The 143,647-nt window shown below is 47.4% G+C and overlaps 1 protein-coding gene and 2 non-coding genes across 4 annotated transcripts; 1 reads left to right on the top strand and 2 right to left on the bottom strand.

Annotated features, from left to right (window-relative positions):
- Positions 1 to 34,157: 34,157 nt before the first annotated feature.
- Positions 34,158 to 34,230, bottom strand: TRNAG-GCC (transfer RNA glycine (anticodon GCC)). Its single transcript has one exon. It is a non-coding gene; the product is annotated as a tRNA-Gly (tRNA).
- Positions 34,231 to 53,492: 19,262 nt separating this feature from the next.
- Positions 53,493 to 54,860, bottom strand: LOC100297608 (uncharacterized). The gene is made up of 2 exons (XR_003030042.2): positions 54,089 to 54,860; positions 53,493 to 53,991 (listed from the first exon to the last, which is right to left on the bottom strand). It is a non-coding gene; the product is annotated as an uncharacterized protein (transcript).
- A 3,078-nt stretch (positions 54,861 to 57,938) lies between these two features.
- Positions 57,939 to 107,900, top strand: TBX5 (T-box transcription factor 5). 2 transcript variants are annotated; one of them, XM_059876071.1, is made up of 9 exons: positions 57,939 to 58,124; positions 59,807 to 59,991; positions 61,673 to 61,767; positions 63,889 to 64,008; positions 64,862 to 65,009; positions 68,977 to 69,129; positions 77,584 to 77,675; positions 95,970 to 96,196; positions 107,228 to 107,900. In XM_059876071.1, exons 2-9 carry the CDS (start codon positions 59,845 to 59,847, stop codon positions 107,803 to 107,805), a joined length of 1,560 nt encoding a protein of 519 aa, XP_059732054.1. In that variant the 5' UTR covers positions 57,939 to 58,124; positions 59,807 to 59,844; the 3' UTR covers positions 107,806 to 107,900. The 2 variants fall into 2 exon arrangements, with proteins under 2 accessions (XP_059732054.1, NP_001179678.1); NM_001192749.1 differs by lacking the exon at positions 57,939 to 58,124 and having other exon boundaries at positions 59,845 to 59,991; positions 107,228 to 107,805.
- Positions 107,901 to 143,647: the final 35,747 nt, after the last annotated feature.

The raw sequence follows: 143,647 nt of genomic DNA on the forward strand, positions 1-143,647 counted from the left end.
CTCCAGAGGATCTTCCTGACCCAGGGACTGAACTTGAGTCTCTTGCACTACAGGCAGATTCTTTACTGTCTGAGCCAGCAGGGAAGCCCAACAACCCTATTAGGCCCAAATAATTTTTATTCCTATTTGACTCAGACTCAGAGAGGTTAAGTCACTAGTCTAAAGACCCACAGCAACTGGAGCTGGAGTTTAACCCCAGATCCCCCTGAAGTTAGAGCTTTCATTGCGTACCTCATAAAAAGAGTTTAGAAGCCTGGGAGTCAGTTATTCTTTAGGGCTCTTCCAAGTGTGACATTTTATTCATTTCCAAGAGGGTCTGAGGAATGTGTGAAATAGAACTCTGTGCATTGAACAAGGATTCTTGCACCTAAGAGCTAGGGACTGTCGCGTGTGTGCACAGTCAGACAAAGACTCAAATCTTGTCCTTGTTTCCTGCTGGAACCGGACAGAGAAACAATCCCAGAAACTCCATAAGGTGTCCACCTAGGGATGGGGGGAGCGGTGGGAGACTGAGGCTTGCGTTAGGTTAGAAACGGGTGAAAGTAAGAAGGCAGTGTGAACAGGGTACAAGCACTTGGGTTTGTGCTTTTTTTAAAAGCTGCTTTAAAAACACTAATGAGACTCCAGGCAGCCTAAGAGTGTGGATCTGCCAATCAAGGCAGGGATTGTAAATAGGGTGTTCCCACTTGGCCAGGCTCCTAATTAACCACAAGCCACCGTGTCCTAAATTTGGACTCTGTCCCCCATTGTGGCTCCTTGAACATTGGAAGAGGGTGTAAAATATGTGGATGCGGTGAGAATGGAAGGTGGGAAAACCTTCCGTGGGTAATTACCTGGAAAACAGTGACCGGCTCTGGTTACCCTTAGGCAGGGCATCCCCTAGGCAAGGAATAGAGTGACTTGAATTACGTACAGTGACAGGACTGATGCTTCCCTCCCACAGAATTTAAGGGGCTGCCCCCCAAACTCGGTAATCAGGATAAATAGTATTTTAATGCAATATTTTCCAACTTCCACTTATTTCTGTGTATAGAATACAATTAAGTTTTTAAATTTTTTTAAAAAACTTTTTGTTGTGTGTTGGGGTATAGCTGATTAACAAACACTGTTGTAATAGTTTCAGCTGAACAGTGAATGGACTCAGCCAAATGTATACATGTATCCATTTAATGCAATATTTTAAAATATGAGAATTAGTGCCAAGTAATCTGTCATTTTAAATTTTATTTAAATGTTAAAGAGATGAAGGCTCTGACAGGTCCAGGATTAAGATAAGGAGAAGGAAGGGCAGGGTTAGACCTTGTTTTTATTTAAAATAGTCATGAGGAATTTTATTTTTTATAGATACTTATTTGTTTATCTGGCTGCACTGCGTCTTAGTTGTAGCCCATGGGATCTTCGTTGTAACATTCAGGATCTAGTTCCCTGACCAGGAATCGAACCTGGATCCCCTGTATTGGGAGCATGGAGTCTTAGCCATCTGGCCATTGGGCAAGTCCCAAGAATTTTAAAGAAATCCCAGCCATTGTGTTATTTCAGCCTTATTTCCACGGGCATTTCTTAATAACATGGGCATTTTTCTTACGTGACTTCAGTGCTATCATCACATTAACAAACTTGACAATAATTGTTTGCTATCATCTAAGACTCAGGTTAGGCTCAAATTTTCCCAATTGTCTTTGGAAAGTCTTTTATGGTTGTCTTGTTCTAATTAGGGTACAAACGAGCACATACATTACATTTGGTTGGTGCACCTTTAAGCTGTCTTTTCACGTAGGACAGTCGCCAGCATCTTTCTCATGCCACTGACTTGTTGCAGAAACAAGTCATAGATAATGTCCCACATTCTAGACTTGACTGTCTGCTTCCTGTGTGTCATTTAGGTTCATGTATTTTCTCTGTTGATTTTCTGTTTTTAATTTCATTGATTACTGCTTTAATTTTTAAAATTTTCTTCTGTCCACTTTAGATTTATTCTTCTCTTCTTTTTTCTAGTTTCCTAAGGTGGAACCTTAGATTATTTATATCAGAGCGTGCTTCTTTTCTAAAATATACACTCAATTCTATAAATTTTTTCTCTAAGCACTGCTTTCCCGGCATCCCACACATTTTGAAAAGTTGTATTTTCATTTTTGTTTAGTTGAAATCTTTTTGCATTTCTCTTAAGACTTCTTTGACTCATGTGTTGTCTAGAAGTGTTGTTTAATCTATTATTAGATTAATCTATTAGGCTATTAATGTGTTATTTAGAATATGCTGTTTAATCTCCAAGAATCTGGGGAGTTTCTAATTATCTTTCACTTACTGATTTCTAGTTTAATTCCATCATAGTCTAAGAGCATATACAGTGTGGCTTCTATTCTTTTATGTGTGTTAAGGTGTGTTTTATGACCCAGAACATGGTCTGTCTTGGTGAATGTTGCCAGTGAGCTTGAGAAGAGTATATTTTCTGCTGTTGTTGGATGAAGTAGTCTATAGATGTCAGTTATATCCAGTTGACTGATGGTGCTGTAATGATTTTCTGCCAGCTCAATCTGTCAGTTACTGATAGGGGGTGCTGAATTCTCCAACTGTAACATTGGATGTGTATTTTTGGATGTGTATTGGATATGTATTTTTTTCTCTCCTTGCAGGTTTATGGGTTTTGCCTTGTGTATTTTGAGTCTCTGTTGTTAGGTGCATACATGTTGAGGATTACTAGTCTTTTTGGAGAATTGACCCCTTTGTCATTATGTAATGTTCCCATGGTATCATTTAACTTGTTTCCCATCCCTTGTGTTTCTTGTAAATACCAGAGAGCTTTAAAGAGTCCTAGTAGACACTGGGCCCCCTGCCTGTCCTCTTGCCTGCATCACTTCAGGATGAACTGACAGTTTTGGCATTTCTGTACCTGGAGATTGTCTCAGCTACCAGGATCCACTGGTCAGAAGCGCTAGAGATTCAAATCTCCCCCCACCAGGAATATCCCTTAACCAGTGACTTATAAGAACTGCTATATAAATACTCCTGTATTTATATAGGATTCCCATCCCTTGGGTGGGATGATTCTGAAGGACTAGTTTACACACTGGCTTGCTGATTTCCTGGGTTGAGGGTTCCAGGGTTAAGCTCTAATCACCCACAGTGGTAACTTGTTAGATAACTCAGCTTTTACTGGCTGTCTTCCCTTCCCTGTCTCATATTCTCATTCCACTACCAGCATTTCCAGGGAATACTTCCAAAATTTATTATGTGTACTTGAATTTTCATCTTCGGGTTGCTTCAGGGGGAATCCAAACTAACACAAAGCTTAAGTAGATTCAGATTCGAGCTTTTCATAAGAATCCATCACAGAGGCTTCACAATGTCTGGTTGTCCCACTGTTAACTGAATGCTTCGATTGATCAGGGAATTCAGGTGATGACAGCCTGAACTCTTCATTGCAAATTTCCTCATCAGCCTTTCCTCTAATGATCTTATCCACTGATCATCACTGCCTGAATCCACATCTCTCACTTTTAATGTTTTATGAGACAGGGAGACAGAGAAAGCAAAAACACCTGACCATATAATTTGAGCCCCTGAGTCAAGCTGTGCCTGAAGCCATTACTATTCCTGGCCTTCTCACTATTTTTTTTTTTTTCTTTCCACCTCACTGTGTGGTTTGCGGGATCTTAGTTCCCCAACCAGAGAATGAACCCAGGCCCCAGCAGTGAAAGCACCGAGTCCTAACCACTGGACCACCAGGGAAATTTCCAGACGTTCCAATTTTCTAAGCCAATAAATTCCTTCTGGGCTAAGACAATTGGAGTTTAATTTCTGTCACTTGCAACCGTACAAGTTCTTGATGGATACCAAGTATTGCTGAGGGTACCAAAAAAGCAGATTGCTCACACACCAATTTATCTAATACAGACACCAAACTCTGCATGTCTTCCCTTGGTTGGGAAGAACACCTCTGTCCTGAGATGACTCCACCATTGCTCTGATGACAGGGGCTCCTGGGAAAGTGGTCAATACCAAGATAATCCTCTTTCCGCTTTCCCAAGGTCTCATGGTGTGTGAGCAGAGGTGGCTGGGGGGTGGGGGGCGGTCCTTGCCCCAATTCTATGCCATATTTGTTACCTGGGCCCACAGGCAATGCTGCTTGATCCCAGAGTAACCCACCTTCCTACCGTAGCACTTTTCATTGCTTTCTATCCATCCTCATCCTTTTCGGGCAACTCTCAAACATAGAATTTCCTCCTCAAAAACATCCCTCCCTACCGGACAATGCGACAGCTCAGTTACTTAGTAACATGAACACACCTCTATTAGCCCAGAGGTTAGTGACCTTAAAAGCACAGCTCCAAACTAATACAACATTGTAAGGCAATTATACTCCAATTAAAAAATTAATTTAAAAAACACAGCTCCAGCTTAATCACACCCATCAATATTTCTTTTCTCACCCATTTTGGTGATCTCTCTCTCCCAAAGCCCAGAGTCAAATCAAAGTTTCCATTTTTAAAGACAGAAGATTGCTGATGTCTTTGAAAAGACTTTTTCCCACGAACAGTTTTCAAAATATTTAACAACAGATACAGCAGAGATGTCAGTGAATCCAGATGCTGCTCATAAAAACAGATACCCTCGGATGAGCTCATGCCAAGTTTCATCATCAGCTCTGGCTTTTCCCTCTTCTACTCCTAACTTAAATCTTAGGATCCGGTTGCATCTGGGGTACCTGCTTTCAGACACAAAACACTTCTCAAATGATTGCTCATTTTCCCCTTCCCCCAATAAGGCCGCCAAACATTGCTGCTACCTCTGTATGAATGACACATCCATTTAATTGCAACAGCTTAGGGCAGTATGGCAAAGAAGGCAATGGCACCCCACTCCAGTACTCTTGCCTGGAAAATCCCATGGACGGAGGAGCCTGGAAGGCTGCAGTCCATGGGGTCACCGAGGGTCGGTCATGACTAAGCAACTTCACTTTCACTTTTCACTTTCATGCTTTGGAGAAGGAAATGACAACCCACTCCAGTGTTCTTGCCTGGAGAATCCCAGGGATGGGGGAGCCTGGTGGGCTACCGTCTATGGGGTCGAACAGAGTCAGACACGACTGAAGCGACTTAACAGCAGGGCAATATACTTGCAGGAAAGCCATCATTGGTTCTGATTAAATGAAGCCTGGTGAGCATCTCCAAGTCTCCCTTCTCGCCTGCCCCTCTGCCAGTGCAATGAATGTGAGCTCCTGTTTATCGAGGAACATTAAGGAGAAGGGGAGGAAACTTTGGGTTGGTTTTAAACTTCAGTCTCAAACCAGTTGGGAGCAGGTGGTGTGACAGGCCAACTTCAAAGCAAATTTTGCCCTGGAGCCAGTGAACAAGCAGGTTTGCTGAGGGCAAGCATCTGGGGTCCTGATGTGTCACGCTGGAACCTAGACTTCTGGAAGTCCAGGACAGTGATGGGAAAACATGGGGTTCTGGGGAGACCTTCCATCTAATGTTCTCTGGGGCAGGTGCCAAGCCATCCCCTTTTGGGGGGATGTCAGATGCTGACAGGTCCAGGACACTCAAGAACTGTTCAAAGCATGCCTTAGTGGTAGTCATGGCTTACAAATCCATGTCTTCTATGGGTCAGTCATCTGGCATAAGTCTTTTACGTACATTTGTTCATTGACTCTTTATCGCAGCTCCAAGAGGTGGGCAGAATTATTCCCCCCACCTTACAGATGAGGAAGATAAGGTTCAGAGGGAAGTTAAGAGGCTTGCCAAGGCCACGCAGCTAAGAAATAGCAGAAGTGAAGTGTTAGTCTCTTTGTCACGTCTGACTCTTTGCGATCCCATGCCAGGGATCCTCTGTAGCCCGCCAGGCTCCTCTGTCCATGGAATTCTCCAGGCAAGAGTATTGGAATGGGTTGCCATTCCCTTCTCCAGGGGGTCTTCCTAACTCAGGGATCGAATCCAGGTCTTCTGCATTGCAGGCAGATTCTTTATCATCTAAGCCACCAAGGAAGCCCAAGAAGTAGCAGGACCCGTATTGAAACACGTGTGGATTTTACTTAACCTCTCTCTTCTACGGCCTCCTAGCCCAGATCAGCTTCCCTGCTCTAGAGATGAATTAGGAAGCTTTTAATGCAAATAATATAAAGCCTAAACTGGTGCCAACCGTGAAGACATGATTTTGCTCAACAAGAAGTCCAAGGTAGAGTGGGCTTCAGGGCTGGGTTGATCCAGCAGTGCCACAGTGCCATCAGGGATTCAGATTCTTTCCTTCTCTTCACTCTGCCATCCTTTGTGTGTGGTCCTTGCCTTCAACAATGACATCTCTTGTGTCCTAGTTGGCTGCATCTAGACCTGGCATGTCCCAGGGAAAAGAAGGTGGGGACATCTTTCTATCTCTTCACAGCAAGACAGCTTTCCCCAGAAGTTCTTCTCTCTCACGGTTCTTTGAGTTGACTGGGTTCAGCAGGGCAGTTGTCATTTGTGGGTGGGGGGGCAGGTCTCTTGAGACATTGCAGTCAGATGACAGCTGGGGTTGTAGTCATTCGAATGACAGCTGAGCTCAGTGTCCAAGATAGCTTCTTGTCTAATGCTTCTGCTGGGAGGATTAAGCAGCTGGAAGATGGATGGCCAGGCATCTCTCTCATTACATGCATCCATCCCTTCCATGCAGTTTAATTGGGCTTCCTCACAGCATGGCAGTCTCAGGGTAATCAGACACCTTACAAGGCAGCTGGCTTCCTCCAGAACAGGAGATCTAGGTGGGAGCCGCAAGGCTTCTTATGACCAAGCCTCAGAAGTCACACAGCATCACTGTCACTGTATCTGTGAATCAAAATTCCATCTTAGGGCCAGCCCAAGTTCAAGGGGTGGGGGAGACAACACAAAGGCATCAATACTGGGAAGTCTGGTTTATTGGTGGTTGTGGGGGGGGGGTGGGGCAGTCTTTGGAAACTAGCCCCCTTCCTTCTAGCAAACTTCTTATATGTCATTGGCCAGAACTGTGTCACAGCTCCATTCCTCAACCAATCACTGCTTGGGAAAATGGGGTTAGTAAGAGGAGCCATCACACCACAGGATGGATCACGATAAGCGGTCAACATCATTGTATTATGCGGAGTCGCCAGGGCGGCCTGACCCTTGCTTTTCCCATACTATTATGAATTCACTGTGGTTGGTTCTTACAGTGATCCCCTCCCCCAAAACCCAAACACCTTCTTATCTCCTTTCAAGATGGACTAGAGAATCAACAGTTGAGGACTGAGCCCAGTTCTGAACTTTGGCCAGTCCTCTGCCGTAAAATATACTGCAGCTGGAGCAAGGTTCTCTTGAAATTTTTTTTCTTAGGTTCAAGTTGTCCTCTAAGTGAGATGGACCAGCTTACTGTTAAAGACTCTTCCAAAAACCGATTTAGCTGCTGGGCTCCTGTGATGCTCTCCTGTGTCCACAGTTGCCTCTGCCTGAACCATAAGGTAGACAACTGAGAGGAGCATGCAGGTAGCCTGGATGAGAACTTGAACCAGAAGTCCAAAGACCTCTCATTAGCCAGGTGATAGACAAATGGCCATTCTTAGATAAATGGCTTGACCTCTGCAAGTCTCAAATTCTTCATCCATAAATGATAATAATAAAATACAGAGCTGTCACGAAGTTTCAATCAGATATTATCCAGGGATTTCCCTGGTGGTCCAGTGGTTAGGAGTCTGCCTGCCAATGCATGAGACCCGGATTTGATCCCTGGTCTGGGAAGATTCCACATACCATGGGGCAACTAAGCCCGTGCCCACAACTTCTGTGCCTACGTGCTCTAGACCCCGTGCTCCCCAAGAGAAGCCACCTCGATGAGAAGCCCGCATATTGCAACTGGAAAGTAGCCCTTGCCCGCAATAACTAGAGACAGCCTGAGCAGCAACGAAGACCCAGTGCAGCCCAAAGTCATTCATTCATTCATTTAAAAAGCTATTATCCAGAAAAATGTATACGTTGATATATAAATACAAGATATTCTTATGATCTTATGGTCTGAAGGTGAGGGAGAGAATCAGAAGCCTGAGATTTGAGTTCCGCCCCTTCCCAGCTGTGTGTGTTCTCGAGGAAATGATGCCACATCTCCAATTCTCAATTTCCTTATTCATAAAAGGAGGGTCCGGTGAGAAGGCCTGCATATCTGTCTCAGGGGAAGTTCAATTGAGATAAGAGATGTGAATGAGGTTTGAAACCCATCCAAGGCTCTACTGATGGGAGAGGAAGCAGCAGAGAGTAGGTAGTTTTTGAAAGGGCACAGCATGGGCTTTCCTGGAGGCTCAGTCAGTAAAGAGTCCGCCTGCAATCAGGAGACCTGGGTTCGATCCCTGGGTCGGGAAGATCCCCTGGAGAAGGAAATGGCAACCAGCTCCAGCATTCTTGCCTGGAGAAGTCCATGGACAGAGGAGCTGGAGGGCTGCAGTCCTTGGATTTGCAAAGAGTCGGATGTGACTGAGCGGCTAAACCGCAGCGTGGGTTACAGTAGGTAGGGAGTATGTCTTAGGCAGAGTCCCCAGAAGCAGATCCTGAGACAAGGTTTCCAGTACAAGTAGTTACTTTGGGAGATGATCTTGGGAAAACCTGGAGGAGCATGGGAAAGCGAGGCAGGGAAGGGAGGTAGATGGCAGCACAGGGTACCTAGTCAAACAAGTTTCCTGGGTGGGCTTTGGGGCTTAATTCCACTGGGGAATTATGGGAATCAGTGTATACCACACACCCTAGAGTAACCCACCCAGGGGCAAGGAAGGCGGGGCATTAATTCTCTGACAATTTCAGTTTGCTTGTGAGCAAGCTGAACAGGCTCCAGTGGCTACAGACAGTTCCTGCCAAAGAATTTCAACTGCTGGCCTTTGCAAGTTCAACCAGCACGCTGAAAACGAAGATGTGACAGGGATAGTCACAAACATTGTCACTATACATAGACGACCAGGTACCTCTTAGATCCAGCCTACTGACCAGACAGGATAGAGTTTAACCACGGTCAGTTCCAAGGCTGTCCACAGCCCAGGAGGTGTTGCCTTGTTCAATCTTCCCCACAATCCATGAGGTTCAACAAGATAAAAACACCAGAGTGTTTTGCCCAGTGTCGGGCGTGGAGTGAGCCCTTGACTGCAATTAGACATTCTTCTTGTCATTTTTTAAAAAAAGATTATCTATTTATTTGGCTGTGTGGAGTCTTAGTTGCATCATGTGGGCTCTAGTTCCCTGACCAGGGATCGAGCCCCGGCCCCCTGCATTGGGAACTCAGAGGCTTAGCCGCTGGGCCCCCAGGGAAGTCCCGTCTTCTTGCCATCTTTATCATTGCAAAGGAAGGGGCTTAACTCAGAATCTGTTCTCTCTGGTCCTCAGTGGCCTTTGAGGAGCCCTATTCAACATTCAAATTTCTCCTTCGTTAAAAGGGGATCCTGACTTCCTCTCCCCTCTCTCCATTTTCCACGGGGTAATCATTATGAGTGCTGGGCATTTGGAGTCCCTTAGCACGAAGGTTCAGGGCAGCCATAAATTTCTGAAGTCCATCACACTCCATCCTGGTTTAGGGCCTCCTCACCCTCTTCTCAAATCTGGCTTCCATCCATCTGGAATTCCTTCTCATCCCACCCAAATGCCCATAAACCTCTTTTTATTACTCTTTTTCCATGTCCCCCACCACCCCCATTCATTTTACAATGATGACTTCAGAGATATTTAATATATATATAAAGGAATCCTTGCCATTGAGAGTAAAGACGGGAAATTCATTTTCTTCCTTCCTTCCTTCTTTTTTTTTTTTTTTAATGTACAGAAGAGCTCTTTTTAATGTGCATTTCAGAAATATCAGAAAATGTGGAAAGCAAAAGAGGAAATGTGTAAAAACATCCACAAACCAAGGAGGTGACCAACTCTAAAAGTTTAAATGTCATTTTAAGCATGTTACTCTGCGTAGAGATTCACAGGTATTCTTTGACAATTTATTGTTAATAATTTAATTATTTTCACTTATTTTTAAAAGGCAAATATTCACATGGTTCCCATATTCAAAGCTACAGAAGCATAAGGAGTGAAAAATTTGCCTCCTACTTTTGTCCCTACAACTCCATTCCCCACCCCAGAGCAACCAAAGTCATCACTTCCTTTGGTACCTTTCTCCTTTTCTACGCATATTCTAGACCCACTGCTATGAATCTTAGCTTTTTCTTTAGTAATGTATCTCAGAAATGGGGTTCCTTTTTCCTCCTTTTAATGGCCACATAGTATTCCACTCTTGGATTAAATCATGATTTATCTAACCACTTCCCTACAGCTGGGTATTTAAAATCCCTTGTATGGACTTCCCTGGGGGTCCAGCAGTTAAGACTCCAAGCTTCCAGTACAGGGCACAGGGGTTTGATCCCTGGTCAGGGAACTAAGATCCCACTTGCCATGCAGTGCAGCCAAAAAAAAAAAAACCAAAAATACCTTGTAGGTGCATGGCTGTGCAAATTCACAAATTCACAAACTATTTTGTAACCTTGTTTTAAACCTTTTGATGTGTGTGTGCCCACGTATAAGCGAGAGACAGAGACAGAGAGAAAATTAATGAATGAAGCTCTGCACCATCACGGATGTCAGGCATGTTTCATTTTGCAGACGTATCCTTGTTTTAACCCATCCTTAATTTGGGAATGATTGGTTGTTTTCGCCACTGTCTAATTAAATAATCGTTGCAGAATTACACCTACTTTGTGGCAAACAAGAAAGTCATTTTCAACCATGAGATTCCATGCAAAATAGAGCAATGAATCAAAACGTCACTCAATTAGGCATTAAGGAGACTAAAAAAATGAAAAGAACCCAGGTATCAAGAGCCCGGTTTTGTTTTTTTTGTTTTGTTTTTTAACTCAATAAAGTGTCAGAGATCCTTTTGAGTCATTTTTTTCCTCCAATAGACTCAATGTTTTAACTCAGACTGGGCAAATAAATTATTTATAAATGACATTCCTTTCTTTTAAAATAAACACCCTTCCTCCAGAAATTTAGATAAATAAAATGTCATCTATTTATCAAATGGACTCTTCATGCCTAATAACCCGCGGCTCAGCTAAAGGAATTGTTATCTACCAGCTAGGTCAAAAGTGCAAGAGTCCAGACTTATTAAATCTAAGTCGAGCCAGGCCATTGATTAGGCCTGTGGAAGGAAGAGTAGTGGGGAGGGGCCTTGGACACCTCAGTTCCCGGGGTCTTCTTCACTCCAAGATGATACCTTTTTCCCTGGCCTCGGCTTGTGTGTTTAACAATGTTTGTGTAGCACTCAGATAAAAGGAGCAGGGTGAGACTTAAGTGGTTGTTAAAATTGTCGGCCCCAAAGTCATCAGAATTCCGATTGATAACCCGCACTTACAGTGAGAGGAGACTTTGTTTTCTTAGGGAGGCTGATTTTCCCTTTTTAATGACTGGGAAAACTTCCACTTCCACTTCGGGGCATTTTTGGTCTTCAGACTCTTATATATATGTATGCTTTTTTCTTTCTGTAAGAGTTGAGCTTCTGAGCTAGCAGAAAGGGCTCATAGATATCCCAAACTGGAAGGTTAGGAAAGGTGGGGTTCAGGAACATAGGGTCTTAGAGTGATGGTACAGTCGTGGAAACTGAGGCCCAGGGACAGGGAGGGGTCATCCTGGACATGATGAATTGGGGTCAGCTCTGGAATCAGAACCCCAGTTCTTTTTACTTATTTTTTTTAAAGATATTTTTGATGTGGACCATTTTTAAAGTCTTAATTGAATTTGTTATAACATTGCTTCTGTTTTGTATGTTTGGTATTTTGGCCAGGAGGCACGTGGCATCTTAGCTCCCTGACCCAGCATAGAAGCCGGGATCCTTAAGCACTGGATCACCAGGGAAGTCCCGGGACCCCAGTTCTTCACTTAGTCCATTTCACTTTCCCGTAGTGGTTTCTTGACTCTCCTATTTAGCCCTTGCCAATCTCCCCATTTAACAGGTGGGTAAACTGAGTAAGAGACGTGCGTGCTTAGTTGCTCAATTGCGTCTGACTCTGTGGGACTCCATGGACTGTAGCCCACAGATTCCTCTGTCCGTGGGATTTTTCAGGCAAGAATGCCGGAGTGGGTTGCCATTACCTCCTCCAGAGGATCTTCTTAACCCAGGGACTGAACCCAAGTCACCTGTGTCTCCTGCATTGCAGGCAGATTCTTTATCTGCTGAGCCATCGGGGGAGCCAAGTAAGAGATGACTCCACCATAATTCAAGGCTAACATCCAGAATGCCTAACTTTTGTTCTACATCAGCTCTACTCTTCAGAAGCCTTGGAGCTTATTTCCACATTCTACTAGACTCAAAACCGGTATAAGGTTTAAAAATATCTAGCCATGTGGAGAGAATGGGTAGAGAGTTCTGGAATCAGTGGAAACAACTCATCCCCTCCTGGAGTTTTTAGGAGTCAGATCCCACCATCACGGCTTCTTTGCTCTGTGGCCGTGGGGAGTGGGTCTCTCTGGGCCTCAGTTTCCTCAGCTGTAAAACAGGGATTATAATGATCCATACCTTATAAAATTTTGAGAAGGAAATTGAATAATCCATGTAAAGTTACATGACACGGATTAAATGAAGAAAAACTAAGAATCAATTCTTGGGAAATTCTGTGGTGATCCAGGAGTTAGGGCTCTGAGTTCTCATTGCCAAGGGCCTGGTTTCGATCCCTGGTCGGGGAACTAAAATCCCATAAGCCACGCAGTGTAGCCAAAAAATAAATTGACACTTAGCATATTGCCTGCCTCCCAGGAAGCCCTCAATAACATTCTGGATATTAGCCTTGAATTATGGTGGGGTCATCTCTTAGCTGGCTTCCCTGATGGCTCAGCGGGTAAAGAATCCCATCAACACAGGAGACCCCAGTTCGATTCCTGGGTCAGGAAGACCTGCTGGAGAAGGGATTGGCTACCCACTCCAGTATTCTTGGGCTTCCCCTGTAGCTCAGTTGGTGAAGACTCTGCCTGCAGCGTGGGAGACCTGGGTTTGATCCCTGGGTTGGGAAGATCCCCTGGAGAAAGAAAAGGCTACCCTCTCCAATATTCTGGCCTGGAGAATCCCATGGGCTATATAGTCTGTGGGGTTGCAAACAGTCAGATATGACTGAACGACTTTCACTCACTCTTCTGATTCTTGGCTTCCCTGATGGCTCAGTGGGTAAAGAATCTGCCTGCAATGCAGGAGAACACAGGAGACTTGGGTTACGTTATTACTACTATTACTGTTGCCATCGATATTGTTGAAAGGTTTGTGGCTTCAGGCAAATCGTTTCACTTCCTAGGCAATGTGGTTCCTCTCCCACAAAACAAGTTTACTAACTACTTGAAGGGATTGTTTCAGGCGTAAATGAAATAATACATACACAGTTCTTCTTGACACAGTGTCTGACACATGATAAGCAGTCTCCATATTTTTTTTTTTTTGGCCAGGCAGCAGGCCATGTGGGATCTTAGTTCCCCAACCAGGGATCGAACAACTGGCCCTTGCAATGGAAGTGAGGAGTCTTAACCACTGGACCACCAGGGAAGTCCCTGACACATGATAAATGTGAAACAAATGGTAGGTATAATATCTACCTGTGCTATTTACCTGTAAGAAACACAAAAGGTCATAATAGTATTTATGATGACGTCACTTTGCAGGACTTGTGTGCCTTTAGGAGCTTCTTCTAGGAGTGAGTGGCAGGTATGCCTCCAGCAGCGCTGTCATTGTGAGTGACCATATGAATGATCCGGGTAAGTATTAAAATTGCCGATGCTACAGGTCAGAGGTTCTGATTCATATGGTTAGGCTGGAGCTTGGGATTCAGTGTTCGGGACCCATCCATTGGATGACAGGGTAGCAGATGACCCCAGACACCCACTTGGGGCAGTAATGTCATAAAAGTGGAGCTGTTTGGCATGAGGCCAAAGAAGTATTCATGAATTAATCGATTTGTTTGTTCATCCATCGAGGAGTTACTGGTGCCTGTGAGTTCTAGGCGCTGCAGAGGAGCTGGCCATGCAGAATCCACGCAAGACCCACCCCAGGGACTACAGGCTGCGGTTCTGAAGACTGAGCCAACAGGTTCTGTGTCCAGCTGTGACAAGTTTTGACTTCTCCCTTCTCTCCGAAGCCAGCCTGCAGGTTTTTTGCAGGCTAGTCGTGGATAAGAACACCTACTTCTGGTGGTTCCTGTAAGGATTTTGGCAAGGGAGGGCAATAATTAACCTTCTCTACAATGGCTCAGGGCCCGAACCTCAGCCCCTTTGTAATGGGACCTCTGGCTCCCCTTCCCCATGGCCCCCGGTCTCAGTGGCCCCACTGTCAGAAGGTTTCAAAGGCCATTTGGAATTACTTAGCCCCAGGGTCATTGGGCCTCTCTCAAACCCACTGAGATGCCCAGTTTCGCCATTTTCCTGTTTCAGCTTCGCTGGATTTGTTCATTCGTAATAGCAACCAAATGTCCCCCAGGCCTAAAAGGCCCTCTTTCTCGTTCCCCTTTTCGACGAGGCTGTCTACATTAGCTCCGGGCCCTTTGGAACAACCTCTCATTGCAAACCCACCTAATTGATGTCTCCAGACTCGCTGTTCTTGCTGACTCGTCCTAGGCAGCTCATTATCAGAACTGGAATTCTGAGAGGAGAACACACCCCGCTCACTCACTGCGGCCCCGCTCAGGGGGAACAGGGTGTCATCTGGGTTTATGAACCCCCGGAATCCAGAACCGTGGCTGCAAGGGCAAAGAAAGCTTCTGGGGAGCTCTAGAGCAAGAGCCTTGAAAGGGACGTGGACTTTAACTCTCTACATCTTTTTCTCTCGGCCAATGGAAGAGCCATGCATCACTGCAAACGTTGAAAGTATTAATATTTTGTTATGGAAGAGCTTCAAACATACACAGAAGGAGGAAGGAGGGTACAGTGAAACATGGCGATTTCATTACTCACCTTCATATCTATATATTTAATTTTATTGAAGTCGAGTTGATTTACAGTGCTGAGTTAATTTCTTCTGTACAGCAAAATGACTCAGTTATTCATATATATATATTCTTTTCATATTCTTTTCCATTATGGTTTATTAAAGGATGTTGAATTTAGTTCCCTGTGCTATACAGTAGGATCTTGTTGTCTATCCATCCTATTTATTACCCAGCTTCAAACATCGACCTTTGGAGGAGGAAGATAGAAAAGTACAAACCCTTCAAACTCTGTATTTCTGCCTCCCAGTATTAACTTCTTAACACAGCATTGTTTTAATGTGTACGTAACTCACACACACACAGACGCATACACATAAAGAAAATGGAATCCTTAAAATATATGCTACTTCAAATCTACTTTCCTCCTATAAAATTGGATTTTTAGTGACTGTGTAGTATTCCATCTATAGCTAAAACATCATTTTACCAGTCTCCCATTTTGGCACATCGAAATTCTCAATGTTTTTGGTGTTATTACATGTTTCATGGCTATGGACATTTTTATATAAAAATACTTATCCATATTTCTGGGGACTTCTTTTTTTAAAAATAATAATTTTGTTTATTTAATTATTTTATTTTTGACTGTGCTGGTCTCTGTTGCTATGCAGGCTTTTCTCCAGATGCGGTGTGTCGACTTCTCACTGTGGTGGCTTCTCTTGTGGGACACGGGCTCCAGGGCACGCAGGCTTCAGCAGTTGCAGCTCCCGGGCTCTAGAGCACAGGCTCAGTTGTTGTGGTGCATGGCCTTAGTTGACCCTCGGCATGTAGTTATCTTTCCGGACCGGAGATCTAACCCATGTCTCCTGCATTGGCAGGCGGATTCTTTACCACTGAGCCACCAGGGAAGCCCTTTTGGGGAGTTGTTTAGAAAACTTTTCTAGAAGTAGAACAGTCATTGTGTGCACTTTAAAAAATAAACTGCAAACTGCCAAAGCACCTCCAAGGGGGGTGTTTTCATTTACAGTCCCCCCCAATATTATCAAAGAAAGCTTGCTGTTTCAGTTAAAATCAGTTCCCTGAGGCCCCCGACTTTGAAGGGCCCAGAGACTTGGCCTATAGTTCTCACTGTAAATTTCCTTCCCTAAATAAGAGAGCTCTGAGGAGAGAGGAAAAGAGGGGATGAGAAACGGTGATGGGTGTAGTAGGAAGAGAGAATGACAGATAAGAAGAAAGGAAGGAGGGAGGAAAGGAAGGAGGGGGTTAAGGATGGATCATACAGGGACAGGGAAAGAGAAGATGGGATTGAAAGAAGGTGGGAAATGGAAGAGACCAAGAGAAAAGGGATGGGGGGTGATTAGTCTTTTTGCTAGAAGCTGCAGGGAAGGAGACAGTGAGAGGCAGCAGAAACCATTGGTCATTATTATTCTAAAAAAGAAGGAGATCCTGTGGGTCCAAGAACCCTTCACCGAGCTGCTCACCCTGCCTGGTGTTCTGGCCACCCCACTTGAACAGATTCCACAGGCCCTGCCCGCCTGTCCCTGGGGGAGACATCCTAGAAACCTTCACGTTGCAGTTTGTCAAGAGGATGCTCTGTGTTTATAAACACAAATACTGTTTTGGGAAAACAAATACAAGGGAAATTTATAAAAATTATGTGGTGACTCTTGGGGGGCGGGCTGGGGGTGAGGAATGGGATTGAGAGGATGATTCCTTACACTTGACTGCACCCTGGCAGGGAAGACCACACGGGGAGCCAGGACCAGAAATAGAAGAGCCTCATCTCATCCCCGGTTCCTGTTTGTCCGGCGGGTCCGATGTCGCCCAGCCCTCCATCCTGAAAGCCTGCCCCTCCACACAAAACGGAGAGTGACCATAGGGCTCTGGGAGACCATTTAAGGCTTTGAAAACCTCCAGCTCTGAAACGCCAGTCTGGTGACACCCCCGTGCCAAGGGCGGATGAGCGTGTTTTGTCCCTGGGACGTGTGCTATCTCTGATTGGAATGTAAGAGCTGTCTGAGCTTCCTTATCCTCTTTCTCTCTCTCCCTCCCTCCATTTCTGTCCTAAGCAGCTAAAATGACCCTGAGCAAAACTTGACCCTGCACCACCCCCAGGACAGCAACCCTGCCGAGGCCTTTTTTGTTGTTGTTATTATTGTTCAAGTGCCAAATCTCCTTTGGGGAGGGGGGGCGTCCTATGATTAGTGATGAAAAACCCATACCTTTCAAATGCTTCATCAAAATGCAAAGTTAAGAGCGGTTTCCATTGAGAGCTCCATTTGCGATTCAAAAGGTGGCAGAATATAAAAAGGTATGTAAAACACGAACCTGGACCCTGGCAGGGGTGGGGAGAGAAACCAGAGGAGGACTCGTGAGGGGTCATTCCATATCAGACTCTTCTCCTGTTAGATATTTTTTTATTGCATTTATGTGCATTCATTTAAAAAATATGTTATTATTGTGGTGGTGGTGGTTGTCATTATTATTATTTAAAGCCTCGTGGCCCTGGTTTGAATCCTGCTCTACTAGCTGTGAGGATGGGGTATGTGACTTCACTAGATGTCAGCTGTAAAACGGGGCAATGGGGCTGTTTGCCTTGCCCCGTTGTTATAAAGAACAGTTAAGAGCGTGCAAACCTCTTAGCATCAACTTGGCACGTGTGGTCAATAAATGGTCCCCATCACCATCATCACCCTCACCATCATCATCACTATCATCCTTAGTGTTCATGTCTGTGGCTGTTACTCTGCCCACAAAGACCCTGGTTGATTGTTTGTTTGTTTCCTGAAGGCCAGGAAACCCCTGTAATGGCACCCACTGGCTGTTCTTTGAAGTAGGGCTGCCTGCTCTACCGACTGGGGAGGGAGGGAGCCATGTGTTACGATCCTGAAGCATATAGATCTTCCCCCCAGATCATTAGGCTCACGTTTGTCACATTTATTTTAAAGCAACTGGTAGGGAGTGGGTGGGTGAGGTTAATTGCTCGATGGATGCTAGGCAGCCCTGTTCTCCAGATGAGAGGAGTTTGAACAGGGCCTGGAGTGACCCCAGAGGCACGGCTGAGGCCCCAGCCCGCAGGCCTGACCCAATAGACACAAGACTCTCAGCCTGGACTGGGGTGGCTGGGGACCACGTTTTCACCCTTGGGACACTGGGCTAAGCAGAGAAACCTGAGTAGTTTGCTTTTGATTCTTAATGGCGCTGGGGAAAGCACCAGCCTCCATTCTATATTCATAGCGAGTCAGGCTGGACTCCTCTGTATCCCACTCCCAGGGTGAGTCAAGGGCCATTCTGTTTGGAACTCTTCTCCGGGGCACGAATCATTTCATAGGGTGGGGAGGAAGTGACATGGTGCCTTTTGAGATCTGACTGCTTGCCCTTCAGGTGGCAAACTGGTCCCCAAGACAAGTTAGTGAAAGCAACCTCTCCCTCCATCAGGGGTCAGACTTCCCAACAGACTTTTATCGAGAGCATTCTGTGCGCCTGCATGAGCCACAGCAAGGGCCATGTGGGGCTGACCTTCCTACAGTTGAGTGACTCTAGGACGTCACTCATTGAAACCTCCAATGGTCCACCTGCAAAATGGGTAGATTAAGAGTTCACACCTCGTAGGCATTTTTTTTTTTTGAAGGGTTAAAACACAAAAGTGCTCAATAACTGTAGCTACTATAACACCACCATCGCCGCCCTCATCATTAAGACTACATAAGACCCAAGATTAGCTTCCTCCTTAGAGTCTTCTAGCACCCAAACTGCCCATTTTCCCCTAAAGAAAAGAAATCAGTCCACAACACAGTAAGACTCAGCCCTTGCAGAAAATCAGGAACACACAGCAGTCCTGGATAAATTGGTTGGAAATTAACTCCCGGTGGATAGAAGGAGGTGATATATCTATCCAATGCTGATTTTCTGACCACCAAAAATACTCCTTTTTACAGACCTGCTGGGGCTCTATAGATTAACAACCTTGGCCCAGTACTCAGACACTCATCGCCCCCACCCCGGCAAAGCTCCCCAGTCCCCAGGAGAAGGTGTGACTTCAGACATAATGGTAAGGATGAGGGGGGCGAGGGGGGGCGGGGGGCGGAATGCAGGCCTGTGTGTGAGGTGATTGTAACCAGAAACACCTCGGCAGGCATCTCGCTGCTGTCCGGAGCGGCAGCTGGCAGGCAGCCGGGCCGGGAGCCGGGAGCTGGCCTGAGGTGCCCGGGGCTCGCCGCTGAGCGCCCCTCCTGGGCCCGGCCCGCCGATAGCTTATCGGGCCCACTCCGGGGCGCCCTGTGCTGGAAACCGGAAACGCGGCTGGAGGCCAGGGGATGCTTCATGGAGCGATCTGTGGCGCGGTGCGCGGGCACCAGCTTTTAGACTCCGCGCGCAGGCCTTCGTCTATCCACCGGCAGCCAGGTAAGGACCAGGTGGGTGGGGAGGGACGGATGCGCCTCGGCTTCCGGGCAGTGTTCGCTATGGGCCAGTGAAATGCTGGCGCTTTATGGACACGGGAGAGCTGGGGAGGAGATGTGGAGGCTGAGAGCACAAGCGGGGATGCCAGGGGCCGGTGCAACCTCGGAGCACCTGGGCTTCAGTGTGGGGGTGTCATGAACGCAGGGAGAGGAGCGACAGTGCTGGGACGCACGCTGTGCACCCCAAGTTGTCAGTAAGAGGCCGCCTGCTTGGGGTACCCGACCTCCGATGTGCTTTCCCACAGCTGGTCAAAGACTCCTGGGTTCGGGCGCCGATGCCGTGTTCAGTTGTGCGCCAGCATGCATTTTGGGGTACCTGTGATTTTGGGGTGACAGGCCCTAAAGTAGAGGCTAATCATGGTGCATAAAAAATGACGGGGATTTGGGGTATGAAGCCCTGAGTTTCAATCCAGGTTCTCCACTTTTTACTGTGCGCTCTTGGGCTGACTGCTTAACCTCTCTGGGTTCGGCCCCTTCATCTTGAAAGGAGACATTCTAACCGCCACTAAGTGAGTTATTGGAGTTTATTAATAGTAAGATGATTTGTAAGATCCTTATAAAATAGAAAAGAAAAACATATTTGGGGGTTCAGTTATTATTCGGAAATTTGGGCATTGTGTTGGGAGTCAGTCGGCTCTGGGATGAATGCTCCCCCGGAAGGAACTTCCGGGCGGGAATAAACAGGTAGAACCCTGGCCTGCTTCTGCTCTGAGCAGGTGTCCCCAGACCCGGGGAAAGAAGTTTGGGAGGAATGGCGGCGGGAAGCACAGATCCGCCGCCAAGGGTGCCAGACTTCAACCAAATGCATCCCCAAGCCTCTAAATCCAGCATCGTAAACAAGTCGCTCGGGACTGGGTCCCTGGGAGATCGCGGGCAAAGCCTGGTTCCCAGCGCATGGTCTCCAAGGCTCGCCCTCGCATGGGGCCAGCCGCGCGCTCCCGGAGCGTGTCGAGTTCACTCGGGACAGCCGGAGACCCGCGGGCAGACGCGCAGACAGACAGACGCCGCGGTGCCGGGCGGTCTCCGGCTGCGCCCGGTCCGCGAATCAAAGGAGGGGCGGGCGAACTCCTCTCACCCTCTCACCCTGCTTTGCTGGCCCTCTCTGCTCTGAGGCTCCGGAGAGTCAGCTCACGTGGCCCCCAAGCCCCGTGGCGTCCTGGGGTCCCTCCCTAGGGCACTGGTCAGTGTTTACGCTCCGTCTCTTCGCTTTAAGCCAGGGACTTTCACCTGCCCAGGGACCCCGAAAAATTGTATGCAGAATCGCCTATTTGAATGCTTCCCCGCCCTCCTCTCTCTTTCCTGGTGCGGAGGAAGTCCATCCTTTTATCTGCTTCTCAGTGGGATTCACAGACCCCCAAAGGTTAAGAACCACCCTTGCCCATCAAGAGCTCCAAGTCTTATTCTGGATGCAAGGTGGAACATTATAGATTTTGTGTTCTGCTATATATACCTTCAAAATCAGTTTACTGTTAAAGAGAAGACACAGGTTAGCACGCGCCCGGGCGCACACGCACAATCTTAAAAAAAAAATATGTCTTTTCCAAAAGTTTAAAGGGAAACTGAGGCTCAGAGAAGCTTTGCTGGTGGCTCAGGGTCAGACAGCCAGTTAGATGCTGGAAGCAAAGCTCAGGCTCCTTGGATCTTAATCTAAAGCTTTAAGAATCCTGAGTGTCATGAGTACACTACATGGCCAAATCGCCTCCAACATGCGATTAAGGAGGTGGCTTCTGGTCATTGATACCCTTTAATGGGGCAAGCTAACCTGGTTTGAAGGAAAAAACTCGGGTGGAGTGAGCAGCTGCCATCAGAACAGGAAAGTGAAAGACCCAGCTTAGCTCTTTCCTTAATTAGAGGATTTTTTACCTTTTGGATCCACCAAGAAACTAATGGAAACTGAGTTTTCTCCAGAAAAAGACACCAATGTTTTTTATTGGCAAACACATAAGTTTGCCAATAGTATCCAGTGTTCCGCAGATCTCTGACCGTCACCCATGTAATGATGTTAAGAACCTTCATTTTAACTGATCACAGCCTTGGAGAAAGGCGGATTTGGGGGACCCCCTCGGAGCACGTTCTCTCTGAAGAGGCTTGTCCCGGGGAATGTATGGGATACTCATCCACACACGTGTAGACACAGACACAATCCATGGGCACACGGCGCAACTACTGGAGCGATTCCGCGCACTCCTGGCTCCGTACCCACATCCAAGTTGCAGGTCGCCAGGAAAAAAAAGTTCAAGTCGCCAGCCCACGGCCAGCTGAAGTGGTCTTTAACACCCAGGCCCCTTTAGCCTCATTGTTTATCCATCTGAACGACTCCCCTGCCCCGGGCCCACTCCCACCCCCCACCTTTCCGAGGTCGACTATAAAAATAAACTATTTTTCCTTGTTAATAAATCTCCGCCCGGCGCCCTCTTCTAAAGAACTCAAAAAAAAAAAAAAAAAATCACTGCGCCCAGCGCAAGCGAGCAGAGATTAATCTCGAAGCAGGATTTATGTGGCGCGGGCATCCTCAAACAATTGGAGTCATAAAGTGAAATGAGATTCGGAGGCGGGTGGGGGAGGGGGAGGGCCTCTGGAACCACAAACACGTTTGTGTAGCTAAACAATGTGGAAACTCTTAAAGACCCTTTTTCTGCAGACATCTTGCAGCCCCGGCGCTTCCCTGTCAGCCCGCGGGAAAGGGAGAGAGATATATTAACTGAAGACACAATCTAAAATTACTTATGGGTTTTAAACATGCGGGCAATGGGGGCGGGGGTGCTGATAAACTGTTGTCCATATTTCCTTCTCTCGGTGTATTATTTCCAAGATATTTCACCCCCTTCCCAATGTCCCCTCCCTCCCCGCCCCTTCTTTTCTCTCTCCATTCATTACGTTGACTAGTGTGCAGTGGCCGAAGTCTGGCGGGATTGGAGACCAGCCGGCAGGACCCTGGTTTGCGCATATGCTCGGGGCGCAATTGTGCCTGTGCGTAAAGACGCTGGTGGGGCGCACGGCGCAGAGGCACAGGAGCTCAGATCGGTCATATCCGTTCCTGGGGTGACCTTTCTCAGGACCCTTTCGGCCGTTACCTGCAGACATTCTAGATTCTTAGATGCGCTAGAAATTTTGAGGAGCATATTTAAGCGCGGCCTTGGTCAGAATCGCAAGCGAACCTTTCCCTTCTCGTAACGGAGAAGGAACACGAATGCCCAAGCAGTTATGGGTCCCAGGCCTGATCTGGACATTTAGAGCTAGTTACGGCTCCTTCAAGTTTCTAGGCATAGTCTGGCTGCACTAGTCAGCTTCAGACATTCAGCTAGGGGTGAAGTGGACCCTCCAAGTGGTTGGAAGGACTTGTGTAAAACTGTAGCAAGCTGAAGAAATGGGTGGCCCAGGACCCAAGCACGCGTCCTACCCTGGAGCGATGCCGACATCCAGAGTAAAAGACTCACACCGTCATCAAAGACCTGCAGGGACTAGGCAGCCCGAGTTAATCAGCCTGTGTGAGCTCCAGTTTGTTCGTCTGTAAAATGGGAACATAACCAGCACCTACCCCCAATAAATGAATATAAAGCTCGATGAAAAGCGTAGGTGATCAATGAGTGGCAGATGTTTTTGTGGTTTTCACTTGTTAGGACTGAGTTGTGAGAGCCTGGCAGGGGCCACAAGACTGCCCTGTTATTCTACGGAAGGGACGTAGTCTCCCGGAGGGAGGGAATTAGGATACACTAAAGATTAAAAGTCTGATTTCTGGATTCATTCATTGATTCAATAAATAGCCCATTAGTTTCGATCTCCGTTCTGAACCCCGGGGACCCAGCTGTGACCAGGAGAGCTATCCGTCCTATCCTCCAGCCCACTGATCACTAGTAGAGACCGTTGAGAGGAACAGTGTCTAATTTGGTGCCAAAGTCTAGCCCGCGCTTTCCTTAACGCCTTTCTGGCCACGGCTGGGGCGCTCTGCGGACAGAATCCCGCCCCCACGAGGCACGCAAACGTGGAAGTCGCCAAGAAAAAAAAAGATAAAAAGAAAACCCCGCAAAGGCTGGGGACATTCCCCTCCACGGAGGACGCCTCTGTGGCCGCCGCTGAGCGCCAGCCTGTGACCCGGAGCGCAGCTTCGCCCGGGCCGCCGGCTGCCGCTGTCGCCCTAGCAGGGCAGGCGTCCAGCAAAACAGTTCTAAACGTGTCTGGGCCCGATTCCGAAGTGTGAGGCAATCCCTCCGGCCCACGCTTCAGGAGGACCCTTTATTTAGGCCGGGCAGCTCTCGTCTCCGCCACTTATGTCATCTTTTCTTGGTGCGCGCGGGCAAATGTTCTCCGCTTGCGCCCAGCGACCTTCTTTTCGGAGTAACCTTCCCCCCTTCGGCCCCCGTGTAGACAGGGATTTACGCGCCCCCTCCCCAGGGATGGGGGGTGGGGTGCACCTTGGCCTCTGAGAAAAAGTGTTCGCTAGGACCATGTTCTCAGTGCCTCTCGAGTGTGGCCGAAGCAGACTTTCCAGAGGCAGACTTTCCAGCTCAAACCGCGCTCTTTGAATTAAAACAAAACGAAACACAACCAAAAAATTTTTTTCTTTCTTTTTTTTTTTTTTTACTGTGGCTAGAAATCTACAAATTCCCCTACCCTATGTCTCTTAAACTATCCCGGCGAAATTGCCAAGTATCCAGATGTTACCCTGAGTCTTCCAGAATTTACTGATTTTGCCAGGGGATCCAAAACTGTTCTTATGGGGACAACTGTCCAGACTGTATTAGCAAGAGTGAGCAGTCCCTTCCTCTGGCTATGACTCTGAAGATTACACAGTCTCCTGAATTTTCCAGATGCTTCGAGAATGTCTTCCTTTGCCAAATTTCCAGGGCTCCCCGAGGGTGGGATGGAGGGAGAGAAAAATGGATGCGATGTGGAGGCTGATGAGGAGGGTTCATCCTGACCTCTTCTCAGAGCTTGTGGGGTTTCAGGGTGCTCTCTCGACCTAGGAAAGGGCCTCAGAGCCAGGTTTTCGAAATGGATGTACCACCCCCTCCCCACACACCATACACAACCCCCCCACCCCTTGTACATACAGACATAGAAAATTAAAGTGCTCCTTCTGGCTGTCCAGAAATTAGTTCTCTAAAACTTCCCTAACAACTGAGATAATTAAGTGTATATGGGAGAGGGCAAACTAAGGCTAAAATCTCAAAATAATTTTCTGAGTTCTTTTCGCCCGTTCTTTCAAGGAAGATGTAGAGACACCTTTTATCTTGAAAGGCAAAAGACAAACAAACCCCTTCCCCCATAAGTGTGTGTTTGTTTTCAACAACTTTCTCCCTGCACTTAGCAGCCTAGAGCTCCTCAAACCCAGAGGAGGCGAGTGGGTAGTGGGAGTGCGGGCTCAGGGTATGGGACAATTTGGTCAGTTTTTCAGCTTCGGGAGAAAACGGTCAGATCTCACCCAGAGCGGATGTGGCTTTGCAGCAGCCCAGGCGCCAATTTCTGATTCTTCCGTTTCCTGGAGGGCCTCCCTTAGGCTAGAAGGGTTCTTTGGCAGCTCTGTACCCCTGACGGAGCCCAAGGATAGAGGCCGGGTCTACACTAGCAAAGCACAGGGGCTCCCCAACAATTTGGATAGTTGGAAAGGAAAACCCGCCATCACACTGGGGTGCAGGGGATGGAACAGTCTGGGGGCACTAGGTCTTCATTCATCTCAAAGCTGTAGATCTCTGCTTGGAAACAGGGAAGTCTGAAAGTCAAGACTTTTAGAAGTCCCCTCCTCTGGGGCTCCTTGAGGATCGGGGGTTGGTTACTGTCCTCCAGTTGTGGGGGGACATTTTTGAGGGCACAGTGGTCCTTTGACTTTTGCAGCTGGAAAGAGGGGATTAAACCATGTCTATGGTTGTCCCCCTTGCCCCAGCCAGCAGCACACAAAGAGGAGGGAAGGTTAGTATGTGGTAAGGGGTTATCCACTGCTTCACTGTCTGCAGGAAGCCTGTGAAGGTTAACCAAGTCACAGATGTGGCCCTGGATCATTACTGGGGTTCTAGAGACTTTATAGTCGGGGTTCATAGATCGCCGTCCCCTTAGAAGATGCTGAGATTTTATTGCATCCCAAGGATATTCCCAGCTCCCAAACCCTAAACTAGAATCTGTTTCCCACCAGTTGTTCCCCATCTACCTACAAACTCCAATTAAACTGAAATACCTCTGTGTGGGGTTGGGAATGCAGTTATCAAAATCCAGGCTTCTACAGTCTGAATACCTGAACTGTATCACTCTCCTTACTGGCTAAGTGACTGTGGGCAAGCTATTTAACCTCTCTGAACTCCTTCTCATCTGTGACCAGGATAACAACGATAACAACGCCTCCTTCATACGGCTGTTAGGAGGAACCAGCCAAGGAAGGGGGCAAGAGGAGGGAATAGCCAGACCACAATCAGGTCTGATGGCTGAGTTTCAGCTGGAGGTTTCAGAGGGTATGCTGGCAGTGCACATCCTGGCCAGATGGTGCCAACATACTAAAATAAATATATATTGATGGGCTATTCCAGAAACAACAGTGTGTGGTGGGGGATATCTTCCTACTTCAGCTGTATGGGTGGATGTCTGCTTCCCCCTGTCAAGTGCTAAGCGGTAGGTTCCAATCCAAGCCCTGCCCTTTTCTAGCTGGGTAACTCTGAGCAACTGCCTTATACTCTCTGTGCCTCGCCTGCGCAGTAGAAGTGAGTCCTGCCTGGGGGTGGTTGTGCAGATCAAACAAGTAGGTGCCTGGCACATGGCAGTGAGATTGAGAGATACAATATCACAGCACGTCGTAACAAACACATAAGCAAGCCTAACACAATATACACATCCTAATGGAAGGTAAACGCGGTATAATATGCGATATTACGATGTGTTATATTGTATTATAATCCTGGGCACACGTGTGCGCGCTGGGAGGGACGGACTGCCTTAGCCAGGACGTGCTTCGCCATTGCAGTGCCCGTAGGGGACACTTGGGCTTGCTCTCCCACCTTTTCTCCAGCGGTTGCCAGCTGGGGTTTCGCAGCGCGCGCTCACGAAGCTTGGCAAAACGCAGGAACTTTCGCTTTCACCGTGTGGCGCTGCTCTGAGCCGGCTGCATCCCGCCTGGGCAAGGTTTCAGGAGGCTCCCGGACGCCGGGAATCGTTGGCTGCGTCCGGTCGTTCTGGGTGGCACCCAGTAGCCCTCGGGCACCAAGGAGATCGTGCGTCGGAGGGAATCTGTGTCTGAGCGCGAGGCAGTGCTATGCAAACCCCCGCCGCTGCCGGGATCGCGCCGACCTCGGTGAAGCTTGGGGGCGGCCAAGAGAGGACCTGAAAATACACCAACCCGTTCTTTCCACTTTCTGCTTTCCCATCCGCGCCGGGAGCCGGCAGAGCCTGCTTGGAGATGACAAGGTTGGAAGCAAGGCTTTTTTTTTTTTTTTTTACGCGCGGCTTCTCCTGACGTGGCCAGTCCCGCGGATGTTCTCTCTGACCAACATCGAGAAATGATTTTGGGGAACCTTTTCTTTGGCCCTTTAAAGGCACCCACATGTTTGCGGCGGTAGAAGCATGGCGAGAACACCAAATCGCTGGCACACTGAACAATTTGCCCAAAGAATCATACCCCTATAGAGGTACTTATGCACCCCAGATCCGAGAGCGTCGGCGCGTGGGCATGGAATTATTGTCACATCCTTAATCATTCGCCTATGTTTTCTGCACTTCCTGGCACGGATATTTCTATTATCTCTGTGGACAGAATCGTCTTGGGGCACACACAATTATTTGCACGCGTGTTAGCACGTATACACTTCATTACACACACACAAACTAGGGCACACCCGCAGCCATCTCGCTTCTGCGCCGCCCTTGGCGCGCGCACACGCGCAGACCTCAAGCTGTTAAGAGGCGAGCGAGGTCCAGGTCTCTCATCTTCTCGAGGAAAAGCCCAAGGTTTAGAGGAAAAAACTCTCTGGGGTCTGCGTTGGTTCTTTGTTGTTGTGGTTCTTTTTTTTTTCCCCTCGGACAGAGGTCAGAAGTCAGACAGTTTCCTCGCTAGGAAAGACGGCGGCGACAAAGGCCAGGCAGCGGGTCACCAGTTTTGAACCGAGGTCCAGGAATGGTTCTAGGGTGACGGGTAGGGCTGAGCCCCGATCCCTCGGAACAGTCTCCCTGCCTCCCCCGGGTCCGAGAGCCAGGTGGGACGACGGGGAGGGACCTACTAAGGCCTGCTCTCAGAGGCTCGAGGAGCTGCGTTTATTTTCTAGTTATTCTTGGCCGCTTTCCACGCGATTATTTGTAGCAGCGAAGGGAACTTCTGGGAGAGCGGGTGCCTTGCGGGGGTTGGGGTGGGGGGTCCCTTTGCCTGGCCCCACGAGTTTTATGACATCGAAGCTCGGAGGGTGAAATTACAGGCGGCATCAAAATGTGTAAATTATAGGTTTGTGTTGTAAAGAGGCCTAAGCTCGGTCGCTGGAGAAAGGCGGGTTTGTGGGTTCCAAGCTGATTCCGAGCCCGGCGCGACGCGCGCCAATGCGCCCTGGGCGTTCGCGGACTCCATCCCCAGGCGCGGCAGCCCTGCCGCCAGGGCGCTGGAAAAGACGGTGTCCCAAACCGGGTGGCCTCACCAGCCGGAGAGGAAGAGACCAGGCGGATCTCCGGCGCCCGAGGCCGTCAGGCCTCGCAGCCAGAACCGCGGGAACTGGGGCCCTGCCTCCCTGACCCACCCGGGAACCCCACACTGGCAGGAGATACCTTTTAGCTTGGCTTGCTGAAATTAGGTTTAATCCAAGATACTTTTTTATGCCTAGCGATGGGCAAACTCTCCTTTAGATGTCTCTTCGACTACAAAAGTGGAGCGTGTTGGAGACAATTTCGGCAACATTTCAGTTACAGGGCTGTTTTGACTTCACTTCTCATCACTTAGCTTTTTCTGGATCTCTTCTTTCTTTTCTCCTCCAGGTCTTATCTCCCCCCCCTCCCCTTTCTTTCCCCTCTTTTCTCCTCCCAGTCCCTCCCTGTCTCCCTCCTGTCATCTTTCTTTTTTTCTTTCCCTTCTTTTAGTCCTCACCTTGGAGGTATTTTCACACTCCCCCTTCTTTGTAAAGTCTTTTTCATTATTTAAACTATTTTGCATTTCCTTTTGTTCCTCACCCTCTCCTCTTTTTAAAAAATTACTTTTCCCCCTTCCCTCCTTTTTCCTTTGTACTTAGGTTCTCCACTTCTTGGGGACTTTGGAATGTGCAGCAGTTGAACTTACACTTTCTTGATTACAAGAAATCCAACTAAAGCAGGTCCCATTGGCCTGGAGAAAAGCAGAAGCAGGGAAGCAGACACTTAAATAACAGCCCCCAGAAGCCCTGGCGTTTGGTTAGCACCAACCTTTCCAGGACCCAGTGTACTGTAGAGGAGAAGCGAGCTGGAGGATTAATAAGAACTCAGACGTTCCATAGGCAACGGGACTGTCCACTTGGACAGGGTAAAAAGAAATAAGTATATATCCAGCTATCAGCAGTCCACCCTGTGTGTTATCAGGCAAATGTACACACCAAGATCTGGGCTGCCCATTGGATTCCCATCTTTGTGTGATCTGAGAACCCAGGAGAAAACCTTGCCAAGAGTTAGCAAGAATTTCAAGAAGACAACAAACCACCCAATGTTAAAATCTTTCTGAGACCACCTAACTCCCTTCCTCGATGTGAGATTGTTTTTTTCTCCCCTCTGAGCCCAGGTCTCCCTCTTCTCAACAGCTGTTCATCCATTGTTATATTAGGTAAATATAAACCCCATAAATATGCCTGAATGAAAACCTTCATGTTCCCTAATATGCTGTTCAAAGTCACCAACATTCATCTTCCAACCGTTTGACTCCTTTGGTTTGACAAAGAGTGTAAGAATTCTACACTCTGGCCCCTTCCCCTAAGTGATGAGAATATTAACATCTGACCATTGTGCCCCCATAAGTAGCCTCCACCCCACCCACCTTTCCAAAGCTTCCTTATTAATAAGAGGTCATTTCCTCCCAGGCCTTAAACTCAACCTGCAATTCAGACCAGACAGGGAGAAAATGTTGACATCTCTGGGCCAGTGGCAATACCAGGGTAATCGCAGCCTCATGCAGGGAGAGGTTCCCCGGGAACTTGTGCTTCTAAGAATGGGGAAACATGGGTGCGCCTGCATGTCAATCAAGGAGGTTGGCTTCAAGGAAAGAAATGCTGGTAGCAGCATCCTTGTTCATTTTCCTGAGCACATGCTCTGCAAGTCTGACTTTCTGGAATGACCCGAGCAGCTAGCTAGCTGATGAGTTCTTTTTTTTTTTTAAGTCATCGATTGCCTAGTATTCATGAAGCTAGAAACCTATAAGAAGACTGGTAAAAATGAAACATGTAATTAACTTGCAGCGCTAATGAGGGTGTGGGAAACATTGGTGGGGAGTGGGTACATGGTTACAACCAATACAGGGGCAGTTTGGTAGACCCATTAAAAATAAGAGAGCACAACCCTTTAACCTAGCCATTTTCTTCCCCGAGGTCTTGATCTTACTGGCGTAATCACACACATGCAAAATGACGTACCTCTAGGGATAGTCAATACAGCGCTGCTGTAATAGCAGAAGTGGGTAAATGACTTGATAGATATCAATAGGGATCTGGTTAAACTAAGGGTGGTAAAAGGAATATTAAAATATTATGCTGTTAGAAAAAAAGATGGAGGGCTTTCTGTATGTACAGATAAGAAAAGATCTCTGAGAGGTAAGTAAAAAATGATTAAAACCAAAGGACAGAAGGGTTTGTAAAGGATGCTCCAATGTGCCAGAAAAATACAATTGCATGTGTGTAGTGTGTGCAGTTGTGTGTGTGTAGGCTCTACAGACCTGAAGGAGGGCATGGCAACCCACTCCAGTATTCTTGCCTGGAGAATCCCCTTGGACAGAGGAGCCTGGTGGGCTACAGTCCACGGGACTGCAAAGAGTTGGACAAGACTGAACCACTAAGTACAGCACAGCACAGGCTCTACAGAAGGGCATATAGAACCCTGTCACCACAGTTACTCCCAGAGGCTAGCTGGTATTAAGGGAGGAAAATTTACTTTCACTCTATACTATTTCCTATTCTTTCGATCATTTTGCCTTTTGCATGTTTGTGCCAAAATAATTGTTTATTTTATTGTTCTTCTTATTTATTTTTAGTTTTTGGCTGTGCCCCATGACCAGGGATTGTACCCCCACCCCCTGCATTGGATGGCGAAGTCTTAACCACTGGACTGCCAGGGAAGTCCCCCAAAATAATTTTTAAATGAATTGAAAAAATCAAAGAAAGTGGTTGTTGTCCATGTGGTCATTTTCCCAGCAGCCCCCGTATCACTCTCTTCTGTCCTCCTTTCTCTTCCAGAATCCTAGTCACCACCTGATGAGCACTCACCACGCGCAGAGGCTGGGCCAACCCACTTCCAAACATCTCATTTCATCCTCATATCAGTTTTCCCATAGAGGCACACTCAAACCCATTTTACAGGTGGGTAAACTGAGGCTCTTAGAGGCACATCTCCTGCTCAAGGCCATATACTTTGTAAGATGCTTTCTATCCCAGAGAGCCTGTTTCCTAAACCAAATAACTTTAATTTAACTGATCTCCACTTCAGCATCCTCCTCTTGGTCAACTTTTTTTTCTTTTTCTAACTCCTCTACTTCCTGTCCTGTCCCGGGATTCTTACCCCATGCTCTACCACTCAAAAGTGGATGAGTGCAAATAAAATACTTGAAAGAGAACAAATAGGTCCAGACCAAGGCAGGTCAACTAGGTTCCAGTGTAAATCCAAAGATCATTGGCCAGACCACATGGTAGCAGATGGCACTGAGAGGCGGACTTGAACGCGGGGACAGAAGTAGGTCAGGCACATCCCTCAGCCCTTCTTCACAGGAAACCTGTCCCTGGACTCGGGGCTTCAAAAGGATTTGGTCCCACCTCCTGTCTTGCTCCAACTCCTACAGCCATTCCCATACATCCTAGCTGGTCTTCACTCCTGGAGCCAGCTCTAAGCCCTGAAAGGTAATGGGGTGTGAGAATATGGTTTTGGAAAATTGCTCGGTTAAGATCCGGATGCAGAGCTAGGGTTCCTGTGGGGAGTCCTTTCACATAGGAGCTGGGGCAGTTACCAAACTTCCTCTTATCTGGGGACTGGGCTTCTGCCTGTGATGTCTTCCAACTTCAAATGCATTCCTCTGCTACCAGGGCAACGCCCCAGGAAGATACCAGGAATCCTATTTATTGGCCGCTGGGACTAACTCACGGCCAAATCAGCAAATAGCACTTGAGCACGGAGGATACCCAAGGTGCCCACTGCACATCCAAAATGCTAAGGTGTCAGTTCTGTATATGTGTGCGTATTATAAAAATTCAATTCAAAGCCTGTTTCAGAAGTGACATGGTGAAACTCTGTCTCCATCTCAGTTGCTTCTACAGATTTTCGATTTCCTTCTTCCCGGGCAATCCCAACTGTGGCTCCTTTCTTGTATATTTTCTGGACATAATCTATGCATAATTAATTTCTTCTTAATTAAAACTTTTGGACTCAATGTATAGCCATAGTCTACTGTGTGAGAGCCCAGGTGCCTGGATTCATATCCTGGGCCGAGACTCTTTTGTTTTGTGACTTTGGGCAAGTTCCTCAACTTCTCTGCCTTGGTTTTCTCATCTGTAAAATGGGGTGGTTACCTGCCTTAAAGGTTTCCTCTGAGAAGTAAATGTGACAAAACATACTAAGCATCTAGGATTTTGCCTGCTGTAAAGAAAACATGCAATGAATATTAGCTTTAAATATTAGAGTGAGTAATAAATTATTCACCCAGACCATTGCTGGAAAAATAAGTGAGGAATTAAGTTTCTACCATCAGAACAACTATCTTACAATTTGCAATGTTTGAAAAAGGGAATGATGCTAAAGATCTCTAATTCTGGCTTCTTACAAATAGAGAGATGAGGGTTGTGTTTACAAAATATAACCGATATTTCTGTTCCTCAGATGTGTGTGTGTGTGTTATCAAAAGTTGAAGGTAATGCCTGAACCCAGAATCTGGTTACTTTGAATGTGGGTTGGCCTCACTAAGCAGTGAAATTTGTATTAAACTTGATAATGTTTGTGGTCATATTAAAAAGTAGAGTGACATTTACGAATTTAACTTTAAATAAATTTAAGGCTGTAGCACACACTCTAATCCCATGGACCAATGAGTCTGAAGGGCTAAATGAGCCTGGGGTTGCAAAAAAGCCAGACTCGACTTAGTGACTAAGTAGCAACAACAATACTTATACAAGTCATATCAACGACTGACTTTGTAAATAAAATCTGGATAAAAATTCCTTCCCTTTCATAAGTGGGTTCTAACACTGTTTACTTAAGTTGACTGCTGCCTCTGCACCAGGGTTTTCTGTGTGGCCATAGGAAGATGGTATTTCCTCTGTATTCTTTCGGGAGAACTGGCAGGTTGGCAGCGGAGGGCTTTCTCAGGCCAGGGTCTGTGGTTTAGGATGTGGCTGGAAGTCTCTGTACCTTATGGAGATAAACAGTGAATGCTGGGTTCCTCCCTGGAGATGTGTTTTGTAAACAATTTCATAGTTCTTTGCAAAGGTCATCATACAGTTGGATGGTAAATGATGCTTTTTTCTTTCTTGGTTATTAGTAAGTCAAATCCATCCCTCCAGCCTTCCAGGAAAGAAGCCAAAAACATAGGAGGACAGCGAGATCACAGATACACTGAGTGCGAGCTTCTCATAGCAACATAAACAAAAACTCTGTGTGCTTTTTCTTTGCACTTGGAAAAAAGTCTTTAAATACGTAGTGCATAGATTAATAGATCTAATTCCTGTGTACTTAACGCCCAGAAAAAGAACTTCACATATTAACATGTGGTCATATCTGTTTCAAATCTTTTTTATTTTTACTAACAGAAGTAAAACATTATAAAGTTGAAGTGCTTTTTTTTCCCTTTTCTGATCTCATCTCCATATTTCTTCCTTTCCTTAGAGGTAACCACTATCGTAATTTTGGTGAAGCCTAGCAGTCCACATTTTTATATTTCTATAAAATATGCACTTCTTCAAAAGCAGTACAGAAATGTGGTTGGTACTTTTTGAATTTGCATGAGCCTCATATTCTGCATACAGTTCTCTGAGTTGCTTCTTTCACTCAATGTTAATTTCTGAGTTTAATTTATATTGCTAAATAGATATGTGACATAATTGAGAATATTATACAATTATATTTAATTCACTTTGGTTGCTACATAGCAATTCATTCTAGACTAATAAATTGAGGCTAACACATGCATACCACTCTCCACGTACCAAGCACTGTTCTAAGTGTTCTGTATAATGAATTCACTTTATCCTTATACCTATGAGATAGCTTCTATTGTCTGTTTGATTTTGGCCATGTCATTAAGCAAGTGGAATCTTAGTTCCCTGACCAGGGATCGAACCTGTGACCACTGAGTGCAAAGTCTTAACCATTGGACTGCCAAGATAGTTGCTACTGTTATTCTCATTATCCAGACAAGAAAACTAAGGCATACAGGGTTAAGTTACTAGCCCAGGGCACTTTCTCTGTTGATGGATATGTAGATTGTTTCCTTTTTTCACCACTATAAACAATGATACAGTGAACATCTTACCTGCTGCTTCTTATATACTAGTTATTATTCTGTGCACAAGAGTTTCTATCGATTAGATACCCAAAACAATTTGGGGGACTTAAAGTATGTACACTGCTGAGTTCAGTGTACATAAAAAACATTTCTTTTTGGCCACACCACATGGCATGTAGGATCTTAATTCCCTGACCAGGGATCGAACCTGAGCCCTCTGCATTGGCAGTGGAGAGTCTTGACCACTGGACCACCAGGAAATCCCACTAAATATTTTCAAGGTCATGTTTGTGTACGTGATCTCGGGCAGCCTTTGCTTTACCAAGCTTCACTTTCTTCCTTTGTATAATAAAACGGGGACATAAGAGCTAGCTTGTACAAGTTGAGGTGGGGATTAAAAGACCTATACGTGGTAAACACTCTATAACTAGTAGCCATGATAATAATAAGAAGTCTAATCAAGGATACACTTTCCAAAGTTAAATGACTTTTAGGCCCAAATCGGACAATTCTTAATCAGCAATAGGAACCTGTTAAATTTTTATATCAAACCACAGCAGACAACCCAGAGGGGGCAAAATGAAGCAGAACCTTGAAATATAGAATTGGGACACTCTGAGCCCCTTGGTGACTGCTGTGTGACCCTAGGCAGATTACTCGACCTTTCTGGGTGTCTAGTTCTCCAGATCTCAAGGAAAAAATAATTATAGTTTTTACCCTTGCCACATAAGGTTGCTATGAAGAAACAAAGGTGGGTGGGTGAAGGTGATTTCTTTATGAATTATTGAAAATAAAAGATTTTCAAGATATTGTTTTCTGTACCTTTAGATTTGGCTGGACATCTAGCAATGGTTTTTTTTTTTTTTCTGTTGCCTACCTATCCAAAGTATTTCAGGAAAAAGTATAACTTAACTTTTGAAATTGGTTTTCTGTAGGAGATAAGGGAACACATTCTAATGGTGTGCTAGGGAATTTTTCTAATTACTGTGCCAACTTCAAGTTCGTGAAAAATGCAAAGACTTTGTTTTTCTACATAAACTATTTTAGGTAGTAAAAAGATGAGAGGGAGAGGAAAATACAGAGATAGAACTCTATCCAACCATTGTTTTGCAAACAATTGGTTGCTTGATGGTATTTAATTAGTTGTTTGCAAAACATCTTGCCTGATCAAATTCATTGTCTTCCCTTTGTCTCTCTACCACCGCTGCCAAGATGTTATAACCCCCACCAGTTGTGCTTGAAATTTCTTCAATCAGTTATCGGCTAAATTCAGCTTCTTTTTATGTCAAAAATAGCTCACTGGTAGCCAACTGGCTTCTCTTCAAACTGGTTTGTCTGAGGCTGGAGCCTACCGGAAATGCTCCAGCCCCCACTCCTAGCCGAGCCCCACTGATGTCAGCTGGACTCGGGCCATTTTCATTTGCTAATAAAGCCCCAGAATCCATAGTGAAAGAACTGATGAAAGACGCTGATTGCTGCTGGTTGCCAGGAAACAATGCAACATCTCCTCTGGGGAAGGGAGAAAATCAGAAAGAAACTGAGCCAGGGTCCAAAAGTACTCTTTCAGCCAAGTCCTAATGGAACACTGGTCTTCGCTGATGGCTCAGGTGAAAGAATCTGCCTGCCATGCAGGAGACGCAGGTTTGATCCTTGGGTCGGGGAGGATCCCCTGGAGAAGGAGATGGCAACGCACTCCAATATTCTGGCCTGGGAAATCCCCTGGACGGAGGGACGCGGTGGGCTACAGTCCACGGGGTGTCAAGAGTTGGACACAACTTAGCAACTAAACCACCACCACCAAAGGGTATACTGGCTGGCTTGGTTTTCCAAAGATGGTATGGGAAGAACCAGGTTGGAGAGAGAAAGAGAGAGAGAGAGGAAGAAAGAAAGAGAGAGATTGGAAGCAAGTCAATGAAGAAACAGATGTTGTTTATTTGTGTAAATTAGCTAGGGGAAGAATGGAGACTGGGCATTCCTCAAAGAAAGAAAAAGGGGTTTGTATCCTCAAGTAGGATAAGGAAATGGCAATACACTCTGGTGTTCTTACCTGGAAAATGTCATGGACAGAGGAGCCTGGCGGGCTACGGTCCATCGGGTTGCGCAGAGTTGAACATGACCGAAGTGACATAGCACGCACGCACGCACGCATCCTCGGGTGGGATGAGAGGGAGCCTGCTACCTGCAGTGCGTAGGGTAGTTGTATCATGTCAGGCAGAAGTCCTGCTTTGTTGATGTCATTATTTGGAGATTAAGTGCGGTTTAAGGAGGTGTATATGGGTGTCAAGCTGACAAGGCATGGTGTGGGGACTTGGTCCTGAGTTTGTGTGCATTTATATGTTATGAAAATCATTGCTTCCTTAGATTTAGTGCTTATCAAACTCACTTCATGATTTTTGCTGTATCTAAGCTCCCTCAATTCTATTTTTTTAAAAATAGGTATTTCTTTGCTTATGTATTTGGCTGCCCTGGATCTTAGTTGTTGCATGCAAACTCTTAGTTACGGCATGGGGGATCTAATTCCCTAACTAGGGATTGAACCTGGGCCCCCTAACTGGGAGTTCAGAGTCTTAACCACTGGACCACCAGGGAAGTCCCTATTTTCTTTTTCATTCACTTTTCTAGACCTGAATATCCACTCTGGGCTCATTCTAAGCAACGTGAGTTTAGTGGGTTAGTCTTTCTAAAAAATAATGCCCATGAAAATGACTGTAGAAATATTAACCTGTTTTCCCAAAGTTTATCTGGTTACACTTAAAATCACCACAGGAATGGCCAGAGGGTGATGGTTGAAAACAAAGGATTTGGTGTCAGTCAGACCTAAATGAAATCCCGGCTTTAACATTTAGCAGCAGTGTGAGTTTGTCCAAGTTACATTTTGAGCCTCAGTTTTCCCCATCAGTAAAATGGGGATAATCATGTCATCTCTATGGGGTTATTGTGAGAGTTAAATAAGATGAGGCATGTTAAGTGTTTGCTGAACAAGTGCCTGGCACATCGAACTGTCCTCAACAGGTAAGTACAAGTATGTTATAGGCTGAATTGTGTCCTTTAAAAACGCGTATGTTGAATTTCTAACCTCTGGTCTCTCCGCATGTAACTGTATCTGGAGACAAGTCTTTTAAAGAGGTAATTAAGGCAAAATGAGGTCATAGAGGTGAGCCCTAGTCCATTCTGACTGGTGTCCCCATAACAGCAGAGATTAGGGCACACACAAAAACACAGACAGAGGAAAGACCATGAGAAGATCCAGGGAAAATGTGGCCATCTAAAAGCCAAAGAAAGGACTCAGAAGAAACCCAGATCTTGAACTTCCAGCCTCCAGAACTGTGATTTCCATTTCAGTTTCTGCTGTTTAAGCACCCCACACCCACGCCAGTCTGTGGTACTTTGCTATCGCAAGCTGAGCAGACTAATATAAAGGATATAGACTGTCTGGTCATGGCAGTCTCCATTTTACAGTCCTGGTGATTAGCCATGTACAGGCATGGATTTAGGCTTTATTTAGATCCAAGATGATGACACACAAACCACAAAAAATAGTAGTGGAAAGTGGGTTGAAGCACGGCCTTCTTGGCAAATTCACAGAAATGTTGTCATCTACAAATGTGGTTATCACACGAGAAGGGTGACTAATCCCCAGTGAGTGTAACTCATCATAATTTTTAGGTAAAGATTTTAGGATTTGGTGAAATGCAGTCATTTTTAATCAGGCTGAACTGTTCTAAATAGTTTCTGGCTCAGATTCATGGTTCAAGATGCCGTTAATGTTGTCAGATGTTTCTAATGGTTTCTCAGGCCTGAGAAATTCATGTTCATCTGAAAATCTTTTATCAGCTACTCTCTTTTGGCAAATGCCATTAACCCCCTTCCCTCATTACCACATGCCCTTCCAATCACCACCTAGACTACTTATATGATTTAGCGAATTCCAAAACACTTCTTAATTATGATTACCAGTCAGTGTCTATATTTTACCCACATGAGCTGTGAACGAAGTTGGCAGGATAGGGTATACAGTGTCAAATACCAGGGATGTTTGATGGTTTGATCCTTCTGGAATCAGTGGTCAATGAAGACTCATGAAGGAGTGTGAATTTGGGCTGGCCCCTCTAAGCCAGAATGAGATGAGAATTTGGATAGGTAGGTAGAAAAAAAGAGAGGCTATTTCAAGCAAGGAGAAGAGGTTGAGGAAAAATCAGAAGGCCTTGTATAGTAACTGTTTTATGTTCATCTTCTTATTAGACTGTGGGTGGGACCATTGAGAGTAGGAACCGGATTATATTTATTTTCATATACCTGTTGCCAAGCCAAGTGCCTGCAACCTAGTGGTCACAGAACATGGCAGTAATTGTCAGGACCCATGCAGTTCTCAACTGAGTCCACTCAGATGACTGAAGCATAACTCAAAGTGGCTTAAGTGAGAAAAAAAGTAGAAGGAGAGGATTTTATTGGCTCATTGCACTGGAAAGTCTAGGGGTGTGTCAGCTTCAGGCACATGTGTATCAAGGACCTCAACGATGTCTCTTCGTCTTTTGCCTCTGTTTCTCTCTGTTGGACTCATTACTAGATCAGGTATTCCAAGATAGTAGTTACTGGATGCTCTGGGTTTATAACTAACCAGTGCTCACCTTCTCCTTCTCTCTGTATACATATGTTCCATATATATGTTCTTATCCATAAACAGGAACCCATAACAGTATCCATTTCATAGGTGGTTGTGAAGATTAAGTTATAGTTAAAGTAAGTGGCACATTTAGGAAAATGCCTGCTACAATGGCCATACTCAAATCCTTTTCTGCATCTCGAGCTTTGTGTTTGTGTATCGGTATCTCTATTTACCTCTCCGTGTGGACAGATTCCATCCGGTGGCCCAGATGGTAAAGAATCTGCCTGAAATGCAGGAGACCTGAGTTCAACCCCTGGGTTGGGAAGATCCCCTAGAGAAGGGAAGGGCAACCCACTCCAGTATTCTTGCCTGGAGAATTCAATGGACAGAGGAGCCTGGTGGGTTACAGTCCCTAGGGTCGCAAAGAGTCGGACATGATTGAGTGACTAACATGGTCCTGATAATAATGGTTATTAATAGATTCCACCCTTTATTTGCAAGTAAAGACCCACATGATCCTTTGCAGATTAACACTGGAGAGAAAACCAGGGAGAATGCAATTGATACAGAGTTGTCCAAGCCCCCTTTTCATTTGCGGTTGAGCAGCGTAACATTAGAATTTGAGATTCTTGAGGGCAGAGATGTTTACTGATTTTGGTCACTGTTTCAACTTCAGCATGAAGAATAGTTCTGGGCACACAATAGACACTCTGCTAATGTCTTTTGAAATCACAAGCCCCTGCTTGATAGCCCTGGAGGTTGGAATAAGATGGGGTTAAAGTACTACATGAATTTCAGGTATAGCTCAAATCTCTTCCAGCTGGTCCAGAGAAATGGATGGAGAAGATGGTCTCAGCTTTAGCCCTCTGGGGCATTAACTAAGTGCCAACATTTGAGCTGAAGTGGGGTGTAAAGGGAACAGCAGTGACTAAAGCTTAGCAAATGTAGTCTCGTGGGTGCCTTGATCTGATTCACTACTTAGGCTTGAAATTACACTCAATTTCCTGCCTTTGTGCTATTCTCTATGTGGTGTGCCAGGCACTCCTCAAGCCTTACTTATAATCCTCGAAATCTCCCTACAAGGTGGGTGTTCACAGTCTCATCACTTGAGAAATAATCTACTGAGGACTGGCTTTTTTTTTTTTTTGCTTTCCATTAAAAGGCCTGAATGCTTTGTTGTGGGTTAAAGGAAACAAGCTTTCTCAGTTCTACACATGGACCACAGAGAGGAAGAGGGACGATTCTCCACACATCTGCTGGCCCTCTGTTGGTGGTGTGCTAAGTGATAAACATGAATATCTTACTTAATCCTCTCAGCAATCCTAGAAGGGAGCTATGAGTAGGTCCATTTCACAGAAGAGGAAAATGAGGCTTAGAGAAGTTTAGTAACTCACTCATGGTCACCCAAGTCCACTAACGCCTTTCACAGGGCATTCAGCTGTGTCACAGAATCCATGGTTGGCACGAGAATGAAAGCAAGTGCCCAGGGCTGCTGAGATATGAGAACTGGACTGCAGCTGGTATGAGCGACCACTTGCCCGACCTTCTGCTCACCCAGATCCAAACAGATGGTAATGACTTCCAGCCAGAATGTGGCCAGAGAGATGAAAGGGCTTAGTTCAGATTTCCCAACCCTTAAGTCAGCCACCTTGACTTTTCGACCATTTTTTAAAAATATAACTTTCTTTATTTATTTGGGTTGTGCTGGGTCTTCGTTGCTGTGCGGGCTTTTCTCTGGTTGTGGTGAGTGGGGGCGGGTTTCTTATCTCAGTGGCTTCCCTTGCTGCAGAGCACAGGCTCCAGGGCCCCCGTCTTCAGTAGTGTGGCACGTGGGCTCAGTTCTTGCGGCCCCCGGGCTCTAGAGCACAGGCTCAGTAGTTGTTGTGCACGGGCTTAGCTGCTCTGCTGCATGTGGGATCTTCCCGGACCAGGGACTTGAACCCGGGTCTCCTGTTTTGGCAGGTGGATTTTTTGCCACTGAGCCACCAGGAAAGCCCTGGACTATTTTTTTTTTAAAGCCTTTCTATTAAATTAATCTTTTTATTTGGCAGCATGGAAAATTTATTTCTTAGTTGCAGCATGGGGGAACTCTTAGTTGTGGCATGTGGAATCTAGTTTTCCAACCAGGGATCGAACCTGGGTCCCCTGTATTGAGAGTATGGAGTCTTAGCCACTGGACGACCAGGGAAGTTCCTGGACCATTCTTTGAGCCGTCTTCAAGATCCAGTGGGAGAGAACCTGTAAGTCAACTCTGAGCAAGATCATCCCCTAGCTTAAAAACTTCCTGGGGGTCTCTTGGTATATTACAGCCCCCAATGGTTTGCTTTTCCTTTTTAGGGGTGTGGAAGGGGAAATAAGGCTTTTGATATAAATAAATGGAGACTAACATTCTTGTGAAAAGAGGATGTTGTCCTCGTGATCCATATGGGCTGTGCAAACACCTTCCTTTATTGAAATGCAAGTTGCTCCAGGTCCATTACTGAGATCTGGCAGATGAGTCAACACATTCCCTCCAAGTCTCTTTATGTAAATCAAGGCATGGCTACTGGATGAGCTATGAGGGCGGGGGTGAGTGGGCAGTGGGAAGCCTGAACCGTGACAGCCTGCAGCTGCATTGTCCTAAAAATGATCCCCAGATCTCTCCAGGTGTTTGACCCAACACCACCGTTGCTTTTGGGTGTTGAGCTGCTGGAGACATTTTGCCATCTTAGCTTCATTCACTGCCACGGGGCAGACACTTCCTTGGGAACACAGCACGAGCTGATATCTCATCCAGAAGCTTCCTCTTTCCAAAGAGACATGCCCCTCCTTTCCCTCGAGACTTGAGTGATCCAAGGCAGAAATTTAGGGTGATGTTTCTTGCTTGACAAGTGTCATCTCCTAGACTGGCTGTAGGACTCTGACATAATACATTTCTGTTGTGTAAGCCACTCAGTCTAGGGTGCTTTGTTATAGCCGCCCTAGGAAATAAACACAGCCCTGGAGGAGAGGGAGACACTGAGGATGACCCTGTGAATAAACCTCACCCAAACTCAACTGACCCTCTGCAGACAGTCCTTTCTGCAGTGGCCACATCTGTGCCTCTGGTGACCAAGAAGAGTTCAGGGTGGCTCATTTCAAACCTCTCCTTCACTAGAGCAAGTCAAAGGACGTGCCTGATTAAAAGTTAGAATTCCCTCTGCTTGGAAAGACCAGCTTGGAATTGTACTAGCTCATCTGGAAGTAGATGCCATACAATATGTTTACCGGCATCCATGTACAGATGGAAAGCATATAGATCTGTTTATTTTTAGTTACAAGCTAAATATCAGATACAGATTTAGGCCAATGGTTACAGCAAATTCACCACAATAGCTAACATTTACAGATCACTCTACAGATCACTCACCTGGTAGCTTTTCATGTATTATCTCATTCAAACTCTTCTAATAATTCTAAGAGGGGACACGACTATTATCTCTTTTTACATGTGAGAACACTGAGTCTTAGCAATGTCAGGAGCTTGTCATTTTGGGCAGGTTTCCCCTGGGGAAGCAAGATGGTTATCAGCAGTGCTAGGCATTCCATCCTTAAAATTCTAAGTCCAGTAAACAGAGACTTTTTTTTTTTTTAATTGAAGTGTACTTGATTTGCAATGTTTCAGGTGTCCATAAAATTGTTTCAGTTATATATATACACACACACACACACACACATGGGCCCACTCTAATATTCTTGCCGGGAGAATCCCAGGGACAGAGGAGCCTGGCGGGCTACAGTCCATGGGGTCTCAAAGAGTTGGACACGACTGAGCGACTAATATATAAATTATCTTCCAGATTCCTTTCCATTATAGGTTATTGCAAGACATTGAATATAGTTCCCTGTGCTATATAGCCAGAGACCTTCTTTTCTCAGTATTTCTGGCCGAAGTCCCACAGTAGTCTCTGATTGGATAGGATTTGGACACATGCTCATTGTTGAGCCAATCACTGTAGCTGGGGGATGGAATATGCTAATTAGTGGTGTCTTGGGTAATTGAAGCAGGGGTTGTTTCGTGGTATCAGGATGCTGTATACAGAGGCGTGGGTGAATGCTGTCTACTCTGGCCTGATAATTTAGGTTGTGGAATAACCTGCCTTAGTGTTTCTCAGAAGAATCTCACTCACCCTGCCTCATTAAGCCCAGATCTATGTGTTCCACATGAACCAGGAAATTGCTTCAGTGTAGACCTGACTTAACAGAAGTACTCCCTCACTCCTTGTCTGCTCTAGTTTCCATGGTTTGAAGCCAGAAGCACCAATCTATTTCTCATGCTTTAAATAACCAACCCTTGAAATTAAAGCCCAAGCCTGAAAATTTGTAATTGGAAATTTTAAATGAATGCCATTTCTTTCTAAAAAAAAAATATTAAAAAAAATTTATTTTATTTATTTGACACTCCCAGGTCTTCGTTGCAGTAAAACGCCTTTTCTTAAAAACTGGAATGGGGGAATAGTCGGGGTGGATTTAGCACAAGACCTTGTATCAGCTACCTACTACCATGATAAGGCTATGGAACAAAGACCTAGTAACACCAGTGGCTTACGACAAGGATGTTTATTTTTGCTTACAAAATTTTAATTAACTAATTAATTAAATTAATTAAATCTTAAAATTGAATTAAAAATTTAAAGTTTAGTTAATTGATTAAAATTAATTAATTGCTCGATTATTTTGGCTGCACTGGGTCTTAGTTGCAGCATATGGGATGTAGTTCCCTGACCAGGGATTGAACCCAAGCCCCGTGCATTGGGAACGCAGCATCTTAGCCACTGAACCACCTGGGAAGTCCCTCCATTTAGTCTTTCAGCCATTCACTCTATGAGCATTTCTTGATGGCCTGGGAGCTGGGCGACAATTATACATTTCCTGCCCCTGAATGGATATTATCTTATGGAAATCAGACCTGGAAGTCAATGGTTACAACTTAAGTTCTTAAGCACCAGCAGTCCAGGGAGGACCCCTGTCCGATAATAATGAAATTGCAAAGGAGAGTCACTCTCTTCTTCTCAAGCAGGAACTGGGGCCAATGGTCTCTGGGCCCTTCAGACCGGGTCATGAATAGTTCTTGCCTCGTTCTTCTGTCCTTTCCCTGCCTCCCATGCCCCCCAAACCTTAATCATTGGAGGCCCAGCTCCTCCCTCCAGACATTGTAAGTTGGTACTAATGCTTCCCAGCGGACCAGCTACACATATGGCTCTTGAGTCTGGTCCGAATCCTTTTCTCCCTTCTCCTCTTCCCATCCCAGGCTGCACCTTCACTGAAGCCTGCCTCTTCTCTTCCAGAAAGGACTGGCCTTCTTCAGAATAGTGCATTCACCAAGCCTTACTCGAAGCCAGATGCTTGGCAGACACTAGATCATATCTTCTTCTCTCAGAGGGGCTATCTGAGGCTGGTATTCTAATGAGTCCCATTGTACAGATCAAGAAACTGAGGCTGAGAGCAGTGAAGAGACTTGTTTGGTTGGTCCAGCACCAGGAAGTGACAGGGTCAGCGTTTGAGCCTGCGGTGGAGCCTGGGAGCTGAGGAACCCACACACTCAGCTTCCTCTCCAGGCCTTTTCTAGCCCAGGTATCTGCACTCTCCTCACTTCCTGGTCACAGTTTTGGTCTAGATTTGCTCTGAATATAATTGAATATAAGAAATGAAAATATAATACAAGTGTCCTTCTCCATGAACCTAAATGAGAGAAGTGGAGAGACTAGCCTAGAAAATTTGGGTTGAAAAACAGCCCAGCAAATGTGCCTTGTCAGCTGATTTTTTTCTCGGCTCCCTGAATCTCCCCATCTCACTGGGAGCCCAGTTCTCCTCCTCCTCTGGCTCCTGTGAGCCTCTACCCAGGGCGAAACAGGAGGTCAGGCAGTGGGCAATGGGCCAACAAGATCAGCTAGAAACAGCTTTTTTTTTTTCTTCCAGTGACGGGTCCACACCCAGGGCGCATAAATCCTTTCTTTTATTTTTATTATTATTACAGCTCAGGGTCTAGCATGGGCCGTAAACGGATTTAAGAGGCTGCAAGAATATAGAATTTAATATAGTTGGCACCATTAAATAGTGGCACAGCAAACCCACTTGGAGAAGTGCGACCCCCTCCCTCAGCAACGCCCCCCTATGTCCTCTCACCTCCCTCCCTCCCAAAATCCTTCTGGCCAAGGTTTCCCCCTCCCCTCCCTCAGGAGAGGGGGAAGGGCAGAGGGGGATGGAGCGGAGGCAAGAGAGGAGAGTGCCTGCAGCCCCAGTGGAGAGGGCATTGGGCAAATGGCCAATTAGGGACACTTGGGGAGATGGGACAGAGCTTTCTAGATAAAACATGGTTTTTTATCAGCCTATAAAAATACCACTTTCACTTATCTGCTGGCTCCTTGTCCAGGCTCCTGGGAACAGACAGAAGGGGGCACTGAAGAAAGGCTAGAGGACAAGGCAGGGACAGTCTGGGGTGGGGGCATGTGCTGCAGGCAGGGAGGAAGCGGTCCTGAAAGCCAAAAACATGCTGCGGGGAGGTTTTCTTCCCTCCCAACTTATCACCCTTCAGGCTTCTATTCTTATTTCAGGGAGCGGGGAGAGTCCTATAGTCCTGGGCGTCTTCTGCATTTTATCAGTTCCTTATATATGCTTTGTCTATGTCTTGGGTCTGAATGCATCTGTTATGATATCTTCAATCGATATTCATCTAGCACAGACTATGTAAAAAGGATGGATGCTGTGTTGAATAAGGCAGTCATGATCTCTGTCCTCCGTAGTTTAGAGCCTGTGGCAGTGGCAGATGATTAACAAGCATGTAGCGAAGATGATAGGAGGAGACATCATGAGGAGAGCTGGGAGCAGAGGCAATGGCATATGCAAAGGTCCTGGGGTGGGAACGGAGGTTGGTGCAAATGAAGAACTGACAAGGAAGTGGACAGAATGTGGTGTCAGAAAGTGGGCAGGAGATGGGGCAGGAGGAGCAGAGAAGGGACTTGCCTTAAAAATACAGAAATGATTTTTTTTTTCTTTTTTGGGTTGCATCGACAGGCTTGTGGGATCTTAGGCCCCAGAGCAGGGATCGAACCTGGGGCCTTGGCAGTGAGAGCATGGAGTCCTAACCACTGGACTGCCAGGGAATTCCCAAAGAACCATTGAATTTATTTTTTAAAGCCATGTGGCATGGCTTGCAGGGTCTTTGTTCCCTGACCAGGGATGAAACACATGTCCCCTACAGTACAAGCACAGAATCTTAATCACTGGACCACGAGGAAAGTCCAGGAGTTGGGATTTTATCACAAACTCTTCGAGCTGCCTTTGTTATTATTTCTTTCTTTCTGAGAGTCAGCAGCAGGAATGGGACATGAGCTGATGCCTCATTTTTACCTACAGGCAGGTTGCTCAGGCATCCTTGGGGGCTGGGTCAGACCAGTAGGTAGAAGGGTGGTGATGGCAGTCATGGTGGTTGGTGGTGGTGGGGGGGTGTCCAGTAATCTTGCAGTGTGGTTTCCACAAGGAGCAGAAGATGGGGTCCCAGTCCTAGCTCCGCTTCAAAAATCCTTAGGGAATTTGTCAGTTTCCTTCCTGATCTTTGTGCCTCTAGACCTCAGTTTCCCCACATGTAAAATCAAAGAGATGGACTAGTTGACACTGAGGGCTCCCTTGGGTCCCGCCCTCTAGATGGGTCTATGTCAGAGCTCCAGGTGTTTGGAGGGGGGTTGACAGGCAGCGTGGGAGGAGAGGGCTGCAGCGCTGAGGGTGGAACTGGAGGAGGCTTCTCCCTGCCTGCTGCAAACCACAACCCCCTCCCCAGCATCCTTCTTCTTCCCGATCTGGTGATTCCCTACCTGGGGAGGGATGCTGAATCAAGGGCTTCCCTCTAGAGAAGGTGCTACCTCGGTAATAAGCCCTGATCGTGCCCACCTAGTGTCTTCTGCCAGGCTGGTCAGGGGCAGCCTGCCCTGATGGCACCATGGGCAGGCTACAGGAGAGGAGACTTGGCGTCCAGGGTGGGCGTGGACACAGTGACAGAGTACAAATCGTGGGTGAGCGGATGTGAGGATGATGGTGTGAAGGCGTGTGTGTATGTGTGTGTGCATGTGCGTGCATATACACACACGGACTGGTGTGTGACTCAGGGTGAAGGATTATAATTGTGTGACTTTCTGTCCATGACTGTGGGCCAGCGTGACCACTTGTGACTGAATTAAGGTGCACATATGTGCAAGTGTGAACCTGCTGTGTGCACAACCATGATTGTGTGTCTGTGTGTGTCTGATTCTGTGTGAATGTGTGTCTTTGTATGACAATGAGCATGAGAGTGTGTGTGTGACTGAACAGATATGTATGTGCCTGGGGGAGCTGGTGTGAGACTGAGGATAGGAGTGTGTCTGTGTATTTGTGTGGCAGAATCAGTGTGTCTGTATGTGTGTGTGTGTGTGAATGCATAATGGTGGGTAAGGTTACTGTTGTGTGCAGGAAAAAAAAAAAGCAAAATGCTGCACCAAGATGTGTAGGGGGTGACTCTGCCTGACGTGAGTGTGTGTGTGTTTGTGTGACACAGCTGCTGCTCCTATACATGCAGTAGGTGGTCGTGTGTGGCTGTGTGTGCTCCAAGTGGCTCCCAAGTGGCTGGATCTGGGGCATTTTGTTGCTTGACCCCTCAGGGTCAGAGGGCCATGGCAGTGGCATCAGCCAGGGGCCAGGACCCCGGGCACAGGCAAGTCAGCTCCCTCCTGCACCGTGGGGCAGAAGTGGCCAGAAACCTTGCTGCTTTCCAGGCGTGGCTGGTGGAAGTGGGAGCTCACTAGCCCAGGTAAGTGCTGTGCCCCCACCTGGACTCCAGGCGGATCGGCTGCAAGTGGCTGTGACCCTGGGTGGACCAGGATCCACCCTGGAGCAAGCCCACTGGGACCACAGCCTTGGTCATTGTTCAGCCGCTCAGTCGTGTCTATTTGTGACCCCATGGACTACAGCACACCAGGCTTCCCTGTCCTTCACCATCTCCAGGAGTTTGCTCAGACTCAGGTCCACTGAGTCGGTGATGCCATCCAACCATCTCATCCTCTGTCGTCCCCTTCTCCACGGCCTTGGGGGACAAGGTAAAGGCCACTTGGGGGGGCACCTGGGGGTGAGCAGCCAGACAGCAACACCTGATTTCTTAGAACCAACTTCTGAGAAGGAAACATGGTTAGGATTTAGAGTCCTCTCCTCTTCCTTCTGGGACTGGGGCAGTCCCTGGTGGTGTGTGCAGGGCGCATGCGCCCATGGTGGAGGCGCGGGCAGGGTGTGTGTCTGTGCGCTATGGGCCAGTGGGTGGGGCGTGCCTGTGTATCAACTCCCCACCTCCTGAACTCTGCCTGCAGAGGAAGTGACCACCCCGCCTCCTGCCCAGGTGTGCATCCAGCACATTATTACACCTGACATTTCCAACCTGCCAGGAGTGGTGGGGGGCTTCCCTGGAGCCCCAGGGTCGGGAGAGGGGTTGGGAGGGGACTTCATTTACCACACTGTCCCCTCCACTCCCCTCCACTTCCACCCAGTTCCCAGGAATTGCTTGTGGAATTTGTTTCCAAATATAGACTCCAGTGGCCTGGGCTGCCTGTACACGAACCCTTTGGCCTCCCGGCTGAACGGCCGAGTTGTGACTGCCTTCCAGGAGGCCCAGGCGCACAGACCTCCGCTTGGAGCCGTTGGTAAAAATAATAATCATAAAAGTGGCCCATAAAAAAAGGAGGGTAGCTGAACACTCGGTTATGAGCCCAGGACACCAGTTGCCCCACGATGATGTTTGGGTGGTGACTGCCCTGCAGGCTATACACACACACACACACACACACACACAGGGCATTTCACAAGGACACACAGACTCACACCAGCCTGCGCCACACACACTCAGGACCCCAATGCTGGATAGGCGAAAGTGTTTTCACATAAGGAGGTGCACAAAAATATGTGTGTGTGTGTGTGTGTGTGTGTGTGTTTTCAGTGCTCTCTCCAGGAAGGCCACACAACGACACACACACACAGACTAAAACAACAGCAGAGAGGCACACGTAGTCCCTCCTCACGAGACACACTGCCATTTAGAGAGATTTAAAGATACTGTCTTCTTCAGCCACACGCAAGGAGACAGACAGCCCACCTCTCCAGGTGGGGAGTAGCAACTCTAGCTTTGTTACAAGATGGAAACTGGGGAGGAAGTTGGGGGACGAGCTAGGACCAGCCCTTGCCTGTGCACAGATTCAGGTGTTGTGGGGTCAGGCACCCACTCCTGGGTCCTGGGCACTCCCTCAGAGGCACCAGGAGCTGGTAACTCTCCTCCTTGGGGCAGCTGTTGTTGGAGAAGAACTGGCATGGGAGAGGTCTGGGAGAAAATGCAAACAACCCAGCTGGTGTCTGGTCCACCACGGTCCTGGAAGTGGGGGTGCATGGGAGTTATCGGGGACCCTGGAGACAGGGCAACCCAACAGAATGAGCATTTTGCATGGAGGTGGGAGGCATCGGCCATGGCGGCCAGGCATGGCGGCTGGCAGCTCCAGAGAGGAATCTGGAAACTGAAGACCACTTGTGCCTCCCTTGGGGTGCTGTCGTGGGGCTTGGCTCTCATTGGATCTCAGAGTTGCCCCATTTCTGGAGAAGTCCTTCCCTTCCTAACTTGGATTCGTGGCAGCCAGCGCTGCGCCCAGAGCCAGCTTGGGAGAGGTATGCTCTTGGGCAAACAGGCGGCAGGAAGAAGGGTCTAGAAGTGGGAAGGTGAGGCAGGCACGACTGGGGAGGCTGTAGGACCGATGCCAGGCACAGGCTCCTCTGGATCCCAAGTCCGGGGCCCCTAAGAGGTCCAGGACTTCCCTGAGACCCACCACCGGCACACTCCCTCCGTGGAGCGCTTGGGAGACCCCAGGCTGGCTCTACCTTCAGCCGGCTGAGCCTGTACTTCCAAGCACCACCTCGCTGTTCCCTGGAGAAGCGGCTGAGGTCCCTTCTCGGGCTGTACCTAAACGTAGGAAGCCTAGGGATGAGCAGGGAGGGGGCGAATTTCCAGCACAGGCTGTGTGACTCTCCCTACCCTCTCGGAGCTTCATTATGTGTTTCCAAAAACGGAGCCAGGCACGTCTCCTCTCCCCCTCCATCTTAGCCACCCTGTTTCTCTCCTTCCAGTAGACAGAGTGTCCTGGCGTGAAACTGTGAGGAATATGGGCCAGGGAACAGGACGCTGAGGTTTGCAGAGGCTGCGGCAGTGGAGTCCCATCTTCCTCCCCCAGCTCCCCTCATCCTGCGAAATGCTTGGGGACCTGGGGCTGTGTGCCCAGTCTCTTCTGAGTCCCTCTGCCTCCTCCCTGAGAGTGGGGGAGAGGAGACAGTGACACAAAAGGAGATCTAAGCCTTTCTCCCACACGTCAGGGAGCAACTGCCTTACTCTGCCTTTAGATGATTACAAAGTGCTCTTTGCACCCCACCTCCCACCATCCGAGAGACCTTTTCCTGTTCCCTCCCTTTCCCTGGCTTGTCGCAAAAGAGGAGCTCCTGGCTTCTGGAGTCTGAGTGCTTGGGTTCAGGTCCCCACAGGAGTGCCACTGGTCAGGAGCCACCGTCTCATGGAGCTATTTAGAAGGAGCTGAACTAGTGAGACCATGTTACAAGAGCCCCTGGCCTGCCATGAACATTAGCTCTGATGGCACCTCTGGTACTAATGACTTGAATGGCTATTTGAGCCTCTCTCCTGGTGACTGTGTGGACGCAAGCAGGACTCTTCTGAAAATACGAATGGAAAATTCTGGGGAGGAAAGAAGATGGGGTTTCAGGTGTGCTAAGGGAACCCTTGCAGGCTGTATTCCAGACTCAGATGGGGGAAAAGTGGGTATGGACCCTGCAAGGCCAGCCAAGACCTTTTGGGGACAATCTCTGCCCCTCTGGAAATGGAGAGAAGTTTTGGCTTTCCTGAACAGCTAGGAGATGAATGAGGTCCACAGCAGAGAGTGAAACAAGGGAGGGCGAGATGGACCCGGAGCAGAACTGATCTCCTCCAGAGGCCAACCCTTTTCTGGCTCCCTCCATCCCGCCAAGCCCGCTGTCCAAGCTGGTCAGCACCTCAGTTCTTTCTGAGAGCTTGCTGCCTCGGAAAGGAGAACAGAAAAGCCGCCCTGTTATTGTCCATCCGCCACTCCACCAAGAAGGAGGAGCATTTCCCTTGCTAGCAGTTTTGAGAAAGCACTGACTGAAACTTCCAAATATTATTAATGCTCTTCATAGCACATCCTCTTTGTAGCACATGCTCTTTATAGCACAATAGAATATTTTTCTCTTTTAAAAAGGAGTGTAGTTTATTTATTTTTTTTCTTAAGATCTTGCAAACATTAATTTCCCCACGTCTCTCCTCCTTCTTAGGAGATCTTATTCCAGGCAGGAGAAAGGGTTACCTGGAAAGAACGTGGGGAACCTCGGGTGCTGATGGGGGTGACCAGTGAATGTTAAGAGACCCCGATTCCTCAAAGCCCATCCCCCCTCCCCCGCTGAGATGTTCTGGATGCGGGCTTGGGTGGATATATCCAACTCGCTGCGTGGGCGCGCGTCTCGGAAGTCATCTCTCTCAGTTCAAAAGTGGGAGCTTTTGCTGGACACCCCCCCGAACCGACCCTGCAGAGATTCTACGAAATCCTAGATTTTCTCCCTCGTTTAAAAAAGAAGAGGAGTTTTTCAATCCCTGCCGTGTTGAATCCACAGAAGAGCCTCCGGAAAGCCCAGACCAAAGGGCGGAAGCGCCTTGCAGGCCTCAGAGCGCGCGGCCAAAGTGCGCGGCAATTGTCCTCCGGGCGCCCGGTGGTCGAGAGCGTACAAGGGGGGACTCCGGGGTTGCCATGGTGACCAGGAAACCCAGGGCCCTTGCGGAAACAATTGCCGGGAACTTTTCCACTAAGAACCTGTCAGTCGCACCCCACGGCCAGCCTCTGTCGGTTTCACCCCAGTGTTTTCCGGATGTGATTGTGGCTGTGATGGGGGAGTGAGGTGTTCAGGGTCCCTACTTCCGGACCCTTCTGTCGGGGCTGCCCCCAGAAGCCAGAAACCCAGCACCAGGAGGCCAGAGGAGACCCGCAGCGGCCCGAGCTGAAAGGGAAGAAAAATTAGAGGTCTCGACCAAGCAATCCTTTCGGTGACGGATCCTTCCAGTTTGGGGTTTGGCCGCCCTCGTCATCCGCACCCCCCCCCCCACCCCGCCCCGCCGCCTCCCTTCACCTCCTCAAGGTCATTACTAGAGTTTTCACTCGCAGCTCCAGGCGGGGTGGCCTCCTCCATCCTCCACCCCCTTCTACCCCTGCACAGCTCGTTTTCCGGAAGTTTCTCCCCAAAGAGAAGAGGAGGCTTAAGCTCCGCAAATGAACTTGGCTATTCCCAGTGCATAAAACAGCCTTTAAGTTTCTCTTAAAACAGGTAAGCCCAAGGCTTGATAAGAATTTAGGGATCTCCCATATCACTGGCCTGCCTCACTTTGGCCATAGGGTGACGGTGACCTGAATCACTGGGTTGACTGGGAGATGGCAAGCTGGGCTTTCTTAAAGGAGTTAATTATTCTCACAACAGGCCATCTCTCTTTTTTCTGCTACGTGTTCTGCCTCTATGCAGGTAGACAGAGAGAAACCATGTCCCTTCCCCCTTAAATAAAATGCTTTATGAAACATAGGATCGAATTCTCTCTGGTGGGGACGCTGGGCTCCAGGAGGCCGGGGCTGGCTGGAAAGAGGCCCTTCGGGCTGCCAGCACTGGAGGACTCCAGAGTTTTGTCTCTGGTTTTGAATTTGGCCCTTTGAGCAAGCTTAACACGTGTGGATTTAATTTCCCTTTCTTTCTTGCTTTCTTTTCTGCCCCCTCCCTCCTTGTGAGGAAACAAGAAAAATAGTCTGCCTTGTCGACAGCGCGACACCGTTCCTTTTGCCAAAGAAAATTTGTCTTTCCAGAGCCCCGGAGAGCAGAGAGCTCCCAAGTTTCCATTGCACCCTCCAGTTGAGGGAGGGGGGTATCCAGACAGCCCCCCTACCCCACTGCCTGCATCCCAGACCTGGAGGTATTACCCTAAATCTCTATCTTTACAGAGCCAGAGCCCTGGAATGTAGTCTGTTCCCCCCACCACCACTTCTGGGGGCTGTGGGGACATTCTGACTACAGACCTGGTGGCTAAATGCAGAGGCCTTTCTGCACATTCTGGGCTGCAGATACAGTTGAAGTTTTCAGGCTCAGAGCAGCCTACAGAATGGGGCTGGGGAGGGGGGTTGTTCTAGGCTTTCTCAGCTCAAGACCCTGACCCTTCTCTTCCACTGTGGACTTGCCAAATCAGAAGGGGCAAGATCAGGGGCTCCTTTGCATCCTAAGTGTAATACTGCTTTCTCCGATCCCTGGGAGCTTGGGAATCTCCAGCACTGATAGCTCCGCTGAGTCTCTAGAACGATGTTCCCACAGCCATTTCTTATTTCATTAACCTGAAGCGGGTGGTGGTGGTCGTAGGGAGGGGTCTCATCCCCCCAAATTTGAGGGAGTGGGGACAACATCAACACGCCTAATTGATAAAGTAAGTATCAGTGCTAATTCTTGGTGGAAATATTGGAGAATACTGGATATTCTGAAATAAAAAGCGCTAGTGTTCCCGAATACTTCCGGTCAAAAAGCAGGAAACCGAGAAGCGAAGACATTGGGGAGGACGACACTAAAGTCCTAGAAAAAACATAATAAAGCCAGATTTAAGTAGGCAGCAGGCGAAGTGACCCCCTGAGAAAGGAGAGATTTTCCCACCCTCAGTCTGACTTTTTTTTTTTTTGCAAAACGAGTTGGTCAAAGTTAACTTTTGCCATCATTTCCATTGTTGTTACAATTCTTACTAATTTTCCCAGCCCTATCCGCACTTCTACCTACTTTCTGCCTTCCACAGAGATCCGAGTCAGGCGGGGACACGTCGGGGGAGAAACGGAAACAGTGAATTCTTAAGCGAGTTCTCTTCGGGGAGGAAAGAAATATGGTGGTTTGGGATGCGGCTTTCTTAAAAGTAGAAGGCAAGAGTGAAGGAAAAAGATTCACAGCGGACGCCCTGGTTTTCTTGTTTTCGACTTTTAAACTGGGTAGCTCTGTTCTCCTAGGCATGGCAATATTAAAATCTGGGCAGGAATTTTGCAAAATGAGGAAAACACATTTCGGGAGAAAACCGAGCTGGGGGCGGTTCGGGAAAAGCCTCAGTCCTCCGAAAGAAGGGAGGAAGGTTGTATCATCAAGTCTCTCTTTCCAGTTAACTGTCCAGTGATTGGGGAAAGAATGGAATTTCTCAACTCTAGTTGAGGTCTTCGGTTTATTCTATCCGTGGTGCGGCCTCCGGCCCCTCTGGGACAGCGGGTTTGGAGGGTGAGCCTGCGGAGTCTTTCGTGAGTCGGTCCGGGTGATTGCGGGGCCCGCGCTGGGGATGAGAGAGGAAGGAACTAAAAGGAAAAGAGCTGGCTCCGCTCGGAGTTTCGCTTTCCCCTTTGGGGCCCAGGCCTCGGTTTCCGGCTCACCTCGGCCCAGAGGTCAAATGGGAACCCGTTTCCAGGTTTTGGGCGAAGGATTTCGGGTTGCGCTCTTGAGCATCCACAGGCGCAAAGGCTGCACCCAAAGGGCCTTGCATTGGGTAAAAAATAATTATTAATAATTTGGGAAATGAAAGCGATGCTCGGTAAAGTTCTTGAGGCCTGACGGAGAAAAGGCACGCGGGTTCTGTTTGCTGGAAGCAGCAGAGCCTGCGGCCAAATTGGCCGGGGCGCCCGCGTCCGGCGCTGGAAACCACTGGTCGCTTTCCCCACGGGCCTGACCTTAGCTTCTGAGGCTGCTCGGTCGACTGCCTTCCTGCACATTTTGCGCCGCTCCAGCCCCAGATGGACGGGGCCTGGAGCCAGGCCATGCTTCGGAAAGCCCTGGGGGCTGGCCGCGCGCGGAAACCCAGTCTCGAACTCCGAAGCCGGGGGGAGAGCCCAGATTCCAAAGTTCGGGCTCCCTGGGAGCCCCTCGGCGGGGAACTTACCCTTTCCGGAAGGTCGGACGCTCGATCGCTCGGAGTCGGGTAGGCCTACCTCTCCTCTCGGCGCTGCCAGGGACGTCTATGGGGTACGTTTCGCCCCTGAACCCAGTGCATTTCCAGCTGCGCGCAAAGGCTTATGCGCATCCACCACGGGGCTGCTTAGAAGTTATGCCCACTGATGAGACCAATAATAATGATGATCGTTATTACAAAACAAAATAGAGCGCCTCGTCCTTCTACAGGATCCGGCACTGCAATTTTTCTCTACAGAAATCACCCTTCTCCACCCCCCTCCTCCACCACCCAATCGCACCCCACCCCCGCCGGGCCACGCTGGGACTAGCTTCATCCCCAGACCCAGCTAAAGGAGGATTTGCAGAATGCGGCTTTTTCTCAGCCAGAAACACTGGGGACGACTCTTCGTCCTAACGTCTCTGTCTCTTTTCCTCTCTGCGATAACCCAGTAATTGCTTCTATGCACGTCTGCAAGAGGGCACTAAGTTATCGCGTCCCAAACTTAACCAGTTATAGAGGCGCCTCAAACGCCAATGCTGAGAGCTCCTCCTGAGAAAATTAGGAAAAAAAAAATTCTCTTAACCTCCTTCAGGAGACCTCGATTCCTGCCCCCCTTCCCCCCAACCCGATTTCTTTCTAACCTTTGGGCTGAGGTGGGATTCTCACCTCCCTTCGCCCAAAGCTCCCCTCCTCCCTCCCTAAGAAAATCGATCTTGGTTCTATTTGGGGATGCTGTCCGCCACCCCCATGTCCCCAGAGAGAGTTGGATTTGTTTATTTCTTTATTTTTCCCCTGGCCCAGGCGTCTGGGACTTGTGGTTGCGCAGACCCCTGGAGGGAGTTGTAGGGGAAGTCGGGGATTCGAGAAATCAACATCCCGCCACTGCCCCCCAATCGAGCGTGACAGCGCGCGGGCCGGTTGCGTGACTCGTGACGTCTCCACGTCCTATAGGTGCAGCGGCTGGTGAGATAGTCCGTATCGCCTGGTCGCCTCTTTATTTTATTGGGGTATGCCTGGTAATAAACAGTAATATTTAATTTGTCGAGGACCACAAACCAACTTCGAGCTGGGAGGTACCTTACTACCCTTGACAGACGCTGGAAGAAGGCTTGGCCTAAAAGGGGTCTCTCTTGGGGGGGGGGGGCCTTTCCAAACTCTCCACCTGAACACACCCTTCCCAGCGAGGCGTCACTCCCCGCTTCTGCGCTGGAAAGAAGAGGCAGGATTTTTGGAGGTGAGTTTTGCTCTGGGGGTGGGGGGTATAGGATTGCCTTAGCACTGGCCTGCCTACCTTCCCCTGGGTTTACCGCCCCAGCTTGACCCCGCCGCATGCCTCCTCTCCCAGCCTCCCGATTTTTCGCTATCTAGATAAGAATGCACTCATTTTGCTCCCAGTGTCACCGGGCACGAACAGATTCTCTCTTGAGATCTCAAAATCCCAATTTCGCTCGGTGGCCCTCAGGATCTGCACTTCACAGACTAAGCAAGTCTGGCCAGGCAATTACTCGGGAGAGTACAGATTGTCCCTCTCGGGAGGGGCCTGCAGATTATTTATGGGAATTTCTTTTATCCTCAAATCTCTAAGAATTTAAAGGGATTGGAGAGCTCTTTCTGGATTTCCCCTTCGTTTCTGTCAGAGATGCTTAGATGCCGGTTCCTCCTAAAACCATGTTTGTTTTCCATCTTTGGCCGAGGGTCGCCCCCTGAGCAAGCCCAAAGTACTCTGAGCTGACGTTTTGGAAGGGTGAGGGTGTTTTCACAAATAAATAAACTGTCTCGGGGAAAGGCTGTTTGAAAGCAAACCTGGAAGGTGGAGTGAGAACTCTAGAGACTGCTGGGCTTGGTTTGCTTGCTGGTTGCCCCGATTTTAGGGTTGCACAGTCCTCCACTCTGGAATTCTGCAGCGATGCGTCAGGCCTGCCCTGGGATTGTAGTTCCCAGGAGCCACAGAAGATCACACTTCTGTGGTCTTCTGAGGTGGCCTCCGATCTCCAGGGTGGTTCTCTTGCCTCCACCCTTCTCCCCAGACCTTGGCCTGCAGGCCTGAATCTCTAGACCAAGCCTGAGTAAAAATCAGGGTGATGGAGATACGAAGGAGAAATAAAAACAGGAACCCTGACATGTGTTCCAAGCACTAATTCTTGATTTTCCAAGCTGGGTCTGCTCAGGCTAAGACCTACTGACTGTGTTTACGCTTCTATTGACCTCTTCAACTCGACCCTCCAAATAATACATTTCAGACAAGGGGAGGGCAGAGAGAGGAGCCGAGTGGAGATGAAACCCCAGCCAGCCCCCAGTGACTGTTTGATTATTTTAATAAAACTGGGCACTTGCCTATGTACACCTCCAGCCAGGGAGGTCTGGTGGCTCTGGGGGTGGGGGTGGGGGGGGCGGGTGGGAGCCCAGGGTAATTTCTGGGCATCTTTGATCTCGGCCCCCATCCCAACGCACCTTCACCCTGCCTTCACCCCGGAGTCGCCTAGAGTCGGGGTGATGAGTGGGGAGGGGGGAGATGTCAGGGCGGCTAGCGGCGGCAGGCTGGGCCAGGCGAGGTCAGGCAGCTCTCCTGTCTTGAGGTCAGCGGCAGAGAGAGAACGCGGGCCAGGCTGCAGAGGAGGCTCTCGGCGGGTGTGTGCACGCCTGGTGCGTTCAGACTCCCGTTCTCCGCACCGCCCGCGACACCGAGATTATTTACCCCGGCAGAAGGCGAGCGGGTTTGCGATGATTTGTGCAGGATTTTTTGCAGCCACCGAGCCGCGCTCAGAGAAGCCGAGATGGATGGAGGTTGGGAAGGGGGTGGGAAGGAGGGGGGTGCTCTCGAGGTCTGGGTTTGAGACTCGTGTTGTGATTTGAGTGTTCGGGAAATCTAATGGAAAAGGTGGTTGGGGGAGGGAGTGGGATGGGAGAGGGAGGGGGGAGGAAGAGAGGGAGGGAGGAAGAGACAGACAGAGGCAGGCAGCGTGCAGTGGGAGCGAGTTGGATAGGCAATTTCAGTACTCTGCAAGCATCAAGGCAGCCCAACGTCACTGAGCTCAGCTGAGTCGGCTTGTATTTCTGAGAGGGGGAGAGGGGGAGAGAGAGAGATAGACTCTTACCTCGGATTCCGGAACTTTAACCCTGAAAGCCGCGCTCAGCAAGGACTTCAGCCATTCCCAGGCTCCCTCTTGTCTCCCAGCTTTCCCTCCCTGGGGGTGCAAGGGAGAACCGGGCACCGAGATTGGGGGTGCTCCGGGAGGCTGCTGTTTTGGCGTTCTTGAGAGCCCTGCTGGCGCCTGACAACTTGGAAGCCTGTAGGGAGAGTGAGCGCACGGCGCAGGAGGTGTGTGTTGGATTGTGGGCAGTCGCTGCGGCGAGGCTCCCGCGGTGGGTGCTCCCTTTGTAGGCAGCGGTTGCCGCCGGTCCGGGGAAGCAGTCTCCCCCGTAGACCCCGGAGCCACCATGCCCGCGCCCCCGCCTCGCCGCCGGCTTCCCTGCTAGGAGTCAGAAGGAATGTGGTGAATGCACCGGCTTCACCGAGCGAGGTAACCGTTCCGCCGATGGCCCGGGAGGCTGGGGAGGGAGCCCGCTTGCCGAGGCGGCTCGGGGAGGCGCGCAAGGCGGCTCTCGAGCCTGGCCCGGGGATTCTGCAGGGCCTGGCTCGCCAGCGATTTTCCGCGGCCCGGAGCTGCCCGGCGCGTGGAGCCGAGGCTGGGGGAGAGGCGTGGAGGTTTGCAGGACGCGCGGCCTGCTTCTGTCAAACCGCATCTCGTTCGGGCCCGCCAGCCCCCCAGCTCTCCGGAACCTCGGCCAGGGCTCGGGTTGGGATTGTCCCCGCGGCCGGCGGGTGCAGGGGAGCGCACGTGGGGACGCCAGCACCGCTTTCTTTTGTTGTGAGCCGGCTTCGGGGCTCCCATCACCGCCTCCCCCGAACCTCAAGGGCGTGGTGAAGGAGGCGGCTTGGAAATCGTGCTTAGTAGCCGATCGCCTCCGTACCATTTCTGGGTCTCCGGCCACGGCAGATCGGGGGAGTGGGATCCAGCCTTTCGCTGGAGCGGCTGCTAAAATTGGGGGCGGCATTTCTTGCGCCTCCTTCCCAGCGTTCCCGGGTTTTGAGGGAGGAAATCCCTACTTGGGAACGTAGAAGAGATTGGAAGACGATCAGAGTATGGGGCAGGCTCCTCAGGGCTTGAACCCTTCTGCAGCTGCTATTTTGCGTGTTCCGACCTCACATGCCTGTAAAACCTGGGCCATTAGGCGCCTCGCGTCGGATCTCAGTGGCGGGTTCAACGCCGGAAGCTCAGGACTTATCCGGGAACCGCTTTGGCGTCGCCAGCCCCAAGCTTAGGCCTGCAGTTCCAGCGAACCAGGCCCGGCTGAAGCTCGGAGAAGCTCCCCTCAGTCAGGCCGCTCGACAAAACGCCCGGCTGGGGCTGGAGAGCCGAGAAAAACGTGCTCCGGAGGCCGGCGGCCCCGTGCTGGCTTCGGGCACCCGGGCGCGCCTCCTTACGAACCGCAGCGCGACCGCTTTCTCGACCTTTCTGTTTGACTCCTTTTTTATTTTTCACGTTGCTTACGACTGGGGGGAAAGGGAGGACTCTTAATGTTAAAGGACTTATAAGTTTAAGGCCCGGAACTGATGAACGTGAATTTTCAGGACCTGGCCTCTTCTGTGGATCTTTCCTCTCCTGTTTTTGATCTTTTGCAAGAGGCGGGTTAGTTCAGGCATTTTGGCTACTGCAGGGAATACTCCTGTTGCCAGTTTTCATCAACAGGGCTCTGCTGGCCTCCTGTAATTTGACGAAGAGAAAAAATTCTCAGGGCAGTAGGTTTGTGTTTTGTTTTGTTTTGGGTTAGTACCCAATGGCTTCCAAAAATACCCAGGCCTTATCTTTATTGGCTCTTCCAGAAGTCCAGACAAATTTGACGGGCAGCTCGCTTATCGCGGGGGAGCCTGCGCAGCGGAGATGCGGGCCTCGCCTCCTCCCGCTGTGACGCGGGGCTTTCGCAAGAGGATGTGCGTGGTCATAAAGTAATAGTAATGCTAAGAATAACGGGACCTTCTGCAGCCTCCTTCAGCGGGGGAAGGAGGTGCTGCGAGCTGGAAACCGCGAGTGGCAGCCTAGTAAATGCCCCCTCCTGTCACCAGAACTGTGCTTCCAACCTTCTCTTTTTCTCTCTCTGCGCCCCCCTCTCATCTGTCTGTCGCTGGCCTTCCCGTCCTCAGAGCAGGACCCCGAGCGGTCGCAGGGCCCAGGGATCACCATGGCCGACGCAGACGAGGGCTTTGGCCTGGCTCACACACCCCTGGAACCAGACGCCAAGGATCTACCCTGTGACTCCAAACCCGAGAGCGCGCTAGGGGCCCCCAGCAAGTCCCCGTCGTCCCCGCAGGCGGCTTTCACCCAGCAGGTAAGAAGGGCCTCGGGGCCCTTTGCAGAAGCCAAAGCCCCTCTTTTCAGGGGTTGAGGCGGAGGAGGAAGCGGGGGCAATGCCCATAATTACCCTTTTTCTTTTTATCCCCATTCAATTCCACCCTTCTCTGCCATGCCTCCCCAAATGCCAGTGTATTTCTATCCGCTGTATTGTGACGACTATTTTTATGGCCATAGGATTTTTGAATCAGTGGAAGTGGTTAGGAGAGTCATAAAGATCCGGCTCTTTGGAGCCAGCGAACAAGGGTCCAGATCCTTCCTTTCCTGCTGCACGAGGTGTAAACTCGGTCTGAACGCCTCATTAAGGGCCGGGTCAGCGGCCGCTTCAGGCCGGCATGAGCGATGGCTTGACCCCTCTTCAGATCTGCCTTAGTCTTCGCCTCCGCCTGCCTCCTCCGCGTCGCCGCCCCAGCCCCGCGCGCCGCATCGTTTGTCTGGCGTCCGGGGCCTGGAGAACTGGCGAGGCCCGGGCCGGCAGGCGGGGAGCGCGAAGGGCTGGGAGGGGAGGGCGCGGGGAGCCGCGGGCTCGCCTGGCTGAAAGCTGGGCCCCAGCCGAGCGTGAAGCCTCGCCTCTCGCTCTGCGCCCTTCACCCGGGCGCCCTGGGCGCTCAAGGCGTCCTCTGTAGACCTTGATGATTTTTAAATAGGGTGTCAGAGGGCTGGAAGTGGTTGTCTTGACCTGGAGAGATACTTGCACGTAGCTGAAACCCTTCTTTGGGATTTCGATGGCGTTCTTGGCTTTTCCATCGCCTCTCTCCTCTGCCCTTCCCATCTCAGGAATATGCCCCTATATTTGTAGCGTCGCAGAGGGCACGCATTTTCAGAAACTTAAGAGGTTTTCTTCCAGGAAAAAACAAATCTACCTATTAGACGTTTCCAAGTTATTGCAAAATGAAGACATATGTATGTATATATATATGCATCAGTTTTGTAAAACTTGTAGTTGATACCAGGGATGTTAAATCGCTGTGCCCAGAATCAAAACAGTTTGAAGTGAATGAAGCTGGATGGGAGGAGGGCCTAGGAGGCATATTCATAGAGATATTTGAGATTTGATAATTAAGTTTTGTTTGGGACTGTGGCAACCTATTATAATATATAAACATTAAAAAATTTAAATTTCACCTATGTCTATATATGCACCACCATAGGGAGATTAAACACACACATATACAGTATTCTCACATCTGTGTTTTTGTGTGGACATCTGGGTGCCTACATTGGAATATCCTGAGTGAGTTTTTCGAGATTGAGGCTTTTTTTTTCCTTTTCCTTTTTCTTTTAAAGGAAGCCTCTTGGCTAAAATGTAATTGGTTCTTTTTTTTTTCCCCTCAGCCCCATCCTCCCCATGCACATTCTGGAATGCCCTGATGGTTGGGGTTTTTTTTTTCCTCTAGCCTTATGTTGGTGGCATTAGAATGAGACAGATCTGCACCATGGGGTTAAGACCTTCCTGGACAGAGCACACACACACAAATTCCTGGGCAGGGGCTGCTCCAGAGCCCAGACAGTGCTGGGGACTGGGGGCAGTGGTTCAGCCTATAAGCCCACTGGCTTGAAGGGGAAGGAGGAGAAAACTCTGTGTTTTCAGGGTGTGTGGGGAGGGAAGGCTCATTGTCTCCAGGTCTTCTCTGTGTGACTTTTCTCTCCTCCTATAGGGCATGGAAGGGATCAAGGTGTTTCTTCATGAAAGAGAACTGTGGCTGAAATTCCACGAAGTGGGCACAGAAATGATCATAACCAAGGCTGGCAGGTGAGATGGTCTCCTCTGTGGAGGAGGTGGAGGGAGCTTGTGGTAGAGATGAAGAAAGATGTGGGAGATCAGAAAAAGGAGGGAATAGAAACAAAGAGAGGAGAGAGACAGAGATGGAATATGAATATATTTTGTTTGACTCTATTGTGGTTAAAGAGGCATAGCGAATTCCCCCAGAGATCGCCATCAGTGTAAGAGAAATAAAGTACCTAAAAGATCTGATTCTTGAAACTGGGCATTTCTTCCACCTCCTATATAAGAAGACCCAGAGCTTGGGAGGCCATGCTCTCTGGATGGATCGGTAATGAGAGAAAGAAGAGATGAGATGGGAGAGCCCACGGGAAAACAGAAAGGTGCCGAGACACACAAAGATGAGAGGGGGGCTTTGGGATTCATGGGATCTCAGACTTGATTCCTCGCCCAGACCCTCCTTCCCATTCTCCCTGACCTTGGAGCGGTTCCAGGGTCGCACCCGATCGCCAAACCTCGGAATCGTTGAGTGTGTTCGCTACCTCTTTCATTGTTTATAGAAAGAGGCGAAGCCTTTGAAACTGAACCGGGGCTCGGCCGGGCTCTATATACAGACACCGATAAACACGGCAGTTTCGTCAAGACACTCACCCCCAGAGTTCCTCTTAAAAGCTCGCAGAGTTTTAGCTAGAAATGCGAGACTTCTGGGGGAGGGGGTAGGAGGGTCGTGCTGCTCGGTGTCCCAGCGTCTGGGTGCGCGCGGGCGTGCGTCCCGGCGCTGGGAGCACCCCCGCGGCCCTAGCAATGCTGGACTGGCCCTCCTCGTCCTTAAGGGGCAGAAAGCCCCGGCCTGCGTGTGAAGCCGAGGAGCCGGTAGGCCCGAGCCACCGAGTGTGTGAAGGGGGCGGATGGAGCCGCCTCTCCAGACGCCCACCGCTTCTCCAGCCCAAGCCCCCCGCAATAAACTGACAACAGTGACATTTATTATTATTTGAAATTAAACAATGTCTGCTCCCCTGCTCGGCCCCAGTGAACTAGGAGGCGCGTTCTGTTTATACCAAAGAACTCAAGTCCTCTTCCCATTCCGCCGCCGAGGAAGGAAAGAGTGGCCGGGGCCTCCTTTCCCCCTCCCCAGCCTGAGCCGACGGGATTTAACTATAAAAGGCCTGCGAAGCCTTCTGCGCCTCCGCCTCCAGGCTCGCTCCCTCGGGCAGATAAACACTGTGAGGCGAGGCTCTAAGGCCCGAGGGAGAGGGCTCCCTCACCCATTCCCGCCATCCCTTGGCGAGCCAGGTTCCAGGAACTGGTTCTTGAATCCCGATCGGCCTTGGGAAGGCTTTCGGGCGGCCTCCATCGGAGGCGGGATGGAGACCCGGGAGTGCGCCTGGACGCGGAGAGGGAGCGGCCACGGCGCATTCGGGGCTGCGGAACCTCCTTCCAAGCACCCGATCTCGCGCAGGGATCAGCTTCTTCCAAAACCAAATTTCTTCGCGGAGGGGCAAAACGTTTAGACTCTCCATGTTAGAGTTCCAGCGCCTTGGAGAAGCGGTGAAACATTTATGAATGAATTCCTGGTCGAGATTCGTGTCAGAGGTCACGCGCTGAGCCATACCCTGGGGGCAGAGGACTGGGGCCAGGATGCACCTTGTGTGGGCACCCACGCGCCGGCAGTCCCAGGGCGCACCCACCTGGGTGCTCACGTGACGGGCAGCTCTGCGCAGAAGGGCCAAAGCACCTGGCTGGGCGAAGCTGGCCACTTTTTTCCGCCCTTAAACCTAATAAGCATTTCCCTGCCCCCGAATAAGAAAATAGGTGTCTGGCTCTGAAAGGAGCATTTAGCAAGAATCGAAATGCGGGGTCCCTTTCTGGCCCTGTTTGAAACTAGTCTCTAGAAGCTCTCTCCTCCTGGTTTCTATTTCCTCCGGTAGATAGGTGTAGTCCCAGGTTGCTTGCTCAGCTCCGGACCTTTCTCCTCCCCATAACTTGGAGGGAAACCTGGGCTTGATCTTGGCAAGTGCGGAGCAGGGGCCACCGTATCTCCTCCGTTTCTTAAAAGATACGTCGATTCTTTGCATAAAAATTTGTGGATGCGATCTTCAGAATATTTGGATTAATTCCCTGTCTCTGTCTCTCCGCCTCCGCCCCTTCTAGGCGGATGTTTCCCAGTTACAAAGTGAAGGTGACCGGCCTGAATCCCAAAACGAAGTACATTCTTCTCATGGACATCGTTCCCGCGGACGACCACAGATACAAGTTCGCAGATAATAAATGGTAGGCAACACAGTAGCAGGGTGGGAAGGGTGGGGTGGACCGTGCAAACCCAACTTCCCTCTCCCCACCGAACCAATAAACGTTGTTTTGAGCTCCTACTGTGTGCTAGAGGTTTTTGCTGCCCACGGCTCTGCATCCTCCTGACCTCACCCTGAAAAAAAGAAAGAGCAGCCAGTAGCTCCCATTTTATAGATGGGAAAACTGAGGCTCAGAGGAAGTAAAGTGCCGCTGTCTGTTGCTGGACTGGAGGGTTTGTGGATCTTTACACAGGGTATTGTTCCCAAGCGTTGGAGCTATTTCTAGGGGGCATAAACCATTAACAGTTTTTTTTTTTTTTTTATGAGTTACCTGCTTTGAACACGCCTGTTTTATGAAATTGCAAAATCCATCCGGGGTATTTGAGTTAAACAGGCAGGAGAGGAGAGGTTCATTCTTTGGGTACTTTGCTCTCCCAGCTGCCAAGAGTGCAGAGGCTTGAAGACTAAGCCCCTTTGGAAAGCCCGCAAGGATTTTTTTTTTTCCCCGAGACTTTTGTGCACATCCAAGCTTTCCAGAATGCGCCAGTTGTTCGTGGGCAGAGAGATGCTGCGAGATGGAGCCCTTGGTGCTGGGGAAGGAATTAGGTGGAAGGCGAAGGAGCCAGTCAGTTGGTCGAGTGTGGGGCGGGGGGAACGCTCACTTGGACACCGGCTCTAGGCTTTCTGGGCATCTGGCATTGTAGGTTCCCGAGCAAGACCTGAGGGTCAGGCCGTTTCCAGATCTGTCTCGTATTCAGCAGCCGTCGCCCGGCTCGCGAAGCAGCCGGCACCGCGGTGCGCTAAGTCTAGGCGGGTGGCGCCTCTCCTTGGTCTAGGTCTGTGACGGGCAAAGCGGAACCCGCCATGCCGGGCCGCCTCTACGTGCACCCGGACTCGCCGGCCACGGGGGCGCATTGGATGCGGCAGCTCGTCTCCTTCCAGAAACTCAAGCTCACCAACAACCACCTGGACCCATTTGGGCATGTAAGTACCTCCCGCGGTCCTTTCTTGTATCAGCAGGTCCACACCTCTCTTTCTCACCTTCCCCCTCCTCTCCCTCTTTTCCAGAACTTTCTCTCTCTTCCTGGCTCCTTGTGCCCACCCATGCTTCTTTCTTTGCTCCATCTCAACGCCTTGGCCTCTTTCTCCCTCTACCTTTTTGACCTGGCCTTCTTTCTTTTCCCTTTCCTTGCCTCTTTTTCATCTCTCTTTCCTTTTCTCTTATTTCTCACACCTTCTAATTCTTTCTGGCTTTCTCCCCCTCTCTCCTGCTCAGGCATCTGCCCCTGGCAATCCTTCCTGTTGTCCATTAATCCACACTCTGGAGTGTGTCTTTCCCGGCTGGCTGGTGATTGAGTCCCTTGGTTCTCCTGGCTTGGGGCTCACCCTGCATCTCTGATGCCAGCATCCAGCCAACCTGCTTTTGCTGAGGGACAGGGGTTGTGGGTGACTAAAGCTGTTCATTCCGGGCCTGGAATTCCTGTTCGTTCAGCCCCATCTGTGATTAGGGACTGGTTGCAGTCCTGCAGAAAACATGGGCCCTCTAGCTCGGTGGGTACTTACTCGGCACAGATCACAAAGGCTGGACCACAGTGGGAGCCTTATACCTTACCTTTTGTTGTTGTTGTTCAGACGCTAAGTTGTATTCAGCCCTTTGCGAACCCACAGACTGTAGCCCGACAGGCTCCTCTAGCCATGGGATTTCCCAGGCAAGAATACTGGAATGGATTGTCATTTCCTTCTCCAGGAGATATTCCCAGCCTAGGGATGGAACCAACATCTCCTGAATTGGCTAGTGGATTCTTTACCACTGAGCCACCAGGGAAGCCGATGCCTTACCTACCTCCTTCCAAATCCTCTTATCATTGGGATGATCTAGATGAAAGGGAGACCCTAGGCCCTCTGCTTCCTGTTTTATAGATGGGGAGACCAACCCCCCCAGAGGCGAACTCTGGTACCCAAGCCCCTTTGAGCTTGACACTCTTGGGTTTATCTGTTTGTTCCAGTTTCCAGCTTTTCCCTCTCCTCCCACCATGCCCAGAGTGGGCAAGCCCAGATCAGGCTCTTACACCTGGAATCTGGATTGACCCTAAGAGACAGGGGCCGGGGGAACCCCCTGAAACTGCAAGATATTGCGGGTGTAGTCTCCTGCCTTCCAAGAGAATATGTAGCTCCTAGAGATCGAGTGTTCTTGCCTGGAGAATCCCAGGGACCGGGGAGCCTGGTGGGCTGCCGTCTATGGGGTCACACAGAGTCGGACACGACTGAAGTGACTTAGCAGTAGCAGCAGCAGATTCTCTATAGGATATCATTCTCTGTTCCCCAAAGAAAAACCAACAGAACATGGATTTGGGGGGAAACGTCCCTAAATCTCTTCATTGGACATGATTACCAGGACAGAACACAATCTTTGAATTCAGAGTTCAGAAACTTTAGTTTGCTGATTCCACCAAACGAGTCGGGGGTGGAACCACCCTGAGGTAGTCCCATCTCAGGGCATTTGACCCTCAGAGCAGCTTAGAGAAGAGGATGGAAATAAAGCATTTATAACTGGGAGCTCGCGGGAGGGGAGATGACCTGCCTAAGGTCACACAGCTTGTATTGGGGAAGGAGGATGTGAGGCTAGGTCTAATTCCAGAAGCGATCCAGGTCCTGCCACTCTGTTTAGAGAGAAGATCAACAAACACATGATCCCCAGTTTGGGGACCTGAGGGGCCTGGGTGCAGATGCATTTGGTCAGGAGGGAGGAAGGTTTGTGAAGGTTCAAATGAAAAATCAGGTTCCTGAGGCCTTAGGGCTAATACCCTGAGCCCACAGGGTCCAGTGGTGGAAGGGGACCCCAGGTTCTTCACTGATGCTTTCAGTTCCGCTGTACACGGAGTTGGTGTGAGACCGGACTGGCCACTCTGGCAGAGCAGAGAGAAGGAAGAAGATTCATTCCCTTTCTACGCTGTAGGAAGAGATTGCAAAGGGGCAGAGTGGGTATTTTCTGGGCAAAATACTGGGGCCTCCTTTGCGTTTAAACCGGGTATTTTGCCGGCAGGGTCCAGCTAGTGGTGCATCCAAGCCAGGTGTACTCTCCAGCTTGCGTGGGGGTTGGCGCGTGGGCTGTTAGGTTTGGGAAAGCATGCTGAAGCTAGGCTTTACGTTAAACAACAGAGAGAGGACCATTTTGTAAAGGACCTGCCTGCATCTTCCCGGGACCGCATCCTTCTGGAGGCTAGGAGCCGTTGGTGGGGGGCCTCCGTGAATCCTTGGTCTGGGCTCCTTAGCTTTCCCTCTGGGGACTTGGGTGTGCCTTTGGGGTCGCGCTGGGGTAGACCCCTAGGGAAGGCGCGCGCACAGCCCCGCGCCCGGCGCCCATGTGAGTTGCAGGTCTTTCTGCGCCCGAGGAGGAGCGGCTCGGGACTCCCCAGCGGCCACGCATTCCCACCCTAAACTCCGAACTCGGAATCCAAAGCCGCCCTAATGAAATTAAGGGCCATTAGATCGCCCTCGCGCTGATGTCTCCACACTGTCCCCGGCCGTCAAAGCAATTTGGCTAAGCCGGGACGATGGCCGCGCCGGCCGGGGGCTGCGGCGGCCCGCGGGGCCCCGCTGCGTCTCTCTGTCGCCACGCCGCCCGGGCCGGCGTCGCTATCGGCCGGGGAGGCGGCCGGGCCGCGGCGGCCGGAGATTAGAGCCTCGCGGCCCGGGGGTCGGGAAGCCGCGGGGTCCCGAGCTTTTTGCGCCCCTCCCCCGGCCGGGTCGGGCCGCGCTCCCCTCCCGCTCCTCCAGGCGGATCTCAAGGGTTGGCCCAAGCACCCTGCCCCAGGGTCATCCATGCAAATAATCAAAGACACTGAGACTCCCTCTGCCGCTCAGTGTCGCGATCCTGGGGAAAAACCAGGCCAGATTTTTCAGCTCAGGAAACGCGGCGGTTAGCACATTCGGTGGGTATAGCTCTAGAACGTTTTGACAAACATTAGCGTTACCAGCCTCCCGGCGGCTGCAAACTGCAAGGCGTCAACCAGATAACACATTCGGTTTTATTCGTGAGGATGCTCGTCTTCTCTGGTTGGTCCTGCTCCAGAGAGAGAGAGTGGTGCCTGCAGACCCCTCTTGGTCTTTACTGTGGTGGTTGTAATCATAGTACAGCGGCAACAGGGAGACCCCACTGGTCCCTGAGACCCCCTCCCCAAACATGGAGAAGGTAGAAAGGAAGGAGAAAAATATTGCCCACCAAGTAGGATGCCCCAGTTTTGTTTAGGGCCAAGTCTGGAGATAATTCCAGTGGTGGATCCTGAAATGTAAAATTGGAGGAAGGGACTCTTGAGGCCACCCAGGCCCCTGTTTGGTGTTAGGCGGGGCTGTTTCTCCCCCCATCTCACACCCTCCCCCACCACTTTCCTCTCGTCTTCATTGACTCCCCTTTGCACATTATCCAAACAAAGGACCAAGCCGGTGATTTTTCCTCCAGTTCTGCAAATGCTTGGCCTCTTCTTCTGCATCTCTTTGAACTTTTTTTGGGGGGCGGGCAGAGAAGGGGTGGTTATTTGTATGTATGTTTATTTGTTTCTGCACTCCTTTCATTCAAAAATTACTGCCCAGACTTCCTTGGGGGCACCAATTCCCCAAACTTGCTTCACTCGCATGGAGGGGGCGGGAAGTGCCCTATGTAGAGAGTTAATTTATTAAGCAAACTTTATTAAGAATTCTGATTTACTACCCCGTGTGCTTTCGGTAGATTCCTGGAATATTACTGTGGCTTTTTCAGATGGAAATTGTCATTTTTGAAATGTTTCTTTTTAATGAAATCACTGGCTTCTTTTCAAAAACAGGAGTGAAAAAAAATCAGACCTTTTTTTGAGAGTCTATATAAGGAATGTAACTTTGGGGTGGAGAGTGGGGTTTTATGGAAACAAAGGGGGTTTGATTTTTCTTACCATCTCATTTTCTTTATTATTTTTAGATTATTCTAAATTCCATGCACAAATACCAGCCAAGATTACACATCGTGAAAGCAGATGAAAATAATGGATTTGGCTCAAAAAACACCGCGTTCTGTACTCATGTCTTTCCTGAGACGGCGTTTATTGCGGTGACTTCCTACCAGAACCACAAGGTAAGCCCAGGACCCAGGAACCAGCAGGCCTGGGGTCACCTGCTTGTTTGCATGAATCCGCAGGGGGCTTCTGCTAAAACCTTAAGCCTTCTGGACACCTTTATTCCACCCTACAGTGGGCACCAACTTCTGTCCAGGGGGCTGAGGCAGGAACAGAGCTGCAGCCTAAGGATCGCAGCTGTTTGTACTGTATTCACAGGCTTGGCATGAAAGCCATACTCCCACACACTAAATGGAAATTGTCAAACCATAGCTGACCACCTGGTATCAACACTTATCCTCAAATGCAACAAGAAGTCATCCGCCTGCAGTGGTGGAAAGATCAGTGAAAAGAAAGGTCCCCTCACTGACGGGCTCGGTGCCCTTGGGTGGGGAACCTGGTGCCACCCTGCCTGGGGCCACCTTTTCTGTGGGGGGGCGGTGTCGGTGTCCTTTCCTCCTCTACTCTTGCCTTTTGGATGCATTTCAGCTCCCATCGGGGGAGGTGGCTGAGTTGCTGGAAACCTTGAGCTTGGACCTTCCCAGATGCTTTCTTACTTGTTTCGGTAATGACTGACCCCAAAGTACATACTCAAGCAAGACTAGCATTGCTAAAAGAAAAGCAAAAACTGAGAAACTTGTGTCACCAGCTGCCTGAATTGAAGTTCTGGGGACTTAAATAAGATCCTGCCAGGACACAGCCTGGTGTGGGGAGATGTGCACAAGGCCAGCTCATTGTTTCTGGTGGCTGCAGTGTTGTGTAGAGGTGGGATGTTGCAGATGGCTTGTGTCACCGTCAGAACCCCACGCTGTTTGAAATTCAGGCCCCAGTTTGGTCCTTCAAAGCTTGACAGTGATGCTAGAATAAGATGCCTCCCTAACTGCAGGTCAGGGGGTAGAGATCTTGCTTGGGAGAAAGGGCTCATCTTGACTTGTCGTGGTTCATGTCTGTTCTTTAGAAACCCAAGTGCCCATAGTGATAGTGATAGTGAAGTCACTCGGTCGTGTCCGACTCTTTGCGACCCCATGGACAGTAGCCAACCAAGCTCCTCAGTCCATGGGATTTTCCAGGCAAGAATACTGGAGTGGGTTGCCATTTCCTTCTCCAGGGGATCTTCCCGACCCAGGGATCAAACTCGGGTCTCCCGCACTGCAGGCAGACGCTTTACCGTCTGAGCCACCAGTGCCCATGGATTCATCTTATTGGCCTGGATATTATTGGCATGGGGAGGGCAGGACTGAATGATTCCTAAACCTCGATATGGAAAGATCTGGAAGCGGGAAAGGCAAAATATAGGGGCTGGGGAGGCATCGCTGCCCCGCTCCAGGGTGGTAGACTCTTAGGAATATTGTGAAGTGATTTGGGGTTAAGGGCTATGGGAGGGGAAAGTGGTGAGGGGGTCCACATGAGATCAGTGAGGGCGGGTCATGTGGATGATTTACGGAGGTGGACAGGGAGCTAGGGTGCCCTCCCCCTCTACAGCGCCCACCCCTTCCCCATCTGCAAGAGAAAAGTGGGGTGGGGGGAGGCTGCAGAGGCTGTGGAGCCAGGCTGGAGAGGCCAGGTTACAGTGAGAGATGGGCTTAGCACCCTAAAGCCTCCAGTCACCCCTTGAAGGTCATTTCATGCAGGCTGTGTGTCGGCTAATCCCCACCCCCAAGGAAGCCAGGGCAGTTACGAAATGCTGTGGGTAATCTCCAAATTCAGATTGTCAGTGACCAAGCCAAGCTGTGATGGATGGTCCCTTGCAGGCCACACGGCCTGTTTGGGATCCCAGGCCTTGGCAAGCTTCCTTTCAGCAGAAAACGCACTCCCTCCTATCCGCTAAATGTGATTACTTTTTAAAGGAAAAGAAGAACTTTTTATGTTATTATTTAAAAAAAATTTCTACCCACTTTAACCAATAAGAGAAAAAAAACGGTAGGGTCAAGTGCCCTGAAAGTTGCTATGCTGTTTCAGGCTAATTTGAGTCTGGCTGCTAGAAACCTGTTTCCTCTATGGCTGCTGTAAACCTATGTTTAACTTTGTGGTGATGGCTACAGGGGAAAAAAATGAAAAAAATAGCAACCAGAAAGCTCAGTTCCCCATATGTGTGTGTGTGTGTGTGTGTATATATGTGTGTATGTGTGTGTGTGTGTGTGCGTGCTTAGAGCTTCCTAGTCTTGACACAGGGCCCAAAAATATGTTGAATCTTTTTTTTTCCTGCCAGGAAAACCCAGGTTCATCCAGAGAGAGGGGACAGGAAGTGATAGACATATGAAAGCGGCCTGGTAAAGAAACACATGAGTGTTCAGGTCCTTTGGGAGAAATCCCCAAGCTTTATATATTAATAGCAAAGATCTTAGGGATTCCTCAGGAATGGGTAGATTTGGGGGACCACACAATCTTTCTCTGTTTATAGCTTTGTTGACGCGTAACTGTCATATGATAAACCACACTATTTGAAGTATTCAATTAGCTATTTGGCATATGTGTATGTCCATGAAACTGTCACTGTAGTTACTTGTGAACACACTCAACACCCTTTAGATTTTATTTATTTAAAGGTCTTCTTCAATGCACATATTTGCTCATCTATGTGTGTGGAGTGCCTGTCCAATGGGGTGTGTACATGTAAGTTTTGAACACAATCTAGGAGATTGTGTATCTAAATGCTCATGGGTCCCAAAACGTGAGTTCCCAAAGATGCATTTGAATATATGTGTGTTGGTTTTTTTTTTTTTTCCGCTGGTTTTTTCTTCCAGTTTTATTGGGATATAATTGACACATGTACTGTATGAGTTTCAGGTGTACAGCATCACACTTTGACTTAATATCATGAAATAAGGACCGTGATCAGCTGAGTGATGAATATAGGTGTATTTGAGGATCACACAGGAATTACTGATTTTCTTCATTGGTTGAGCCAAGAAGCCAGGCTGAGCTGTACATACAGGGTTTTTTTTTTGTTTGTTTTTGTTTTTTTGAGCCAGCCTGGCATCCATAAGAAGGATTTCAAGCGCTCAAGGAGATGACTTTCAAGCACTCTCTCCTGCATGAGGTTTTCCCCACTTTTGAGTTATCAAGTACCAATAACACCTATTTTCTTTGTCAGGAGAAAGTCTAAAGCAGTGTATTTTTCCAGTTGCATTCAGGCCCCTGCAGACATGCCCCACGTGGATATATGATGTGTGACTTAAATAAGTGGGGCAGTTGGGTTGACTGTGATTTGTGGGCTCTGTTTTGTCACTTTATTGTCCCACCTGGATAGGGTGTTGAGACTCTTGGCTTTGTGGGTAAAAGCCACCTGGGCTGTTCCTCATCCTCGTGTGTTAGTGTCACAATCTGGCGGTAGATGCTTGGGTTCAAATCTATCTGACTTGGGCAAATTATTTAACTCAGTTTTCCCCATCTGTAAAATGGGAATAAGAAGAGATTTTTTTTTTTTGGTTATTATCATGGTGGGGATTAAAATAAGCTAATCCATGAAACGTGTAATCATGCAGAGCCCGGGTAAAGAGTCAGCACAGGTTGTTAGTGATGAGTCATGATCGACTTCATAACTGATCAGTTAACAGTAACAGGGCAACTCCATCCAAAACACAGGTTCTGAAAATCTCTTTGCCTATCCTATTTTAGAATCTGAAAAGCTGAGATTTTTAAATAAGCTCTTATTACTGTGGTTGAAACACAACTACAACTACTTTGTGGTCTAATTGGTTCATTTCCTGATTGTTCTGTCAGTCCAAGGACAGTTTGCCTGGCATTATGCTTTGGAAAGAAAAGCAGTCTATGTGATTGAATTGCCAGGACAGTTTGGAATAATGTGGTTGTTCAATGGCAAAGTCCTGTCCGACTCTTTGCAACCTCATGGACTGCAGCATGCCAGGCTCCTCTGTCCTTCACTAGCCCCTGGAGTTTGCTCAAATGCATGTCCATTGAGTCAGTTGGAAAAATGCGAGCCACCAAGTTTTGTCCCAAAGGGCTTAGTGCCTCCAGACTGCTCTTTGCATGCAGGTACCAGGTGGAGGCAGGTATGTGGCAGGCTTCATTTGTTACACTGCCATCACACACCTGTATACCATGGGGTTCCTAATGACACGGCATATTTCCTGAGCCCAGCTGTGATCCCAAGCTGGATTTGGGGGTTATTTCCCCAGATGGTTGACAGCTTGAAAAAGATATTTAAACACTCGAATCTTCCCCAGCGACGCTCACTCTGTGAAACAGGTTTTTGTAAGGTTTGTGCCGCAGTTGTCAGCAGCTCCCAGGGCAATCCCTAGAAATATTTAGGTGTTAAAAAAAAGGTCACATGGGCATTTCATTTCCCCGCTTAGGCAACAATGGCTTTGTATGCAAGCGTGTCTCTCCCTTCAATATTAACTTACTTTGCCATTAAAAGGCATTTTCCTCCTGTTTAAATCATTGTGTACGGAGCCTGTATTTATGAGGTATGAGCTCTCTGGTCAGGACCAGGAAATGAACCCCTAATAGAGAGACATAATTAAGATTTTTGGCCCTCGCGAGGGTTTTTTTTTTATTTTTTTTTCCCCCAAAGCGAGAATTCACAACAATTATTCTCATTAATTTTTACAACCTCTGTCTCAGTGGTTGGACCTGGCATTTATATTTGTTTTTCTCCCGATCGGGCCCCTCCCCCGGATATCCGGTTTTATGCTGATTTTGGAGGGAGTACGTTTGTATGACGCATGGAAATCAGTTTCAGTGCAGCCTTTGGGTAGAACTCAGACATCCAGGTGTATTTGTGCCTGTGAGTGACTAGCTCCACGTTAGGAAGGGAATTTCATAGACAGAGTTATGGTAAATGAGGGGACTAGTATGAAATAAGATAGACATTTTCACCGGCCCCTAAGCTTACATGTTAAGATTTCTCAGGGGTAATTCTTGCAACCATAGCCATCTATCCTCAAATCTACAGAGCAAGGTAGATAGGTAAGATCCACACATCTCCGTGGATGTCCCACCAATTGTGCGCATCTCTGACAGCATATTTTTGGGAGGTATGGTATAAGAACAAGAATTCTTTTTCTGTTTGAATTCTGTTTGAGGTGCAAGGGATTTCATAGACAGGGTTACGGTAAATGAGAGGACTAGTATGAAATAAGATAGGCATTTTCACCTGCACCTAAGCTTACTTCGAGCAGAAGTTTTTTTTGAGCAAAAGATTTTGCTGATAAAATACCAAAACCCACCCTTTTCTTTTTTTTGCTCTGAGTAATTTTTTTGTGTGGAATAGCGATGTCATGGAATAGGCATTAATTCAGCCCAGTTGCCCCACCCCGATTGTCTTATTGTTCTCAGTATTTTCAGGAGCTGGCTTCTGTCTCCGATGGGTGGGTGAGGGGCATAAAAATCGGGATAAGGGTTCCCTCCACCCTTTTAAAAAATGATCTAATTTTTACTCAACATTTTGAGAATCTCTCCCTCCTACCCCTCACCATTAAAAATGCTTTATGTTTTTAGGGTTGCATTTTGCTGTCATAAAACTGGTGTGAGAAAGAAAGCCCCGCTAGGTGATGGGGCTGAGTTGAGGAGTGCACATGTTCAAGATTGTTATCCAAAAAGACTTTGTATTTAAAAAAAATTTTTTTTTCTTGAGATAAAGTTGATTTACAGTGTTGTGCCAGTCTCTGTTTTCCAGAGAGGTTTTACAGATGTTTCTATATACTCTGAAGAGTTGATTCGAAGTCAGAAAGTTGCAGGAATGGGTTACCATGTTAAAAAAAAAGGAAGGAGAAGGGAACGTGTATACATAGACATCCCCACGCGTAGTTTAAAAGTTTTAAAGTTGATTTTATTTTTTTGGAACAGTTTCAGGTTCATAGTAAAGCTAAGTGGGAAGCAGAGCCTTGTATAACCTCTGTCCGCTTCCCCCAACCATGTACAACCTCCCCTACTAACAGCACCCCCCACCCCCAACCTCAGAGTGGGACACATGATACCACTGATGAACCTGCATGGACGCATCATCACCCAGGGTCTGTAGTTTGCCTTCGAGCTCACTCTTGGTGTTATAGATTGTGGGTTTTTTTTTCGGTTGTGCCATGCAACTCATGGGACCTTACTTCCCTGACCAGGGATCACACCTGTGTCCCCTGCAGCGGAAGCTCCAAGTCTTAACCCCTGGACCACCAGGGAATTCTCTAGATTCTGTGGGTTTAGACAAATGTGTAATGACTCGTCTTCACCGTGATGTATCCCACAGAAATCATTTCATTGCCCTAAAAATCCTCTATGCGTCTCTTGTTCATTTTCCCCTTCCTCCTAACCCCTGGCAACTGCTACTCTTTTTGCTGTTTCCCTAGTTTTGCCTTTTCCAAAATGTCATAGTTGGAATCACATAACATTTTAAAAATGTTAAGTTTATATATATTTTTATTGTGAGCACACAGACTCATATATAGTAATTTTATATTCATGACAGAGTCCTGGGGTTAGAAGGAAATGCTGTAAGACCATGTCTAGCAGAAAACAGAATGTTCTTGCCCCCAAATGGACAAATCTGTACATTCATTAATTATGCCTAGTTTCTCAAAGCAACTTCTTGGTTTCTCGAAGTCTGTAAAGATGCTACTGGGGGGTAGAAAAGATGGCTCTGTGCGGATCTGAAGATGATGGAACCATAGGAAAAAAATCTGTTCTTGTTCTAACTATCTTTCTATTCATCTACTACAGAAAGGGAGACTTACCTCGGTACTGGTTTATGTTAAATACTTCCGTAAAAGTCTCGGATTTTCCTTTGCAGCAAAGGGAAGGCTGGCCTTCAGTGTGGAACTTTCTAGGGGTACCAGTAGAGAGAATTTGATACACTTGTTATCTTTGTATTGACTTGCAAGTGTTTCCACTTTGACATATAGAAAAGTGATATAGTATATTTATAAAATAGATTTACATAAAAAGTGTTTGATTTTGGACACGTCCACAGTGGTCTATTTAAATGGATAACCAACAGGAACCTACTGTATAGCACAGGGAGCTCTGCTCAATGTTACATGGCAGCCTGGATGGAAGGGGAGCCTGGGGGAGAATGGACACATGTATATTTTATGACTGAGTGCCTTCTCTGGTCACCTGAAATGACCACAACACTGTTAATTGGCGATATTCAAATACAAAATAAAAAGTTTTAAAAGAAGAGAATCATTAAGAAGCCAGTAGAGGAAGAACAATGAAATAATACAAATATAAATAATCAATCCAAGTAAGACCAAAACTATGAAAGAATAAATAAAAAATAGTAAAAACAGAACATAATTATGACTACCTTAAATTTTAATCAGTAACTATAATTCAGTAGTTAAATTGAAAATAAACAGAATACTGGGCTTCCCTGGTGGCTCAGTGGTAAAGAATCCATCTGTCAATGCAAGAGATGTGGGTTTGATCCCTGGAGAAAGAAATGACAACCCACTCTAGTATTCTTGTCTGAGAAAATCCCATGGGCAGAGGAGCCTGGTGGGCTACAGTCCTTGGGGTTGCAAAAGAGTCGGACACGACTTAGTGACTAAACAATAACAAACAAAATACTAAGAAGTAAAAAAAGTGGTTTGATTTAATAAAAATATTAAGCAGATTAGTAGACCAAGGCTATATAGGTATAATAATGATGAAGTGATTTTTGAATGACCTCTGATGAACACTGCCTTGGTGTCTGTAAAGTGATCTGATATATAAAAATTCAATTCACACACAGTTTTTGGGACATACTTCTGGCAAACTTCATAGGGATGTACTCTTTTACCTAGATCTGCTACTATACATTCATGCTAACAGAATATGTTGATGATTTCAAGAATATGTGTGATGGACCTTGAACCAAAAGACCCCGTTCTATCACTGAGTTTTAGACATGGCAATAAAAATTTCCCAGAAGAGGATTCTTTCTTCCTTATATAATTAAAGAGGTTTGGAGCTGTTAGGTAGCTCTTGTATATATTATAATTCTATATGTTGGTCTTTATTTAATTAGACACCCTCCTTTTCACTGGAACTAGCAAACTCTGTGAAAACTATGAAATGAATGTGAAATGAGGTATAATAGGATTTTGAGAGCAATAATCAAGTCCTTCCCAATGGAGATTGCCACGCTGCAGGAAACTGACATCGTGTCAACATGGTACAGTTTTCCAAGGGGGTGGAGGACCAAGTGTTGAGGTCTGCATTGTGTTTGAAACACAAAATGCTATGATTGAGACAAAAATGCCAATCCGGCTGGAATGATGCAGAGTATGACTCCAATTAGTGGGCAAACTGAAACCAGGTTTTTGTCCCCCCTTTTATAGACAGTCTGATCTAGGACATTTTTCAGAGCCTCATTTTGAATGCAGTGATGGGTCCTGTTGACATGACGGGCTTAATTTGCTTCTTTGGGTTGCCAGAGACTGTGTTTCCATGACACTTATCATTAGCTGGGTCACCAGGCGGTTTTATAGCAACCAAGTGAACACGGAACTCTCTCTCTCTGCTTCGTACAGATCACCCAGTTAAAGATTGAGAATAATCCCTTCGCCAAAGGATTCCGGGGCAGCGATGACATGGAGCTACACAGAATGTCGAGAATGCAAAGGTAAGAAAGTGTGATCCTTGGCTCCCCGCTCTCTGCATCCCTTGCCCTTCAATAGCCCAGGTGAGCCAGCAGCCCCGGAAGACCAGGCACAGAGAAATGGGGCCTTGTTGCAACCGAGAGAAACGAGAATGAGCCTCTGGAATCCCACTTTCTGATAAGCCTTTCACTGTCGCCCACCAGGCTTCTCTGTCCATGGGACTCTCCAGGCAAGAATACTGGCGTGGGTTGCTGTGCCCTCCTCCAAGGGATCTTCCTGACCCAGGGGTTGAACCTGTGTCTCCTGCAGCTTCTGTGTTGTAGGCGGGATTTTTATGGCGTAAACCAAACCCTCCACGTGGTCTCCTCTATCAGACGCTCTGGAGCGTGTAGATTTGGGGAAGACTGTGTATGAGGGGACTTGACCATTTGCATCTGCCCACGGAGCAAAAGCTACAATTTTCTCCTCTTTCTCTGCTGTCTTCCTCTCTAGTGAAGTCCTCTCTCTCTTTCTTCCCATAAGTCACCGCCGATGAATGATTTTCTTTTGGCAACAGCTCTTGGTAAATGAAAGGGGAGTTAATGGCTTGATTTCCGTGGGGTGATATACAGACTTGACGCGGCCTCCCAGGCATGGGGCAGGGATGGTGGATTAGAAGCTGGTGATAAAAATGGTTTGGTCTTTTTACATATCCTGTGGTCTTGGTCGCTGATATGATGAATAGGAGGGGCTGTGGCAAATGGACATAGTGGGAATTCGGTCTGATTTGAAACGATTGTACAAGCATTGCCAATTTTGTCGAATATTCTCTTCGTAGAGTTCCAAAATAACTTACCATATGGCAAGAGAATTCAAGATGCATTTTGTTCCTTTTGACCAAGAAATGTTGTTTTTTTCTTTCCATTTTGGTGGGTTTAGCATTTCAAAATAAAATGAGGTCATTTAGGAAGCTTAGCCTTATCCTTTCTGGAAAACCCGAAAAGGGAGAGTTGGGCAGATGGACACATGTACTCATTCAAAGGAGGACAAGAGACCCAAGAAGAAGAGGGAGAGAAAGGTCCCAGAGCTTTGTGGTTTAAACGTTGGGTTTGGAAATAACATGCTGTAGAAATCTTTTTCAGATAGTGGGCTTAGCAGATCTAATTTTGCATGCTTTTAAAAAATAAGTATGTCATTATCTTCAGGTCGAACAGGTACACCAGACTCATATGAATTCCTGTATTAATAACTGATTTCCTTCATGATGGTGGACTTGTAAGATGCTTTATGTGGTGAAAATAACGAAGTCCTTAAATTATTATTTAGAAACATTTTTAGCTTTACGTGTCTTCACTTGGAAGTTGGAGTTGAATTTAGCCTGTGGTTGGTGGAAAAGTTGATAACAAACATCGCTTGAAGGTGAAAGAGGCCAAACTATTTTCAGCTGTCGGCTCAGGGACCCACGTGTTGTTTATATGGTGTCTAAACCCCATCCTGTCCTGATGGTCATCTTGTCATCATGGCAGCTTAGCCACTGATGGACAGTCTCATCTTGGTCATCCTGCAGGTAGGGGTCCAGGCTGTGCAGCTGGGGACTGAAGGGCTTTTTCCATCCCCTACTTCTTCCCCCCTTTCCATCAGGTCCAGGGCAGGTGGGATTATGGGTTTAAGGCATTGCAAGTAGCCCCCTCAATTTTACCCGGTCATCTGGTCTCAGAGGTGCTACCTTCTTATCATGTCTCACAGTTCACCTCCTTTCTCCATCTAGGCTGCCTTTCCACCAGCAGCCTCACCTGCCACAGCCTCTAACCTCTTTAGGCCTGACACCAGCTCTGTTCCCCTCCCAGACATGTTCCAGGCAGCTGCCAAAGACATCTTGTCCCTGTGCTTGGTCGCTCAGTCGTGTCCAACTCTTTGTGGCCCCATGGACTCTAGCCCACCAGGCTCCTCTGTCCATGGAATTTTCCAGGCAAGAACACTGGAGTGGGTTGCCATTTCCTTCTCCAAGGGATCTTCCCGACCCAGGAATGGAACCGGGGTCTCCTGCATTGCAGGGGATTCTTTACCAGCTGAGCTACCCAGGGAAGCCCAAAGACATCTTTGTACAGCACAAATAAGACACATTTCTTCAGAGCCTCAAACACTCCTATTGCCCTCCGTGTCAGGTCCAGACGCCTTGGTGTGTTTGACCACGCCCTTCCCGTCGGGCCTGGCCACGCCCTTCCCGTCGGGCCTGGCCACGCCCTTCCCGTCGGGCCTGGCCACGCCCTTCCCGTCGGGCCTGGCCACGCCCTTCCCGTCGGGCCTGGCCACGCCCCCTAGCTCTGTTCCTCCCGGTGTCCCCTCTCCCTTTCAATCAGGCTGAAGGAGTGGCTCCAAATCTGTCTTCTATCTATTGTTTTTGGCCCCGTGAACACCACGGCTGGTTAACTAAGCTCCATCTTTCCCCCCTCCCCTTCCATCTCCTGCCCATCACTAAAGCCTCCCTGTAACTATTTCTCCTTGTAGCTGTGCCTTCCTCCAGGGAGCTGCTTCTGGCCACAGACTGCCTGGTCCGGGTGTGTCTATTCCTAGGAGCCCTCACTGGTTTTCTGTGTCAGGCTGGGCGCCACACTTTGGAAGCTGGTTGGACAGATGATGGGCATGGAAGCAGAGACAGTGGGGGACGGACAGGTGTTTGAGAGTTCGCATGTCAGCAATCCTGGAGTCTCTTCCTACAGCTCTGAACCACGTGCCTGGTGAGCTATTTAGGCACAGGACTCTGCTTAGGTCTGAACTCTGCCCTAACTACTCCTTAGGGTTATTGCACATTGGCTGTGGGCTTCTTCCCACCTAGGCACCTGGAGTTGGAAGGAAGGAAAGGTAATTGGTCCTCAGTAAGAGGTCAGGGATTGACATGTTGGATTGAAACTCTCAGCCTCACAGACACGTGTGTCTTTGTGGCTGTGTGAGGAGTTGCATTGTGAAACAAAGAGAGTTGGACTGACCACTCTCCAGGCTGGGAGAGTGGACAGGGTCATCCACCCAGTTCTCTGGACCTGTCCCCTGGCGGGGAGAAGGAGCAAAGCAGAGAGGCTCCAGTAAGGTTTGGAGTCAGACAAACCTGGGTTCAGTCCTTGCTCTGCGTGTATCAGCCCGTGACCTCGGGCAAGTAATGTTACTGCAGGGGGCCTCAGTATCCTCATCTGTAAAATGGGCATAAATAAAGATAGCTTCCCCTTTCGGGAGTTCTTGTAAGATCTATGTGAGAGAGTGCCTGAAGGGTGCTTGGTTCCTAGTCCATGCTCTAAAATATGATCCGAGTCAGGGAGAACTCCTCATTACTCCTAGTTTTGCCCTTGTTCAGAATTGAGTCTGGGCTGTGGTCCCAACTCCCAGGTCACAGTTGGTAGTGACAAGTGGGGAAGATGGCTCTCCGGAGACGGCTCTGATAACAGCCTGGCTGGAACGGCGGGCTCACTGTTGATCTTGTAATCCTGTTTCCTGTCCCCCACACACCCGGTGACAGCTGGCTCAGGCAGCAAAGCGGGAGGAATGAAATTTCCTCTAATACCAACAATCGGAACGGAGGGAGGGAGAGGGGTGGGGTGATGGAGGGCTGAACCTTAACTCTGCCGTGATCCCACGTAAATAACTTTTGGATTAGCTTGGCAAGTGTCTGGGCACGTACCCTCCTCCCCTCTCTTCACCCAGCAATCTGTGTTTGGAACATGCGGAGAGTATCTTAGTTATTTTCCAACGTTTATGTATGGTTTCTAGTTACAGAAGCGATAACTACTTATTCTGAAAATGGGAGAGTGAAGGGAAAGCAGAAAGAAGAAAATAAAATCATTTTGCAAATCCTGTCTCTAGCCGACTGATTAAAATATGTGCCAAGGTTATTTGGAAAGGTTAATCTGTGGCTTAAAAACATCTTATCCTAAAAAACCAATATTTCCCAATTTGCAGGGCCCCCTCCTCTGGTGACAAATGAGATGACTTTAGAGCGTGCCCACAGATACCAGGCACATCAGGCTGATTTCATAGACAATATTGTTTAGAATAAGACTAAGTTCTCTTTTATTGACTTATTTCTTTGGCTGTGCTGCACTGCATTTGGGATCTTGGTTTTGTGACCAGGGGTTGAACTCATGCCCACAAAACACAGAATCTTAACCCCTGGACCGCCTGGGAAGTCCTCAAGACTAAGTTTGAAGGAAGGAAGGGAAGAAGGAAAAGAAAGAAGGAGGGAGGGAGAAGGGAAGGCAAGCTAAGGCTGGTTGTTTAGAGAAAATATTCTTTGTGACCCCATGGACTGTAGCCTGCCAGGCTCCTCTGCCCATGGAATTTTCCAGGCAAGAATACCGGTGTGGATTGCCATTTCCTTCTCCAGGGGATCTTCCCATGAACTAAATAGCAGAAGAGGTGGTATGAAGATTTGGCCAACGTTGTCAAGGTGATATGCAAATCACAGAAATTCGGGAGATGCACCTAAATGCTCACCCTAGTGAGAAAGCGTGGGCACTTCACTGTCAAAGCTGAATGAGAACTTCCTGGGAGTCAAAGGTCCCGGTGGGGCCAAGGACAGGGGCCACTGAGTGCAGGGAGGTGCTTTTATCGAGAGGATGGGAGTCAGGTTTTGTGGGATGAATGGGATTTTTTCTTTTTGCTAGCTCTTGTTTTTTAATTTTTTAAACTCTATTTTATTTTCAGCTATGACAGGTCTTAGTTGCTGCACATAGGATCTTCACTGCGGCAGGCAGGCTTCCCTCTGGTTGAGGTGCTCAGGCTTAGTTGCTCCGAGACATGTGGGGATCTTAGTTCCCCTCCCAGGAATCGAACCCACGTCTCCTGCATTGGAAGGTGGATTCTTAACCACTGGACCACCAGGGAACTCCCTAGGGTTTTGTTTTTTTTTTTTGGCTGAGCTGAGTGGCTTGTGGGATCTTAGTTCGCCTACCAGGGGTTGAACCCACATCTCCTGCATTGGAAGGTGGATTCTTAACCACTGGACCACCAGGGAAGTCCTGGTGAATGGGATTTGAATCTGTTGAGAGGAAGGGCTTTCTGGGTTGGATCAGAGGAGTGTGCAGGGATCTACCCATCTGGGGCTCTGGAGGAGGCATCAGACTCTAAAGATCTCTGAAAGTCAGCTGCCGTGGCACTGTGACAGGGAACAGTGTCCCTAGAAGCGTGGGATTCTAGCGGTAGAAGGGACCCTGGGAGGCAGCGTCTGGTTTAACCTTCCTGCTTTTGCAAAAAAGAAAACTGCAGCCTGGAGACTCATTTGTTTTTATTTTTTTTAATTAATTTATTTTAATTGGAGGCTAATTACAATATTGTAGTGGTTTTTGCCATACATTGACGTGAATCAGCCATGCGTGTACATATGTCTCCCATCCTGAACCCCCCTCCCAGAGACTCATTTATTTATTCAGTTTTGGATCTGTTGCTTTCTTCTTCAGCGGACACCCATTCTTTCAGGGCTTACTCTGTGCCAGGTCCTGAGGATGCAAAGGTGAATCCATGCACCGAGGGGCAGGGTTCACTGATGCTAAAGCAGGCTCTCGAGCTGGGGTCCTGGCTAGCACACTGATGAGCCCTGGGGCTCCCCTAGCTCTATCTCCTCATCTGTAAAAGGAAGATAATTATAGCACCTACCTCCGGGGCTGTTGCATGGATGAGGTGAGGTAATATGGGTGTCCTAATTACTATTGCTATGCAATGAATGATTCCATTCCTAAATTTCCCATCTACTAGCTGCGAAACCCTGGGCTCTGAGCTGGCTCATTATCACTGCATGAGACTCTGAATCCAGGACAGCCAGAGCTCCAGCACTTCGCTCCCAACACCTCTGCGCCCACGCAAGGGGGAGGACGTACAAGCAGCCTCGGTCCTCCCATGAGGAGCTCAGAGACCATCACAGTGCTCTAGATTTTGTCCACTTAACAACCTACTCCCACTCAGGAATGCTCCCTAAATGCTGCTTAGGGCGGAAAAGCCAGGCATCGCTCGTTGTCACTGTGCCCAAAGAGAAGCCGGAAATCCCCAGGGAGGCACTTGGGTTTAGCTCAAGGTTTGGGGGTTGGGAAGGATGCCTCTGGACAGGTGTGATTGCTGTCAGGTTTTGGTGGGGACGGCTGCAGGTATCTGACGGCCAGACAAGGCTGGGTGTTCAAGATGGCACACCCCCATGACTGCAGTTAACGCTGGCTTTTGGCTGGGAGCCCATCTGGGTGGTCCCCTGGAGCGTGTGCATGTGGCCCATCCAGCATGGACTCCCTCCATGGTGGCGAACTGTCCTTGGACAATCTTGAGAGGGCCTTTGCTCACTACACCTTGGGAGCCTGTTGCATCTCTTCTGCTACTTGCTGTTGGTTGAACAAGACTCACTAATGGGCTCAGATTCCAGGAGAGCCAGGGATCCTCCCTCTAGACAGAAGGAAGTCAGAGAGTGTGCCTGGGTGATTTAACACTGCCCCAGCTTGCCTAGGAACACCTGACACTGTCCCTGGGCTGGAGTGACCCTGGATCATGTCAGGAGGAGATGGGATCCATTCCCTCTTGAAGTCTGAGGCCAGGTTGACACCCAGTAAAGGTGCAGATACCTGGCAGTGAGCATCTTCACGATAGAAGGAATCACCTGTCTGCCCCGGCAGGCTACACCTGGTCTTTCTGTAAAGACAAACCTCAGAATAGGAACAGGCAGCAGCAAAGTGCTTCCTTGGGCATTGCTTGCTTTAATTCACACAGTGTGGCTGTGACTCATGCCTGGCCTTTCTGGCATACAAGCATTTGTGGAGCATGATGGGGAGACTGGCAGCGCCCAGCGGTGGCAGCTTCAGAGCTCTTCATGGGAGAATTGAGGTTGTCTCTTCCTCAGTCTTCTTGTGGACTGCCGATGCCTTGGCAGGAAGTAATCTCCAGAGCCGGGGTCCCTGGAGTCTCTGGTTAGCCTGTAAAGACTGATACCAAAGTTCCAATATTTTGGCCACCTGATGTGAAGAGCCGACTCATTGGAAAAGACCCTTATGCTGGGAAAGATTGAGGGCAGGAGGAGAAGGGGGCGACAGAGGATGAGATGCTTGGATAGCATCATCGACTCAATGGACATGAGTTTGAGCAAACTCTGGGAGATAGTGAAGGACAGGGAAGCCTGGTGTGCCGCAGTCCATGGGGTCACAAAGAGTTGGACACGACTGAGCGACTGGAAAAGAACAGCAACCAGAGAGCAGATAGGAGAGCCAGGAGTCCAGGTTGTCCCAGGTAGAGCAAATAGGTTTTGTCAGCCCCAGGCTGGGGGCATCTCTGTCCACCCACTTAAGAAACAGACCATTGTCCCCTGACTCTGCAGGGTAGGTCACCTCCTCCTCATCCACCTTATCTAAGACCCCTTTGGAAAATCCAATTAAAGCAAGAACTCTGAAAAACTCACAATATATAAATAGAAGAAAAAATGTCAAGCAATTTTGAGGAATTTATAGGGTCTGGGATCCTTAAAAGCTTAAAATCCAGGATGTTCCCTGGTGGTCCAGGGGCTGAGATCCTGTGATCCCAGTGCAGGGGGCCAGAGTTTGATCCCTGGTTGGGAAACTAGATCCCGAGTACTGCAACTAAGACCCGGCACAGTCAAATAAATAAATATTAAAAAAAATTTTTTTTAAACCTTTTTAAAAAAGGTTAAAATCCTTGCACTGGAGCCATCCCTTCTTTTCCAGCAACCACCCCCCGCCCCCACCCCTGCCTTCCTAATTTTAAATGACTATTCAGCTCCTAACTTCAAATGGTTATTTTTCAAAAAGAAGGCTCAGCGCTCTTGTATTCTCATGCTTGTGGTTAAAGCTGATGTGCTTAGTCACTCAGTCGTGTCTGACTCTTTGCGACCCCATGGACTGTAGCCTGCCAGGCTCCTCTGTCCATGGGGATTCTCTAGGCAGGAATACTGGAATGGGTTGCCATGCCCTCCTCCAGGGGATCTTTCCAACTCAGGGATCGAACTTGGGTCTCTGATGTCTCCTGCATTGGCAGGCAGGTTCTTTACTGTCTGAGCCACCAGGGAAACCCATGGGGATGTCCAGTTAATGAGATGTGATCTCCAGGACAGCGAACGTTCTGGAGGTGACATTAACTCCTCACTCCTTGCTGTACTTTTGGCTATGCCTGTGGCTTCTCCCAGGAAAGTGTGAATTTATGTAAAACAAGAAGGCTCTTTATGTTTGGGAGGCCAGGCCAGCCTAAGTTGTAAGTGGAGGTTTGTTCCGAGAGGTCTCACCTTGGTCCTGGTTGTCCGTCATTCATCTGCAGCCCCACACCCAGCTCTCTGCTCCCCCAGTGAACCTGCTCTTCAGGGACAGTGTCTGAGGGCAAATCGCCCGTAAGCGTTGTTTCTCAAACTTTTGGCAGACATCACAATTAGCTGGGGGTGGGGAGGCTGGTGAAAAAAGCAGGTTTCTGGGTCTCACCCTTAGAGGTTCTGAATCAGTGGCTCTCGGGAGAAGGTACAAAACTGTCCTTTATCAAGTTATTTGATGGAGGGGTCCCCTGGTCAGACCTGGATAATTTCTTGGCCCTACAAAATGAGCAAAGACGTGCAGAAAATAATGTGTGACCTTACCTTCTGGAAACGGAGCTCATGGGCTGGGCTATTTTATAAAAAGGAACCCGTTTCTCTACTTGGTGGCCAACTTTGGCTGAACATTGGAAATCCCGAGAGTGTGTCCAATGTTGTATTATGAAAAATGTAAGACATATAGAAAACATGGAAGAATTGCATGGAGACCACCCATGTACCCACTGATTTGGTTCTGTAATTAATATTTTGCTATATATTTGCTCTATCACACATCTGTCCACTGATGTATCTCTCCATCCACCAATCCATCTATTTATCTTTTCATCCATCAATGCATACATACATTTATCCATCCACCAATCTACCTTTTCACCAATCCATCCATCCATCCATCTACCATCTTATTTTTTAAAATTTCTGTCTTATTTTTTTTCTCAATAATAGAACTATTTTATTAAACATATGAACACACTTATTTTGTACAACACGCATTTCTTTCTTTCCTCTGCTGCAGGAAGCCAGGCTCTAGAACCCCATGTTTATAAAAACACACTTTGGCAGCTACTATGGCAAGGTGAGAAAAGTGCAATTCCGAAAGTAACAACACAACCAAAGTGGGGAACATAAAAGGCAGAGCTGAGTGGGCCCAGCGCTGCTCATCTTCTCTCAAGAGGCAACAATTTAAGAACAGAAACTCTTGAGCGTTATGTAAGCAGTACTGCCCAACTCTCTTGGTAGCATCTCTCTTTCAATTCCATTTATCTTGATGTTGTAACTAACTAATCTGTTACTTCTTTAAGAAATTCTGCCCTGGTTTATATCCTTTTCAGTGGCCCATATCCCTTTGAGCTTCAAAAACACAGAAGTCGCTCAGTCGTGTCCGACTCTTTGCGACCCCACGGATTGTAGCCCACCAGGCTCCTCCGTCCGTGGGATTTTCCAGGCATGAATACTAGAGTGGGTTTCCGTTTCCTTCTCCATAAATTTACTTTTTAATTTGGAATAAAACTGCTTTACGTTGTTTGTGTTGGTTTCTGCCATACAGCAATGCAAACTGGCCATAATTATACATATATCACCTCCCTCTTGAGCATCCCTCCCCTTCCCCATTTTTTTGGATGTATTTCACACTCAGTTGCATTTGTGAGTACCTTTCATCCTTGTATACTTCAGTAGGCATGCCATTAACACGGATTCAATTTTTGTTCATGATTCTGTTTCAGGTAAAGTCTACATACCGTGAAATGCACAGATCTTAAGTACACCATTCACTTCTTGACAAATGCATATACCTGTGAAACCCAAGTCCTTATCATCATATAAAACATTCCTTCACCCAGAGAGTTCCCTGATGCCCCTTCCCGGTTATTCCTCTTCTACCTCCCCACCAGAAACAATTAATATTGTGATTTTTTAAAAAACTGTCAGGTTTGTCTGTTATAGAATTTTATATAAAGGAAACCATATACTATTTACCCTTTGCATAAGGCTTTTTTCTCCTGGGGAGAACTAGAGATCCTGGGACCCCTTTTGAGTAGCAGATGCAAGTATGGACTTATCCTTAGAAAAACTGACAAGCTCTAATGCTCTGGTATTTGGGATGGCATGGGGAGTGGAATTCATAAATCAGGTGAAGCCTTTGCAAGGTAAGAATGTTTGCTTCAAAATATAATCACGTGGTGTATAAGCTGGGGTTTATGGAGCAATGTGTCTCCAATATATGCTAAGCCTTTCCAAGCATTGTATCGTTTGACCACCCAAGAAGGGGATGATTCTGACTATTCCCATTTTATAGACAAGAGACTGAGGCTCAGAGAAGGGAAGAACTTAGCCAGCCCCGCAGTGGCCAAATTGGTGGCTGTGTACCATCAAAGGCAGGCACATCTGTACAACCTGACTTCAGAGTCACAACTCAAAATGAGCACCCTAATATGAAGTTATGCAGAGATTTACTATGGGAACCCCAAGGTCGCCCACCAAAGTCGTCATGATGCTGGGTGCTCTTGGCCAGCGAGGGTGTTGTCTTTGAGTTTCTTTCTTTTTTCTTGGTCACGCCGTATGGCATGCGGGATCTTAGTTCCCTGACCGGGGATTGAACCCATGCCCCTTGAAATGGAAGCTCAGAGTCTTAATCACTGGACCGCCAGGGAAGTCCCAACCTTTGAGATTCTTGGTGCTGCTCACATCAGACAGCCCTGTTAGAATCAATGGTGGGAATTCATGTCACTTCTTCGTGTCCCCCTAGTCTGCCCAGTGAGATGGAGCAGCTAGAATTCACAGTGCTTTTCTCCACCTCCCTGGTGGGGTGAGACCTGAGTCATAAAATGGTCGCGAAGCACTTTGTAGATGAGAATGATGGGAGTGATTATTATTTGCTGAGCTAAAATCCCGCTTGGGGTGAACTGCCCCCATCCCTTGAGGGTCCATACACGTTAGATCGGAATCATTTCCCCAAGCGTATCAGAAAGTTAATAAATCGGGAAGGCTCTTGTGGGATGTGGGGGGTGTCCTCTTTTCATTCTGATCGCAGATTAAAGTGCTTGTGAGAGGAGGAATTTGCTTGCAAGAACAGATTTTACAGTCTCCAGCCTTGCCCTTGTGCACTGCTTTAGTGGTTGGAGAAAGGCTGCCAGAAACTGAGTAAGCATCGCCAGGGGAAAACAACAACAGAAACTCACCCCCTCCTCAGCACCCCAGCACCCCTGCCACCTGCTCCCGTGAAAAGGCCAATTCAGTCGGCTGCAGTGGAAAACATTCTCGGGGCCTTTCGTTAGCTGGCGGCCGGCTGCGATGCCGTTTGGCTGTGGATTTCAATATTCCCTTGTAACGTTTTACAACCCAGAGCCGGCGACAATGGCGTCATTCATTGCATCCGCTCACGTGGAACAGAATGTGAGAGAGTGGTGGAGCCGGGAGAAGCTGGTTGGTGGCCCTGGTATCCAGGGTAAACTGGGGTTGTCGGGTCCCTGTGTCCAGGCTGGGCAGATCGTGTCTGTGTCAGCCAGTGCAGTGGGATTTGACTTTTGGTAAAGCAGGAATGATGGACAGTTGGATCGGTAGAGGTTGATGTTACCTGATAAAACCAATACCTAACTCTAGTACCCTCAAAGATGCTCTGTGTGACAGAAGTGTCGTGTTGCCCTAGCAGTGATGGGAAGGCAACGATTGCCTATTATCAAGTGTAAGTTGGGAAAAGTTTTGGAATAGCACTGACCCCGGGTGCAGCTCAGCTTTACCTCTTCTTAGCTAGGTGTTCTGGGACCTCTCTGAGTCTCATTTCTTTTCTTTGTCTCTAAAGTAAATGTCATCATACGGATGAAATGGGATTCTTGCCAGGATCAAATGAGGGAAAGCATATAAGTCAACCACTGCAGTGGCTGGAGAGCTGCCCCCATGACTCAGTGGTAAAGAATCCGCCTGCAATGCAGGAGACCTGTGTTTGATCCCTGGGTTGGGAAGAGCCCCTGGAGAAGGGAATGGCAAACCACCCCAGTATTCTTGCCTGGAGAATCCCCATGGACAGAGGAGCCTGGTGGATTACAGTCCATAGGGTTGCAAGAGAGTCAGACGTGACTGAGTGATTAAAAAACAACAGCCGTGGCTGGAACAGTAGGATGCACAAAAAAACAATGTAAATGATAAGGAGGAAGATGAGGATGAGGAAGGTAGTGGTGATGGTGAGAATGGTCATGCTGATAATGATGATGTTGGTGAAAACAATAGCCCCCAGTTGCTATTCTCTTCCCAGACCCATGAGGGCTTTTCAGCTGTCCTTTTAATTCTCTGCTGCCTGTATTCTTGAATGATGCTGCCTGTACACTTGAATGATGTAGAGGAAAATAGGTCATCTTCTCCTCATGGGGACTTTAGAGGCTTTTGCTGTGTTGCTACTCACGAGTTCCTTTGATTCGTGCATTGATGAGCCCAGGAAAAATGATCCTGGGAATTTCCTGGTGGTCCAGTGGTTAGGACTCTGTGCTTTCACTGTTGAGGACCCGGGTTCAATCCCTGGTTGGGGAACTAAGATCCCACAAGCCACGTGGCATGGTCAGAAAAAGAGAAATGATCCCAAATGGTGTTTATTGGGACCCTTTTCTTCTCTTTGTCTCTGTTACTCCATCCTGACTGAGAAGTCACTCCACTCTTCTATGCCTCGATTTTGACACCTGCCAGGTGGATTTGGGGATGTTGTATTGCAGACACCAGGGGAGACATGCGTGGTTGATGGTGGGGCTGATGTTTCAAGCTCCTGAGAGAGAAACATACTGAGAGGGACAAGTGGTTATTGAGATAATATGCCTTTCCCACTTCTGTGAGTATTAGTAATCAAAAGCAGGATTTGGCTTTTCCAGAGGGTAATTTTGCAATCTGGCAGTGCCGGAAGGGAGAATTCCACGGAGTCCATTGATACATTCTCTTGTAAATTCCCTCAGCCAACATTTTTTAAGAGTTATTTTCTTTAATTAAAAAAAAAAAAAACCATCCCCATTAAGAATATCAAACTAAAAAGAGACTTCTCCTTCCCTATTGGATCTCTGACAGCCTAGTACTCGAACTAAGCAAGATTTAAATTGAATTGCTAGCAAGATTTGCAACTTTTTTGTTTTATTATTATAATGATTTTTCTTCTTCTTCTTTTTTTTTTCCATTACGTAGCTTCAGCTGCCAAGCGAGAACTATAAAGCTAATTTCATTCCTTTCAGCCTCCTGGCCCCAGGGGGAGAGTCTGAGCAGTGGAGCGGCTCAGTATGGCTCCAGCTTTGGTTCTGAAATGACACAGTCCACAGGAAGGCTGGGCTAGGAAACCCCAGGGTGTCATGAGTGTGTCTGTAACCTCACGGAAACTTGGCAGACACTCTGTTGTCCCGTCTGGTCACTCTGACGTGGTTTGTGATGACAAACAAAGGCAGGGGCCCAGAGTGGGAGATTGTCACACCCCTGAGAGGTGGGTGAAATGAGAGAGGAGTCTTAGGCTCCAAACCCCTGCACCCCTAAAAGCATATTATGTTTTAAAAATGGAAAGAGGTCAGTAGGAAATTGTCTAGAAGTAACTTGGAGACAGTTGGGTTAGAATTCTGGTGGTGTCTCTTTCTAGCTCTGGGACCCTGGGCAAGTTATTTCATCTCCCTGGGCCTCGGTTTTCTAATCTGTAAAATGGGGATAAGAGCAGTCCCCACTTCAGAGGGTCACAGAGAGGATGAAGGGGTGAATGCAGCGTCCTTTAAAATGTGCTAAGCGTTGTGCTCTTTGTACGTGGTATAATTTCAGGTGTACTTTTAAACATTTCAAATAGGTAAGTGTTTTTATTTTAATTGCATTAGAGGACCTTGCACCACAAACCCTTTAATGTCATGGCTGTTATTACTCGGAGTAAGGCAAAGCTCATTTAGGCAAATAATTCATTTAAAAATGGAGTAAGGTGAAGAATGGTTGGTTCACAGCAAACATCATAGCTAAGTTCAGGATTTCCTGATTCGTATATCTTCTACAGAGGGATTCTTATCCTGGTTGGGGCCCTGGGCTCCTCTGGCAGTCTGGGGAAGCTCAGGGATCCCATCTCAGAAGAATCTGATTAAATGTGTAAAATAAGATGCATTGATTGCCAAGGAAGCCCATTATGTTAACACAGAGTGATCAAACTCTTTTCTAAATGGCGACATAGTAACATATGCACTTCATAAATGTCTTAAGTAATGGGGACCTAGTAGCAGATTGAAAATAACTGTAATTTTGAAGTCATCATGAGCGTAAGTGGTATCTGGAGACCTGTACAGCTGCAGCAAGATGGGAAGTTATTTTGTTTCTGTTGATGACAGTCGCTAGGGCTGCTAACTCAACTGTGGCTTGATGCCGACACCCGTTACAGAAAGAGATACTGAATTCCAATTCAGGATTACTGAAAATAAAGACATCATCTTGAAAATCCAAGTTTACACCCATGAGTTTTTCCCCAAAGTTGAGACCTCCATGTTCAGGAGACAGGCTTATGGCACGGCTCCCTCCCGAGAAATTTTATGAGCTGGAAGCGCGAGTCATCTTGTAACGGCGGTCATGACGGCTTCTACTATGTGCCAGACATTTTCTAGAGTATGTTATTGGATAATTTCAACGATCTTGAGAGATAACTGATGCTCAGAGAGATGGTCTGTCTTGTCTAAGATCACACAGCTGTTAAGATGGTAGGTCTGATACAGAATGCACTTTTGCCTGAATCTAATATCTTTTTTCTTCCCACTATACCCTGATTCTTAGATACTCAAATAAAAATCAGAGTTCAGTGAGTGGGTTATCAGGGAAGGGAAGGTGTCTGGGGGACTCAGGGCTGGCTGCTGTGGTTTCTTCAGATCATCTCCTTATTTCCCCATTTTGCAGGTGACGCTTAGCTAGGTGACCTGCTTTATCCTAGCTCACTGAGTTGGCAAGGATATTGGACCAGGAGTGCTACAGGCTCAGTGGGGTGGAGGACCCAACGGAAGGTATTGCGTGAAAAATGGACATTCCAGGACTTTCCTGGTGGCCCAGTGGTTAAGATCCTGTGCTCCCATTGCAGGGGGCAAAACTTCGATCCCTGGTTGGGGAACTAAGATCCCACATGCTGCGGGGCCAAAAAAAAAAAAAGGACAAGGAAGCACTTTTTTTAAATGTTAAAAAAAAATTAGAAGGACATTTCCCCAGAAGTAGCAGCTTTTCTGGATCCACAGATGACAAGATCAGATTCAAATCCTTTTCTGTCCTCCTCACTCCCAGGGACCTCTCTTGAGAAATGTGGGGGAAGCTTTGAATATTTTCTACTTCATTTTCATTTTGCTTTCCAACCAAGGAAGATCTTCCCCTGTGAATTTCACCTCTGTTTCCATTGCCTTTTGTTGCCCGAGGTGGTGTGGAGGGTGGGGGACGTGGGAGGATGAATGGAGAACCTGGAGGGTCACATGTTGTCGTCCAGGAGACTGCAAGCACTTCTTTTATCTTGCGTGTATCCCTCCTAGACTAGTCCTCCTGCTCTGCTGTGATTAAAATTATATTAATAGTTTATATAGTATTCTATTAACAATTAGTAATAATTATTATTTTCAACACGGAAATATTCATCTAAACTTCATAAATGGTGGTGGTGGTTTAGTCACTAAGTCATGTCTGACTCTTGTGACCCCATGGACTGTAGCCTGCCAGGCTCCTCGTCCATGGGATTCTCCAGGCAACAATACTGGAGTGGGTTGCCATTTCTTTCTCCAGAAACCTCATAAATGCTCACTGTAAAAAGAATCAAACAATGCAGATGTGCAAAAAGTAACGTTTAGTAGCTCAGTCGTGTCCAACTCTTTTACAACGCTGTGGACTGTAGCCCGCCAGGCTTCTCTGTCCAGGGATTTCCTAGGCAAGAATACTGGAATGGGTTGCCATTTCCTTCTCCAGGGAGTCTTCCCGACCCAGGGATGGAACCCGAGTCTCCTGCATTGGCAGGTGGGTTCTTTACCACTGAGCCACGAGGAAAGCCTGCGTAAAAGTAATAAGTTGAGCTAAAAGTTCTCCCATAACCCCAGCTTCTGGAGGGACCATGTTATATCCTACCTCTTTGACTTTGTTTATCTTGCACAGATTTATGAATTTATTCATAAACAGGCTTCTCATTATTTTCAAAGGTTGCATGAATATTCCACCATCTAGCTCTGTCAGAGTTGACTCAGCCATTAATGAGGACATTTAGACTGTTTCCAGTTTCTTCCCTTTGTTCTGGAGAAGGAAATGGCAACCCACTCCAGTCTTCTTGCCCAGAGAATACAGTGGGCAGAGGAGCCTGGACAGGCTGCAGTCCATGGGGTCGCAAAGAGTCAGACGTGACCAAGCAAGTGAATACTTGCACTTTCATAGACCATGCAGTGGAGAAAAATCCTCATACTTACCTTCTTAGGAAAATCCATAGTAATGGGATTGCTCGGTCCACCTTATTAAAAATTTCAAAAATGAACGCCATCAGGAATTCCCTGGTGATTAGATGGTTAGAACTCAGTGATTTCACTCCCATGGCCCTGGGTTGACTCCCTGGTCTGGGAACTAAGATCCTGCAAGTTGCGTGGTATGGCCAAAAAAATAAAAAATAAAAAAGCAAAGAGTGATATCATATTGCTTTCCAGAAAAGATGGGCTGATCACCTTATCCACGCTGTACTAGTTACTGTCCTGAGCAAGATATCCTTTCTGATCCCAAACACTGGCAGCCCTCTTCCCTTAGTGGATGTGAGAACGTTATGGGTTGGACTATTCTCTTCTTTAACACCCTGGACATTTCTGTCAGTTATTCCTTTTACCTTTGAGCTTCTCTGCAAATTCTCACTCAGTCCCTCTTTCACTCACCTGGTTTCCTTTGGGGCTCTTGGTGATACTCAGCTCCACTTTCCTCCTTTCCAGGGTAGGTTTCTGTTGAATTGCCTGAGCTCTTATGAAGACAAAATAGGAATACCTGAAAGCTAAAGGGAAGGGAATGTGGGGGGAACCTATCATAAAAGTGTGAGGGACCAGGAATTTCCCTGGTGGTCCAGTGGTGAAGAATCCACCTGCCAATGCAGGAGACACGGGTTTGATCCCTGGTCTGGGAGAATCCGACATGCCGTGGAGCAGCTAAGCCCATGTGCCACAACTACTGAAGCCCACGCACCTGGAGCCCATCCTCTGCAGCCAGAGAAGCCACTGTGATGAGAAACCCGTGCACCATAACCAAAGAGTAGTCCCCGCTCGCTGCAGCTAGGGAAAGCCCATGCAGCAACGAAGACCCGGCACAGCCGGTAGATGAATAAATAAAAATAATGAAAAAGAGAGTATGAGGGACCAGATTTTGAGCGCCTTGGTAGAGGCTGTCCATATGGCATTGTATGCTGAGGTTTAGAAAGGCTGTGGTCCATATGGCATTGTACACTGAGGTTTAGAAAGGCTGTGGTCCAGTGGTGGAGATGAGACCCGACTCTGGACCTGCCTCTCCTTAGATCCCAGGCTCTGTTCTCTATCTTCTCTGTCCTCTTTCTTTTCCTCTTCCTGCCCCCCTCCCCCACACTGTGTCTCCAAAACTGTGACAGTCCTGCTGACGGCTGTCATTTGTTGTGACAAACGCCACTGTAAGGCTTTCACATGTATTAACTCATTTCTTCTCTCAACAATCCTTTGAACCTAGATTTTGTTTATTATCCCTTTTTTACAGGTGGGGAACCAAGGGACAGAGAGGTGAAGTATTTTCAGAGGCAACAAGTACAGCAACTCAAAAGGAAATTCTAAGGCACAGGCAGCAAACTCTTCAGATTGGGGTGACCTGGATTTTTCTGTGACTACCCTAGATGGTCAGCTGCCATTCTTGATTAATGTTAGGGAAAGACCACAGCCCCATTTTAAAGATGGAGACCAAGAAGTTAAGTCTTAGTGACTTCTCAGCTCTTTAGCATTTGAATTAGGGCATGCAAAGACATCTAGAATAGGGTGAATATTTCAACTGACATGTCTTTGTTGATTTTTAGGAGGAATTCTGAACTGGGGGTGCTCATTTACCTTTTGGCATATGTATAGAGCTGTTCGTGAACCAACTTGCCTAATGTGTAAGACATGAAAAGATGGTGACCAAACGTATATGTCCATGACATAGGATGCACTTGAGCATAACCGTATCTCTCCATTCATCAAAGATCCCTTTGTTTCTTATTCTGTGATTATTTTCCCCAGTGGATTCTTTGACCCTGTGGTTCAGACAATGAAAAGGTCTCTATCATGCCACTGATCGATGTCATTTTGTATCTTCTCTCTTTCAGTAAAGAATATCCTGTGGTTCCCAGGAGCACAGTGAGACAGAAAGTGGCCTCCAACCACAGTCCTTTCAGTAGTGAGCCTCGAGCTCTGTCCACCTCATCCAACTTGGGGTCCCAGTACCAGTGTGAGAATGGCGTGTCTGGCCCCTCCCAGGACCTCCTGCCCCCGCCCAACCCGTACCCGCTGCCCCAGGAGCACAGCCAAATTTACCATTGCACCAAGAGGAAAGGTGAGTGCGACCGTGCTGCCCACCTGGCCACTTTCTTTTCTTCTTCTTTCCCTTGAAAAAAGGAAATCCACCTAACTACATGTATATTTATTTTTAAAATGTAAGCAGTGCACTGAGAGACTGAGAGAATGTAAAAGAGTCAAACCATTCTGGTACAGCAAAAGATTCCTTTGACACATCTCTGCCAAGTTCTAGCCCCTTCCTTGGGGAAAGCTTATTTGAAATGTTCAGACGCATTTATTTATTTACACTTGCACGTACACACAAATACAGAGTTTTGCTTTTACTTTTAATTCTTGATATCATACTGTACCTATTTTGCAACTTGTATTTCTTAAAATTTTAGAATATATTGTATTTTTTTAACTTTTTATTTTATATAGGAATATAGTTAATGAAAGGGCTTCCCTGGTAGCTCAGCTGGTAAAGAATCCACCTGCAGTGCGGGAGACCAGGCTTCAATTCCTGGGTCGAGAAGATCTGCTGGAGAAGGGATAGGCTACCCACTCCAGCATTCTTGGGCTTCCCTGGTGACTCAGCTGGTAAAGAATCTGCCTGCAGTGTGAGAGACCTGGGTTCAGTTCCTCGTTTGGGAAGATCCCCTGGAGGAGGGAAAGGCTACACACTCCAATATTCTGGCCTGGAGAATTCCATGGACTGTATAGTCCATGGGATCGCAGAGTCGGACACAACTGAACGATTTTCACTTTCATAGTTAATGAACAATGTTGTGTTGGTTTAAGGTGTACAGTAGAGTGAATCAGTCATACATATACATGTTTTGATTCTTTTTTAAATTCTTTTCCTATTTAGGTTGTTACATAATATTGTGTAGAGCTCCCTGTGCTCTATAGTAGCATACACTGTAGATGTCTTTTCATGACCCTAGAACAGCCTCATTCTTTTTAGCTGCTGAAAAGGAAATATTACCCCAAAAGGATAAAGCCAAGTTTATGTTTTCAAGGGTAGTCAGGGAGTATGCTTTCAGAGTCTTGGTTGTATTATAAGCCTATAACTTACACTCCAGGGAACCTCCTTGGAATTTGATGTGCTATTTAGTCCTTGGGCAAGGTTTTTCCGAAGTGAATTCTGAGCTCTTCTTTCTTTTCCAGATCAATACCAAAAAAAAAAGACAGGGAGAAAAGAAAATCATGATAGATTTTGCCTCCTGTGCATCCCCTCTTTAAATCTCCTAGGCTGTTGTCTGAGACATCTCATCATTTCCTTTGCCTAATGAGAAATGGATGACTTCTTCCTAAGCTATCTGAGTCCAGAGGGGAAGTTAAGGCAGGAAATTTCGGGTGGTACATTTTCCAAGGCAGAATCGAAGGTGTGGATGTGGGCAGTGGGGCCAGGGAAACAGATTTGAGTCTCAACTCTGCCACCAACTTCCTGGATGACCTCAGGCAGGTGTCCTAGCCTCTCTGGGCATCAGTTTCTCACTTTGTAAATGGTGCTAAGTTCCTGAAAGCAGTTGGTGCTTGGTGAGCACCCCATGGGTGGCAACGAAGTGAATCCCAGGAGGAAGTAAAGAGATGGCTGCTCATTTAGGTGAAGGTTTGGGAAGACAGACATAAGGGGAGGGGACTGTGCAACCTCCTGCCTACACCTGTGATTTTCAGAGTCAGACTAGTGAGATAAATCTGACCTTTGCCATTTTCACATGTTTATGATTAGGGGAAAGTTACTTAGTCAGTGCCTCTAATCCTCACAACAGACCTCTGTAGATTGCAGCCCACAATTGGACCTGTCTCCTTGGCTTGGTGTGAGGAGGCTATGAAATCAGCGCTAGGTTGACTTAATAAACCAGCTCTGTTTTGCTCCAGACGGTCCATGGTCCCATCATCAGAGTGCTCCCTGTTGGATCTCAAAGCCCCATCAGCCAACACGACGCCTTTCAAAGTCCAGTGGTGCCTGGACCTTCTTTTTTGACCTGAGAAAAGGAACACAGTTTGGCTATTTGACATTTACCAAAGTCACGTTTTGAAAGAGGGAAGAGCTGTCATGGGTCCAAACATGGGGCTGGGGAGCTGACCCGGTGAGACCAGGCTTTCCAGACTTACCTGAAGCCCATCCAGACTCTTGGATCTGGAAGGCCTGAGCAGCATCAGCCCATCAGACCCCCTGGCCCGACTCCCAGCACGCCCGCTGCTGGATGGGCTGGAGCCCAGATGCCTGCAATATGCCTCTTCAGGCACAACCAGGGGTTAAGAATGTCCTGTAGAGCATAGATCCCGGTGCAGAGATGCTGTTTCATATTATATTTCAGGGAGCCCTGCCGAGGTTCCAGGCTACAACCTTTTCAGGAACATTATTAAGTAGGCACTGTTATATAAACCCATTTTACAAATAGGGAACCCGAGGGAAAATTGTGAGCTGATAGTTTTTTTTTTCTTTTAATTAATTAATTTATTTTAATTGGAGGCTAATTACTTTACAATATTGTAGTGGTTTTTGCCATACATTGACATGAATCAGCCATGGGTGTACATGTGTCCCCATCCTGAACCCCCCACCCACCTCCCTCCCCACCCCATCCCTCAGGGTTGTCCCAGTGCACTGGCTTTGAGCGCCCTGTTTCATGCATCGAGCTTGGACTGGTGATCTGTTTCACATATGGTAATATACATGTTTCAATGCTATTCTCTCAAATCATCCCACCCTTGCTTTCTCCCACAGAGTCCAAAAGTCTGTTCTTTATATCTGTGTTTCTTTTGTGGTCTAGCATATAGGGTGATGGTTACCATCTTTCTAAATTCCATATATATGCGTTAATATACTGTATTAGTGTTTTTCTTTCTGACTTACTTCATTGATGTTCTTTTTTTTAAAGCTACTTTTAAAAATATTTTATTTATTTTTATTTACTTATTTATTTTGGCTGCATTGGGTCTTCGTTGCTGCATGTGGGCTGCTCTCTAGCTGCGGCGCTTGGGCTTCTCATTGCAGTGGCTTCTCGTGTTGGGGAGCACAGGCTCTAGGGAGCATGGGTTTCCGTATATGCAGCATGTGGGCTCAGTGGTTGTGGCTCCCAGGCTCTAGAGCACAGGCTCAGTTGCCCTGCGGCATGTGGAATCTTCCCAGACCAGGGATTGAACCTGTGACCCCTGCATTGGCAGGCAGACTCTCAACCTATGGACCACCAGGGAAGTCCGAACTGATGGTTCTTAAAGGCAGAGTTTGAACCCACGCCTGGCCTGCAGACTCTGCCTGGACTGTGAACCATCACCGTACCTGTCTCCATTACCTTTGCTTATGAGCTGCAGTCTCCAAATTTCATCGTCCCACTAGAGATCTGCTCTTGAGATTGGGTCCTATTTGCTGATGAAGAGCTCACAGGTTTGAATTAAAGAGTTCTTTCAATTAAATTGATGCCAGACCTAGTTACAAAGAATCAGGGTGCTGTTTTAGGTTCGATATTGATAACAGCATCCTTGGAAATGCACTCCTGGAGGATACAGGAGGAAGGCTTTGAATGCAAGGCTGTGAACCTCTTTGGGTGATGGGAGTGGTTGTCCTGCACGTGGTGCTTTGCTGGGATCCTTGCTTGAGCTTGGAATCGACTTGAGGTGGCCCCCAGGAAAGCTGGAGTTGGTGGCTGGTCCACTGCGGTCTCCCCCAGCAGCTGATACTTCCCAGCAGCATGATGGTGGGTAACTTGCTTCAGCTTTCTGAGCCTCAGCCAGCTTTTCTGCAGAACAGGGGAGGACAGTAGCGCTTACGCTGCAGGGTTGTCATGAGATGAAATGAGATAATCCCGGTGATGTACTTGAGAACCTGGTACCTATAAGTCCTCTACTGAAGGTGAGCTCACAGCTGCCCTGACTTTGGGAAACGCACACCGTTTCAAGCGGTTCAGACATTACTATGACTTGTTACTGACTTGTTTGATGGCAGTGGAAATCCAATGCTATGGAGATACACAAAGTGCTAACAGAAAGCAAAGTGGGGGACTTCCCTGGTGGCCCAGTGGTTGAGAATCCACACTTCCAATGCAGGGGACGTGAGTTCAATCCCTGGTTGGGAAACTGAGATCCTGTATGCCACGGGGCAGCCGAATCTGGGCATCATGCTGTAACAAAGATCAGACACAGCCAAATAAATAAGTGTTTTTAAAAAGTTATTAAAGAAAAAACAGCCAAGTGGATTATTGGACTAGAGTGGGGTGTCAGGGAAGAATTTCAGCTGAGGTCTATGGAGAGTGGGTGTCATATATGAGATTGGGGAGCCAAGCAGGTGTCTAGGCATAGAGAAGAGCAGACCTTTGGAAAATGGGGAGGCCCCTCTCACTGGGGGAGTGGACATAAGGCCAGCATGGTTTGAAGACAGAACAGGGAAGAGTGATGGGAGAGAAGGCTGCTGAGGAAGGCAGGACCAGCACAATGCTAGCCCTTGTGAGCCACTTTGAAGGCTTCGGATTTTGTCTTAACACTGATGGGTAGCCTTTGCAGGGGCTTGAATCCATGAGGGATGTGATTTTGGTTTTGTTTTGAGCCATTCCCTTTGCTGTGATTGAACTGATGCCAGGGATGGTTCATAGGCTCCAAGGTGTGTGAGATGGTGATGGCTCAGACCAAGGAGTGTGGAGAAGAGCTGGAGATGTCAGAGGAGTCAGGACGTTGCGACTGGTTGCAGATAACAAGGTGAAGGATTGCCCCCTCTTTGACAGATGTTGACCCTGAGGCTCAGAGAGATGGAATAACTGGCACAGAGTCACCCAGCGAGTAAGCAGCTCCGGCCCCTGATTCATTCTGAGGTCTGTGCACTTGGGGTGCAGGGCTCATTTTACCTTTGCAGAAACCTCTGCCCCTCTTGCCTCCCTCCACCCAGAAAAGACAGCTCCTAGGGACAGAGAACATTCCAGCCAAGCTCCATCTGTCCTGCCTGCCTGCCTCGGAGACGACAAAAAGCAATTCATCATCAGCCTCCATTGTAAAGCGATAAGGAATCAGCCGAGGTTTCCTTCCAGTTTGGGACTCCCGTTAAGTGATAACTCCATGGGTGGCTTCTCTCCCACCCCGGCCCCTGCCTGCCCCACTATCTGACTTCCCCTCATTGTCTGTCTCCTTTCCAACCGGCCCAGGAGGCAGCCCCAGTGAAATGTCAAAGGACCAGGCCAGCCGGGGGGCCCCTTGTGTTTGGACCCAGCTGTCTCCAAACTATCTCTCCTGATGGGAGGAGCTAAAAAAGCTGGGAAAGTGTTTTATCAACGCCACTCAATCACATCCAGTTCACCCGGGCCTGGGAGACCACTTGTCTGTCTTTCTGTCTCCTTCCCACCCTGACAGCCCTCCCCAAGCACTGGAAACCAGAGGCGACCCAAATAAAGGTTTTAGCAAAGCCAGTTACTGCACTGGATACTGAGAAGGAAAGGGGAGTGAAATTGGGTACCGTTAAGGGCTTTGCATTTCCTCAGCCTCCTTGGTTTTTAGAGCAACCCCACACCCTTTCCTTCACTGGAGTCTCCCTGTAGTCTTTGAGTCACAGGAGATGCCTTCCACCCCTGTGGCAAATAGGAGGCAAATAGAGGAATAAGAGCTTGGGATAGATTCCCAAGGTTATATGGCTGATGAGTGGCCAATCCAGGCTGCAGTCATCAAATAAATATTAATGGCACACTTTATACCGGGCGCTGTGCTGTATGCTGAAGATAAGGGGAGAGAGATGGCAAAGGTCTCTATTCCCAGGAAGCTTGTATTCTCACTGGGGGAGACTGATAGCAAGCAAGTCAGTACATCCCATGGCTTTGGATAGTGACTCACTGAGATTTGAACTGGAGTCTTTGATTCCCAGTCTTCCCACAGTACCATCCAAGTTCTTTTTACTTTAAGGTTAAGAGCTAACAACATGGGGACAAACACATACATACCAATCCATCCATCCATCCAACTATCTATCCATCTGTCTGTCCATCCATACATCTGTTCATCCACCTACCCATCCATTCATCCATCTGTCCTTCCATCTATCTATCTGTCCATCCATCTATCCATTCATCTGTCCATCCATCCATCCACCCATCCACCCATCCACCCATCCATCCACCCATCCATCCACCCATCCATCTATTCATCCACCCATCCATCTATTCATCCATCTGTCCTTCCATCTATCTATCTGTCCATCCATCTGTCCATCCATCTATCCATCCATCCATCCATTCATTCATCCATCCAAAGAATCAAGGTTACCACCTGTTCATAGTCTCTGAACACAGTGGGTTTCTTGAAGGCTGAAAGGCTGGGGCCATCTATCAGAAAGAGCACTGTTCAGAGTCATAAGGCCTGAATTAGAGTTCTACTTCTGACTTGGCAAAGGTCACTCAGCTAAGGAGTGGCATTTTATCTCTCTGCCTCCAGTGTCTTTATCTGTGAAGACTCCCCCACAATCTTTCATCTGAATGAACTCCATCAGCAAGGGAAGTGACCTGTTTGGCAGTGGTGAAAATCTTAGCTCAATGGGATCAGAGATTTGAAATTAGCTTTATGAGTTTCCTAGCTCTGGAGTTCACCCAAATACCTTCCAGTATTGGACGACCTTCACAGAGCCGTCTATCCAGTCTTCCAAGAGGGGAAAGAGAGTAGAATTGTATTACTTGGACAGATAAGATTGGAATACTTAGTTTAAATACAAGGAAAATAGAAACTAGACTGCACTATTATTATCTCAATTCCTACATGAAATTTATCTATCATCTTCATGTGTAATGGGTTTCCCTGACTGCTCAGTGGTAAAGAATCTGCCTTTGATACAGGAGCCACAGGAGACTCAGATTTGATCCCTGGGTTGGGAAGATCCCCTGGAGAAGGGAATGGCACCCCACTTCAGTATTCTTGCCTAGAGAATCCCACGGACAGAGGAGCCTGGTGGGCTACAGTCCATGAGGTCTCAAAGAGTTGGACACGACTGAAGTGACTTAGCACATTAGCACCCTGTGTATAATACAAACAAGATCTGAGATTTGAATGGTCTAGGGGTTTGCCCAAGGTTATGTATCCAGTGAGTCAAGAGACATAACTCAGTGCCCTAAAATCTGTATCCTGGCTTCATCATTAAAGCCATTTTATCCAGAATCAACAATATCCGGAAACATGCCAGGCACTAGGGTTTTTCACGATGTGGTGTGGTGATCGGTGGTAAGAATCAGGAAGAGCTTTACTGTTATCCAAGGGACTCAGCTGGGTTTTGGACATTTGAAGTGTAATTGACCACCCATATACAGCTTTCTGAAAGCAAGCTGTGGACTCATCTCATCAAGGACTTGACCTTTGACTGCAGCCCATTCCCCCAACTGTGGAAGATAAGCAGGACTCGGCTGGGACAGATGTATTTGCTGTTGATCAGTTATCAGGCTTCCAATAAAAAGATAGAAACCAAGCCATCACGAAAATAAACACAGAGATTACATCCCAAGCATTTATCGTTACCAGCGTGAAGTTTTGATCCTGGCTTTGGAATTTCGTTAGAGTATGATGAGGATCAAGAGAAACTGGAGAATGCTTACGTCCTGTTTCCATCAATAACCCAGCATCAAGTTTTTCTTAGGACTCTGCATCAGATCTTTGGAGTATTAAGCCTTGGAATGTGTAATTTTACGATTTTCAAAAATGTGGCTCTGGCCTTTTTCATATTATCCTTCCTTGTTTTACTTGTAACCAGTCTGGAAGGGGATCAGAAACTTGGGACTGGTTAGTTTGCCTTTTTTTTTCTCTTGCCAAGGGTACCCTGCAGCTGTACTTTCTATTATTGAAAAGGGGAACGCCCTGGTTAAATGGAAAACCCAAAGGTTATTATTCCAGCAACAATGGAAACATTCAGATTTATGGATCTGAGGGGTGGAGGGAAGGAAGAATGGAGGGAAGGAATTGAAGGAGGAGGTGGCCAGGACAAAAATAAATAAATAAATGGTGTGTAGCAGTGTCCTTAAGATGCCCCCAAAATGCTGGGTTGAAAAGTGAAAAATATGGACCCTTGCTCATCTGGATGTCTTCAAACATCTGGATGGTTGGCATCATGTAGCTAGAACACCTGGAGGAAAGATGATTGCATTTTTCAATTTTTGGGGACCAGTGTTTGAGTATCCTATGGGTCCCAGATGTGTCCCAGAAAGTTTAGCTGAAAATAAGTGCTTGCTATTAGATGGGTACAACCTAGATGTGAAGATACACGTTTGGGGGGAGATTTCGGAGGTACCTGGGGGTATCACCTGGAGAATGATGAGAGTGGAGGTGTTGGGTGGAACCCACATCCAAGCTACCCTAGTTGGCATGGGCTCTTGGCTTATAGTCCAGTGCTAAGCCGTGGGACTTACTGGAGGGAGAAGACTGACTTGAAGATTTACCCCTAAGGACTACCTGCTCATCACAGTGTCAGCCTCCTGCTCTTGTAGGTCCTGCCCTCATTCCCTTGCCCCTGGATGGGGGAGGATGGAGAGGAGCCAAGGATGTGCTCTGAGCAGGACCGCAGCAGTTGACCAGCGCCTGGTAGGGGCTTGGTGAGGGCTCAGTCAGTATTTGTTGGGAGGCTGAAGGAGTGGCATTGGATAGGAGAAATCTAGAGAGCTGGAGGCAAGGTGCGGTCGGCAAAGTGAATTAGTCGTGTCTTTGATTCCAGCCTCCACTCCTTCCCAGCTGCATGGCCTTGAGCAGGTCACTTCTCTGAGCTTTGGTTTCTGCCTCTTAGAGCCGAGAATGAGAACAGCCACCTCGAGGAATGACGGTGAGATTGGAGTTAGGTCACTTAGTAGGTGTTCAATAAATTCTAGCTCTTATTTCCTTCCTTATTTAGTCCTATGTCCTGCCATCAACCATCATTGTGCTCACAGGTGTGGGAGTGTCCCAGGGTTTCACTTTTCTTCACACCCCAAACATGGCATATTTCCTTTTTTTTATATAGACTTTTTTTTTTTTAAGAGGCAAGTATGTTCTTTTATTGTAAAGTTTAGGCATGAAAGATAGAGTGGCTTACCCAGACCGTATCACCATTTGACAGCACAGCTGGGAAAAGACTCTGTTTTCTAAGTCTAGTTCTCAGTTATTATCGGCATATTTCTTGGTGTTGTTCATTAGAAAGAGATCGGAAGTGAGGAAAGAAAAATCTCCAGCTTGGGGAGTAAAATCCCAGCCAAGGAATGAATCCGTGTGAGGTTTATGCCTCAGTAGAAACTCCCTAGGACTGCTTCCCCTGAAGGAAACACCTGGAGGTGTGTTATTACGGATGGGGTCTGCCAGGACACAGGTGGTGTTACCCTGGCAACACGAGCTGCCCTGGGTGATGGATACAGGAGATTTCCATGCTCGATACTATTAGGCCTGAGTTGCGCAGTGAGGTAAGTATTGCTGACTCTGATTCGAAGATGGTAAAAAGGAGTCCCAGAGATGGTAGATACCTTGGTAGTATCCCACCGATATTAAGTAAAAGGGCCAGAGTCAGGCTCATGCATGTCTAGGTTTTTTAACTGAGGTCTGCATCTTAGGGAGTCTTTGAGCCCCTTGAAGTTGTATGCATTGCTTTTGTCTATGCCTACAGTTCTCAAAATGTTGTCCTTCAGTGTTTTTTTCCTAGGAGAGAGCCCAACACTTTTGTTAGAACCCAAGGGGGTCGGTGACCCCAAAGTAGTTAAGGGAGACCCTCTTTCAGAGACAGAACTCTCTATCCATTGCTCTCTCTTAGGGATTAATTAGTGCCCACAGGAGGGAAGTGACTTGCTTGGCGAGGAAACGGTGACACAGTAATTGTACTGTACCAATTACCGTGTCCATTACCAACTCCACCGATCCTAACTAGGCCCTTGTTCACATGAGATGTCAGGAAGGGGTTTGGGGATTCATTCCAGTTTCCATCCATGAATCCGTCTGTCCACTCACTGTTCCATCCATTCCAGAAGTATTTGCTGCATGTCTTAATGTCTAGCATGGATTGAAGAGCAGGGATTTTATCATCAGATTCCTAGGATACTAATCCCAACTCCACTGTTTATCAGCCATAGAGGACCATGGGCAAGATTTTTTTATTATTGTTGTCGTTCAGTCACTCAGTCATGTCTGACTCTTTGCGACTCCGTGGACTGAGCACACCAGGCTCCCCTGTCCTTCGCTATCTCCCAGAGTTGGCTCAGATTCATGTCCATTGAATCGGTGATGCCATCCAGCCATCTCATCTCCTGTCATCCCCTTCTCCTTACAGTCACTTTACAACGCCATGCTAGTTTCTCCTGTACAGCAAAACGAATCGGCCTCACATATGCATGTATCCCCTCCTTTTTGGACTTCCTATGCAGGTCACCATGGTGCATCAGGCAGGTTTCTCAACCTCTGTGTGTCTCCTTTCTCTCGTCTGTAAGATGAGGATACTAAGAAAACACACCTCATGGGGTTGTTGAGATTAAATGGGTGACCTCATGAAGAGTACTCAGAACGGTGACAGACAGTAAGCCCTGTAGTGTTTTTATTGTTATGGTTGATGCTGTTGTTATTGTTATTAGGTATAAGCCCCAGGTTCTGGGAAGATAGTGGTGGGTGTTCCAGACCATATGTTGCCTTCCTGAAATTTACATGCTGGGGAGGAAGAGAATAATAATAATTGTCATTTATTGAACGTTTCCTTGTACCAAGCTCTGGACTAAGTACTTAAGCTATATTTTCCTATTTCTTTAGAGCTTCCCTTTCTAGTGCCATTATGACTCTTTCCATTTTATAGGTGAAGAAGCTGAGCTCAATCTCCCCAGCTTACTAGAAACTATACAAAGCATCTTCTATAACAATTGCATTAATGTTCTTCTGAGGGAATACACTGAAATTTATTTTTTAAAAAGAAACTGGGCTCGGAAAGGTCAAACTGTTTGCTTAGGGCTCCGTAGCCCAAAGTCTTAGCCGTGACAGGCCATCCGCTTAATGATCAGAACGGAGGTTGGAGCTAATCATCTCCCAGACTTAATCCTTCCATCCTTGGGCCAAATGGCTGTCTCAGCCTTGAGCTGTGGGGTGGCTGGTCCCTGGCCTCATGGGTGTCTGTCGTCCTGTCTTCCCACAGATGAAGAATGTTCCAGCACAGACCATCCCTATAAGAAGCCCTACATGGAGACATCACCTAGCGAGGAGGACCCCTTCTACCGTTCTGGCTACCCCCAGCAGCAGGGCCTGGGTGCCTCCTACCGGACAGAGTCAGCCCAGCGGCAGGCCTGCATGTACGCCAGCTCCGCGCCCCCCAGCGAGCCCGTGCCCAGCCTGGAGGACATTAGCTGCAATGCCTGGCCCAGTATGTCCTCATACAGCAGCTGCACGGTCACCACCGTGCAGCCCATGGACAGGCTACCCTATCAGCACTTCTCCGCCCACTTCACCTCGGGGCCCCTGGTCCCCCGGCTGGCCAGCATGGCCAACCACGGCTCCCCGCAGCTCGGAGAGGGAATGTTCCAGCACCAGACCTCCGTGGCCCACCAGCCTGTGGTCAGGCAGTGCGGGCCTCAGACTGGCCTCCAGTCCCCAGGCAGCCTTCAGGCGTCGGAGTTTCTGTACTCTCACGGTGTACCAAGGACCCTGTCCCCGCATCAGTACCACTCCGCCGTGCACGGAGTCGGCATGGTTCCAGAGTGGAATGACAACAGCTAAGGCCAGGCCTGCTCCTCTGCTGCCATTTCCAGAGGGAGGGGAGAGAGAGGGAGAGAGAGACAGCCACAGGGAGAACCCCACGGAAGAGATGTCTCATTTCACCCTGCATTCACGTCTGCACTTGAGAACTGCCCCTGCCCCCACATCCCCCACCCCGACACTGATGTAATCAGTCGCTTGAAACCACAATTCAAAAAATGTGACTTTGTTTTGTCTCAAAACTAAAAAATGACAAGAAGAGATGAGTCCCCGCCCCCCCCCCCCCGCCCCCCTCCACGACCACCACCCTCCTCGACCGGCCACAATCACACCACCTCCAGGATGCCCTCCCTGATTTCTTCTTTTGGACTCCAGAAAGTCCTGCCTCCTGGAGTGTTTGATCCTCATGCGTAGTTGGAGTCCTTCCCTGTCTTGGTGTTAATGTTGACGTTGTTATATAATAAATAATAATATATTTTTTTTCTTTCAATTTTCTTAATGGGACCCAGTCCCTTATTTGGGGGAGGTCTGAAGCAAGTATGTTTCAAGATATGTACTTGTGGGGTTCCCCTCAAATACTCCTCCAACCCCCCAAACCTAAATTGGCCACCCTCCCTCTTGACTAAGAAATTACCTACCTCTGCCAGGGATGTTTCTGCCAAGCTTCCCTGCGCCCCAGCTTCTCTCTGATCTTGGCCTCCCTTCCCCATCCTCACGGAGCCCAGGTTTGCCTCCTGCCCACCAGTGGGGTCAGGATAACGCCCGACTCCATCTGGCGTCCTATCTCACTCGGCCCTCCCGTCTCCGCGTCCTTCCCGCCCGCTGAAACGTGGCCTATACCTTCCCAACCGGAAATCTCGCTTTGAAAAACTTAAAAAGCCCCGGTTTACATGCGGGCAGAACTGTGATAAGGAAGGCGCAAGCTCTGTGCTGACAAGCGTTGTGAAAAAGCCAAAATAAATATTCGTCCTGATAACCAAAAAAAAAAAAAAAAACCAGCAACAAAGCCAGCCCCCAGCTTCCAAACCTCCATCACCGCCGCCGATGACCCAAACTGGATACAAAAGCACCACCACCATCCCTAAAGAAGAAGCCAGACTTATTCACTGAGGCGCGTTCTCCAAAGACATCACACCAGCAGCAAATGCAGACCCTAAACTGTGGTTACTGAAAGCAGAAAATGGTATTAAAAGAAAGTGTGTAAGTAAAACGTTATTGCAGGGTTCTTCAGATGTAATATTTTACTGGTACTATTTATTTATAAATAGGAGTTCTAATTAAGTAATAACCTGAAACGGAATCCAGCATGGGAGCTGGCCAAAAGCTTTTAATTTTATTGATACTCAAAACCAAGTTTGCATTTTTCCTTCCCTTTCAAATGTGCTTTGCTTTCATGATTAAAAAAAGTTATTGTGTTTTTTTTTTTAAACTGACCCTAATAAAGAGAACAGGGTAATATGTGAGACTGCGTATGTTCAAGTACGTAAGAGTGTGTGAGTCTGTTTGTCATGTCAGTGTCTTTCTGCGATTATGTCTTTTTATGTTGCTAAGGGCGGGGTGGGATGAGAATTAAGTACTCGTTTCGTATATTTGTGTGCCAGTTAATGCCTAATAAATACCATGTGCTTTAAAAAGTACAAGGGACTTGAACACCCATTTTTTCCCCCTGTGTTCTTTCAATGGACTGAATTGAGAGGAGATTCAGTGGAGGAAACAGAAGTTGTCTGGCAGGTGAATTTTTCGCCCCATCTGCTTTCTCCAGCTGTTCTCAGGGGTGTTTGGAATCCTGTATTCAAGCGTGATGGAGCTGAATGTGTTTATCCACTGACTTAGACTTCTGGAATGGAGATATTTGTTTTAACTGAATTTGAGTCGGCACTGGAAAAGAAAAATCAGGAATCCTAACTGGTAAAAAAAAATGATATTGGCCATACCTAATAATCTTGGTTTTCTGAAAGATTTCTTTCTTTGAGTTAATTTATTGCAATGACTTGTTTCAGAGGTCCCCAGTTCAGGTAACTTTCTGAACCTTCTGTGGATATTTACTCAAAGCCCACAGATTTAGGATGTATGAGTTTGTCCTGACACTTAGAGGGCAAAACAGAGCAGCAAACCTGTAACGAGTTTAGTGCTGCCATTTTTTTTTTCTATTTTTATAATTTTGGTGCCCATACCTTTCAAATGATCTAGAATCATCAAATGTGTCACATTGCCTTAAAACAAAAACAACTGGCTTGTTGATTCCAAATTATTCATTTAATCGGGTCCCCCTGGACCTTTCCTAGCAGAGAACTCCCAGGAAGTGTGAATTAATTATAAAGAGATGACAATTCAGCTTCTCTCAAGTACGATGGAGAAACTAGGTCAATGGCCTTCCTGTCCCCACAGAGAATGAATGAGTTAAGTTTTACTGGAGAAGTTCTGACTGTACTCTAGATATTTACTCTCATGAGTTAATAAAGGGGATTTGAAAAACTTACCTTCCCAACTAATTAACCAACTACACAAGATAAGCAGTCTTAGTCTTTCTCAAGAGCATCACAAGAATACTGAGTTAACACTCCTATCTCCAGCACTCAAACAGTCGCTTCTTTGGAGAGTCATTAAAAATATGTCCAAGCTTCATAAATCAAAAAGGGGACACTGTCCTTCATAACAGAAGCTAACTGACCTCTTCGGGTTCCAAACAGTGGTAATAAAGGAACTTTATACTAAATTGGTAGGTTTAAGGATGTCATATCCAAAGATTCATGTAGTCTTATCATTGTTTAGATGTCAAAAGACACAACACTGGGGACTTCCCTGGTGATCCAGGGGTTAAGACTTTGCCTTCCAAGGCAGGGGATGTGGGTTTGATCCTTGGTCGAGGAGCTAAGATCCCACATGCCTCATGGCCAAAAAACCAAAGCATAAAACAGAAGCATACTGTAACAAATTAAAGAAAGACTTTTAAAATGGTCCACATTAAAAAAAATATTTAAAAATTTAAAAAGACACAACACAAATGACTATATTTCTGTAATATCTTTCGTGGATGCTTGCTCTGGACTGGACAAGGGGTAAGCATGGAGGACACAGTGATGAACAAGGTCATAGAGGTTGTGTCAGCCTGGAGTTTATGGCTTTACTGAGAGAAGCAGCCCTTAGGTAATTGTCTTCTTAATGAGTAATTGCAAAGGCAGGGAGAACTATGAAAGCAGTGTGCGTAATGTCATAAAGAAATAAAACATGGAGTCCTAACCTGGGTTTTGAGCGCTGAATGATGAGCAGGAATTAGCCACATGAAAAGTTGGGGAGGAAACCTTTCAGGCAGTGGGAACAGCTTGTGCAAAGGTCCTGAGGCAGAAATGGGGGTGGAGGAATGAGCTACAGGTTCATGAATGGATAGTAATCACCGAGTCTACCTTTATTCATTTGTTCAACAAGCATGTGTTGGAGTCCCAACCTGTGTGAAAGATACTCCTGTCTGTCGAAGACCTACTGATGGTGTAAGGTCTTTTCCAGTTTCTCACCATAGCTGCAGAGGACAGACAGGATTTGTGAGCTGGTGGGCTTCTTTGTACTTGGGAGAGAAACAGTACAGCGTCCTTCTGGCTTCCTTGTCCAACACTGAGCACTCAAGTGTGGGAATTAAAGTTATGAGGCAGAGGAGCACCAGAGCCATCAGAGACTCTGACCATTAGTATGAGCCCAGAGAGCTTGGGAGCACTCACAACAGTGTGGCAGAGCTCAGCATGGAACCTAAGTCTGTCCAAGCCTTGGCTTCCTTGGTCACGAAAAGGACCTCTTTTACCTGCTTCAAAGGACTTTTGTGAGGTTTGAGATAATTATCTCTGGACATGTCCAGTTAAGTCCCTATCTCAGTACATGCTTAATAAAGAAAGACTTTGATCCATGAAATGCAAGTTACATATAACTTTTTATTCATTGACTTAGCGAATGCACATTTTAATAATAATTATAACAATACAGGAAATTTCCTGGTGGTCCAGTGGTTAGGACATGGAGCTTTCACTGCTGAGGGCCTGTGTTCAATCCCTGGTCAGGGAACTAAGATCCCACAAACCACCTGCCATAGCCAAATAATAATAATAATGATGATGATGCTAATGAGAAAATAGGAAATTTCATAGACTCCTGGCTGGAATGAAGATAGATAAACCGTTTGGGAGGAGAGTTTAGCAAAATAGTCAAAAGCCTTAAAAATGTGCTAATCATTTAACTGGAAAACTCTGTTTTAAGGAATTGGTCCAAAGGTCATAATCTGGGGTGTGCTCAAATATTTATTTTCTGGGATGTTCATTCAGTTCAGTTCAGTTCCACTCAGTCGTGTCCGACTCTTTGCGACCCCATGAATCGCAGCACGCCAGGCCTCCTTGTCCATCACCAACTCCGGAGTTCACCCAAACTCACATCCATCGAGTCGGTGATGCCATCCAGCCATCTCATTATGATTTCTTTAATCATACAAAACTGGAGACAACTGGAGTTGGGGTAAATAAATTAATGTCCAAGCAGACAGTGCAATACTGCTTTTCCATTAAGAAACACATTTATGAAGACAACTTGAAGGAGATGCTCAATACCCATTGTGACTGAAAGAATGGGTCACAAGTAGCATGCCCACCAGCACCTCAGTTTTATTAACTACATCTGCATTCATTCGTGCTCAGAGGAGAAAAACCAGGATGTAGAACGCAATAATAACAGTGATGAGAATTGTTGGTGCTGATGAGAATTGTGGGTGTTTAAAGTTTCTCTGTGTATTTGGATAGTTTCTATTTTTTGAGATGAAGATGGATTATCTTTATAATTAGGAATAGAATTAGTGAAACAAAATCACATTTATTTTCTGGCCATTGACCAAATGGAATTTGTGAGGAAGGTGAGTTACCAGTATCTGCTTTGAGGATAAAGAGATGGAGATTCTGTAAGGGGTGACAGTGGGCAGTGACAGAGCTGGGTACCAGTCCAAGACGGCTGCCTGCTGAGTGTGGGATGTTCTCCTTGGCAGAAACAAGGAGGCATCTGGATATTTCTCTGGCTCCATTTTTTGGGGTTGAATTTTGGAGGCTTGGTGCTCTTATTGGGTCAAACTATTGTCCTGAGAGAACTGGTCTCTTGTTAATGAATACACACAAGCACGCACACACACAGACACAAGCACACATGTGCACACACACACACATGAACACACAGATATACACATATACAAGGACACAAGCACGCACACAAAAGACAAAAACACATATACACACATATACATACATATACACATACATACATACACACATGTGCACACACACATGAACACACAGATATACACATATACAAAGACACAAGCACGCACACAAAAGACAAAACACATATACACATATATACACACATATACACATACATACACACGTGCACACACACACACATGAACACACAGATATACACATATACAAGGACACAAGCACGCACACAAAAGACAAAACACATATACACATATATACACACATATACACATACATACATACACACATGTGCACACACACACATGAACACACAGTTATACACATATACAAGGACACAAGCACGCACACAAAAGACAAAAACACATATACACACATATACATACATATACACATACATATGTACACACGTGCACACACACATGAACACACAGATATACACATATACAAAGACACAAGCATGCACACAAGCATGCACACAAGCATGCACACATATACAAAGACACAAGCATGCACACAAAAGACAAAAACACATATACATACATATACACATACATATGTACACACGTGTGCACACACACACATGAACACACAGATATACACATATACAAAGACACAAGCATGCACACAAAAGACAAAAACACATATACCCATATATACACACATATACACATACATACGTACACACACGTGCACACACATACACACAAGCGCACAAACTAGACCACTAAAGAAGTCCCTTATCTATGTATTTTTAATTGAATTTGATTTACAATGTTGTGCTGTTTCAGGTGTATACCAACGTGATTCAGTTTATATATATTTATTCTTTCAGATTCTTTTCCAGGAAGCCCCATTTCTAATCCTGAGGTTTAGGTCCCCGGAAATGTCAGATGTTCATACTCTGCTGATCTTTAGAGAAGAGGAAACGAAGGTCTGAGTGTCTCCAGGGTGGAGGCAGTGACTTGCCCAAGGCCAAGAGGCTACTTAATGGCAGAGATGGGGCCAACACCCAGACAAACTGCATTTGTTCTAGATTGCTTGTGTGATGGGTATTTGGTATTTTGTGACCTCCCTGCATCTGTTCTTCCTTCTTTTGGAGATTGCACCCTGAATCTTTGGGAGGGTTTATATCATTCGCATTGTGTGTAGTCTTGGTGGGCACAGCAAATGGCTGGGTCAGTGCCCAGCTCTGTCTCCTGGGTCCATCCTCTGGGTCACTTGCAGATTGGGTGGATGGTCTAGCTTTCTGTATCTGAGTCTCTCTGTTTTTGACATCTTTCTCTAGCCTTAGGCATGTGCTTGGCCAGGGAAAAGTAATGAAGGACCAGAGTACTACCTTGTAAATATCTCAGCTTTCTGTCCCTTTGATGGGACCACTTTGGGTTTGTTTTACAGTCTCTTATGGGATCCCTAGGGGGACTGAGTCCCACTTGCTCACAAAGGTGACCTGCTGTTGTTTAGTCGCTCAGCCGTGTCTGACTATTTGTGACCCCATAGACTGTGGCCCACCAGGCTCTTCTGTCCATGGGATTTTCCAGGCAAGAATACTGGAGTGAGTTGCCATTTCCTTCTGCAGGTGATCTTCTTGACCTGAGGATCAAGTCCAGGTCTCCTGCATCTCTTGCAGGAGAATTCTAGCAGGCGAATTCTTTACCACTGCACCCCCTGGGAAGCTCGACCTGCTTGTTACCACACCCCTAACTGGTTTCTTTCCCTTCCTTATCTCGAATCTCACTCCATTCAAGTAGACCACTGCACCCAAATCCTTGTTTTAGGGTCTTCTTGGAGGAAACCTGCACTAGGAGAGTAACACTGTTAATTTAGAGCTTTCCTCTTCTTAGACAAGAGGGTGGGAGCACGTGACCCAGAAAGGCCTATTGCACCTCTTTCTTCCCTCTCCAAGAGAGAATCTTGAGTGGAGAAATAAACAGACCAAGAGCACTAGTGCACATTCAGTTTAGTCCCTTATAAAACCCTTTTTGAGTTCCTTCCACCTACATCCCCCAGATTGTCCCTTTATTATAATTACGACTCTCCAGGCTTCCCTTCGGTAATGTGAATTCCTTTTGAAAGCTGCCACCCCCACTTATAGAGACTGAGCAGAGCCCAGCCCTCATAGCAGGTCATTCACATTGATAGTCTGGCCAAATGGGGCCCACTTGAAGTAGTGCAGTGCACAGCCTGCCCAACTGTCCATGGCGGCCCTGTACCACTGATGTTTTCAACACTTTTTTTAAAGATTGTACCATAGTGGATAAAAACCTTGGTATAGAAATAGCCTTCTGCCGTCAGGTAAGTGAATGTTTAAACCATGAGCATGAGATAGTTGAAACACAATTCAGGTATTCTTAAGGTTGAAGTTTGTCCCTAAAACAGGAGTCCAGAGGAGAAAAAAAAAAAAAAAAAACAACGAAAAACAGGTACAGAAGGGAAACTTGGGGCACAAGATTTGACTTTGCTTTCTTAATACCAGTTGTATTCAGGGAGTTAGCCTCATTTCTGTTACTTTCATGCAATTGAAATAGCTAGCCAAAAGCTTAGCTATTGCCAGTGGCGTTTCCCAAATCTATCCGGTATCTGCCTTCTTTTCCTGGGGGGAAAAAAAAACATTTGCAGAAAAAGAAGGGGAGAGAGAGAAAGAGGCAGAGAGATACATAAAGGAACCTAAGAAAAGCTTTTACATTGCTCTAATTTCTGAAACATAAAAGCTATTCTTTTTGAGTAAATCCATTTTTTTCCCCTGTGGCATTAAGGATAGAGAAATTCCTAGGAAAATAATTTGTCAAGTCCCGACTGATCAAAGATATGTATGAAAAGACCTCACTTTTTTTTTTTTTTTTTTGCTTCCCGAGGAAAAAACCAGCCCCCATCTCCGTTCAGAATGAATTGGCAATTCATTTACTGACTGTCAGATGAAGTAGCACGATCCCCATCACATCTTTAACTGGGACAGGACCAGAAGGAAGCAATTCTGTGCCCACCGAATGTACAAGCTGGGGGTATGTTAGTGATTAAGGGCTCCAGGCCTGGGGGAGGCAGGGAGATATGACTCAGATTCGAAAATGCACCATAAATCTCCCTCTTTTATTCAAAATGTGTGTTTTATAGTCGTTTCCTGGCCAATTGCTGCCTTGAATAAATATATAACATATCTGGACTGAGCTTTTAGGCCCAGAGCTGGGGTTTGTCTTGAGGGCCAAGTATTCTTGATATTTCCAAGAACTTAGCAAAGGGCAAATAACGAAAGCTCTCCTTTCTTCCTGACTCACCAGCCACATCCTACATGGAAAAATCAAAATAAGCGATCAAGGCTAAGTGGGCAGAGAGAGGTAAAGCAACAGCTACTCAGTTGAGCTAATTGCTTGTGTCCTTCAAACAGGCTTCCACTTTAACCTCTCCTCTGATACCCTCAACCAGATACACCCCAATGAAGTTGCCAGCTCCAAGCCATGGACAGCATTTTGTTCAGTCAATGTAGACTAACTCCGACATGTGGCCCAAAACTTTGGTTTGGTGGATTAAGAGTTTATAAAGAGTTTTAGGTTTCCATTTGTTTTTTAAACATCAGGCCATCTCCCCAGCTTTGCCTGCCCCCCACCCCACCTCACCAACTTTCATTGCATTATATCGAGGCTGTCACTTCCAGAGGTGGGAAAGAGAGGAGGCTCATTTCACCCAGTCTCTTTTTCCCTCTCCTTATCAACTTCAGTTAAGCTTGGAGTTTAGGCTCCAGAGTGCTTCACAGCTCTGATTATTGAGGATTTATTACATGCTAAGCACTCTGGTGGCTCAAATGGTAAAGAACCTGCCTGCAATGTGGGATACCCGTGTTCGATCCCTGGGTTGGGAAGATCCCCTGGAGAAGGGAATGGCTACCCACTCCAGTATTCTTGCCTGGAGAATCCCATGGACTGAGAAGCCTGGGGTCTCAAAGAGTTGGACGCAGCTGAGCGACTAACGCTTTCACTTTTTTTCAAGCATTTTATGTGATTATTATGCCTAGGCTCCACACTTGCTATTGAGTATTTTTTGTTTTTGTTTTTTAATTTCTTTACATTTTGGCTGTATCGTGCATGCAGCGTTCAAGACCTTAGTTCCCTGACCAGGGATCGAACCTGCACCCCCTTCATTGGAAGAGCCAAAGAGTCTTAAACCACTGGACCACCGGGGAAGTCCCTACTGTTGAGTGTTTTAGAAGTCAAGGCTAAAAGGGAGATCTACAAAAGATCCCCAAAATGGACCTGGGAAGTGTGCAGGGATCATTTTGGTCCCCATTTTACAGGTGAGCAAATAGAGACTCAGAGGATCTGTCACTCTCCCAGGTTTTCATAGCTGAAATAGACAAACACTTCTACTTCCTCCATCCGCAATGTTGGACACTTATACTCACTGCAAAGCCAAAATAGCATAGTCCCCGCCCTCCAGTGGATCTCAGTCCAGTGTGACATTACATGTCCGTCCTGTGCCTGTGTTCCTGAGGGTTAGCTCAGGGCCTGGCAAGAAGTGGGTGCTCAGAAACTTCCTGTCAAATCCCCCAGTTCGCAACAGGCTGGCTGATCTAACTTGGAGAGAATGTTAATCTTGATATATACATGAAAGTCAATGAAACTTTTTTACTTCTTAGAGAAAGTTGCACTTAAGAACACCTTGGGGGGTACTTCCCAGGGGTCTAGTGGTTAAGACTCCGCACTCCCAATGCAGGGGCTTGGGTTTGACCCCTGCTCAGGGAACTAGATGGGCTTCCCAGATGGCACTAGTGGTAAAGAACCCGCCTGCCAATGCAGGAGACATAAAAGCCTTGGGTTTGATCTCTGGGTGGGGAAGATCCCCCAGAGGAGGGCATGGCAACCCACTCCAGTATTCTTGTCTGGAGAGTTCCATGGACAGAGGAGCCCGGGGGTGCTACAGACCAGAGGGTCGCACAGAGACGGACACGACTGAAGCCACTTAGCACACACGGACACAGAGAACTAGATCCTGAATGCCACATCTATAACCTGGAGCAGTCAAACAAATTAAAAAAAAAAAGACCATGTTTTAAAAAAAGAACACTTGGTGACTTGGTGGTCAGAGGAGACATTTTGGGGAGGAGACAGATGAATTCTGCAGAACCTTCATGTCCCAGTATTATCTCAGGATCTTGCTTGGAATGAGGTTCAAAGCTAAAGAATGGAGGCATGTGGGGTGGGGTGACTACATGAGACCACCGATCAAGCTGCCCAGAAGGGAACCCCACCTCTGGCACTTCTCCACAATGCCAAATCTGGTAAACATCTTCCATTTCCTGTGCTCTGGTTTCTCTACTTGTAAAATATTTTTTAAGATATTTATTTGGCCGCACTGGGTCTTAGTTGCAGCACTCTAGATCTTTCGTGGCCGTGTGGGGGGCCCAGTTACCCCGCGGATTAGTGGGATCCTAGCCTCCCACTCAGGGATCAAACCAGTTTCCCCGCACTGTGCACTGCGAGGCAGACTCCCAACCACTGGACCACCAGGGAAGTCCCTCTGCTTGTGAAATGTTGATAAGAGGATGTTTGTGAATAAAAGCAGCGAAGGCAGAATGAAGGACCTATTTGCATGGCTCTCAGCACGCAACAAATACTCAGAAACTGGCACTGATGACAGACACTGTCTGTCTCCTGCCTGTTTCCATCAAGAATCTTGGACTGGGCTTCCCTGCTGGCTAACGAATCTGCCTGCCAGTGCAAGAGACACCGGTTCAATCCCTGATCCAGGAAGATCCCACATGCCATAGAGCAGCTAAGCCCATGCACCACAATTACTGAGCCTGTGCGCTAGAGCCTGGAAGCCACAACTCCTGAGCCCATGAGCTACAACTACGGAAGCCCATGCACCGAGAGCCTGTGCTCTGCAACTAGAGTAAGCCACCGCAATGAGAATACCACACACTGCAACAAAGCGTGGCCCACGCCTAGAGAAGGCCCACGCAGCAACAAAGACCCAGCACAGCCGGAAGTAAATAAGTAAATAAATAAAATTATATATAAAAAAGCATCTTTGACTGTGTATACATGTGCTCCTTCTATGTTTGGATTTCCTTCTCATTTAGGTCACCACAGAGCATTGGGTAGAGTTTCCCATGTTATGGGGCTTCCCAAGTGGTGGTAGTGGCAAAGAATCTGCCTGCCAATGCAGGAGACATAAGAGGTATGGGTTCGATCACTGGGTCAGGAAGATCCCCTGAAGGAGAAAATAGCAATCGATAAAATAATAAAACCAAGAGCGATCTGCACACATCAGTGAATTCCATTTGGATGTGTGTGGCAAACTGTGTTTTCCAAAGGTGGCCATGGCAATATTTTTTTGTCCCATACTGTCTTCCAGGGCCGTGATGCTTCTCTCCCATCAAGAGATGGAATCTGATCCTCCCCTTGATTATGGGCTGGACTTACTTCTGGCAAATAGAATATGGTGACAGTAGTGGGAAAATGCTCCCCAGTACCCAGGCTGAGCTAAATACAGGCCAGGCCCCAGCTAGGGGGAACAAGTGATGACCTCTTGAGCCGGAAGACCTCCCAAGGCTAGGTTATAAAAGGCGATACGGTTTTCCCCTAACTTGCCCCTGCACTGGGACACTCACTCTTGAAACTCAGCTGCCATGCTGTGAGGAAGCCCAAACGACCTCAGTGGGAGACATCCCTGAGGAGCAGCCCATATGGAGCAAAGCTGAAGCCTGCAGTCCACAGCCAGCATCCAGCCCCAGACATGTGAGTAAAGAGCCTTCAGGTCATTTGACTGATTGCCCCATGCTGTCCCCTGGCTCAATCACTGACCCACAGCATCCAAGAGCATTGGTAAGGGTTGTTTTACATCACTAAGTTTTAAGATATTTTGCTTCTCAGCTTTTGGAACTGGAACATCCCATGCAGTTAATAGAAATAGATTTGGCTACGGGCTTCCAAATGCCAAAACAAGGAGAGAACTGTAGTTAGTTATAGGAGCCCGCAGAGTTCATAAAAGACAAACAAATCGAGGTGTTTGCTAAAAACCAGGAGGGAGTTTTCCCTTGGGTTCTTGTAAAGATGATGTAATGCTGTGTAATTTGTTTTGGTGATTTTCTTGAGGATGCATTAAGATTAATGAAGCCCAGTAGCAAATATTATGTTGGTTGGTTTAGTCGCCAAGTTGTGTCCGACTCTTGAGACCCCATGGACTGTAGCCCACCAGGCTCCTCTGTCCATGGGATTCTTTGGGCAAAAATACTGGAGTGAGTTCCCATTTCCTTCTCCAGGAGATCTTGCTGACCCAGGGATCAAACCTGGGTCTCTTGCACTGCAGGCAGATTATTTACCAAATGAGCTACAAGAGAATATCATAGGACTGTCTCTCTCAGGTTCCCTGGATGAGCCACAGAACCTACAAATCACAATTTGACAAAGTTAAGTGGCAGAGAGGCTGAAATGATAAAATCTGTTTCCTAAGGTCTCTGTGGGTGTGGCTTAATTTTGAGGGCTATATTGTAGAAATCAGTAAGTTGGGGTCAAGTCTTTTTTTTTTTTTAGTTGGAGTATAGTTGCCTTACAACGTGTTAGATTCTGTTGTATAGCAAAGTGAATCAGCTATATGTATACATATATCCTTTTATTTTTGGATTTCCTTCTCATTTAGGTTGCCACAGAGCACTGGGTAGAATTTCCTATATTATGGGGCTTCCCAGGCTGTGGTAGTGGCAAAGAATCTGCCTGCCAATGCAGGAGACATAAGAGATGTGGGTTCGATCCCTGGGTCAGGAAGATTTCCTCCCTGAAGGAGGAAAGGGCAACCCCCTCCAGTATTCTTGCCTGGAGAATCCCATGGTCGGAGGAGCCTGGCCAGCTACAGTTCATGAGGTCGCTAAGAGTCGGACACGACTGAGCACACATGTAATGCCCTGTGTTATATAGTCATTTCTCATTAGTTACCTATTTTATACATGGTTCATGGTTCCTCTGTCCATAGCATTTTCCAGGCAAGAATACTGGAGCAGATTGTCATCTCCCAGTCCAGGGAATCTTCCTAACCCACAGACTGAACCCGAGTCTCCTGAGTCTCCTGCATTGGCAGGTGGATTCTTTACTACTGAGCCACTTGGAGAGCCATTTCATACAGAGCAGTGCATATATGTCAATCCCAACCTCCCGATTCCTCCCCCCGCCCCCAGGGTCAAGTCTTTATCGCCAGCACACAGCACAACCTGACACGGAGGCAATGAAAGTATTTGTTGAGTGAATAGAGAACAAATCCTTCATGGTTATGATTTCTCATAACAGAGGAGTTGCAAGAAATACCCTGGTTAGAGAGGTAAGAAGTCAACTTTGGAATGGAGAGAAATCCAGGTTCAAATTCCCTCGACACCTCTGAGCAGCTGTGTGACCCTCGATGAGTTACTTAACCTCTCTGAGCCTGGTTTCCTTATCTCTGAGATGGGGAGAATCGTAGGTAGGCCCCCACCTCCTAGAGTAGTAAGAGCCATGGCGAGTTGTTACAGCATCCTGGGGCGGGATGGCCGAGGTCCCTTTGAACAGCTGCAGAAGGCCTTTCTCTTTTGCTCACTCTCTCTTTCCTGGGTTTCACACTCTCCCCCAGCCACTTAAGAAAGACAAGTTTCAGTTTCAAGTGGTTCCCCTGGGAACGGGGCCCCAGGTAGAGAGCCAGGGCAGGACCATCTCCCTAGCACTCAGGGCTGAGCTAAAAACAGGCCTGGCCTGGGGTGGGGGGTGGGGTGGGGTGACCTCTCCCCCACCTCGCAAACTGTGTGGTACTCTTTGGGGAAGTTGGGCCCCCAGGGTGCCTCGCTCACTTGCTCCCCTCCCCCAGCATCGCCCAGTTAGGACTCCTCTCAAGGAGCGAGCTGTAAGTACTTTAGACAACAGGCTGATAGTGTCAAAGAGATGGATGGGGCCGGCCGCTTATCTTGCTTAAAGAGACACGACCGGCTGGGTCTGTTGCATCTCCCCCTCCTCTTCCTTCCCAGCCTGTGAATTTAATTTTTGCTCACACGCGCATGCGTGCACACACATACACGCACACACGCACACGTGTGCGCACACACACAAGCATACATGCACACAGACTCTGGGAAGCTTCTTTGTTTCTTAGGACCGCTTACCATGTCTTCCTCCCTCTTGTCGACTCTTTTCATCACCTAGAAAACTCAGAGAGCCACTGGGACAACCACCGTGATCTTCAGAAGCCTGAAAGGACGCGCTGGAAATTTGAGCTGGGGGGAAGGAATGAGCGGACTGTCCTCCCCTCCCCTCGGCAGAATGACCTTAAAAGAGAAAAGGAAAAAAGAAAGGAAGGAAGGAAGGAATGGAGAGAAAGAAACAGAAGAAAGAAAGACAGAGGAGGAGAAAGAAAGACAGAGGAGGAGGGTGGAAGAGACGGAGAAAGAGAAAGACAGGAAAGAAGGGCGGGAAGGAGAAAGGAAGGAAGGAAGGAGAGATACAAAGACATCAGTTCCTTCTCACCCTTGTTTTATAGTCTCTTTGACTCCAAACTTCTGGGCTCATATTCTAGACTCTGGAATTGTCTTCCAGACATGATAGGATCCCTGGGCTTCAGCAGAAGGCAGTGTGAAGTGAAAGATGCTCAGGGTTCAAGCCCAAATTCTAAGTCCAGACTCGCAGAGATGAGGGGACAGGATGTTGGCCAGCAGGATATTCCTGGGAAATGAGAAATGATGAATTAGTGCAGGAATTTTCGAGCCATGTGGACTCTAAGAAAAAAGTGTACATGTCCTGTAAAATCCAGCCATGTTCCTTTGGGGCCCCCACTCCAGAGAAGTTGTTCTCAGCCAGGGGCAATCTGGCTCCTCGAGGGATATTTAGCAATGTCTGGAGACATGTTTGACTGGCGTGATGTGTGTGTTGGGGGGTGTCCTCGGCGTCTAGTGGGCCGGGGCTAGGGATGCAGCTCAACATCCTACAGTGCCCAGGACAGACGCCCCTGCCCCCCAGCCAAGAACTGCCCACCCCCAAATGTCAACCATGTGGAGGAACCCTGCCCTAGAGAAATACCAGCACCAGTGCATAAGGGGGAATGTACAAAGTGCCAGCAGGCTTTTTTTCTTTTTGTTTTAAATCAGCAACGACTTGGAAATAGCTTAAATATGCATGAACAGGGGACTAGACAAATGAATCAATCTTGACTTTGACTGCAAGTTAAAATTGCTGGAGTTGTAATATTCTGATACCTAGATCCTGTCTTCAGCACTCTCATTCCATTTGCCCAGGGATGGGCCTGGGCATTCATATTAGAAAGGACACCCCCTGCCCCCCTCACCAACACACACAAACACCTTGATATTTTACCATGCAGTTAGTGTTTAATAAACTGGGCCCTCTCTACGTTTAGAAGTGCTATGTGACAGTGAAAAAGAATGAGGTTGACATGTATGCACCTCTATGGCAAGATTCCCAGACACATCACTGAATGAAAAGAAAAACAAAACAAGTGGAGAATCATAGGTTCAAGGTGGTGCCATTCAGAAAACAAAACACAACAAATCAACCTATCCCACTGGAAAAGTCTCCATATCAATAATACATACACAGGCAAAATAAAGGAGTGGCTCAGTCAGTAAAAAAATCACCTGCAGTGAAGGAGACCCAAGTTCGATTCCTGGCTTGGGACGTCCCCTGGAGAAGGAAATGCAATCCACTCCAGTATTCTTGCCTGGAAAATCCCATGGGCAGAGGAGCCAGGCTATAGTCCTTGGGGTCTCAAGAATCAGACGTGACTTAGGGACTACGCCACATACAAAGTAAGGCAGCCAGTGTGCCTGGAGAACCCCATGGACAAAGGAGCCTGGCTTGGGAAGATCCCCTGGAGAAGGAAATGCAATCCGCTCCAGTATTCTTGCCTGGAAAAATCCCATGGACAGAGGAGCCAGGCTATAGTCCACGGGGTTGCAAGAGTTGGACATGACTTAGTGACTAAACTACCACCAGCACCAGTGTGTGGGTATGTAAAGCATCACATGGGTTCTAGAAAGATACAAACATCACGAAATGCAGTTCCAGGATTGCTCCTGGGACATGCCGAATGGACTAAGATGAGGGTAGGGTCCATGTGAACTGATCTACCAGGTTAATTTTTTTAAAGAAGGAGAATGTATTCATGATTGTAGGAGTAAAACTTCATTACAATAGGAAATCAGAGGAGAAACTTGGGTTTATGGTCACTTAAAATCATCGAAGTCCAGTGAGGTCTGATATTTTTGTGGCCTGAGCTTATTTATGCATTTATATCTGGAGGCAGCGGCTTTTCCCTGGCTCCCTTTTGCTACACTCCCAGCTTTGTGGCTGCCCAGAGCCTCCTGAGAATGGACAGCAGATTGGAGCAGAGGCTGACAGCCACTCATTTTATTAATAAGTGTCACGTCCAGAGAGCTTAAATCGCCAGATTTCTCTCTTTCTCTTTCTTCCTAGAAGGCTCCTGTCAGTGATCAAAGCTGTTCTGCATCTCTGGGTAAAGTGGTGAGATGAGAGGGGGCTGGGGAGGCTGTCCCACCGCAAGGAGCTGAAAATCCTCTCCTCAATTTGAGAAGGAAGACGGGAAGGGCTTGAACCAGCAGCCTGAGGCAGCAGGGACAACTTGCACACTTACTATGTGCCCGGTCCAGCGCCAAGTGATGAAGATAAAGAAATGAAAAGGCATATAGTTATCTCTGCCCTTAGAGAGGCGAGGGCTTCCTTGGTGGCTCAGATGGTAAAGAATCTGCCTGCAAGGCAAGCAATCTGGGTTCCATCCCTGGGTTGGGAAGATCCCCTGCAGGGGGGCATGACAACCTACTCCAGTATTCTTGCTTGGAGAATTCCCTAGACAAAGGAGACTGGCAGGCTCACTTCACTTAGGGAGACAGAAAAACATTCATTTCTCTCCTTAACAAGTATTTTTTGTGCACTATGTACCAGCTAGTACATAGGTGGGTACTGGGGATCCACGTTTCCGGTAATGCTAGTAACAACACTTATATAATACAATACTTAACACATAATATGCCAGGCACCATGCTCAGCTTTTAATGTACATGAACTCATTTAGTCTTTAAGACAATCTTATGAAGCAGAGTTTATTCTTATCCTTGTATACATGAAGAAATATTTGGAGGCACAGAGAGGTTAAGGAACTTGCTCAGGGTCACACAGCTGATATGTGGAATAGCTGAGATTTAAACACATGTAGTTTAGCTCCTCACTCCATTATGCTTTTGGGATAATGTTTTAAGTAATGTGGACACCATGTCTGCCCTCTTGGAGCTAAAAGACAAGTGTGTGTGTGCTGGGAGGTGGAAAAGTTAGGCAGACTCAGATTAACCACATGGGGAAGAGGTTGATTTATGTCACAGTGTGGGGACTGGAGCAAAAGCTGCGCTGAGGAAGTATTTGTTCCATCTGAAAGCTGAGGAGGAGTTGTTGATGTGTCGTTGCTCAGTCGAGTCCAACTCTTGCCACCCCATGGACTATAGACAACCAGACTCCCCTGTCCGTGGAATTCTCCAGGCAAGAGTACCGGAATGCGTTGCCATTTCCTTCTCCAGAAGTAGGAGTTAGCTAACAAAAGTAGGGGAAGTGATTCTCTAGGCAGAGGGAACAACAGCGTGTGCAAAGGTCCTGAGGTGGGACTGAACTTAATTCGTGGAACAGGAAGAAAAATTCAGTGTGGCTGGAGTAAGGGGGCCTGAAGGCAAGAGAGATGGACAATTTTAGGGAACTAGCAGGGGCCAGGTCACAGGGGGCCTTGGCAATGGCAGTAACAAATTTGGTCTTTACTCTTTAGAACATGGAGAAACATGCCAGGGTTTCCAGCCAGGGAGATTTGTGACAAGTTCACTCTGGCTGTAGTGAGGAGGGGCGTGGGGGCATTTCAGTACAGTAATGCAGAGGTGGTTACAGAAGGAGGGTACCCTTCACCCGTCCTTTTTCCTCCTGCTCCTTCCCTTCCAACTGCCACCCCTGACGCCCCCTGCCAACCGCCCCCATACCCCTGCCAGAATACCCACACACATTCAGCCACTCAGGTGTTCTGTTTTTGCCCGTTTTCTGATATGTGCCTACATGTGGCCTCAAATTGTTTCATGCCTGGCTGCCTTGTCTCTCTGAGTAGATTGGGGTATGGATGACCGGATACCCACCTTTGAGGCCTCTCAAGCAGACAGTCAGTTCCTTGCTTTTTTTCCTTACCCTGATCAAGGCAGTAAAATGCCCATGGCAATCCCACTTTCTTTTTTTTGCTCAAGTACTAGTTTCCCCAGCTTCCTTTGCGGTAAGAAGTGGCCAGTGATTCAGTCCTGACCAAAGAATCAAGGAGGGATCCTGTTGGGGGTGATTCTAGGAAAAATTTTCCTTCTCTTTAAAAGGAACACCTCGCGGTTGACCCATTCTTCTCTGATCTGGACACTGGAATGATGTGTGATATTTGGTGCTCTGGCAGCTATCATGTGACCATGAGACCAAAGGGATGAGACTGAAAGCCAGCACATCAAATATGGTGAAGAGAAAGAACTGAAATAATTTGATAAAATTATTGAGCAGCTGCAACAGCTATGGAAACTTTTACCTTCAGATTTCCTGTTATGTGACGTCATAATACACAATACATTTTAATGACATCATGCTTTATTTGTCCGCTGCATGCATACACGCTCAGTTGCTTTAGTTGTTTTTGACTCCTTGTGACCCTGTGGGCTGTGGCCCATCAGGCTCCTCTGCTGCTGCTGCTGCTAAGTCACTTTAGTCGTGTCCGATTCTGTGTGACCCCATAGACGGCAGCCCACTAGGCTCCCCCATCCCTAAGATTCTCCAGGCAAGAACACTGGAGTGGGTTGCCATTTCCTTCTCCAATGCATGAAAGTGAAAAGTGAAAGTGAAGTCGCTCAGTCATGTCTGACTCCTAGCAACCCCATGGACTGCAGCCCACCAGGCTCCTCCAACCATGGGATTTTCCAGGCAAGAGTACCGGAGTGGGGTGCCATTGCCTTCAGTCTCCTCTATCCATGGGATTTTCCAGGCAAGAATACCAGAGTGGGTTGCCATGCTTTCTTCCAAGGGATCTTCCTGGCCCACGGATCAAACCCGTGTCTCCTGCATCTCCTGCATTGCGGGCAGATTCTTTACCCACTGAGCCACCTGGGAAGCTCTATTTGTCTGTTATTTGCAGCTAAACATATCGTGAATGACAGAGCATGATAGGAAAGATAAGAGCCTCAGAGATAATCTCATTCAATTCTCGTCATGGACAGAGAAGAAAACAATGCTCAGAGATGGGGAGGGGGTGGTGCAGGTCACAGAGAAAACCGCTAGCAGAGCTGAAGGCCAAATGGAAACCTAAGAAATCCCAGCCTGGCGCTCTTGTTTGTACACATTCCTTCCATGAGAAGGTCTCAGTGGATAATAAGAACATTCAGGAAATGTACATTTTCACTCCATTTCCCATGTACAGAGACGTCAGGTACATCAGGGAAGAAGTCAGAAATGTCTCAAGTTTCTTGTTGCCATTGACATTGGGAAAATAAAAAGTCTTTAAAACAATCACACGTGTTAGCTTATGCCAATGGGCCAGGATTTGAGAGACATTAGATCTGGGTGTAAAGACATCAGGCAGTAAGGAAGGAAGTTGTCAGCCATCCACCTAGGTAGATACACATTCGTCCAGGCATCCAGTGAGGTTCCACAAAGTCAACGAGGAGTCTGTGAATGAAGATCACCCATCAGAGGAATCCCACTTCTCCTGGGAACACACCTGCCTTAGAATCTCATTGTGCTCAGTCCTTGGAGAAGCAGCCCGAGGACAAGGTGACTTTGGTGCACACCTGGCAATGGGTTTCAAAGCGCGGCAGCTGGAACCCTTGGCCAATTACTCTCCTTGTAGTTGGGACTCTGCGAGGTATATTCCCATGGCTATCACACCATCAATTTAATTCAACTCTCTAATCCACCCTATGAAGTGGCAACCTAAACAGATTTAGTTAGAATGCATTAGGTGGGCCTAAAGAAAACTTGTACTGTTTCATCGCAGTCTCAAGTCAGGGCAGCACCAGGGCTGATTAACTTGGTGATGTCAATCCAAGCAAGGATCTACCTTCTTCCATTGTCTTGCTCTGCTGCCCTGAGTTTTTGCTTTTGTTTGTTTAATTTTGGCTGTACTCTGTGGTATGTGAGATCTTAGTTCCCCAACCAGAGATTGAACCCATGCACCCTGCATTGGCAGTTGGAGTCTTAACCACTAGTCTGCCAGAGGAGTTCCTCCTAAGCCTTCTGATCAGCTCTTTGCGTGGGTGCCAGCTGACTGCAAGATTTACAGTTTCTACAATGACTTAACAACGTCCAGGGTAAGCAGAAGAGGGTCTATCCTTCTCAAGTCTATTTCCTAGAAGCCCTGGCCCACACCTCAAACCTCATTGGTCAAAATTGGCTCAAGAAGCTCTTCCTAAAAGCAAGAAGAATGGGGTTTTCATAATAGGCTTAGTCTAACCAGGATGTAGCCCAGGGGCTGAGGTCTGCCTCCCCTTCTAATGCAGGGGATGCATTGGAAGTGTAGGATCCCTTGGAGGAATATCAGGTCAACAAAATCCGGATTTGTCAATAAAGTAGAAAAGGAAACACATGGGTATTGAATAGATGTCACAAGTGGGATTCTCAGAAGCGAACCTGAGATGAGGATTAGTGTGCAAGAGTTTTATGAGGGAGAGCTCTTGGTATTGACAGTTGAGGAAAGGAAGGTGAGGAAGCAAGGTGGGCAGAAAGAGGGGTTGGGCTGTGATGCTGTCTTAATGAAGGTTTTAGCCGACCCCACAGGGAACCTTTTGTTCATACAAACTTAGCAGCTTAATGTAACTCACATTTAGTATCTCACCATTTCTGTGGACCAGGAGTCCACGCACAACTTCACTTGTCCTCTGATTCAAGGTCTCTTAACTGATTGCAATCAAGATGCCAGACAGGGTTGGGTCTCATCTCAAGGCTCAACTGGGGAAGGATCTATTTCTAAGGTCTCGAGGCTGCTGGCAGAATTTGGTTTCTTGCAGGTCATAGGACAGAGGGCTTCAGTTTCTTGTTGGCTGTTGGCAGGAGGACACTGTTGGCTCTTGGCTGTGTGAGCCCCACCACCCCCCACCCCTGCCACCATGGCCACTTGCTTCATTCAAGCCAGCAAAGGAGTGAGTCTGCTAGTGAGATGGACATTGCAATCTCATGTGATATAATCGCACAAGTGACATTTATGGCACCTTTGCTACGTTCTATTGCTAGAAGCAAGTTCTATGTTCTACCCATGCTCATGGAGAGAGGATTATATGAGAAAGTGAGGATTCAGGGGGCAGAAATGATGAGAAAACCATCTTATAATTTGTCCACCACAAACTCTGAAGCTGAGATGGCTCTTCAGAGTTGTCCTCAGTTGGGTAAAGGGTGTAAGGTGTTTCTGTTTCTCCACAGACTTGTCATTGGATGTGGGCTGTCCCAGGAAGGGGTTATGACCTTGGATGAGATAACTTTCTGCTGATGAGGCAATTTTTAAAAAAATATGGACCATTTTCACAGTCTTTATTGAATTTGTTACAATATTGCTTCTGTTGTTTATGTTTTGATTTTTTTTTGGCTGCAAGGAAGGAGGGATCTTAGCACCCCCAACCAGGAATCGAACCCACATCCTCCTCATTGGAAGACGAAGTCCTAACCACTGGACCTCCAGGGAAGTCCCATGACAAGGCAATTTCTGACAGCTGAGGGCTATCAGCTTGCAATCTTTCCAGTGGAGAGTCTTGAAGAGGGGGGCATAGACACAGCAACCACAACAGCACACAGCCAACAAGATGTGCTACAAGCAACCCTATTTACAAATGAGGAGGTGAAAACTAAGCCTTGACTAGATCCGCACATTAGTATGTAATTAAATCACATTCTAACTCATGTCTAGGAAGTCCATATATTGGAGTAGTTTTATCATTTATTCCCTGATGGAATTAAAGTCTAATTGTGGAACAAACCGAGAGCCTGACTTGCAATTCCCTGGGTATAATCCCAGTAGTTCATGTTCTTTCCCTCCAGGTTTCCTGCTAATCACAGCATCGGTGGCATTTACAAGTAAAGATGAGTTAGGGAAGGTGATACGTAAGTGGGTTGCACTCATATTTTGAAAGTTAATAGACTTTTCTAAATAGAATTGCATTAGTCAGGGTAGGCTAAGTAATAATGCTGCAATAACAAACCCTCCAAACTCAGTGGCTTAATACTCTCACTTTCACCAGAGTCTAATATGGGTCGGGCATCTTTGGTCATTCTCCTTTGAGTGGTGATTCAGGGATCCAGGCTCCTTTCTTCTTCTTCTTCTTCTTTTTTTTTTTTTTTAGCATTTACTTATTTGTTTGGCTGTGTTGGGTCTTAGTTGCCACCCACAGGCTCCTCATTGCAATTCAAGGGCTTCTCTCTAGTTGTGACGCATGGGCTTCACTGCCCCAAGGCTTGTGGGATCTTAGTTCCCAGATCTGGGCTCAAACCGGCATCCTCTGCATTGGAAGGCGGATTCTTAACCACTGGACCACCAGGGAAGTCCTCTTTCCATCTTAAATATATGGTCTCCTGGGTGATCACAGAAACAGCAGAAGATTATAAAAGCACAGGAAGTGTCATGACTGAACCTGCCAGCGGTACCTCCCTCCCATTGGCTGGGACTTAGTCACATGTCTTCAACCTAACAGGGGATCCTGGGAAATAAAAGATTGACATGGCATCTTCTGAACACACAGCATTATCTCTGCCACACCCATCTGTGTGTCCCAAAAGGAAGCAGACCATGGGAAACGTGAACTCTCTCAAACTAGCTAATATTAACAATTGTGTTTGGAAGGCCCATCCCTTTACCCTTCAAGCTCTAAACTTTAGACTCCCTATGTAGAATATTTGCTGGTGGAAAAAAAAAAAAAAAAAATCAAATGGCCCATATTTACCAAGCCTTTGGGCATTGATAAGGATCAGTGTCTCATGCCTTCTGAGTTGATTTGACCCTCTCCCAGGTTTCTTGAGGCTCTCTGTGGTGTCTGTGGATCCTGAGGGCCTCAGGTCTGAACCAAGAGACCCTGGGAAGGAAGAAAAGCGATCTGGCTTTAAACTATTCCCAGACGAAGGGGCTCTTAGCGCCTAAGCCTCAAGGGGAGAGACACTCGCCTTGAGAGACTGTCTGAGCCCACACCTGGAAGAGATTGATTGAGAGACAGTTAATATGGCTGTGTGATTTATGAGGAGGGGATATTGTAGCCAAGGTGCGCGGGCAGGGGGTGGGCAGGGTGAGTACAGGCGGTGTTAGGTACTTACTGCTGGGTCAGGAAACACTTGATAACGTTCCACGGTGGAGCTCGCGGTGGAGGGAGGGGGGAGGGCCAGACAGTCACTGTTGAGAGAGCCAGCTCCCAAGCCATGCAGAGCGGGCTATGGGATGCTGAGCGCTTTTCCCAGGGCTGCTGGTTTTGGTGGGACCCGGGGCTCAGCCTGGCTGCCTGACGTTCATCATGTGGATGAATGGTCCCGAGTGAAATATCACATCTGTCAGGAGCCCTCCGCACTTGCTGGCATGCATCGCTTCAGCTCACGTCCATCCAGTGTCTACACGGTGCCAAGTGCTTAATTCACACACATGTCTGAAGCCAGGCATCTCTGGAAGACTGCGTGTTCTGTGGGCTTGCTGCCCTCTGAACCTCGTTCTCTTTTTCTGAATCAATAAGAATATTCTCTTCCAGGAGCTTAGCTGATCCTTAGGCCCTTTTGGGCAAATTAGTGACTTCTTGTGAATTTCCTAGTGATTGTCTATACCTCAAGTACCCATCTGGGGAGGAGAAGGTTTTTTCTGCTTGTCTCACTTGCAAGAATATAGCATAATACTAGTTTAATGCTTAAGGTCAAGGGTCTTAGACATAAGTAGAGCCCTGGCTCCACTTGAGCTATGTAAACTTGATAAAGTTACTTGACCTCTCTGAGAGAGTCTAGGCTCACTCACCTATGAAATAAGTAATAGCTACCTCTTAATATCATATGGAATTATGATGATGATCTAGGTAAGGTGCTCATCTCCAGAGCTGGTACACAGCATGAACTCAACAAATGAGGCATAAAATAATGACTACTGATAATATTTACACCAAATATGGCTAAGGTGGCTCAGTGGGAAAGTATCCACCTGCATTGCAGGAGATACAATTTCGATCCCTGGGTCGGGAAGATCCTCCTGGAAAGGAAATGACAACCCACTCTAGGATTCTTGCCTGGGAAATCCCGTGGACAGAGGAGCCTGGTGACTTAGTTACAACTTAGTGACTAAATAACAACAACAAAGGGCACACACAAGAAAGTGTTTACAGACACATTGTTAACCATTGAAAGAGATAGGCTCTTGCGTCTCCACAGATGTACAGCTTCCTTTAGCAGATTTTGCATGACTTGGCCAAGCTCCTATCAGCCAGTGGGAGAAGTGAGCCTGGATAAATCCATATTTAATTCCTATTGTCTAGAGGATAGTCTTCTGGAAAGCTGCATTGTATATATCTTTATAGACCAGTAGAGGAGAGGTTTAAATAAACAAATGGATGAAACTATAATCTGATAAGGACTCTTCATGGAGTCAGTACAATGGGGACTGGAGGTGGCTCTGGAAAGAGTGATCGGTGAATCACTTTCTGGAATGATCCAGGAAAAAATTCCAGAGGGTTGTGACTAGAGCTGAGCTTTAGAGAGCATGAATAGATAGTCAAATATCTTACTTGCTTATTCCAGGCTAGAAAGTCAGGGCCTCCAGGGCATGAGGAAATGGGATTTAAACCCAGAAAGTCTGTTGTGCCAGCCCTGCTCTCACCCCATGAGGTGCCCGGCCTTGTGATGGCATTAAGGACTGAAGCCAAAAGGATGATCATATATGCTCTACTATATATAAAATCAGATTTCCCTGGTGGCTCAGCAGTAAAGAATCCGCCTGCCAATTCAGGAGACGCAGATTTGATCCTAGATCAGGAAGATCCCTGGACGAGGAGATGGCAACCCACTCCTGTATTCTTGCCTGGGAAATCCCATGGACAAAGAAGCCTGGTGGGGTACAGTCCATGGGGTCTCAAAGGGTCAGACGCAACTTAGTGACTAAACACCACCATCACCATATATAAAATAGATAACCAACAAGAACCTACTGTATAGCACAGGGAACTACACTCAATATTTTGTAATAACTATAAAGGAAAAGAATCTGAAAAAAAAATATGTATGTATGCTTAACTGAATCACTAGGGCTCCCTGGTGGCTCAGCAGTGAAGAATCCACTTGTCAGGGCAGGAGACCTGAGTTTGATCCCTGAGTTGGGAAGATCCCCTGGAGAAAGAAAGGACAACCCACTCCAATATTCTTGCCTGGGAAATCCAATGGACAGAGGGGCCTGGAGGGCTACAGTCCATGGGGTTTCAAGGGTTGAACACAACTTAGCGACTAAACCACCACCACCATCAACCAACTGAATCACTTCGTTGTATACCTGAAACTAACAACATTGTAAATCTACTCTCTCTCTATATATATATAAATTTAAAAAAAAGTCAAAGGAAACAATGGCCCTTGTTCCCGAAAGCTCAGCGTCTGCAGGACTGACCATCCCAGAGAGTTAGAGAAAAGGGCCAGGGATGGGATGTAAGGAAGCAAGGAAGGTTCTGGAAACTCACAGGACAGCTGGTCTGTCAATTTTTCTTTGCCTTCACCAGCTTAATGGCAACAAGTGCTCATCTCCCATCTCTCATTTAGGCAGTTTTTTGTTTGTTGAATTCATTCATTCAACAAATCTTGTTTACAAGCCAAGTGTTGTTCTAGATTCTGGAAACATGGAAGTCAATGAGACAGAAAAGGAACCTGCCCTCTTGTGGCTTTTACTCTATTGGACACTGGCAATAAGCCATCAGACAACTAAACAAAAAAGGTAAATTCTCATGGTGAAATGGAAATAAACTGGGTGATGTAATAGACACTCGGGGGAGTCTCCTTTAGGTCAGGTAATCAGGGAAGGCTTCTCAGAGGAGGTGGCAACCAGGTTCATATTTGACGCTTGAGAAGAAGGCAACCGTGTGAAGGGCCAGTCTCCTTGTAGGAGAGAAAGATGAAGGAATCAGGCTTCTAGTCTCAAGCTGAGCACACTAAGGGGAGAAATTTTATTGACTTAGCCCAAGAGCACTTGGCAACTTGCTTCATTCACCTCCAACTCTCTGACTTGGAGAGCACCCCCGTTAGCATCCCCATTTCTCTGATGAGGAAACTTGAGTTTCAGACAGGTTGTAAAAAACCTCATCAAGATTATGCAGTAGTAAAAGCTGGAACCAGGATTTGAACCTAAGTCAGTGGGAATCAAAAGCATTGGATCTGTCTAATCTGGGCCCCAGGGAGCTCTTTCCAGCTGTGTATTTGAACCTCTGTCTGCAAGTTCTTCCAGAGGTCAGCCTATAGCTGCTCAGCGGACCTTGGGGGACATGAAACCAAGGCTGGAGTGGGCCTGTGTCTACCTTCCACTGGGCTTCAGAGAATTCGCTCAGCAGTTACCCACTCTGGGGTTGTTCACAGAGGAACAGACAAACTGGGTCAGATGCCGAGGGGGCTACTGTAAGGTTTTCCTTGCCTCCAGATAATGAAGACAGCTGCTTTAAAATGAATTTGGCTTCTCTCTTTTTATAGAGGAATGAGCTTGCTCATAGCTCCAAGGGACTGGGAGGTCATGGAAAGGTGCAGATGTTGTATTATTATTTCTTGGGTGAGGCTGATGATAACACACAGTGACCCCTGGTTACCGCCTGTTTGGGCTGCAGGCGCTGGTAGTTACTAGGGTAAGCTGATCTTATAATAAAAATAATAGAAGGAAAGACAAACCCCATCCCACCCAATGGTGCTGTTGATGTTCTATGGGTTTTCTTATTGGATCCTTGGTCACTATGGCAACAGTGCTGCATGGTGGCTTGTTGGGGGTGATTAAGGGTTTGAGTCTCACTGACTTAGGTTAAAGTCCTGGCTCTAGCTCTTTGTTGTTGTTCAGTCGCTAAGCTGTGTTCCACTCTTTGCGACCCCATGAACTGCAGCACGCATGAACTGCAGAACGCCAGGCTCCCCTGTCCTTCACTATCTCCAGGAGTTTTCTCAGATTCATGTCCACTGAGTTGGTGATGCTATCTAAACCATTTCATCCTCAGCTGTCCCCTTCTTATTTTGCCTTCAATCTTTCCCAGCATCAGGGTCTTTCCCAATGAGTTGGCTGTTGGCATCAGGTGGCCAAAGTATTGGAGCTTCAGCTTTAGCATCAGTTCTTCCAGTGAATATTCAGGACTGATTTCCTTTAGGATTGACTGGTTGGATCTCCTTGCAGTCCAAGGGACTCCAGCTCTTACTACCACATAACTTTGATTAGGTTTATGTGACCTGTCTGAACCTGTTTCCTCATCTGAGAAATGGGGATGCTAACAATACCCTCCAAATCAGAGGATGGTTGGACATGAATGAAGCAAAATACTTAGCACAGTTCCCTGGAACACAGAAAATCCTCCGTAACTGAGAACTGTTACTCTTACTAGAATTATTAATGGTTCTTAATTGTCTTATGATTAGTGCTCAGAAATAGTAACAGTAATAGTAACATGCCAGATTTTCAGATGAGGAAACTGAGGCACTGAGTAATAAGGTAACTTAGTTGAACCTTCCCATCTTCCATGTCAATAACAGGCTTTACAGACCCAAAGAGTGAGGTTTTAAAAGTCTTCCCCATAAATAAATGGGGGAAAAAAAAAAGCAATCTCTTGGCCTGGGAGACGACTTTCTAGTCTAGGATAAGCAAGTAAGATATTTACGACACAGTCTCAATAGAGGGGATATTGTTCTGGGCTGACTGAGGGGCCCATCTAGAATGCTTCCACTGTTTTTTTTTTTCTGGGGCTGTCTTTTTCATAAAGAGAGATCTTATTGCCTCACATAAGGGCCACTGGGATAATTCCAGGTGGTAGCTCTAAGAAAACCCCAGGAGAATATTCGAGCAAGGAAGGATTTGGGAGGGGAGCAAGATGAATGACTTATTCTGGTTTGCAAGGAAAGGAGAGGAAAACATAAAAATGGAATTAAGCTTAGTAAGGGAAATCAGCCAAGGGCCTTTTGGGGAGGTAGTAATAACAGGAGCAGCAATGCAGTTTGGCAATTAGGAAGCACCTACTATGTGCTAGGCTGTCATCAGCCCTGGATGATTTTCATTTTCTCATTTGGCCCTTCAAAACATCAGGCAAGAAAGAGAGTCATTTCCAAGGTTTTTTAAAAAAACATATTTATTTCCTTATTTATGGCTGTGCTGGGTCTTTGTTGCTGTGCGTGGGTTTTCTCTAGCTGCAGGGAGCTGGGGCTACTCTAGTTGCAGTGCGTGGGCTTCTCACTGTGGCGGCTTCTCTTGTTATGGAGCACAGACTTAGGGCCTGCGGGCTTCAGTAGTTGCTGCACATGGGCTCAGTAGCTGTGGCTCGTGGGCTCCAGAGCGCAGGCTCAGTAGTTGTGGTGCACGGGGCTTAGTTGCTCCGCCACATGTAGGATCTTCCTGGACTAGGGATCAAATCAATGTCCCCTGCATTTTAAGGAGGAGTCTTACCCCCTGGATCACCAGGGAAGCCCATACGGTCATTTCCCATTTTATGGATGATCCCGATGAGTCCTAGAGAAGTTATTCTCTGTTGAGCCCTAGATTCTAATTCGAGCCTGGTTGGCTGTTTTCAAAGCCCACTTTCCCCTCCAGCTATCAAATTGCCAGGTCAGGATGATGAATTCAGAGTGTCAAGACCTACCCGGAGGAAAGGGAGGCCTGGCCTTGTGGCAGGGGTGGGAGGTAGGTGGTGCTTGCTTAACTTACCCTGACGTCTTGGCCCCCTTGCAGGATGGAGCAGTTCTGGCCTCTGCAATAGCCTTCCTCTCTTGCCAAGCCGCCAGCGGCTGCAGTCTCGCTTCCTCTCTCTCTTCCCGCCACCCACGCACCCAAGAGTCACTTCCAAGGGTGGAGAAGCCTTTGAAGTCGGTGGTGACGCCGTGGAAGGCAAGGGCGTCGGGGGAACCATGGAAGAGGTGAACACGGGGCCAGCAGATAAGCAACCTGAACAAGCACGAGCGCCCTCCCAGTCGCAGAACCAGGAATTTCCCGACAGCGGGCCCTTGCCTGGGTTGTGCTTAGTCTAGTTTTTAGAGCTCTGAAGGATGATGTTCCCAAACCCAGCTGAGCCAGAAACGGAAGGAAGCATGAGCCCAGCAGTTGTTCAGGAGCTTTCCCTGTGGCTAGAGTTCTGGACTCTCTTCCCCGTGGCTTCCTCTCTCTCTCTTGTTTCCATATTGAATAAATCAACCTGGTATCCTGGAACAGTGTCCTGGAAGGTGCAGTTTTCTCTTGACAGTATCAAGAGCTTGCAACAGGGCCTCAGTAATCCCTTTCTGGGAAATGTAATAATATTTTGCAATAAACAAATGAAAAAATGCAAGCCGTTAGCAAGTAGATGGAGAATGCCAAATACATTTTTTTGTTGTTGTTGTTCAGTTGCTCAGTTGTGTCCCACTTTTTGCGACCCGGTGGACTGCAGCATGCCAGGCTTCACAGTCCTTCACTATCTCCTGGGTTTGTTCAAACTCGTGTCTATTGAGTCACTGATGCCATCCAACCATTCATCTGTTGACTTAGGTGGAGATGCCCCAAAGTAGACCTTCGGATAAAGAAAGATCTGAGTGCCAGTAATTTGTATTTTGTTTTGTTTTGCTTTAGCGGGGAGGGGAGGGGGCGGTGATTCCAGAAAGCACCAGTAAGGGTGTAGAAAAATTTGAAGGAAAGCGGTCAGTATAAATGCATTAATGAACAGATTACTGCTGGGGAAAACTGAGGCTCAGTCCTGCTGGGGATCTCTGAGAAGTGATAGAGAACTTGCTTTGGAGTAATTTCTCCAGATGGACAAGAACCTGGCACATGCAGCTTCCAACTCCAGCCTGTCATTATCTGAAGGATACTCCTGGACTTCTGGTCTACCCTATGAGCTAAGGCAGGGGAAGCTATTGGGTGGAGAGTTGCAAATTCTTGCTCTAGGAAGTCATCAGCTTGCAGAAAAAGGGTGTGGGCTGAGAGCGGACTTCCCACGGTATCTACTACATACATAAATTCATATTTACTTGTTTCATTGCTGAGTGGAATTTTCTACTTATGGGAGACACAGCTCTGAAGATGACAAGCTTGGATTTTGTAGTAAATTAGGAACAGGGCTCATGTAATATTAATCATGTAAGTATTTACATAAATGCTGTGGGCTTATAGGTGAGCTTCTGGGAGGAAGCATCATAAAACATTTCTTTGCATGAAAAATAAATATGTGCAAACGTGGCAGGAGGACTAAAGGAAATGTGAAATTAAGGAACAATGAAGTCCAGTGAAATTTCTTTAGTCAAGGTTTAGTCAAACTGCTAACCTCTGAGCTTCACTTTTTGTCTTTTTTTTTTAAACCTATCAAATGATATAATCACATGCAGCTATCATGAGAATTAAGGGAGGTAGTACCTACAGACAATGGTTATAGGTTATTTGTTTAGTAGCCTTTCTTTTTCCCCCACCCTTGCCACCCACCCTTTCCCCCACCAGGGCTTACCTGGTGGCTCAGACAGTAAAGAATCTGCCTGCAATGTGGGAGACCTGGGTTCGATCCCTGGGTTGGGAAGATCCCGTGGAGAAGGGCATGGCAACGTACTCCAGTACTCCTGCCTGAAGAATCCCCACGGACAGAGGAACCTGGTGGGCTACAGTCCATGGGGTCACAAAGAGCCGGACATGACTGAGTGACTAAGCACAGCACCCTTGCCATGGTTTACTGCGTCAGGGGTATGCTTCCTGTCCCACTGACTTAAGACGTGGCCACGTGGTTAACTCTGGCAAGTGGATCCTGAGCCCTTACTCTTCCTTCCCTTACTATTTAGCACCTTTTCTACTCTTACCTGTGCCCAGGTTTATTATTATTATTTTAAGAATCTTCATGCAAGGAGCATTTACTACCTGCCAGGCACCCCATAGGGCACTTTGTGCATATGACCTTACGTAATCTCCACAACAACCAGTGAAGTAGGTCTTATGTCCATTCAAAGCCCAGGTGAAGGGACCTACCCAAGACCATGCAGCTCAGGAAGTAAAAGAGCTGGGATCTGAACCCAGGGTCATCCAGCTCCAGTGCTGGTGTTCACACTAAGGATGATGCTATCTTGTCTCTGGTTTGAGTATAAAGATAACCATGGACCTCCCCGGTGGTTCAGTGGCTGAGACTCTGAGCTCCCAATGTAGGGGGCCTGGGTTCGATCCCTGGTCAGGGAACTAGGTCCCACGTGCCGCTACTAAGAGTTTGAATGCTGTAACTAAAAGATTTCACATGCCACAGCTAAGCCCTCGCACACCGAATAAATAAATACTTTTTAAAAAGTCATCTAAAAAATATAACCATGACCATAGTTGTCATTTCTAGCTCTGCATACATTAGGATATTCTCAGATGTTCTAGTGCTCATTGGAGACCAACAGTATCTCTGAAGTGCTCACAAGCATTCTGGCATCTTTTCTGCCCCCAACTGTGAACGGTAACCCTTCAACACGCTCATATTTAAACCCGAATGAGCACTCACACTCCACATGTCCTCACACACACACACACACACACACACACACCTCATATATACCCTCAAACATGTTCACACACTGTCACAAACACCCTCACACACACTTCTATTCACACGCACTCACACACACCTCACATATACCCTCAAACGTGTTCACACACTGTCACATACACCCTCACACACACTTATATTCACACACACTCACACACACACACACACTTCTCCACATCTGGAGAGGTCCCAGATGGCTTCTGGGTATCCTTGGCAGGGGAAGGCAACCAAACTCAATTCTCTGGCAGGTGAGAACGTTTCTGCTCAAGGCTCTTTTTGACTTATGACTTAAAAAGAACCACACCAGCTTTAGGCACCTTGGCTCCACTGGTTTCCCCAAACTTCACACTCTGATGGGTTCCAAAGAAAACTTTACCAGGGCCCGGGGAAGCCAGAACACTTGTTTCGTCACCTGTGGAGATGCTGGGAAAGATTGAGGGCAAGAGGGGAAGGGAGCAATAGAGAATGAGATGGTTGGATGGCATCATTGACTCAATGGACATGAGTCTGAGCAAACTTTGGATGATGGTAAAGGACAGGGAAGCCTGGCATGCTGCAGTTCATGGGGTCACAAAGAATTGGACACAACTTAAGTGACTAATCAACAACAATAACATAAAAACTTGAGCTCAGTGTCTGTCCTAGAGTTAGCTCTTAGGGGAAGGAGGGAGTTTGTTTCTAAAAGAAAATAGGCAAGAAGAAGAACTGGAGGTTGAGCACAGATTGCATATAACTTTAATTTCTCCCAAGCCTCGAGACACAGATGAGAAAGTACATAAAGCTCACTGCGTGGCTGCTTCCCCCCCGCACCCCCCCACCCTCCGCCCTCCCTGCTGCCACACCGTATAGCATATGGGATCTTAGTTCCCTGAACAGGGATTGAACCCATGTCCCCTGCAGTAGAAGCACAGAGCTCTAACTACTGGACTACCAGGAGATTCCCAGCATGACTGCATTTTGCATTCTGGGAATTTGCCTCTGAGAAGCTGCCATCCATGTATAAAAGACAGGGCATACCAGCTGTTTAGTTGGAATGAGACAAGAAACAGGTAAAAGCTAAGACACCACGATTTCAGACATCCTAGCAGCCTTTCTTAGCAATGACTAACTGGGGACCACGGCATTATTTCCTTAGCTCATGTTTTCTCTGCTTGAATCCAACATTTAAGTCAGATGCTCTACCAGATGAGGAAACTGAAGTAAGTTCCTTTCCCTATCTGTACCTCAGTCTCTCCATCTGTTAAGTGGGTGTTCATGATTTACCTCACAGAGTAAAGGAGCAAAACACTCAGCGCAATGTCTGGTATATAATAGGTGCTCATTGATTAGTTCCCTTTCATATAAAGGTGGTCTGGGACTAGAGGAAAAACTAGTGGTCAGCTTGGAGGAGGTGTTCTTACATTATAAAGGTTTCCTCCAAATGTTCAAAGAAGTATACTCTTTGTGGACCTGACCAGGCATCTTCAAACTTTTAAAATTATGCATTCTTACCAGTCTAAAATATTGAGGATGGATTATATTCATACTTATCTGTATACAATAGATTCATGTAATATTAGTTCAGTTCAGTCACTCAGTCGTGTCCGACTCTTTGTGACCCCATGAATTGCAGCATGCCAGGCCTCCCTGTCCATCACCAACTCCCAGAGTTCACTCAAACTCACATCCATCGAGTTGGTGATGCCATCCAGCCATCTCATTCTCTGTCGTCCCCTTTTCCTCCTGCCCCCAATCCCTCCCAGCTTAATCCTTGGAAGGAAAGTTATGACCAACCTAGACAGCATATTCAAAAGCAGAGACATTACTTTGCCAACAAAGGTCCATCTAGTCAAGGCTATGGTTTTTCCAGTGGTCATGTATGGATGTGAGAGTTGGACTGTGAAGAAAGCTGAGCACTGAAGAATTGATGCTTTTGAACTGTGGTGTTGGAGAAGACTCTTGAGAGTCCCTTGGACTGCAAGGAGATCCAACCAGTCCATTCTAAAGGAGATCAGCCCTGGGTGTTCTTTGGAAGGAATGATGCTAAAGCTGAAACTCTAGTAATATTAGTTACCATATTATAAATATTCTAAGTATATGCAAAAATTAGAAATAAGAAGGATGAGCTAAAAAATGAATATAAATAGAAGTTCTGATATTTCCCTGAAGTCCCAAAGAATTATTCTAGACACCCTACTTTGTATACCACAGTCTGCATGCTAAGTCACTTTAGTTGTGTCCAACTCTTTGCAACCCCATGGACTGTACCCCACCAGGCTCCTCTGTCCATGTGATTTCCCAGACAAGAATACTGGAGTGGGTTGCCATTGCCTTCTCCAAGTGAACTTCCTGATCCAAGGATCAAACCTGGGTATCCCGCATTGCAGGCAGATTCTTTACCGTCTGAGCCACCAGGGAAGCCCATACCAGAGTCTGCTGCTGCTACTGCTGCCAAGTCACTTCAGTCGTGTCCGACTCTGTGCGACCCCATAGACGGCAGCCCACCAGGCTCCCCTGTCCCTGGGATTCTCCAGGCAAGAACATTGGAGTGGGTTGCCATTTCCTTCTCCAATACATAAAAGTGAAAAGTCAAAGTGAAGTCGCTCAGTCATGGCCAACTCTTAGCGACCCCATGGATTGCAGCCCACCAGGCTCCTCTGTCCATTGGATTTTCCAGGCAAGAGTACTGGAGTGAGGTGCCATTGCCTTCTCCGATACCAGAGTCTAGGCCTTTGCTATTCAAAGTGAGGTTCCTGAACCACCGGCAGCAGCATCACTTGGGAGCTGGTTAGAGATGCAGAGTATCAGACATCACTCCAGACCAGCCGCATCTAAATCTGCATTTTAACAGGATCCCCAGGGGACTGAGTGCATATTGAAGTCAGGGAACCACTGCTTTCCTCCATGTCAGTTTCCTTACCAGTGTTGAACCTTCTTCTTATTACCTGAGGTTGAATGAGTTCTTCGCATTGTCTTCAGTTCACCCGGCATCTAGGGGATTCTAGGGAATTCACTGGCCCCCTGTGGGATGGCACCAAGTTCGGTAAACTGCCTTAGAATAGACTGTCAGGAGCCAAGCCTGCTGAGTGTTTCTCATTTAGCCTATATTTAGTGATGCCAGCCAATTTGGAGACATCTCCGAAGAAAGGGCTGCTGGTCTCCATAGTTTGAAACGTGATTGCCCAGCAATTCCATAAATCTGCTTGGGAAAAGGCCTGGCAGGATTTTTGGAGGTAAAAAAGCTAACAAAACTAATCCCTCGCTGTTCCTTGAAGTGGACTCAGATGGAAATAAAATCTTTCCACAAAGTGAGCTTTGGCCCCACTTCCTCACTTTGGGTCCAAAAATGACTTTCAGAGAGCATGTTAGCAAGAGCTCTGGCTGGAACTCAGAAAGGGAGGCCCTGCGGCAGAGAGGCGGAGGGGCGCCGTCACCAGGGAAGCACGCGCTAATGGGCCGGGCTGCACAAACATTATTTTTTCATTCTGAGGGTAGAAGCAACTGTTGGAGAATTCATCAAAATCTAGACAGGGAAGGGCTCGGTTTCTGCTGTGCTGGCACTGCCCTGAGCTCAGAGTTGAGTCACCTTCAGTCGTTGAGTACACAGCCAAAGCCAGGTCTTTTGATTATCAGCCGGCCCACTGGACTTTAAGGGAGTGGAAGGGGGAGCGGTGGCCAGGCCAATGGCTCAGAATGAAAAGGGCTACAGGGCGACTTTCTGGTGGAGGGCAGGGTTGGGCAGTCCAGTGGCAGAATGTGCTTGTTTCTTTCTCCATCTGAGTGTGTCCCTTCAACAGCCCTGTTGGAATCCAACAGGGTGGAAAGATGGCCAGCTGGTGGCTGCGAACTACAATTCCCAGTGTCTTTTGCTTCTGGTTAGGTTCAGCCAATGGGAATGAGCCTCCAGTGGGGGACGTGGCCGGGTTGGAGG

Source organism: Bos taurus, chromosome 17 (assembly GCF_002263795.3).
Source record: "Bos taurus isolate L1 Dominette 01449 registration number 42190680 breed Hereford chromosome 17, ARS-UCD2.0, whole genome shotgun sequence".
Classification (NCBI taxonomy): Eukaryota; Metazoa; Chordata; class Mammalia; order Artiodactyla; family Bovidae; genus Bos; species Bos taurus.

What these genes read in the sequence shown, in the direction of transcription:
- TBX5 (XM_059876071.1), top strand. Translation starts at nt 59,845, where the DNA reads ATGGCCGACGCAGACGAGGGCTTTGGCCTGGCTCACACACCCCTGGAA. An exon ending in ATCATAACCAAGGCTGGCAG is followed by an intron (nt 61,768 to 63,888) that starts GTGAGATGGTCT and finishes CGCCCCTTCTAG; the next exon opens with GCGGATGTTTCCCAGTTACA. An exon ending in AAGTTCGCAGATAATAAATG is followed by an intron (nt 64,009 to 64,861) that starts GTAGGCAACACA and finishes TCCTTGGTCTAG; the next exon opens with GTCTGTGACGGGCAAAGCGG.